Genomic DNA, 141432 nt, shown 5'->3' with positions numbered 1-141432 from the left:
CTCATTACAGAAATCAAGCGGTGATTTTGAACAAGCTCTCCATTGACTTTCTATGGAGAGTTTTGCGACTTTGTGTTGGTCTGAGGAGATTTGCCAAAATTCTATAAATCCCACAACAATGATAGTGACATTTTCGGAAACCCAGCAAAAATACCTACGTTTTGATGTATAATTTGTGGAAGTTGAGTGAAGATTGAGCAAGTAGCAAGAAGTTGTTCGGACATGAAGAGAAGACTGCAAAACCTTCAGTGGCAGACTGGAAGCCAAGTGCATAGCAACCATAACAACGCATGTATTTTGTGAAAAATCACAATTTTGCAACTGAAAACTTTAAGAGGCATAAAGGTAAAACGGTAAAAGATTTGAAAAAGCTGAATCATACCTGAATAGCCCAATAATTTGAGAACATTTTAAAGTTTGAATGGTTGTTCTACGTGAAAATATGAGGAAGTAGTTAAGTTTCAGAAACAAGCAAATTTTAGCAGAATTGCAGAAGTTTCCCATTCATTTCAATGGGACAAATTAAGCTTAATATTTTAAAAAGTATAATAGTGAAAAATACCAAAAGACATAGCAGGAATTAGCAGAAATAGCAGAATATTTTAAAATTTGAACGGTGAAAATCGGCTGAAAATTGTGGAAGTAGTTAAGTGCCAAAAAGTGTACGGAAGTCCCAAGAGGAACTCAATAGTGTGGATGCTTAAAGCATCCACACAATAATAATAAAGAATAAAGAGAAACAGGAACTCAATAGTGTGGATGCTTAAAGCATCCACACAATAAAGAATAAAGAGAAACAGGAACTCAATAGTGTGGATGCTTAAAGCATCCACACAATAAAGAATAAAGAGAAACAGGAACTCAATAGTGTGGATGCTTAAAGCATCCACACAATAAAGAGAAACAGGAACTCAATAGTGTGGATGCCTATTAAGGCATCCACACAATAATATATTATAATAGAACTGCCTGGTCCGCCATGCAACAGAGAGAACAAATGTGACCGCAGATTGGATGAATTCTAAATTATCTGTTTGCTGAATAAGATGATCCTAACTAACAAATTGGCTCAGGAGTAGTATAGTGGTACACACTGATAAAATATTATAATATGCTATTGCTGTTATATAAGACAAAGAGGATAATATTAACAATGACATAATATTAATATGAAGAGGCACCTTAATCGGTTATGATGTGAGGTGGATAATTGTTAAGCAGTAGTCTGCATCAAGCTTAAGGTTTGCTGAAACTCAGTGTAATGACATGTGAGATGAAGACAATACAGAGAATAACTAAACTAATGAAGTGCATAGAGGCACTTGACCAGCTTGAAACTTATCATTCTAGAATGACACATTGCTGAGATATAGAGCACACCTATAATAACAACCAATAAGCAAAACCCTGTAGACAACAGCTAAAACTACAGGATTGAGAAGCTGAATTAAATATGTAGACACTGCTAAGCTGATGAGCATGTTCCACATTTTCTTTTCTTTTTATTTATTTGTTTCTTTTAGAGCAGAAGCTGCTATTCTGCCCAAAGAAAGACTCTAGGTCTGACCAACCGTTTCAGTCATGGGCAAAAAGATATCAGTCAATAAAATTCTAAAAGATAATTTATTGACGAAAAATATATCAAGAGATAAAAGATAAAACAGTCCAGTGTCCCACTTATGAATTGTATAAAAACACACAGTCCCAAGGCCAGAGCCAGCTATGCCACACGGCCAAGTTGCACCCCACATGTTGCCTTTAACAGGGTTAGAAGTTGTCCTTGGAGACCCACCACCCTGCAAGCATATAGTCAGTGGTCACTCAAGCCTCTGGAACTCTGCTGCCTTTAGGCTGTGGCATATAATAGGCCCTGGACTGCACAGAGAGACAAAACAACACAGCAGTGTTTGTAGTGTGGGCTAGATGTAGACCAGTGTATCAGTGCAATCAAGTACACCTGCCTCTAATTAGTCCAACCCCATTCCAGCCATTGGCTCACCAAAAATGTGACAACCACAAAACCACTCCCAACCCAGTGCAACTTCACACAATAATATGGAGCTGAATTAACACAGGCACATTAGTCTACCATGTTACAAGCTGCATGCTATTACAAGCCAACATATGCAGACTTCTGCCTTGTACGGGTGGCAGCATTTTTCTTTTTCTTTTGTGTCCTGACACGTTTATGTTTTTTGTTTTTGTTTGATTATTTTGTTGGTTTTGGAAACGAATTTAAACGAACTTGTGACCATACTTGAGAATCACAGTGACACATAGTGATTAGGCATATGATTGAAAAATGCCTAGGTTTAGAGCATTTAGAAGAAGCATTCTGTAACTTAGAAATAAGGCTGACGTGTTGACAACAGACTAAAACACTAATTCGCAGGTGGCTATCAGGAACAGAGAGGCGAGCAAAGTCACAAACACCAAGGCTGCAGACAGCCACGCAGCAACAGCAGATAACATAGAGACAACGCCTGCTAGAACCGTTTTGAAACCTCAGCAAAACAATTTGTCAGAACGTGCATGACGTGTCAAGAATATAATGCTCAGGGAAACCTGAGACCACACAATCCATATGGACTTTATTGAGCTAAATGAATGCCAAGGGTAAAAATACACCCTAGTGGTTATAGATGTATTCTCAAAGTGGCCAGAAATCTACCCAGTGAAAAAGGCAGATACAATTTCAGTAGCAAAATGTATGTCTAAGTTGTAGGAAAATAAAGAGATGATTGTAAATGACGAAGAATGTAATGATGTCTATCAAGTGTCTTGCAGATCACAGCCCGGTGACTGGGTTCTGATCAAAGTGCTCCAAAGGAAAAACTGGAGCTTGCAAAATTGCGGAACGACCATCCTGGATCCATCAGAGTCACTGCAGGCGAGTCAGTGAAGCCATCTAAACACAGCTGACGGCAGGCTTGCCCACTTGTTGTGATCTCGCCCGGTGGAGGGGTCAGCTTTCCTGGCCGGGGGGTCTACTCGCGACAGGAGGGTGTGTCCCGTCGTCATGAGGTGGTGGCTCTTAATAACTGCAGTGGCCCTGACCATGGCCGGGCTCCTCATCTTTGCTTCCGTGAGGGACAATAAGTCACGCTACATGGAGAAAAGGCAGACACTGTATGACAAAGGAAAGTACACCAAGTTTCCCCATGGCTATGCCACTAATTTCTGGTGGCAGTTTATGAACACTACAGCTTACTTGAATAATAAAACTGACTGCTATGCAAATACATATACACTTTCTGCCCACCAAGGAACGAGAGGAAGTGTATGGACTGTTCACTCAACGAAACCTGTGCCAGTAACGCGACACTGATGAGCCTCAACTGTCGCTCCAACTACAGCTACCGAATGATACTACAAACAAAGACTCATTACCAGACAGGATGTGCACGGACGGCACCAAGCAGTAAAGGAACCAGAGTTTCGCATCTGAGGAGGAGTGAAATTCTTACAGAGCTTGATCCCCGGCATTGGAGTTGCCGAGGTGCGGGATCACGTGGAAATCAACCGATATGCTCTGCTACGACACATCAACTTGACTAAGACCCTGGGAACCGCCTTAGCAGGAGAACAGCAGGCCATCAGAACGATGGTGCTGCAGAACAGACTGACTCTAGACCTACTAACAGCATCACAAGGAGGAGTTTGTAAGCGGAGACATTTATGAAGCTTTGCAGAATTTGACCATTCTGCAGAAATATGTCACTGACCACACATCTGGAGCAGCTACACCGCCATGTCTAAGAGTAATGATTTCAAAGATGATAACAACTACAATGACTGCTTATGTTGCCATGCCTCAAGAAGAACAGCATCCCGTTGCAATTCTGTTAGAGGAGAACTTGTAATAACTGCTAATGAATGACGTGGTGATTAAAAATGACTTGTCAAGTGATCACGCACTGATTAAAACATTAGTAGGTTATGCAGGTTTTCATCCTTTTATTTTTTGAAGTTTTCATCCTTGTATTTTTTGAAGTTTTCATTTTACATATTAGGTTTTCATCATTTTTAAATACAAAGTTTTCATTTTAGTTTTCATCCTTTTATTTTTTGTAGTTTTCGTTTTAAAATATAAGGTTTTTATCCTTTATTTTTTGTAGTTTTAGTTTTATTATTTTTTCTTGTTTATTCCACTTGTTATTTCATTTACTATAATTTTCATTTACTATGTTTTTCTTTTTATTATTTTCTTTTGTTTTATTCTTTAGACCAAATGACTTCCATTTCTGCTATGCTGACATTTTGAAAATTAAAAAATTGCTTAAGATACTTAATAAATAACCTTCACAGACAATTGTTGTATACATTTAAAATAAGTTAAAACAGGAGGGAATGTTACAGGAAAAATGATTCTATGTTTCTTTACCTTCTTTTAAATGTACAAAGATGCCTTTTGTCTGCCCTCTGCCTATGGTTAGATTAGTTTAGAATTATCTTTTTAGACTTTCCCAGCAAACACATCTTGTTTCTGGGACATATTGTTTTAGATTGTTTTATCTTCCCTAGCTCTCTGCTGACGAGACTAGCACCATATATGGAGTTGTTTTATTTTATCTGTTTATTATTTGTTATCCTGTTCTCACTGTCTCTGTGCTCTGTGCCTATAAAAATTACCAAGCCACTGTGCATGGGGTGAGTTGTTCTTCGCAGCTCACCCGTGTACACGTTTGATAAAGAAAGTAACTTTGTCTCATTGTGTCTTTATTTCTCCTGGGTCTTTTACAGAGTTTTCCCCCAACAGAAGAATTTGAAACAATAATCCAACCAAGAAGCATGTATATTATTCTTTTATTATTATTACCTTGTCATTGTCGGAACAGATATTAGATATCACTGCACTGGCTATACATGAATCTTTTTAAATGTTTGTTGAGCAACAAACTTAATAAACTAAGTCAAAGTAACGCAAAGGCATTGAGTTTGTGTGTCACCCCTTCCAAGTGGTGAAAAAACAGATATTAGATATTAAATTATAAAACCTGATATGAATTTGCAGTGTGTGTGTGTGTGTGTGTGTGTGTGTGTGTGTGTGTGTGTGTGAGATGACCTTTTGTTCACTCCTGCTGCTGTTTGTAGAATAGAAAATAACACAAGGCTATAACTCATCGCCCCTTAGGCCCTGCTTCACTTTCTTGTGGTTGAAGGAGTGCCCACATCACTCAGGAACCTCACGTGAACTTATCGTTTGTACCGGTGTGACATGGAGAGGTGAAGGCCTTTCAGACAATAAAACAAGCAGGAAAAACTCATATCCCTGTCTTACATTCATTTACACCAGATCTATTTCATCCCCTTTCTGATGGAAAGGCATCATAGCAGAAAGTTATTGGCAGGATTTATTGACAGTCACATATTTAGAGTGAAGAAAAGCAATCTGACTTCTGCTTGGAGAGGAGAGCACAATGTAAAATATAATGATGTGGTTTTCTTTAAATGATCTATTCCTCCTTAAGTAGGAATACATACATCTGGCACTGCAGTAACATGCAAGTAGGGCACGTGAACTTGATGTATCGTGCCAAAGCGTGCTCAGCTTAATTCTAACTTAAATGCATTTAAACCAGGATGGTGTAGGTGCCTTAAAAACAAGTGAACTCTGATAATGAGTTTATGAGCAGCCTAATGAATTTATATCATTAGGAGTGCTTGTACACACTATTAACATTACATGTTTCGTCATTTATGACCCCACAGGCTTCATTGCTACAGGACACTGCTTTAATTAGGTGCTATTTCAACAACAGCCTAGGTCATTAACGGGGCTGGAACTCATTCGTTGCCACCGGAGTCTCAGTCATGGTGGCCTGTTGCCTGCTGAACTTTAACACTGTTCTCAGCGACATGAACACTCCAAAGCATGTCCACAAAAAATCAAAACCTGGATACGTCATGTCTGAAATGACTGATGCATTATCACTAAAATAATCAATTCAAGCGAAACCTTAACGTGTCGACACATTTATCTGCTTTCTTCATCGGTGGACAACTGTTCAAACTAAGAAAAGTCAAGGTTAGCATTATGTAGCAAGTAACCGAGAAAACTCACTGTATTAGATTTAAGACAAGCATGGATTAAGTCAAATACACTGTTTAATTTGAAGTAAGGAGGCAGTTTTCAGTTACAGAGAATCTCTGGCTACTGTTTATTTAATTTTACCACATTTTTGCCCAGAAATAATAAAAAATTTTGCATCATAAAAGCTTGCAACTCAGAGCTGGTATAAATTACGAAATAACTGGTACGCGTAATAATCTTGCCCTTCATTCTGCGTTTTAGCCTGCTCGTCTTTGGCCCGTCTTATACAGGATCATTCGGTCTCTACAGCGTCTTCATTCTCTTGATCGGCATTTTGCCAAATTGGCTCCTATAATGTCGATTAAGGTGCGCAAAGAGAGAAAGCAGAGAAGAAGAAAAACGAGAGAGAAAGATGAGGCCAGCCCAGGGGGTGAGGCGCGTGTGAGAGTGTTGAATTTCATGAGTCACGGAAGTGTTATAATTGCACCCCAGAGTTCACTGATCAGTCACATAGATTGACAGCACATCCATGTCATCCCGGGTTCAAGCCCGCCTTGGCACAGTGTGTTTGGTATCATGGCACATCCTTTCATTCTCAAATTATTATAGATTTTTCTTTGGGGGGGTTGATAGGTGCTTATGGGGAAAAAACATCACACGAGTCATATTTTAGTGCGTTGCTTTGATTTTATGGATAAAAGGCGTTTAACTCTTCACTGGAATAAATGAATTATCTTTTTACTAAAATAGAACCACTTGACTCAAAGTACGGACACATGCGCACAACACGTCCCAGGATGATTCTCTTTTATGCGCAGTTACAAAGTAAACACCAACGCGAGTCGTTTTGGAGGTAACGAGTCCTGAGCTGCTGTGATCATGCGCATTTGTTGTCACGCTGTCTGGCCCGTGCGTCTTTGGCTCTTTACCACTTTGAGTCGACGCATCTTTGCTCTGTGTGTTCAGCGGTGCGCTCTCCTGTGATCTCCGGACAGCTTTGAGAATTTCGAGAGTGTTTTTTAACCTTTGGGATGGAGATTGAGGATGTGAAAACTTCAAGCCGATTATTCCACAAGTCTTCATTCAGCATCAGCAGCCTGTTGTGGAGACGAGAAGGAGTGATGGGTGACCAGGAGTCTCCTTCTCAGTCCCAGAAAGTGCGCTCTAGCCAGCTTGCAAAAGCCAGCCATGATCAAAACTTTGAAAAGTCAAAAGAATGCGCCAAAGTGGAAACCAAAGCGGGGACTGTAACTGGGAGACGAGAAGGAAATAAGGAAGAATCGAGGAAAACCGGTAGGGCAGAAGAAAGCGTCAAACCCGAAAAACCGCCTTTTAGTTACAACGCGCTCATCATGATGGCGATCCGCCAAAGTCCCGAACGACGGCTTACGCTCAACGGCATCTATGAGTTCATCATGGAAAACTTTCCGTACTACCGGCAAAACAGACAAGGGTGGCAAAATTCAATCAGGCACAACCTGAGCCTAAACAAGTGTTTCGTGAAAGTGCCGCGCCACTACGACGATCCCGGCAAAGGCAACTACTGGATGCTGGACCCCTGCAGCGAGGACGTCTTCATAGGTGGCACATCGGGAAAACTGCGCCGCAGAGCCGCAGCTGGCTCCAGGACCAAGCTCGGGCTGAAGAGAGGAGGCGGTCGTGTGATGCCCTCGGGCACTGCAACCAGCGTCACTCTGGCCGCAGCCAGTTCGTTTTACTGGCCGGTTCCGCCGTTTCTACCTCTCCAAGCGCCGGTGCGCACCCACCTTGGCGCGGGGACATATCTGAGCGCGCACCCTCGCTTCTCCAACCACGCCACGTCAGTGGTCTCACAGCGGGCCCGACTGAGCGCAAACGCTGCGGACGCTGACCGGTTCTTGCAGACGCACCAGGAGATGTCTTACATCGGACTCAGTTGCGCGCAGTCCCGTCGCCACCAGATCGGCGCCGCGTGCACCGCCTTCTCCGCCTCCATCCCCGCGTGCACGCTGCCGCTGACAGACCCGTGCTCTTTTAACATGATCTCCGGACAAGCCAGCTACTTTTACTCTCACCACATACCGTGCGCCGCCACGTTTAGTCAAGAGGAGTGCGCCACCTCCAAGACACCAGCGGCGACGTTTTTACCCAAGAGCGGTCATGCAGACCTCGGAGGATGCTGCGGTGACTTTTCAAATTATTGCCCTCAAGTCAGCCCGAGCCCGTCGTCTTGGAATATAGAGAAATAGATACAGTCCCGACAGCCAGTGTGTGAGATTTGAAACATTGCTGTAGATAGTTTGCTAATTGTTGGAAACAAAAGGCAAAGCCAAAGAATCCCGATGAATGATAAAAATCCTGCAATATTTACCCAAATGTCTGCGTCACAGTGGATGTATCTAAGTAAAAAAAAAAACGTTAATAGACTTGGATTATTTCTCAGAGTTGCAAAGTTTAAATGACCAAAAAATAAATGACGCGTGAACTATAAGTCTTAAAATACTTCCTCTGACAAACACATTTCCGAAAATGAGCAAAAAACAAAAGTGTATTTGCGTATATTGTGAATCCTAGGTTATGCGCGGATATGCGCAGATCATTTTTTAATGCAATTAACGTTCACCGAGTTTGCATCTGCTTCTGAAATTGTACTAGAAAAAATATTATCCTTTGTTAACTTTCCTCATCAATGATTTCCCACATGTGTGTTTATTGGTATCAAAAAGTGAAGGGTTTTTCGGCGCATGTCACCAGTTTTGGGTTGAAGGGAGATGAGAAGAAAACACGATTTTAAACATGAAATAAAATCGAAAAGTATAAAACTCTTGATGAAGGGAATCGCTTTCCCCAGCATGGTATCCAACACATTAAAATATTACTTTGGAAAGGTTCCAGCTTAATTTTAAACGAACGGGTGGAACCGGGGGTTTTTTTTGTTTTGTTTTGTTTTGTTGTTTTTTTAGTCCGGGGACTTTTTAAATTATGAGTTTTCAGTTTGGGTGAAAATGTGATGTGAAAATGATACTTAAACTGCTCATTTGCTGCACTTACTGTCTTCGATTTCGTTAATGTTGCAACCATATATATATTACATTCCCATTTTAATGACCTTACATGTAATTAAACGATAAATAATGCATTTTTAATTGTGTTTTCTTTTAACCTCATTAAAAGCTACAGTTGTTGATTGTTCTTATTTGGCTGTGTTATTAAATGTTTCACCCTGGAGATTTGAGCCCGCACAATAAGAACTATATTTAGACTGGATTGAGTGTTTTAAGGAAAGGTTGTGAGGCACAGAGGCCTCTGTGCTCTGAGCCATTCTTTTTGTTTGTTTGTTTTTTTTGTTTGTTTTTTTTGTTTTTTTGTTTATGAACAGTTCCACTAAAAAGGTTTCTCGAGGAGATATCGTGTGGAAAGGGTTGTGATGTAACCTCAACAGGTAGACGTGGCATTTCCAGTCGCGCAGATCTTATTGATCTGTCTTCTGTTTCAACCTGCGCTGACATCACTGCCTGTTAAACTTTCCCTCACCTCTCCTCGCCGCTGCCCCCTGGAGATATAAATTAATAGATGTATGTGGATGCAGATTAGAGCAGATGTCTCTTTTAAACAAAGGGTTCTTTATCAAAAACATAAATAGAAAGAAAGAAAAAACCTCAGCCCGCCACCTTTCCAAAGCCAGTCACATCCTCAGTCACGTGTGGTTAAAGCAGACCGGGCTGGATCAGGTAACTTCACTGTTGCCAAACTCACCGTCTAGATAGATACAAAAGATAATATTTACACTTTGGCATGAAGGACTGTGGTGTGCAGAGCAGCAAGGGGGGGGGGAGCTTAGCTGTGAAGCAACAAGCTTTTGGTGCAAAGTAGACTTTTGTATCCTGAGGCAAGAGTAAGAAGATACTGTTTGCTGTTAGTGTAATAAATAACATGTTTAGTTTGACAGCTCTACTAATAACCATAGAGCTATAATTCACCCTGCTACAATAAGGTTTCGCTGGTTTTTGGTGTGCAGGAGGCTGCAGAAATCAGGATGGCCTTTTCAAAAATCAACCAGAAGTTTAAAAAAACCTCTTTAGTTATCATCTCTTTCAGTTTTTTAGATACATTTTTTAAAATGTACAACAAAATGTAAAGTGGGAATAACACGTTTGTTTGTTCAGTTTTATTTGGGTGAGAAGGAATAGGCCTTTGAACACCCTCACATATCTGCATTTGTTCTTCCGTTAAAATTAGGTTGGAATTCAGTTGCTGAGCATGAAGCAGTCCATGCCAGACCTTCGACGTCTCCCTCCACATCATTTCTGTTTGGAGAAACAGATCAGCTCTTTAAAGCCACTGAACATTCTGCATCAGTATGTCTCAAAGTGCACCTGTTTGACCAGCTTGTTTCTCCCACGCTGCAAAAGTTTCAGGCTCTGTTTATGCTCCAACATTTTCTGTCAAAAAGAAACCTTGTTACCACAAGCTACCACAAATTCTTATTATTATTATTATTATTATAAATCAAACAGATTAAACAGATTTTTGTTGTGCACTGAAAAAGAGCTTAAAAAACACTTATGGGAAAGGGTGGCTATCACTCTGTTCCTGGCATGTCCTTGTTCAGTGTAAGGTGTTGTATAGGTTCAGTTTCACTCACATTAGACACTCTAAATCCTTTCCAAATGTAGAGTCAATCTGTCATACCCACACCTCTTTGTAACACGCTTTCTGGAGGTGTCCCAACGTGTTCACGTGTTTGAACTCAATCTTCAAAGTGCTGTCAGATATTTCTTTCAGACTAGTAATTCAGTCTGACTATTTCACCATATTTGGGATTTTGGGTAAGAATAATAACCTTCCTGTAAATGAAGTCAAAATAACAAAAGTTGCCACCTTGTGCTGCTTGAGGGAGATGATGCAAACTTGAGATATTAAGATTTACAGTATGTCCACAATATGTTTTGATAAATCTGCGGGAATTGTAAATCCTTTAAAATCCCGTTCACTTTCTTGTAGGTCTATCTATCCATTTTCTTAGAAAAACAATCCAATTAAATGAATCTTACAGTTACTTTGTGCATCTGCATGTCTGTTAAAGTGTATGTTTTACTAATTTTTTGTTCTCAGTGTTCTGTTTGTTTTGAAAGCCAATAAAATTTAGGTTAACAAAAAGGAAACTTTACTTTTTCTATTTAGCTGTTTCATATATTTTCTTCTTGTCTTTTTGGTTAGTTACTGAGTATTTGCCTGCTCTCTTAACTGACCAAAGTCCTTTCAGGCTCCCACAGTTCCGTTTCATGTATATGAGCTCATTTTACACCACAGTTTAGGATGCAAGACTTTTGGCTGAGCTAGGTGTGCTCCATAAAGATGTACCCCAGCAGCGCTCGTAATCGATCCCAGTCAATCACACTCCCCTCCTCAGCAGCACACAGGCTGCCATTATCTGCAGCAAGTGCTTTCGACAGGTAGATCTGCAACCACTGAAACAAGGTGGGTGGGATGGACACCTATAGGCGTCTGTCTGTCTCTTGTCAGAAAGCCAATCTCCCTCTCTCAGACATAGACGTGCTCTTTTTACTCGTTCTTGTTGTACCGAAGAGCAAAACAATGACTTAACTGTTAGAGTCTGCATATCAGTTTGACTGCTCTCTGATTTATTTCCTTTATCCTATAACATCTTCTTAAGAACTCTGAGTTATATTGAGTCCCATGGTGTTAATATTATTTTTATTTTATTTTATTTTATTTTTAATTATTATTAGAGCATGTTGTTTCAGTATTCTTTGCAGAAAAAAAACATAAAATTACCACAGTGTAAAATTGCTCTATTCCCTATAATAAGTAAAATAATAAGTAAAATTATGCTTTCAAACTGAAAGACAATTTGAGCATGCTTACATAAGAATTTATCCTGTATTTAATATGTTAACAGCAATGTCAATTTTATATGTATATACCATATTTTACTACGCGTAATCTCATGGGTTTACCATAAAAGTTAAAACCATTGAAAGCTTTATCAACTAATAGAAAGATTTATAGTTTATCCTGTACTCAACTGGGAGCCAATGAAGTGACTTCGGCACTGGAGTAATATGTTTAAATCTTCATGTATGTGTGAGGACTCTTATCAAAGTATGTGATTACAAAAACTGATTATCCAAAAAAAATATTCTGTCTCTGATTTTCTGGACTAAAAACAAATATTTCTGTCTTACCTCTTAAAATTCAGCAATTAATGTGTCATTACTTTGTGAACAGGATAGATCACCGGAGTAGAATAATAAAATCATATCTAGTCAGCTTTTAGAAGCAGTCTATTGAATAAAATGTAAAATATAATGCAATTAATGATGGAAACGTGTGTTTCAGACGGACTTCTTTGTAGCGTTTAGTGAGCCCGTAGTAACCCGGTAGTTGTAGCGGCGTTTTTGAAGCGCCTTCAAACGACCCGGAAGTAGTTTGATCCACGCGAGCCCAACGGAATCGTTGCAGAGCGAGCTGAAAACGACCGAATTGTTACAGAGTGAGCTGAAAACGACCTAAAGAAACCATGTAAGTGTTTGTGATGATCAGCTGCTGTTATGAGAGACTGGTTATTCTTTCAGACACTGAAATCCGCTAATAGCGAGCATTTAAAAGGCTAACATTGTTAGCCTTTCTGCTACCCGGGCCGGTTAGCTTGATGCTTTTTAGACGATTTCGGAGCTCTGCCTTTTCATAACTAGCTGTGTTACAGATTTGTTGTAGTTATATCAAAGTAGTTCGTACATCTGGTCTTCTTTGTTGTAAAGTTTCAAAATACTGATTCCGAAATCAGACTATAGCGTAAATGCTAGTTTTCTAAATGCTAACAAGAGACAATGTGTGAGCGTGCGTTTTCATGCTGGTAAATAATTGCGACCTGTGGCAGTCTAGTGACGTAAAAATTATTATTTTAAAATAGTTTAGCATAAAGGTCCCCAAACATGTCCCAAAATATGACTCACTGAAGCTTTTAAATGGCGAGGTTTAAGCTTCAGCGTGTTGTCTGATAAATGCATCTCTGTGCCCAATACCTATTTTTTTACAGGTGTAGTGAGGTACTTTACTTTGTGTACTGTGTACAGCTTAAGTTTTCCACTTAACTTTTCTCAGTAAGTAGTCACACAACAAATAATGAATGAATTTTTGCGAAATGTCATAATAATTAAAAAAAACATCAAAATGTATAATCGGGCTATCTGTACCTGAGCTGTGTCAACGCACAAAATTCCCTGTTGTAGGATCAATAAAGTCTTGTTTTATCTTAGTAACAGAAAACCTCCAATAGTGCTACTTTACTACTTCAAATATGCCATTGTCATTGTCACACTCATTTATTAGGATACTGTTATGATGTTGTTTCATTGTTTCATTTGCAGGAGCCTCTTAACAAAGCCCAAGTCAGAGATGACCCCTGAAGAGCTTCAGAAGCGAGAGGAGGAGGAGTTCAACACCGGCCCCCTCTCAGTCCTCACCCAGTCAGTGAAGAACAACACGCAGGTCCTCATAAACTGTCGCAACAATAAGAAGCTGCTCGGAAGAGTTAAGGCTTTTGACAGGTATTGAATCAGACACTTATTTAGTATTTAACACTCTTGAGGGTATAATGTGAGACTTACTTGTATATATTAGTGTGTGTTTTTTTTATCATGTTTCTTTTGTCTGTTTTCTTACATTTAAGCCTTTATTTCATTATTATTGCTAGCCAATGGTGATAACATGCTATCGCGTCACTTTGGTCCCTTTTTAGTATTCACTCGTTTCCTATTTTTCTCCATTGGAGTCACATTTAGCACCTTTACTTTGTTATTAAATATTGCCCTCTCTCAAAGGTAAAAATAACCAAACACATTTAGTTTGTTATTCTTGTATAATGTAGCTGGAACATCATAATCCTCAGGCACATTTGATCATTTTAATTAGCTGGTTTACACACCTAATGAGTGAAAGATCTGCCGGCTGAATCCCAGAGGAAATGCCAACTCCTATTGGTGTTGCGTCAGAAAAATCTGTTATAGAAATTGAAAACATGCAGAACTACCCACTGTGAATGAGGTAGCAGCTAAAAAGTACTTTTTGTTTTGTTTTTTCCATTATAGGTGTGATATTTATTTATTATTTCTTCTGATACTGCAAAAGATTAAAAAAAAAATCACAGAACATGTAAATGCATATGTATGAGTACCTGAGTAAGATCACAGGGCTTTTATTTATGTATGCATTTATTTTCTATAAATTACTAACATTACATCACCATCGGCATTTCAGGCATTGCAACATGGTCTTGGAGAACGTGAAGGAGATGTGGACAGAAGTTCCGAAGAGCGGGAAGGGAAAGAAGAAGTCGAAGCCCGTAAATAAGGACCGCTACATTTCTAAAATGTTCCTCAGGGGGGATTCTGTCATCGTGGTGCTGAGAAATCCTCTGATCACAGGAAAATGAACTCTCTGAACCGCTCACCTATTCTTTTTTTTTTTTTTTTTCTTACACTTTCTCAAGGCAATTGATTGTAGTTGCCGTAACCTTATTTGTTTTGATTTTGATGTTGGATCACTGAATTCACTATTAAGACAGAAAACATGTCATCAAAAATATGTTTCTCCCATTTGACGGTCATTTAAAATGTTAGGCACGAAAGTGACCAATTTTTTTCTTTGTCTGTGGAGCTTTTCTGTCTTTTTCATTTTCATAATAAAAGTGATGAAGAGATGAAAACATTGTGCAGATATTTTTATAGCTTTTAGAGTGTATGTAGTTTACATTACACAAATGTAGACTAGTCTTTATATTATTAATTTTTCTGACAAAACAATGGTTTTATGTTTTCAGATTGTCTGTTTATCCCATTCTCAAGAATTCAATATTTCAGCTTCATCACATTTGGTACATCTATTTATGTTCACTTGGGCTAAAAATCAACATCCCTGACTTCAAAAACCATTTTGGCTCCAACTAAAGAATTAATTTAATAATCACTGCACGCTTTCACACAAACATCTGACTGGGTCTTTAACTTTACCAGTAATTAAAATGATGATGTGATAAACTTGAATAACCATAACATTTACAGTGACATAACGTCTCACCAACAAAGAAAAAGAACTTTGCTTATTATTCAGGGCCAGAACTCAGAAACAGACAGGACTTGTTCTGACACAAAAAGGTGACTTTAATCTTTGCCGCCCACTTGGAAGTCCCTAAAAGTCCATTTTACGTATCAGTTTGGACGGATGTTACTATAAAGTTCAACTTCACTAATCGACGAGCGCATACGCTCATGAGGTTGTACTTGGTGGTATTTTGTAGCGCTCGCTCAGTGCAGTCATTGAAAAGTTGTTTCTCCTTGCCAGCCTCCCCCTCCCCTTCTCCTCCTCATTCTCCTCCTTCCACTGTCACCCTTTCACTCTCCCCTGACAGCATCTAAGGTGTCGGGCTTGATTTCAGTCAGCAGCGCTCAATAAGCGACAAACTGCCGTTTAAAGGCCCACTGCATTATTGATGAGACCAGATGTGCTGACTGTCACTTCACACCCTCATCTCTCTCCATTTCGAGCCGTTCCCTCTCTGCCGCTCGGCCCCTCCTGACCACTTTGTTAATTGTCTTAATAGCTCGACAGCTAGTGTCGCCTTACTTCTCCCTACCAGTTGGCATCTAACCTCTGCTCTGTGGTGCTCTCATATTCAGTGGTTACGTAGATGAAATGCTTGTTTGTGTATTTTATAGTTTTCTGTGAAGGGTGGGCGGGCGGGTCGTTGAGAATTGCATGCCTCTGATTTCTGAATCGTTCCTCTTGTTTTATCTGATGGAACCTCATGAAAAAATTGCTAAATATGTTTACAGAAGTATCCTGAATTTTCTGCTGTCATCTTAACATCTTGACCTCTGTTTTATAATTTATGTCACATTACACTCTCACTGTTAACCCTGCGCCTATCAGCCCAGCACCTGTGGAGTATCTGTGTGAGGGCAACAAGTCGTCACTGATTTACAGCTCTCAGGTGAAGCCTGCTGGGTGAGTCAACGGGAGAGTCGGGCTTAGCGCTTTATGTGAAATGTAGTGAACTTCTGTGACTGCTCTAATAGCTATTGCACTAATGCTTCTGGCAAATCCAAGTTTGAGATCATGTTGCGGAGGCCGGAAAATAGACGAGTTGTTTCATAGTCAGCCCAAGGGCACACAGCAGCTGTTCAGGGCCCTGCGGCAACCAGGAAGCCCCCAAAAGATCTGATCCTTTTTCTGTAGTTCAGATTTACCCATGTTGTAGATCAAGTAGTAAACCATCCAAAACAAGATAGGGATACTTTCACTTAGAAATCAGTTTGATGTGAGAGTCGGTAATCCACACATCAAACATGACAGATAAGGGATTTTTTATTTTTCCCTTGTTGTTACCTTACCCATATTTAAATCCACAAAAAAAAAAAAGATTTTAAGCATGAAAATAAATAAATCAGCTCATTTTCATTCACCCTCATTTATTTTTTGTGGGACAAATCTAATGGTTAACATGGTGAAACTGGAAACATTATATCAATTTTTATTAACGTAATAAATAAAGAATTACTACGACGGTTACAGCAGCAACCCAGAACAGTGACCCTTCTGTTTAAGCTGAGAATCTGAGTGAAAGACCTCATTCATACAGACTAAATCCATGGCTCTGTGCTATATGCTTCACTTCCACCAGTTTAATTATGCTCTTTGTCAAATATACAAGGCGTTGAAATGTATATGCTTGACAACACACTTGAAAACAAATATTTCAGCTCTATTTTTAGCCTGGTGCTAGTAATGTGACGACAAATAGGGTCACAGCAAGAACAATCAGTTTTGCCCTTTTGCACAAAGTAATCAGATCACCTTTGTAGTGCGACCTCTTTACATTAAAATGAAATTTGACTGAATTTGACCAGGACTCCTGAGCAAGAAGATAACAGACAGTTATGAAATATGAGCTTTCCGGTGTTACCCGGGCATTCCAGTACAGGAGTCCAGTTTCACCTTCAAATTAAGGTGGTATGATTGCCTTCCCTGACCACTTAGCATTGCAAGATTATAATCAATTAGACAATATACTGAGCATTGGGCACTTTTTAAGTATCCCCATTGACCAAGAATGCCAATCATAACACTTAACGGCCGCTCCTTTCTAAATATAAGTAACATTTCTTAGGTCAGTTCTTCAGATGTAAATGTTAATTTCAGACATGATGCTAGAACTAGAGACAACTTACAAGAGCCTTGAACTAAGGACTCCATGCACACTTACAATCTGCACCTCTGCACTGAGATGTTAATTGTATTGTATCTACTTTTTGTAATACCAACAGAAGCTAACAACAATAATCAGTGAAATCAATATTATAAACAGTTGAAAAGCCACAATCGCGAAATACATCATTCTTTTTTGGTAACTATTTTGAACTCTGTTCATTCTGTTCCACTCACTTCCTTCAGATATTATTTCCTTTATGACTTTCATGCAAAGGTGAGGGGTCAGATTCAGCATCAAACAGAAGGAAGCTTCATTGCAGGGGCGCTCCCACTGAGGCAGCGGGCCCTGGATAGGAGCAGATCACCACTCGGTCTCCTTAGACTCAGTCTGTGATCGTTTTTTTTTTTAGGCACAGTGAGAGATTGTCCCTTTTGCTATAAAAAAGAAAAACCCCTCAACTGTAAAAACTGACACTTTATGTATACATTTACCTCCCTTACCAAGGGTGTTTCCAGGTTTTCATCTTGAACTTTAAAGGTAAAATGTTTTGCAAAGTGGGAAAAAAGTATTTAGACTATTTCCTTACCTAAAAGTTAAAAACCTTAAGTAGTTTAAACCTGCATTTGATTCTATCATGTTCCAGCTGTTGATTTTAATAACTTACATATTGCTGGTCAGCTTGATCTCAGATAAGTCATTTAATTTATCTCCAAAATAATTAGTGAATAAAGCTTTAAAATAAAAGGTACATGGTATTATATTTTCATCCAAAACATAATGGAGTAAAATAGAAAAGTAGTATTACATGGAATTACTAAAAATAAGTTACTACAGTTACATTAAACTTGTACTTCAGTAAAGCACATGAGTAAGTCCTATCCATGATCTCATCCAATGGTATTGCGCATTGTGAGACATGTACCTGAGCCCCACCTGGGTTAGTGACACTCATGAAGTAAAAAAATTTTTTTAATTTAAACATAAAGTAGAAAAAGAGGAAGTTTCTTACTATGACTTGTGTTCTTAGGTGAACATATAAAATACATGGTGACAACATATTTGCCTGCTATTGTATATGAACACCAGTCTTAAATAATGTTTTGTTGATGGCCAGGACTAATGCTGTCTTTAAAGCTGGTATAAAAATTCTCTAAAGGTGAATTAGTGAGCTTTACGGTGGCCCTGAGCATTCAAGTGCTCTTCCATTTAAATAAAGAAAGGCAAAAAAAACCAGCAAATATAAAAGTTCAGCAAAAGCATGCCAGGGGCGCCACCATTTTTGCTACTGTACCTTTGCACTGTCCACTTTCTGCTGTGACAAAACAAATTTCCCACATGTGGGACTAATAAAGGTTATCTTATCTTATCTTATCTTATCCTATGAGGGGCACTGGCCACCCCCCAATTCTGGGAGATAGCCAACTAGAAAGACGGTGTAATAACTTTAATAAACGCGAGCACAGGAGAGAGGGAGACACCCTACAATGAGTTGAAACATTATTGTTATTTAAAACTGATTATTTCAGATTTCAAAATCTTATTTGGTTTTCATATGTGCCCATTTTCTGTGATAACAACAACAATTAGCAAGAAATTACCTAGACATATAATTCTTTTCTTGCAATAATTTTTGCCATATTTTTCAAGTAACCTATATCTGACAACAGCATAATAAAATTGGTAATTATTTTTTGGGTGTGCCCCAGCAATATTTTTAGTGGCCCCTACATGGCCACCCCTCTGAAAAAAATCTGGAGGCGCTCCTGACCCAAACAAAACACCATCACGTGTTAGTGAGGTTGAAAAGGTCAAAGTCTAAGGCACACATAATCTTTTTTATTAAAACCTGTAATGACCAGTTGAGCGTTCAGACACAGACTCTAATTTCATTTCACTTCATTTTATGCTATCGGTTAATAAGGTTAAAAGTACTATTTCGGTGCCGGTTTGCGCTTATTTTGGCTGTAGCTAAGTAAGCACCTGCCTGGGCGCCTTAGTGTCACCCCCGGAACCTGAAGGTAGTCTATAGATTATAGAAAACCAAGTTCAGTCTCCCTTTTATTTACTGTGACAAACACGAGCGACCTATCACAAAGTGTAAATCTACAGCTTGTTTAGGATCAAATAGCATCTCTCAACAATGAAACTCAGCTGCAGCATCGTGGGACAAAGCCCTGTCACATAGCCGATGGGTCTATTTGGAGATGCCTCGGATAAAGACAACTTTAGGGACCTGATTTGTCGGGTATCATCGTGCATTTGTCTCAGATTACTTACACTCGTGTCAAAGACACTTCAAGAAGTCTCTTTCCCTCCAGATTTTGGGGAGGATGAGCGATCCGTGAGCAGGAAGGCAGATGTTTTATTCAGTAGGTAAGCGATAAGAGGGGGGAAGTGTGATTATGATAGCGATCGGCCAAGCATCGATAGGCAACCATCCGAGGAACGCGACACCCTGCAGCGCATCGATCGGGCTCCGGTAACCGGAGCCGCCGCCGCAGTTTGTTTTCAAGCAGAGCCGCGATCCGGGTGTCATAGCCGCCAGGCCAGGTGGAGAGGAATAGGGAGGGAATGAGAAGGAGAGTATCAGCTCCGTAAATACATAAACACTGCCTTCACTCATCTCTTAAGTGAGGAATGACAGTAAGTGCAGCCAAAACAGCGGGGATCAGGTGTATCTCTCTGCTGTTTACAAACATGCTCTACTGTACCTGAGTAAAGTGGTATAGATATGTTAACCCTGCAACAGTGGACATCTGAACACAGTAAGACTGCTACAAATGAAATATATATATAGGATTATAGTATTGTTAAACACAATACTATAAATGAAACTACACTAAAAAATACTGCAAATATAAATACAGTAAAATAAACTGCAGTAACGTGCAGTTGCCAGCAAAGTTACTGTAAAATTAATTCACAGTAGGTGCTGCAATTTTATTTATAAAACATTTAGGCTACTGTAAGTTTAACTACAGAAAAGCATGAAATTATAAGCATTGAGCATTAAATTTACAGTAACTTTGCAGTTAACTTCATTTACAGTAGCTTTTCTGTAAGTAAAATTACAGCAAATTACTATCAAATCCACTTACAGCAACTTTACTGTAAATGCAGTTACAAAAAAATGTTTACAGTCAAATTACTATAAACACTTTTTACAGTAATTTACTGTAAATTCTACAGCAACCTGTTTACATTCTGATCATGTTTTATAACTATTTTCATTTTAATGAGACATTCATTCTGACAATAAAAGCACATTCATCCTTATTTTCCCTGCGGCGTAGCTATTTATAGCTCTAAGTATTTTTTTTTAAATAATTGTTATTAAATACATGCATATATATTTAAATGCACTAATTTTATTTTATATCACATTAACTGTTTAATTAAGTTTTACTTATAGTGTGAAACTTCACAACCCCAACAATCTAACATTTCCTCTACAAGTTTTGCTTGTGAATTCAAACTCTGATCTCCTGTCAATGCCAAATATCTTTAGCTGTAGAAACACAACTCATGGTGTAATAGCTAGCTTGAATTGTACGTTGTTCGTTTTTCTGGAGTTCCTACAACATGGAAACGAATCGGTTTGTTTGTTTTGGTCAAAATGTTTTGAATTAAATTAGGTTTGTGTATTTTTCTGCTTCAGAAATGTGACGATGTGACAGTATAACCCAATAAACAAGCGAATGTTCAGGATGTTCTCTGCACTCCTTTAGGTGACGTTACCTGATGGTCATGTAGGAAAGTTTTCTTGACATTGCAGGAACATTCACTTTTGCTAAAAATTACAGTTTGGAGGACTTTACAGAAATCCTTCCTGGACTTTCAGCATCACCATTCGGGTTAATACTCACTGCTCTTACCTGTTGCCATGTATTATTTCAGCTAGGCAGGCACAGCAGGCCGATACAGATGCATGATTATTTCAAATAACTTACAATTTGAAGGATAGACAATGTGGATATGTTATTTCTTCCAGGGTTCACAGTGGTGATTATCCATGTCCCCTCACAGATGGGTTTGAATTCACCAAACTGGCCAGCTGCTTCAGCTTCCTTCCACAGGCCAAAGACATGTTATTTAGCTGGTGACTTTATATTGCCTAGAAGTATGAATGTGAGTGGTCTGCCTCTCCATGCCAGCCCTGTAATAGATGTTAGCTGGATGTTATTGTTGTTTATTTAACTGTTTATTTGACTACATTAAAGAATACCTAACTCTTTATAGTCTTGTAATTCTTCAACACACTTGTCTCAGGGCATTTAATGGATGTGACACCATCTGTAGATGCAGATGTCATTCATCCCTGCTGTCTTTGAGTTCTTAGACTTTTTGAGATTCCTTTAAAGGAAGAATTGTCCAAGTTAAACTCTGGAGAGGGAAGACTAGCTTCACACTGATTGCACAATGTGAAAAAAATACAGGGGCCCCACGTTGACAGTCTAGTTTTTCCAGCACACTGACTGTGAGATTAATACAGATAGGCCAAACAGCTTTACCTGGATGTAATTTGTTAGGCTTGTATTGCCATCTAGTGGGTTGCAGAGATAACACACAGAGGCCTTGTTTGGATTGTTCCCTTTCACTTACACTGTACCCTCAAGACTGACACATTCATGTGTGGTACAAATAACACATGGATACAAGCCAGGAATCCTTTTTGTTTTGACTCTTTCATTTTGATCTTCAGTATTTGTTGTCACGGTCCTCTTGAACTTCAATTGCAAGTTTCACAATGCTCTGTTTTTAAGATTGCAAAACAAGTTCCAAATTAAGAACGGTTTCATTTTGTGTCCTTCGCTTTAAAGATTGTAGTCTGGCATTCATTACCATTGTATAATGCCTCCCACTTTGCCCTGTGAGGAGTACAGGGCCTACATTTCAGGACATGCCATTTGGACTCTCTTTAAAATCCTTCTGCTGCCCTTTGCTTAGCTGGCCTCCAGCCCAGACCTCTTAGTGAACACTTGTGTCTCACTCCCATTTGCAGATTTCACCCTCCTCCAGTCACATTCCCTGTCAGAGAGCAATGGAAGGAGATTTTAAGACACTTCAACAGCAACACTTGCTCTCTGTACCACTGAATTTTCTTTATAATCCATTCAAACAGTGGGTCATCCCCTATGGTCCGTACTGTTAATCTTAATCCCTGTTAGGATAACTGTTGCCTACCTCAAGATCCAGGCTACCACTTTGTTTCCTTGCTCGAAGTTCAGTTGTGTAATTCTCTTTGTTTGTCTTCTATTCAACCAAGTGGGGAGGCTGAGGCTTTCAGACGCTGCCTCGGGACTGTATGCTTTACCAAGTGCTGGATCTCTGATGTAAGATGTAGTAGAAGTGCAGTCTGTTTACATAATAACCTCACTCCAAACCCAGAGACAGTGAGATAAGTGAAATACAGCCAGGTTCACCATGCACACCCTCTTTTGTCTTCTGCTCTGTGTTTTTTCAGTAGCCCGTGACCCTTTTCTTCTTATGCTTTCTCCAGCTCTGAACACCTATTGTTGCCCCTTTGCTCCAAGCCTTGGGGAGGCGTCTTTGCTGCTGTCCAGCAGGTTTTCTGTCAGACTGCCATCTGTGGGTTATGTTGACCGACTGACGTCAAGCTGTGGAAATAAAGCTGTGGTAAAGAGGAGGAGCAAAGGAGAAACCCTAGAATTACAGAGTGACTGCTTCTGATTCTTTATGGGCTACGTTCTGGGCACACAAGCAGCTTTTTGAGTCTGAGAAACTGCAAATCACACAAACACTTTCACACATGTTGAAGCAGGAACTTGCACGGGAACTGTTAATATTTGTAAAATTCCACAAGACGCAGGGCGCTGTTTGAGCTTCAGAGAGCACGGTTAACAGAGGGCATGTGGCCAAGAAAGAAATCATACCAAAAAGTTGCTCAGAGCAGTCAGCTGGTATGCCTGAGTGTGTGCGCGAGTGTGCGTGCATAGTGAGACTAAAGGCATATTGACTTTCTGGATGTTTATACATACCATGCTGGCGTAATGCATTCCTTTCACATCCTCTCTTCCACTTCTGTTTCCATCAGGAAGTAGAAGTGCTTTAACGCTGTGTAATATCTCAGTGCTGAAAACTGGGCCACGTGAGCCGTCAGACAGACATTTTTTCCATTCATTGTATTTTCTGACAACATAACGTAAGAGCTTTTAAAAGGTTAAGTGATTCAGCTTGGAATATTTATTTTTGCTTTGATTACTTTTTTAAATTCCAAAAGAATTACATATGAGATACCACAGAGAGACCCCAAAGCCACAGTAGCTATTTGAACTCTGAAGCCAGACAGCCAATAGGCTGAGGTGGAGAGCTTGGACATGATGCTGCCTTTATGTGGTATTGGAAAATAAAATTACATCGAATAATTTCTGCAAGACCCAGCTGGGGCTCAAGAGATAGAGCGTGTAGTCCAGTAATCTAATGCTAATGCATCTCTCGAAGTGTGAATGTCAGGTTAAAGGTGCTTAAACATAAAAAAATAAATATGTTTTTGTAGTAAGAAACATGTGAGTATTCAAATAGAGAAAAAAATGCACTGTGTAATGTATACCTGTCTATTTAGTTCAACTATGGTGCTGTTATGGTTCCTGCATGAACCATAAAACAATTGCCATTTATGAAAAAGTATTTATAATTAGTTAAGACCAGATAAGATCAAATCTCTGATTATGGACATCACGAGCTAAAGGGAGTGGGCTCAAGTAGCTCTTGTTTTTCTTTAGATTTTTCATTCCTGAGCAATTTTTATGTCTTTATGGCTTTCTGGGAATACAAGACAACAAGAAGAGGAAGAACTACTTGTGGAGTAAAATGCATGCAGTCGTTCCTCAAGTTCTTATGTAAACATACTCACCCTTACCCTTTCTGTGGTGTAAGTTGCAGGTATGCTAAAAGACACAGTGAAGCCCATCATGTTAAAGGAAATGTTTGGTGTCATTATGAAAGAATGCTAAACAGGTAAACACTGCAAATAATTTTACTTAAATATTGTCAGAAAAACACAAGTAGCAAAAAGTAGTAGCAGTAAAGACTAGCATGCTGATACTGCTCATGGAGGTAAAGCTTGTGTAAAACAATGCTTGTCAAACAGTTCCACCTTGAACATGTATTTCTGAACAATTTCTGACTTTATGTATTTGTTACTTTTCTTATAATATTTTTTTACATTTCAATCTCTATCTTTTGAGTGAGTAAATAACTCAAATTTTGAGATATATAGTCAGTAATTTGAAAATTCCACATATGTAATTTGAAATGATGTGATGTTAACTGCAAATTTTGAGATGAAACTAACAATTTTTACTTATTTACATCGAAAATTTGAATGAATAAGTAGAAAATTCAAGTTAGGCTTCTCAACAAGTCAAGTCTGAGAACATGAGTAACTTGACACATGTATTGTGATATGTTGAGCTAAAACCCCCAAATTTTGAGATAATAACTTGAACTTTCGAGTCACAATTTTGAATTTCAAAATTTCAAGTTGTTCACAAATAAGTCAAAACTTGTGAAGATAATAATAACCCCAAGTTTTGATACAATAGCTCAAAATCTTATATATATAGGGGGAGAGAGAGAGAGAGAGAGAGAGAGAGAGAGAGTTGTTCTTTTAGGTCGCAGAAACAAGAATAAAAGCCATTAAAAGCCAGGGAAAAACCCATCCTCCTAAATGTGAATTATACGGAGAGGACTTGAACGCACCATGGGATTGCAGCCTACTTTGAAGCCGGCGGGTTGGGCCACACTCCAATGAATTTACACAGTCCTACCGAGAGACCGAGGGAACGAGAAAAGCCTGGCGCCTGCGTACGGCTTCGGTGTCCAGAAGCAGAGCGCTAAAGCAGCTGAAAGTGTGAGAGGAGACGTTCAGTTTTTAGCATAGTCGCGCCGGTTCTCGTTTCACCTCTTTAAATGGTAGAAACCACTGTGGGATAGTGATTGGAGTTGACAAGCCCGCTTCACTACTGTATCCCCCCTCCTTCGTCTCCTTCTCCTCCTCCTCCCCTCCCGCTCAACACACACAACCAGGAAATCGTCGAGGTGTGCTTCTTTTATCCCGCTTGTGGCTACCCCATTCGCGGGTGTCGATGCGGTTTTCTTCCCCTCTTTTTTTCCTAAGTTTTTAAAATATATATATATATATATATTATTTTTATTCGGCTGGTTTGACTCTTCAAGCCGGGCTTCACCCCTGAAGTCAGCCAAAGTTGCCTGCGAGGAGAGGATCTCCACTCTGGCCGAACAATGAGGTGGGTAAAGCGGCTCAAATCCCTTCATCTTCATTGTGTTTCCAGGCTACATTTTGTGTTTCGGCTAATACTTTTCCAAGTAGACGACCTTTATTCTGACGTGGTAGAGCCTGCTCCACGGTGCTTGTCCGCTCGCTTAATCGCTACAGCAGGTGTTCCCAACGCGTTCACTTCTATTTCTCATTCAGAAGCAACTCTTGCGTTTAGTTGTTTTGGTGTCCTTTCAACCACACATGATACTGTGTAGCAGAATTGCCGTAATGCTGAGTGTCCGGTCCCACCTGTTCAAGTGCTTTCAAGAAATACTGGCTGAGAGTTAACTTAGCAGGTCGGATGACAAGAAGATACTTTTTGTATCAGCTTTTTGAGACACTCATTAGTGACCATTTGTTTAGCTACCGTAAGATTTCCTCTGGCAGTGTCGTTTGAGTAATTAAAATCCCCAGAACAATAAAACCTCCGCAGTGTAACCGAAGATCAGAGATCAGCTTAATATCAGATCAGCTTTTTATTTTATTCTACTGTATATAGTATTTTATTTTATTTTATTCTATTCTGTACAGTTGTGTACTGTATTTATTCTTATTGTATCCTAATTTTTGCCTCATAACTTTTGCACTGTCCACTTCCTGCTGTGACAAAACAGATTTCCCACGTGTGGGACTAATAAAGGTTATCTTATCTTAATATTTAGAGCATGAAAAGGGATTGCTCGCAGACAGCAACAGCAAGGTGTGTTTGTGCTCTTCCAGCTGCACAATAACCACCCTGGTCACCTTGTTGTTGTTTATTTCATGTCATGCAGTCCACAGACATGCATTACACTAATTCTTGGTGGACAGTTTTCCCCCCCCTCTGGCAGTTGAAGAGATATTTGCAGCAGGAACAAAATGGAAAGCTCATGTCCACAAATTCCACCGTCCTGTTACAGCCTGTGCAGTTGGCAATTACACGCTTTGAAGCCACCACTCCTGCCTGGCTGGAGCTTCTCTGGGCTCACTTATTTATTAATTTTTTTTGTATACCCCCTTCTTCCTCTCCAACTCTTTCACATTTTAAACGGTTATGGAGCCCTTATGTCAACGAACACCTTTGGTACTTAGAAAGCCAAGGAGTTTAGAGTTAAATATGTGTGGTGGTGCAGGCTGATAACCTGAGTGACTAGTTTTTCTTTTCTTTTCTTTTTTTATCTCAAACCTATTGCGCTGCCCTTTCTGTAACAATATCTTTCAGCTCAGGCGCATGGGTTGGTCCGGGTTTTGTATTTGTTGTGCACATATTTCTGCATGCTGACTTTGATTACAGCAGGAACGGGAGGTGACCGAGCTGCCCGAGATCCTGCCACAGGTTATGCATAAAACATACCCTTCTAATAAGGCCATTATTTAAGGTAACAGCAACAATAAGCAAAGATTACTGTGTTTACTTACTCGATGTAATGACATTCGGCCAACAAAGCATTACAAACTAGAACTTGCAAATCAACCAGCATATACCTACCTTGCTACTTTCTATGTGTAATACAATATTACCCCTCATAAGATAATTACGCTGCTTTATTATCAATAACTCCAGCCAGACTTAAAAAAAAAAGTACTTCACTATCCAAAAACTAGGTCAGCAAAGACACAGTTAAAAACACACACACAGTGTGTAAGCAAAGAGCATTTTTTTGCCCATGTGCAGGTTGTGTCTTGCCCCTCAGAGAAGTTGGAAGGTTGCATGTGGCTTAATGAATGCAGTTGTCTAACTCTAAACGATCATGCTTTGGCTAGCCCTCCATTGTGGCCCAAACAGTTCGCGTCACCTTGTATAATAGATAAAGGCTGGTATGCAGCCCCACTCATGTTCATTGTCACTTATCCCTGTGGAATGTAAATGTTGACACAGAAGTGCACCCCGTTGGTCAAAAGTTCAGGAACTGACCCAGTTGGTTAAGTAAAGCATCCCAACTTGGGGCTGCCTTTAAATGTGCAACCCGTAGAAACGCCCTGCTGTTCTTCTCATGAAACATTAGCACCGTTTCCCGTTAGACCAGGGATGGTAAAGTCATTGTGGGCCACATACAGCCCAGTTTGATCTTATATGGGCTTGACCAGTGAAACTACATGATAAATGTGTGAAATTTAAGACCGGTTATAATGCACAGACTCTGCTGTAAGGATCAAATATAATTTGCTTTTACTGTGGAATCTCAATAATAGGAACTTTCCTGGTATTTGTTTGCTTATCGCTTAGGTAATTATTTTGCTGTAGTATGCATGGTAGTGGGTGTGGACAGTCTTTAATAGATAGGAAAAGCTGTAAAACCTATGAAAACACAGTTAAGTTCAAAACATACGCGCTCCTTCACATTTCCAGTGGGCCAGATTTGAGTCTTTAGTGGGGCCAATTCTGGCCCCTGAGCTTTAAGTTTGCCTAATGTCTGCACTCCAGTTGAGATTCAGTTATAAACCCGTTGCAGTCAAAGCACGCTTTCATGACGCCACTTCTACAGCACAAACAAAAGAATACGGTGTTGTATGGCTCTAGATGTTTACTGGTAGCTTTGCCGTTGCTTTTTTAGCATGTCAATGTGAAGCAGCAGTTGGTCTTTAAATAAAATGGCCTTAAAATGTCCTGACCTCTAAAACCCTGAGGGTTTTACTGAGGTTCCTTTCTCAAAGTGAGAAGTAAAGTAAAGCTAACACTTGTGAGGCTTTTATCTGAGGTGTAACTATTATAGATGATGCTACTTTGGCAAAGTAAATGAGGATGGAACATAAATAAATTCGATTTTTTTCCTTGCTTTATTTTGTTGTTGTTGTATTTTATAGCATATAACCCCTTTGAAAACATGCTGAGGTAGATAATTAACTCCAGAGATCCATGAATCAACATATGGATATTATCAGTGCAAAGACTGATGCTGCTGAAATGAAACTGAGCAAAGTTACAGAGGTTTTCGTGAAGACGGCGCCAGGCGTTTTGCAGTGTGACACATTTTGGCACAGTGGCTACTATGTTGTGCTTTTTAGATTAAATGTAGGGTTGCTGATGTCACTCAACATGATACAAGTTGCCTGTTTTGATTGGCAAGAACCTTTCCAAGAAAAGTCCTTGATGTAGATGTTACAAAAACATAGTTATGTGTTTCCAGTGGAAAAGGTGTGACTGGTTGCACTGGTTTTTAATTTTTACATCAGTGGAAATGGGCCTTTTCCTCCTCTGAGCTCCACTGAACTGACTTTAAGGGTTGATCTGTTGGTGTGAATGCAAATTTCTTCAAGTTTTAAGTCGCTATATTCAGTGTTTCCTTATGTTTTTTTTTTTTTTTGTTTTTTTTTTGTATCTGCACACAGTGAACAATCGCTGTACTGATTGCCCGCACTTGAAACTGTCTTAGGTTACTCAGAAAGTGCATCTATCTGCATGATGATTCACGTTATTATCGGAGAGGTGACTCCCGTCTCTCGCTGTGACTCACTGACTGAATCTTTAGCTAAAAAAAACTTTGTCCCATGTGAGACTGGCAGTGTAGCTGCCTCAGGCTCAAGAAGTAACACACAAGGAGCGATCATAAACGCAGACAGGTGTAATGTGTCTGCTTAACATAATGTTTACAGTCTAATGGGTTTCCTGTGCCCTTTTTAGAAACGGTGCATGTGTGAAAGTGATGCCAAGCTCAATGTGTCTCTGTGCTCTTGCACAAGCTTATTATTGATCAGCCTTAAAAGCAGTGAACTGGCCTCCCTCCGCCAGCCCTTCTTCTGTGTCTCGAGAAATTTTCTTTTCCTTGTTCTGGCACTTACTTGGAAGGAATGCAGCTCTAACCGTGATTTATGTAGTTTTGCTGTTGTATCATCTGCCACAATTAAATGTTCAACCTCTTGACCCTCGTGTACTAAGAGTGGCTGTTATTTAGGCATTTAGCAACACGATTGCATACGGCCATGTAAGGATATCATGATGAAACTCTGGGGTTGCGACGTTATTGCCATGGTGTTGTGTAATGTTCATGTAGGGATGCTAAATAGTTTTCTTTTTTTTTTCTCTTTTCATGTCTTCACTTGTTCTCCTAATTCCTTTGCGCAGTTGGATTCTTCTTTTCAAGGCTTATAACAGTGGCAGTTTACTTTTAAGCCATGTGGAGTCTTTGCTGCACACAATTATAAGTGTGAGGTAAAGGATCAGTCTGCATTTTTATTTATTTATTTATTTTTGTTAGCTGACAGGAAAATTGCGATTCGCTTTCTTTTGCAAACTGTGCCCAAATACTTCCTCCTTCCAAAAAAAAAAACCTGATTACACTTTCTTAATGTGAACATTAACGAAATTAGTTTTTTCCACCCGTAGACCTCCATGTATCCTCACTCAACCCTCTGCCCAGAAGTAATTGGGATGTGCTTGTGGGAATGGTTATCTGTAATAGATTAAGAATAATGTCTTCAATTCACACGTCATAAAGGCTCGCGCGTTGATCTGCGCGTTGAAAGATTCGTCGGTGTGTTGCCGTACGGTCGGGGTGACGGTGTGTCGAAATGATCACAAAGCTTGCGTGCTTCGTCGCTGAGCTCCCTCCATTATTAAAACGGCCCCGTCTAGTCGCATTTTGTTTCCCGAAACATCCAATCACAGCTCACCCCCACCCTGAACCAATTTACCCCTCCTGCCACCTCTCGTACTCATAAATAGGCCATTATGCCGGCCAGCCTCTTGGATTAGGCACTTTGCTGCAAGAGTTGCCCAACATACAATATCCTCTATTGTATACTTGGTGACAGATCCAGTTTCCTAGGTAGTAGTTCATATTGCTTGTCTATAATTGTGCCTCTAGGTTATTGTTTGTTTTTTTTAATTTTTAAACTCTATGATCACTTATCTGTAAGTTAACCATTGCTGGTGATTTTTCACCGTTATGAAATAGTTTTTCAGTGAACTTTGTGTCATAAAACCTGAGACTAAAGACAGCAAACAGAAACCCTAATGAGGCTGAGCTGTGTATCAACTTTTGATATATACAAAAATATACGTATAAGTCTAGGAATGTGGGATAGGTTGATAACCAGTTATACAAGCATATCTCATTAGTCTGTGTCGTTTGTAGGAGTCGTGTATCTGGACGTTATCTGTGTGTTTGTTAAGGTTTTATGTGGATTTGTTGGTTTACTCAGAGTTTAGCGGTTGGTCACATGATTAGGGACTGTGTTACTGATTGCTAATATTAGGCAACCATTGACGTGGAGGGAAGTTGAATTATTTAATAACTCTGTGATCCCTGTGATAAAATTTCACCAATAAGTTGGTTTATTAAGCATAAACATGGCTTGTTTTGCACATCCTCTTTCTTCTGTTTAGCATCTTTCTTTCCTTTTGCCTGTGTCTCCTGCTTCTACACAGCGCTGGTACTACAATGAGTAATACCTTGAGGTTATGCTTTAACTTTAGTTGATGAGGTTCACTGACTTGTTTAAAATAAAAAAAGACTGAGAGTGAAAGCGCTGGTATTCAAAGCCACAGGACTCGTTTTGAGATAAACGGTAATTTCACTTTGAGGAACGCAGAAATGTGTGTGAGACACAAAGTCAGCGGTCAACACGGTAAAATGTTAACAATGAGGAAAATCTCAAATTTGTCCTAATGTTGTGTGCTTTGTGATGATAATTTGAGCTGTGTGTATTGGCTGTAGATGCCAACTGTTGAGAAGTGTATGCTCAACTAGAAGAAGGAAATGGGTGATTGCATGTGTGTTTTGCGACATTATTGTGCCTGTTTACATAACGATGACGAGGGAAATGCGAGTTAATAATTGCCACTACTAAGTGGACGTTCGTCTTTGAAGAAATCTGTATTACTGCCTCAGTGATGGGTAGTCTGGAGGTACATAAACATAGCATTCTTGTAAATTTGTTTGAAGTGGATAAATCTTTTATTTTTATCAGTCTTTTTGAATAAAAATGCTCAGAATTTTTTCTTGTGGCTTTGACGTTCACCTGACCGTTCAATCCAGTATGGAGAGACGTACTCTCATTAATAACAGTGGCATGGTTGTTGGCCAAGCCACTCAGGGCCCTGTGCTTCGTACGTCGCTTACTACATCCAAGATCAAATGAAACATCCAAGACCAAATTATCGCGCTGACTCTGAGCTCGCTATTCCGGTTCCCCGAACACACCTGTTGTTGACGATTAGTATAGCTGGATGAAGTAATGTGAGATCACTGGGTGGCCCAACAGGGGCTACGCATCGATAGTAGAAACATTGATCGGCAACCCCTTGATTGGTCGGCGAAAATGTCGAAGGAGCGCGCTCGGCTCGGTATTTTTCGGCAGCAGAGCAAGAACTCTTGAGTGAGGGATTTCAGGAGTTTCAGAGTTTAATTAAAACGCAAGGGAACACTGCAAAGGCTGCAAAAGCAAGGAGAGAGGGCTGGCAGAAAGTTGCTGACAAATCAAACTCGTAAGTAATTCAATAATAACAATAATAATGGAGTGGATTTATATAGCGCTTTTCAAGGCACCCAAAGCGCTTTACAATGCCACTATTCAGTCACTCTCACATTCACACACTGGTGGAGGCAGCTACGGTTGTAGCCACAGTTGCCCTGGGGCAGACTGACAGAAGCCAGGCTGCCATATTGCGCCATCGGCCCCTCTGGCCAACACCAGTAGGCGGTAGGGTAGATTTATCATATCACACCATATTATCCAATATTATATTACATTATATTATATTATAATATGTTATATTATATCCCCTTTCACATTAGAGCCACAACAGGACCCACTAGAACATGGGAACAGGTAAAAGTGAAATATAAGAATATTCTACAGAATGGTAATATTGATCACTTATATTGCTTTTCGTCTCTTGAAAAGAGACCCTGGAATGATCTGTTTGTTTATAACAGCAACCAAGAAAAGGGCAGAGCAAAAAAAGACAGGTGGTGGTCCTGCACCCCCTCGTCAACAAGTTGGTTAAGTGAATAATACCCTCACGGGAAAATCGATATCTCTCTATGAGCACACTGTCGCGCTGAGCTAACGGATCCTGTCTGTCCCGCAATATACGCTGAATTCTGAGGACTCTCCTTATCAATCTTGCACCTTCCGCAATGGGTTGCTCGCGTAAACGGACAGGATATGACTGCGACAGACTTCCCAAATCCACCTTCGCTTTTATAGCCGTGGTCTCTCATCTTGATTACGCGAAGTAATTTACAATTACTACTCTGAAATATGAATTACATCTGTAATAATCACATACATGTAATAGAATGTTAATAGTACATTTCCCTTTTTTAGGGAATGACCTGTATGTATCTGTGTGAAATCAATAAAAGGATCAAGTGCTGCATTATCTTTAGTTACATTGATGTTATTTATTTATGGTGAAACAGTGGTGGAATATCGCTGTTGCTTTCGTATGAATGACGCGGACATACCTGCGTGGCCGCGATCTAATCCTGTTTACATAAAGTAAACCTGCTCCCCAGCAGGTTTACGCTTACGGCTCTGTTGCTATGACAGCAAGTCCCGGATGGGCTTCGGGGAACCGAACGATCCAGGATCACGCGAAATCGTCAACAATCTCATCCAGCTAACTCACTTAGCGCGGTACGAAGCACAGGCCCCAGGTCTTACTGATAAAGCTATTGCTTTGTTTAAGGTAAACAGGAAGTAGGAATTTTTTTTTTTTTTTTAGACCAAGTAAACATTAGGCGTTGTGTCAGCCGGTATTGGTGTTTTGTAAGTTTTACGGTGTTTCGCTATAACTAATATAGACCTGCAGCTGTCAGTTAGCCAGTGATCAGAAAACGCTGTTTGCCCACCCGCAGCGTTTTTCCTCTCCATAGGCCGGAGACTGTAAACACTAAGGTGTTGGGTCTCCATCTACGACCTTGTTTAAGATAAGACTTCTCAAAGCATTTTGAGCTGTTATGATCCTGGGGAGAAGTTTCTCTTCCAGGGCAGCAGGATTAGATTTCACATGTATGTAAATAATATCCTTAGCTTAACTGTGTCAAGAATGAGGTCAGAATTGTGATAACAAACTTCCTGTGCATTTGGATCTGTGCCATTTCTAACTGCAGATTTGAGCTTTTATCAGTATATACCTCTACTGCTTTGATACTTTCATTCTGTTTCCTAAATCTGTTCACGTAACTCTCCATGACAGGAAACAATTGTTAGGATTATTCCCTTTGGTTAATTTTCAGGAAAAAGAAAATTGAAAAGTTCCTTGTTTTAGGAACTCAAAAAAGTGGAAATTAGACCTTGGAATGGAGGATCACTCTGACCACGGCCGGTTGGAGGACTTGTTCCACTTCTCTAAACTACAGAGCAGAACAACAACTGCAGTCCAGCTGATTTCACTGCCCTGCTTTTTATTTGTCGCAAATTAAATATTTCCAGAGAAGAAACTCTAAACTAAAACACGTGCTATAACACAGTATGTGCACAGTAGCTGTTGCACAGTGACTGAATGAAGCTAAAGACTCGACACAGCCTCCGGTCTCCTCTGCAGCGGCCCGGTCTAGTGACATCATACGAGCTGATGGAGAGCCTGCCGCTAACACTGGAGTAAAACCATAGATCACTTTGGGCAGAAAGGCTGCAGCGGTATATTGTATGGTCAGCAGTGCTAATGGGCATAAAGATGCAGTGGGTTCATCAGAGGGTCCACAGCTTAATGGAGCATAATGGACAACACTTGGTATAAAACAGCTTTATGTTGTCAGCCATTTTTAACGTTCCCATCTGAGGTCCTCAGATCATAAGTTCACTTATCAGGAATGATGGCGATTGCCGATTGACAGTTGTATTGGAAAGAACAGCCTCAGAGGAGAGCCAGTTACATGCATCTGTTAAGCACTGGGTTATATAATTAGTAGGCATCATTTATACATTAACACTGGAGAGTTTGACCTGGGTTTGTCTGAAGCTTTGTAACAGAAGGTTTACTTAAAGTCAACTCATGTTTCACTTTTTCTGTTGAGGACTGAGCTGCTTTCTGCATCGAACATCTTTTTGCACATGACCGTGATGTGCATAATCTAGTCTAATGAGACAGTTTGTATTTTTTTTGTTGTGCTTGCTGTTCTGGTTGCACTGTGAAACTGAGTATTTCCCTTTCTGTATTTCTTCAGTGTGTTGAGTCCTGAATTGTAAAAGTTTGAGCTTTGCGTGTCTAAAAAGACTTTCCTTTAGTTAAAGGGTCACGTGTTAAAAATGTTTATTGCCTGGTGTTCAGGGCAATAAACATTCTGTTTGTTGCCCTGAACACTTTGCAGAGGCAAAGCAATTGAAAACAACCGAAAAGAAAAAAGCTTGGCTTGTCCAAAGTGAGGATAATCCAAGTAAGCATTTCTGGCAAGTAACATAAGGTCAAAAGCTATGGACGGAATGCCATTGAGAAGCAGGAAGTGTGACTTAGGTGTTGCCTCCTTCCTTTTTGCCCAAAGTTGACAAAAAGAGACATCTCCTCTTAATTTCAGAGGAAAGGAGCATTACAAGTCAGGGCGGCTGAGTAAAGAGTTTGGATCAGCAGGGGATTGTTCTCCTTCAGAGAGCGAGCCGTGCCTCCTTCTTGGCCTGAGTCGAGGAGGATATGCTCCAACCTGTAAAAGGAATTGAGCTCAGAGAGGAGGACAGAGGTGAGATGGTTCCAAATATGGGCATTAAAAGTGTGCCAGTCCTGTCCCCCACAGCGCACACAAACGCACCACACGTGCAGGCCGCGCCACCTCTGAATCAGCGGGGATTCGTATCCACTCTTGACGTCATTGGACAACAAAGTGAACGTTTTTGGCCAAAGAAGTTTTTCCACAGCGCCCGAGAGTGGATGCTCAGCAAAAGATGAGTCAGCAGGCAAAGAATGCTCAGGCGTTTGACTCCATTCAGACGAAGAATAGTTTAAGAATAGTTTGATTCTAGATGTTTCTGTGTTGCTGATTCATGGAGGCGGAAAGCAGTAGCCTGCAGCATGTATGTGTGTCTGTCTGTACCTTCAGCAGCATGCTAGGACTTGTGTGTGAAGAACCAGACGTAAAAGGGTAAAAAAACAGTGAAGCAAGAAGAGCAGTAGATTGCTTTAATTGTTCCCTATAAACGCATTATCATAAACAAATGGGAAAATGAGTCTTTTAATCGTTTTAAAGGAGACTGATGGTAATAGCAGGACTTCGAAATGTAGCCGATTCCTTCCTTTAAAAGCGTAGTGCTATATTAAGTTTGTTCTGCTTTACTCTGCGTTTTTACAAACATGTCAAATAATCGTTGTTCATCCCCCAAAATTCCTTCCTGTGTCTTACAAACGCAAAGATCATCACTCTAATCCTCAGAAATGGCCTCTCGTTTTCGTTTGTGTTCCTCGTCCACCCGATAAGCTGAAGAAGCCACACCGGAGGGAAGTACTCGGACTGTGAACATCGAGCTACATATTAACATTTATGGCGCAGCTGTGTCTATCTCACGGCAGAAATTGGACTCTGCAGTTTGAAAGCTTATCTTGTAGGTTTGGGAGAGTCCCTAAGCACTTCTCACAGGATGTATCACATTAACTCAGAGGTTTGCTTCAGAGTCATGTGCGTCCAGCTGAACGTCGCTGGCAGCCGTATATATGGGCCACGAGTGACGTGAGGTCAGTGTACGCTCAAATGGATAAGGCTGAGCATCAATGGGCTTTTGTGTGGGCTCGCAGTGTCCGAGTTGGCATCGGGGGTCAAGTCGTTGTGTGTAAGCCAAAAGCTCAGACTTCAGATTGCTTGAAAGTGTTTTTGTGTGTGTGTGTCTTCTAGTGCTTCCTCAATATATGATAACGCAAGCAAATGTCCTTAATTTGGACATCTCAGGCACATCTGTACAGGCTTACATTTTGTTTGCAAGATGTGGCCAATCAGAAGTAAGCTGGCTCAAAACACAAGAGAATCATGCAAAGTTAGTCTAGAGTCCAAAACAAGAGGAAGTTAATATGAGAGTAATAGTTTTTTTTAAATCCCAGTTTTAGTAAAACTGGACTGTTTGTAATTGAGTGACTTTAAAGAAACGATACAAGTTGCCCAGTTTCAGAATCTTTGATGCAGAAGGAGCATTCACGTGCCGGCACATGATGGGTTTCCCCACGGTGCTCCTTCACCATTAACAGTTCCTCTTCTCACTTCTGTCTGCAGCTGTGTGCCCATCTGGGCCATGACTTTCCCACCGTTGCCCTTTGTAAAGCATTCAGGTGCTCTGGTGTGAAAGTGAAACTTTCACTCTTCATTTAGTGTGTGTGTATAAGTATATGTGTGTGTGTGTGTATATATATATATATATATATATATATATATTTTATATTTATTAGGGGTGCAACGATACACAAAATTCACGGTTCGGTTCGGTTCGATACTTTGGTGTCACGGTTCGATATTTTTTCGATACAAAAAAAATGTTCATGCCTTTTTAATTTGTCATTTATTAAAATTATAAATATATATTTTAACTCAAAAGTAAAGTTTTTAAATTTAACCCTAACCCTTGTGCGTGTTTTTTATTTTGACAGCGAATGCGCACCTGCGGACCACTTATGTGCAGCCCTGGTTATTTAGCTCATCATATCGCAGCCACAGAAATTCTTTTGTCCATGAAACCATAAAGCTGCACTTTCTTTTTGCCTTATAGTCTGATTTGTCATAACTTCTCCGTTTTGTGGTAAGCTTTTCTTTGGCTGTCACTTCTTCACCCTGACCTGTCTTATTTGGCTCAGCAGAACTAAAATATATATCTGTCTGTGAAGGTTCTCAGTCATCCAGGTCATCGTAGTCAAATATAAATCCTGCTGCTTTTACACACGCACTCACATAAGCTCAGCGATTCTCTGCGCGATCAACCTCTCACATGTTTAAGCTGCGGGAGATTTCACTTGTCATGTTTGCATAGTAAGCTAACGATTAATAAGACGATGTCAGAGGAATTAGTGCACAAATTATCATCACTCACAGATCAGTGCTGTCGCTCTCTATACACAGTTCGCACGATTGCAAAGTGAAAGCAAAAAAACAAGCACAAATTTAAACGCGATTTCAATATGTCACATATTGACAGTGGCTCACCGATGCCAATGACATAATTACCCAGCTACATTTCTGAAAGAATGCAAAAGCATTGACATATATTTTTCCTACAATAGCCCGACGGGCAGGGAAGAGATAGATTTTGGTACCCCGACTGAAAAAAATCGCTAGCTCCAGGACGTTGGGCTAGCGATATTGCGAGCCCTGTATCTGATTGAGGAATCACTCATCTTTGGAAAAGAGAGTTTATTACAGAGAAATGTCTCTTTCCAAAATAAAAGCTATACTATCCGCTTCTTCTGGGCTATATTCTCAGCAGCATATTAAACAGCTGTCTAAATGACTCGGCTAAAGTTAGTAGCATGCTTGTTGTTTTTGTCTTTGCACTAGGATGATGTCGGCGTAAATGTGCACTCATATTCGTTGTGTTCCCACTAGTGCTTTCAGGTTAATCTCGTTGAAATGACCTTAACGCCACAACACGGCAAATCTCCATTAACGAGCTACCGCCGATCGCCCATGCATGGGGCTAGACGGCCAACACGTTAACGAGCTAACTGCGCTAACACACTAGTTCCCACCCATGTAATTAAGCATTGCATGGCACATCCAACATACTGTTTTACTTTAGTCCATGACTCGCTTACCTTCAGGGTCATACGTCACATGAAAACCAAAATAATTCCAAACGCCAGATCTGAATGAGGGTGGGGGAGGTCCATGTTGTAAGGAGAGCTTAACTTCTGTCTCGCTAGCTTGCCCTGCGCTCTTCCTTCTGATGCTGTCTGTGTTAAGCGCTCAGTGAATCTGCGCTCGACAGTGCAGCCTAGCGGAGTAGTCGTACGCAGATTCACTGAGCGCTCAACACAGACAGCATCGTCAGAAGGAAAGTTGATAAAATAAATTACAAATTTTGTATTGTTCGATACATATGCGTACCGAACCGAAAGCACTGTATCGAATATATATAGATATATATAGATATAGATATATATAGATATAGATATATATCTATATATATATATATATATATATATATATATATATATAGATAGATATATATATATATATATATAGATATATAGATATATAGATATATATCTATATATATATATATATCTCACCACATTCTAATCATCTAATGAGATTTGCTGGCTGTAAGTGGTGCTCTTCTGTTGCAAGCATTTAAATAGCTGCTTGCTTTTACAATATCATTTGTGAAACGCATTTTGTGTTCTTCTCAAAAAGGCCACAAGGGAGAAGGAGGAAGTGGGTTGGTTAAATGCAGACTTTATTTAGTGACTTATTGTCATTCTCTGTCTGGTTTCAATGTGACGTTTTATAGTGGGCAAAAAATAAAAAAAGAAGTGATGATTCACAGTTTACTCATCTAAGGTACAGCAAAGCCACCTGAGGGTTACTAATTTGTATGCGACACCTGTTTCTCATATATATTTTTGTGTGTGGGTTGTGTGTGTGAATCACCTCCCCAAAGCTGTACAAAAAACGGTTTAAAAAATGCAGCACAAAGTTGAATGAAAATTGTTGGTTCATATCTGGTCAAGTGTTCCGTGAGATGCGATCTTGTCTTGTTTGCAGTCTGTACGCCACGGAGAAAGGCATTTATTCCTGAAGGCAAGAATAACTCAAAGATGAACATCATTAAAAAGAGATTGTTGGCTGTAGTTGTTTGGGGAGGGAAATGAGCTTTTCATATTGTGGAATTATGAACTCCTGGAGGAGATGCCTGATGAATTAGAAGGGATGGATGCAGAGACAGAAATGTGGTTCCCTACTTAGTGTCTAGACAAGACTATTTAATATATCCCCAAATCATGTACATATATAGCAAGAGATATTTCTGCAAGGATACCACCAAGTGGCATTAGCAGGCATATTTTATACCTACTGAAACAGTTGAAGGAATGACTGAGGAGCATGGTAGGAGGGTCAGGTAAAGAGGAGGAGAAGGAGGGAAGAGAAGGAGCTACTGGGCCTGACTGTACTTGTCGTTCGGAGAAAAGCTCTGAGAGCATAGCCTTATACAGATATTTCCAAGACGGCGTGTGCCCCAGCCGTGCACTGTGATTTCCTGTTAACCCCTAACTCACCAAGAAGGCCAAACCACAGAGGGGATGAGGCACTCACTCTGGCTCCAACGAGAAGCGATGACGGACTCAGCCGTGTTGCAATAAATGAGCAATTTGCATATCAGTCAGGTGATCACTTCCTGTGGTGAGGTCCATTCTTGCATTGAGGCTGTTGGCTTAAATCCTTCCCAGAGCAGCAGTCGGTGACCTATTTGTGCTTAAGAGAAAACCTCTTAAATCATCTGTACTTGGTTAGTTTGCCTACATTCAGCTTCACTAGATTGGTGGTCTTTGTTCAAGGAAGGACAGGAATAGGTTGTTTATGACCACGCCTGTTGTGGTTTTATTCTAGCACTAAAAAGCAGTCCGATCAGACCCAGCTGCGAGCCCTCTGCACTGCAGCCTGTTATACCCAGCGGGCGGGTCAGCACAGGTGGATGTGTTGGCAGCTTGACAGGTGGGGAGGGTGTGTGAAAGTCTGTCTTTATGCGCGTGTCTGCCACACATGCTTTTAGTCTCAGTGTCCGTAGTTCTATCAATAATGCAGCTGCTCACTCTCAGTCTCACTCTTGAGCCCTTGCTTTCTCTGCCATTAAATATGCATCAATTTCCCAGTCCTAAGTCTCTGTCCCCTCCCAGTTCCCATAAACTGCCCTGCAATCCCAACAGCATGCTCATTGCTGATGAGTTGACTTAGTAAAACTAAAATGTTTGTAAAATCCATTCTTTGTCAGCTGTTATTAAAATGTTATTTCTGTTATTAATTTGAGCTTTAAGCTGAAATTAAAACATGATACTGACGAGCTCAGAGTGATTGTCAGAGGTTTGCCAGCGTGTTGCCATCAGTCTGAATGAGGGGACTCGACTCCACTTGGCTCCCAGCGGTCAGCCAAGTGGCTGCCAACTTACTCCTATACAACAGGAAGGCTGCTGAGGACAAAGTAATAATTAAATGGGAATTTGTCTATACTGACACCAACAGATGTCACTGTATTTGAATTACTGTGCAAAGGTTTGGGGCAATACTTCCAAATGTTCACTTTAAAGTGCCATAACGATAATCCACAATACTGAAATCCACTGTTCCTGAAGTCACAACTATTAAAACTCACTGATGTTCTTTGTCATGCTGCACAAATTACGTATAAAGCAATAAGCGGCCTGCTTCCTGACAATACACTACATTTCTTTTTTTTCTTTTTTTTTAAGAGATGGAGGATCCGGTTAAGCGGGGAATTCGATTTAAAACATCTGTGTTTGTGCAATGTTAAAAAGTTTTTGCATGTCTGTATGTGGAGTGACGTTGTGGAACAGATTGCTGAAGTTCATTACTCACTGTCCCAGCACAACTCGGGTTTAAAATGTAGAACAAAATGATGGTTTTTGCAGGGTAGAAGGAGGAGGAAGGACTTTGATTGGGTGCTCTTGTCCGCTATCCACTCTTCACACACTGTGTGTGTATAGCTATATGTGTATGCATGTGTATGTAAACATATTATTTTAAAAAAAAAGTATCTCTTGGTGTGTTACTCGTGTTACCAAACTAAATATATGTAGACAATTATAAGGAAGGATTTATGAAGGGATAAGGCAGAAACGGGAAGTAAAAGTGATGATAAGTAGTTACTAAATAATGGAGTATTTTTTTGTTTTGTTCTTTTTCTCTTTTGAGTTGTACTATCATGTTCAAAATAATTCCCAGTGATTCCCATCCCCAGGCACTTCATGACCTATCTATGCCCCTCTAATGCACATGCTTGTTACTTAATGACTGATGTACATGCAGATATGATAGAACTGCATCTTTAGTCTCTGAAACACAAGACACTGCAAAAATGTCTTTTTAGAACTTTTAACCTGTTTGAAAATATCTGTTAGTTGTTAACTGATGTTTGCAAACCTTAGAGGAAGAAAAATATGCACAGTTGCAGTGACTGACTTGAACCCAGTATTTTAAGAAGGGGTTTCTGTTGTTATTTTTTTTTTTTCCCCAGACAGATAACACCCACACAAATGTCTACAGGACTACAGGTAGCACAGACAACAAAAAGTCACTCTGGAAAGAGTGAGCCAACATTTAATATCAGCGCAGTTATTGTAAGACATGTGCCAAATAACACAATAACAGGAAGGCATTTTGAAGTTTGACAGCAAACCTGAAGCTGCGTGGCTGTCGTGAAGTCACTTACACACACGCATGTTTAATTTACACACTGTTTGCACCAGACATCCTCCTGTTTCGGGATATTTGCAGGCCTAAAAATTCAAGTTGTTCCTGGTTGGAGTCCACAATCCCAGACACTTAATCACTCATGAAATCCTAATGCTTGGCTCCTTACTATCCTTGTTTGTTTTTTTGTTTTGTTTTTGCTGTTCTTTAGTAAATATGGACTGAATTTTTATGAAGTTGCATAACGTATAATATATAATTAGGTATATAATATATATGACCTTGTTTTGTTTTTTTTTCTTCTTCTTCCGTGTGTGCATGCATGCATCCATTGTTCAGGCTGGATGAGTCCTTATTAGGCATTGCTGGCAACAGGAAGTGGGCTGGGCTTTGGTGCTGTGTCACAGGAAGTAGCAGATTGTATCACAGGCGGGACAGATGGAGGGAGAGGTGGAAGAGATGGATTAGGGGACTATAGGGAGACCATGCAGGGAAAATAAGGAGAGGAGGGGGAGGGATCGTAAAACCTTTGTTGTTCTGCATCTGCACAACTCCTCTACTCACCATTTATCGACACTTTGGTTTCTTCTGTTTTGCTGTGCTTTAAGCTGAGACACGCATGCACATTAACATGCATATATTAAGATTTACAGTTAAATGAATGAATACAGACTTTACAGTGTTTAGTGGTATTTATTTAAATGTTACGCCATTACTCTGGTCCAATGTTATCAGCATACACAAGGAAAAAGCAAATATGTGTGTAGAGAAGGAATATTTGTTTATTCTAAGATCTCTGTTTTAAACACGTCTGCCCTACCCGAGATACCTGAGTAAACATGGTTTTGTTTTTTTGTTTGTCTGTCTGCATAAACCTATTAATACCACTGATGTCAGCGCACATGTGGCTGTTTTCTTCCAAAGTGTGATGAGGTGGAGGCTGATGGAAAGCAGGTGGAAGATTCCAGTGACTCGTCTGTTTGGCAGAGCACGGCACAACTTCCCGTCTTTGTCGGCTTCCATTGTTGCGTTTTGTTTGGGATCAAACTAATCTGTTTATCCAAGCAGTTATCAACACCATACTGCATTTTTAGGTTTTTTGTTTTGTTTTTTCTTCCCACGTGTAGGCTACTGATTTCTTTATGTCGCTTTGAAGACGTTAGACTTTGTGGATATCGTTAATGTGGAATATTCTCCGGGTTTTTCTTCTGACATTGGCGGCTTTTTCACTCATTTTCAGTTCATTCCTTGTTCTTATTTTTGTTCTTTGTTCAGTCACTTAAGACTGATCTATGAATCATTTCAGCATAGAAACACCACACTCAAAACATGAACCAGTTTTGTGTCTACAGATAACCGAGAACAAAGAACCAGTTGTAAAATATATCTTTAGGCTCTTTGTTGCTAGCATCCTGTTGCGAAAACACATAATGTGTTTATAATTCTTTAGTTTAATGTTTGAAATAAATGCCACAATAACACAAAATAGTAATTTTGCTCCAGAAAGGCCCAAAGAGTTATTCACTAAAACGTTGCTCAGCATAGTGTGCAGTATGTCATTAAAGAAATCAGAGGAAACTGAACAGGTGGAAGAAAAGGTTTTTGAAGGCTTGCCACTTCTATCTAAACAGTATCTGAAAGTCAGGTCCTTTAAGAAATAGTAGGAAATCTAGCCTTCAGTTGATTTTTAAAGAATCAACTAAAGAAGAAAAACGGGGAGGAATGGGTGGGGTATACCAAATGACCCAAAAAGTTCAAATTGCTATAGGTAGGTATGGAGGTCACGAGAGAGGTGCTAGAGCAGGGGTGGCCAACTCCAGGCCTCGAGGGCCAGTGTCCTGCAGGTTTTAGACATCACCCTGGGTCAATACACCTGAATCAAATGATTAGTTCATTACCAGGCTTCTGGAGAACTTCAAGACATGTTGAGGAGGTAATTTAGCCATTTAAATCAGCTGTGATGGATCAAGGACACATCTAAAACCTGCAGGATACCGGCTCTCGAGGCCTGGAGTTGGCCACCCCTGCACTAGAGGCAGGCTCTGCCATGGTTGGATGGTTATAAATGTAGAAAAGTATTTTCACTTCATTTCATTTTTTTTTTATCCACCATGTAGTACCATCTAGAAAACCTCTAATTAGCACAGCTTCATTTTTCAGCATGACAATGATCCCAAACACACTACCAGTGTGGTAAAAGATATGGATGTGGATAGAAAAACACACAATGTATCACTCTCAGCCATAAATTGACCTCCCCAGAACGCCGACCGCAACATTACCGAAGCAGTGTGGGATCATCTTGACAGAGAACAGAACAAAAGTCAGCCAACATCCAAACAAGACCTTTGAATGTCCTTCAAGAAGCCTGGAGGACTATTCCTGAAGACTAGTTAAATGAACAAAAGCTGCCTAAGAGATTTCAGGCTGTGCTGAAAAATAAGGGTTGACATACCAAAATTGACAAATACTGACTTCAAGATTATTAGACTTGTACAAACTTTTTTTTTTTCTGTATTTCCATTTATGTTTGTACTTATTTCCCATTTTCTAACAAAATATATAGAGTTTTTAGACAGGAATGTACACTTCAGCTTCTTTGCAAATAAAGGTTAAGACTTCAGTGAATAAAGGACATTGTCGTTCCAGTTTAGTGTGTTTTCTGACACGTTTGAAGCTCAAACAAAGCTGGTTATATTAGTGTTGTGGGTTTTTTGAAACCTAGGACACACTGAAATGTTCTTAATCTGGCCTTGTAGGTTAGTGAGTATGAGACTAGGTTTGTCTTGAAAGACTGGCCCTCGTGACTAAAAACTTTGTTCTTCGTTCATTTGTCTGCAGTTCTTCCTCAGCTTTCCTCGTTGGCCTCTCCTGTTCCTCCCGCAGTTCACGCTGAATCCCACATAAAACACACAGCCTTTATATGATATAAATTAATATTGGTTCTTCTTTGTCCTTATACAAAAAATGCAGTGTAACTGAAATTTTAGTAGTTTGCTTAATTGTCCTTGATTCTCAGCAGTAACACAAATGAATGTTTCCAAATTTTTATTTAATTTTTTTCATTTTTGCAAACATTTCAGGTTATTAATAGAACATGTTGCTAACGTAAACAAAACAAATGAAACACTGTTGCTGTGGACTGAGTTTCCTCTTAAGGCATCTAGAGTATGTTAGGTACCCAGCTGTACCTTTAGAAGAACAAGTACCTCCACATTTTCAGGATGTTGGTATCGATTTGGTACTGAAGTATCTGTTTTTGTCACATCCCTAAAAACGACAGTCTAGTGTATTTCTCCGATGACACTCTATAGTACAAACATGTTTGCAGCAGAGCTCACAAAGACCTTTTCATGCTTTTGTCGGCTGAAGTTGCCGTCGCTACTATAAAGACCTGTGGTTTAATTTTTGTGGCTGTACTTTAATTTGGCTTTGGATCGTTTTAATTCTTCCTCGTTTTTGTGGCAGCATGTAGTGGGTGTTTTTGTTCCGGCTTGGAAGAGCAGAAATCGACTCTTAGTTGCCAGATGTCTATATTACAAAGCAGGATTTCAACTTATCTAGGTAACCCGGAGTTAACCCTGAAGTTTTCTGTAGTGTGAAGGTGGATCACTTCTTACTGGGGGGCATCACCATGGTAACGCACTCTGACCCTAACCTGCTCCGGAGCAGATTATGTTCAACAGGTATGAAATCACTGTGTACATGACAGTGTGTACATAACATCACCATTCCTGCAAGACCCCAGAGACCTCTGTATACGAAATAGGAAGGTCAGAAGTCTTTGCGTTTCTCTGACTGTCAGTAGGTTAATTCTCAGATCCAGCTTTATTTTTTTTTCCTCTGTTGGCCTCAGATTAATTTACAACAGTTTCATTGTTCCATCAGCATTAATTAGAACTAATTACATTTGGAAATTTTGCTGGCTTTCCTTCTTACCCTCAAGGAGGCTAAACTTTATTCATATCTGAGCTCTTTCTAGTCTTACTGGCTAAAACTTGCATGCATTCATACAGCACTTTGAATACTGAACACTGCTTTTCCTCTGGCACACACTCACCCTGCAGCACCTGTGTTGCTTTGATTCTGTGTTGTGCGTTTTAAATTTTTCTAACATTACACTTTGCTATTCCTATGCTGCCAATACACTGTGTTCGTGATTAGCCAGATGCTGCTAGCGCCACTCCTTCCTGTGAACCCATTTGTAACTAGAACCCTGGGTTACTGAGTCAATAACCAGTTTTATTTGGCTATAAGGGTAAATGAAGTTAACAGAAAGATCCCTTTGAAATGCTGAACTTGTGGTAGTACAAGCCTGAGTACTAGTCAGACAAAAAGTAGATTATTTAGACTTTAAAGAGTCAACTAAGCAATGCTGTAAACGAATGTTGATGATTTCTTCTTTGTGCTCTGTTTTTCAGTGAATCAAGTATTTGCCAGGCTCGGGCCACTGTGATGATCTATGACGATGGCAATAAGAAGTGGCTTCCTGCGGGCACCGGACCCCAAACCTTCAGCAGGGTGCAGATCTATCACAACCCAAGCAACAATGCCTTTAGGGTAGTGGGACGCAAGATGCAGACAGATCAGCAGGTACATCTGCCAGCTTTGGGCAGGCTTAGCATAGTGTCTGGCTTTGTGAGATGTGTGTAGTGTCTGTCATGTGGCCTGTGGGCGTCTGTGTTGTTTAAAGGTGTCTGAGTAAGCAAGAGTGAGAATACTGGGTGCCCATTCATTGACATCATTGTAAATGATACCCTAAACTGTATCTGTTTGTTATATGGAGAGTATTTACTGTAAGTATAGTTTTATTAGAAGCACTTGAGAACATTTTTACATCGTCTACCACTGTGCTGTTTATGTCCCTCCCCCCCTAAACCCTCTGCCCATCCAAGAAGCCACAGGAAGGATAATAAATCACAACCAAACCTATTTTCTGTCCCCTTGTTTGGTTGCAGAGCAGTTTTAGACTCTACCTTATGTTGCAGTTATTTACACTCACTGGCCACTTTATTGGGTACACCTGGCTAGTATACAAACTCTTGCCTTCAGAACTACCATAATTATTCATGACACAGATTCAACAAAGTGCTGGAAACATTCTTCAGATTTTTTTGGTCCATGCTAACTTGTCATCACACAGTTGCTTCAGATTTGTTGGATGCACATCCATAATGGGATTCATCTGTTCCACCACATCCCAAAGGTGCTCTACAAGACGGGATGGAACCAGTCTCATGTTGTTTATGCCACTGAGACCTAAGATCGGATCAGATGACATTTTTCCAATTTTTCTGTTGTCCAATTTTAGTGAGCCTGTGTGAAATTTAGCCTCAGTTTCCTGTTCTTAGCTGACAGAGGTGGCACCTGGTGCAGTCATCTGCTCTAACCCATCTGCTTCAATGGTTCAGAGATGCTTCTCTGCATACCTTGGTTGTAATAAATGGCTCTTTAGACAGGCTTCCTATCAGTTCAAAGCACTCTGGCTCTGCTCCTCTGACCTCTGACATCTTCTTGTAGAGAACTGCCCCTCGCTGGACATTTTCTCTTTCAGACCATGCTTTGTAAACCCCATAAATGGTTGTGTGGGGAAAATCCCCATAGATCAGCTTTCTGAAATACTCAGGCCAGTCTGTGCGGCACTATCATGCCACATTTATAATCAGTTAAATCACCTTTCTTCCTCATTGTGATGCTTGGGTTGAACTTCAGCAGGTCATCTTGACCATGTGTACATGAGTTGCTGCCATGAGATTGGCTGACTAGATATTAGCATTAATGAGCAGTTGATCACGTGTACTTAGTGGCCGGTCAGTGTATGGTCTAACTAGTTTCCTCATAGTTTCTCTCTGATGTCTGTGTGTCTGAGAGAGAGAGACAGAAAGGGGGAGGGGTGGAGCAAGCAAGGCTTCTGTGGGGAGCCACTGTATTAGAAACACTATGAATTTTCATTATTTTATAAACACTGATGCAAATATGATCGCATGAACCTAGCAGACAGAAGTATTTACTTTTAGGCACAGAATGAATTAATGAAACCTGATGAAAGGTGGAGCAGGGAATCCGTTAAGTTTGCGTGTGGAGCACGATCACTGCTTCACGCCGTTTGCAGCCGTTTATCCAAACACTTGCTGCTCTTAACTACACTTATAAACAGGCCCTGGGTTACCTTATTTATCTTTAAGCATGTGTTTTAATTCCTTTCAGTGCTTTTAATCTTACAGATTTTGCTGAGCTGAGCTTTGAATCAACTGTTGTCTTAAGCAAGAGCACTTCCACCACATTCATGCTTTTGATTACTGTCAGTTTGCGAGAGGTGCACGCAAACATGCAAAGCTGCTTTTTGTGCATTGTCAGCATGCCTTTGGCATAACATGTAGGAAAGTCTTCCTTCAGTTTTGAGTGCTCAAAGCAGAGGATAATGAAGGCGTGTCTTTGTGGTTATCACCAGATTATGACTCCCCAGCTGATAAAGGTGAACCGATTCCATGTTACAAAGCAGGGCAGCCTGAGTTTGGGTGCGTCTGTTCTTGATACGCCCGTCTTAGTGTCTCTCTCTCTCCCCTTCTTTAAACATTCAGCACTCTGAAGTGTTCCCCAGAGACGTGTCTTAAAGTGGAAGATGTTTCCTGTGAGATAGTTAGCCTGTTCAGCCATTTCCTGTGACAATTTAGGACGTAGTTTGATACCCAGTAAGGACTCTATATTTGTGTCTGACGGAAACATCCAAGTGAGTTTAGGCTTGTGGTTAATGAGAGCAGCAGGAAGAAAATGAGAATTTTCTGTCTCTCCTTTTCATGTTCTCCTCTTTCTTTTTTTCTTTTTTCTTGTGCCTGTGGTGTCTTTAGAAGTGTCTTTGTGGTGTCACGCTTGTTTTATGCATCCTGGTGTGATTTAAGACGAGTTAAAAAGCACAAGTGGAACCTGCGGCATTAAGGCTTTTCATCATGCCACAGGTTTTACTTGATTCCTTTTATCCTGATTCGTGATGCAATTCTCTTTGCATCTACACACTACCTTGCTATTTTTAAACAGGAAGACTGAAGTTGTATTTGTTTATTTTTAATGATGATGATGATGTCTACAGTGGCAGATGAACTTGCTACCCTTACATTCAGTGCATGCTGCCCCCCTGTGACAGGGTCTCCTATCCTCCCCTCTCCTCTGTGGAATCCAGAGGCTGTTAAACAAATAGTGAAATGGCATGTCAGCACATTCAGGCAAACACTCAAACCCAGAACGTTTTTCCCCAGCTCCATAAGCTTCACACCACCTGGTGGTTGGAATCTGTACCAGCATACCACAAACATTTAAGCAGATACAGTCGTGTTATGCATAAGCAGGGATATTAGGTTGTGGAGATTTTAGAAGTTGTTTTGGATATATAATTTATTTTTAAACGACTTTGTAACTCCTCTGCTCTCTTTCTCCTCCTCAGGTTGTTATAAACTGTCCAATCATTAGAGGCCTCAAGTATAATCAGGCCACACCTAATTTTCACCAGTGGCGGGATGCCCGACAAGTTTGGGGACTCAACTTTGGCAGCAAGGAGGATGCTGCTTTATTTGCCAATGGCATGAGCCACGCTCTGGAGGTCCTCAACTCCATGGCAGACGCAGGTAAATTAGCATCTGTAGCTACTCCATGGACTTTGCTTATGACTCCAGCACGAATGAAAACGTCCCAAACTTACAACTTCCTGTTTTGTGGTAACTTATCAGCCAGAACATGGTAAACATTATACTAACACCACACAGAGGTTATATATGCGTTTCTTGTCAATCAGTTAGAGAAAAAAGGCATGTGATTGAGCTGATATTAACACCGCCCTGGACCGCATGAAACACCTTGCTAACAAGCTTCCTTCAAGTGATGAGTATGATTCACAGTGATGTACAACAAACAGGGTAGCTGGGTAGATATAAAAAAGTCAAATAATGTTATTTGTTTGGCCTCGTGCTGCTGTGCTGGCTACAGTTGTGCACAGAGTTGGTGTAAATGCATGAAAATTACTCACTCAGATCACATTTTGTCATTTAGACGTAGACTTTATTAATTCCACACTGGGGGAATTCACATGTTACAGCAACACTGGATTTATTTATTTATTTTTAAATAAGGAAAAAAAATGATACAAGTGTCATTTCTACTATTTACAAATGGTTGCTATATACAATAAGTATTTGTCATTGTCATATTTTTCATATGTGCATAAAGTGCAGTGGGAGTAAACCTTTATTTTTGTAGGTATCTATTGTGTGTAATGTACAGTCTGACCGCTGTTGGGATGAAGGACCTGCGATAGAGCTGCGTCCTACACTGTGGCTGTTAGAGTTAAACACACTATTTCTTAGACATCAGTCCACACGTGTCCATCCAATCCTGTTAAATAGAAAATAGTTTGAATATTTCCTCAGAAGGAATCCTGGTATTCATCGAACACATAATTAGAACTTCTGTTGTTGTTTTGTTTTGTTTTTTTAAAATGTGTTCATTTTTAACAGTTTCAGCACTTATTCATAGTCAGTGTTGTTCTTACCTCTGCTTATTTACAACAGCTGGCTATTTAAATGAATACTCTGTATATCCTGTGTCGCTGAGCCATGAAAAATACTTGATAAAATTTAGCATTGTAAATGCTTGATTAGTGGGCACCACCCATTTGAGGTCCCTGTGTGTCATATCGTGGCTGTCCACACTGTCTGCAGACTTTGTACAGTATCAACAGCACAGATATAAAAAAGTGTGTACGTCTGTAAAAGCACAGATTGGATAAACTTGAGCGTGTCAGGAGTTATTGCTTCATAGTAATCATCACAAATGTTTTCTATTTTCTGTTTTGGCAGGTTATGCTACCCTCCCCCGCCCCATGTCAAATGGGCCTTCTCCTGAAGAGCTTGAACAACAGCGGAGGTACCTTGAAGACTTTCTGCTAAATGCAGTCCGCCTTCTTCACTTTGCTAGTTGTAATCCACCGCTGGTCGCATTTTACTGCTTCTCCGCTTGCATATCTTCTGGGCTTGGTTCAGCTGATAACTCTGATTACATTTCCAGGTTTCAGCTTGGTCGTAAATGACTGTTTGTTTAATAATCAGATATTTTTTCTGATTCTTTTTTGTTTACCTCTTATGTGAGCTTACGGTACTGTGCGGCCATGTGAAGTGTATGTTTTCTAACTGATGCAAACAATCTCCTGGGTTCAGTTGCATAACAATCAATAGCAAGTCGAGCTGTTTTGGCTCTGCAGTAGTCCACTTGGCAGGGTTAGGGCACACACGCATATGCAGAGGATTTGATGGCATTAGCTTGACGCTGACGCTGTTAAAGCCTTAGTCAGCCCGTGTAGTTTAAAGGTTAAAAAGACAGTAAAGTGGATGCTGCTTACATTTTCCCGCCATGTCTCCATCAGCCTGTCCCATCAGCGAGACACTTGGACTCGCATGGACTAAGCATTAACCTTTTAATCTTATTTACACTAAAAGGTGATAAAGATCAGAGTCTAGGTGGATTTTATAATCGGCATTGCTGCTTGCCTGGCTGTCTCATTATCCAGTGGCGCGCTGAGGCTCAGGGAGCTTCTAAAACCTTAAAAGTCCAACAGAGATGCAGGTGTTTGTGGGTAATATTTGCAGCTGTAAACATCGATGATGTTCAGCAGTTGTGAAAAGAGGCAGAATAACAGACATGAATGCGATCGCCCCTCACCCTTTCCTTGGCTCGCTGCTTGACATCATGTGTGATTACGGGCATGTGTGTGGCTCTGCACTTTAGTGTGTGTACACTGTGTACAGTGTATGTGTGGTGCTCTGTAATCAGCTGTTATGAGTGGCAGATGTGTTGGGGAGAGGAGAGAGATGTAGCCAACCGAGGTAACTCGCATTGGATCATTTTGACCAGCTGTGGACTTTTTAGTGATAGACTAATTAAAAGTGAAATTCACCTCATGTCCTTTTACCAAATTCTCTAGATTTTATAAAACTGTTTGTTTGAAATGTTAGAAGTTGCCCTGAAACAGCGGCTGGTGCATAAATAATTCAGATATCTACAGGACACTTGCACATGATTCAAGGCTTTCTGAGTCTCAGACTTTAATTTAATTGTGGGCCAGTTTATGGTAATTGCTCTTGGTTTATTTTAAATGTGTTCACATACAGATGTGACAGATTTGTTTGTTTGTGCACAGGTTGGAGCAGCAGAGGTTGGAACAGCAGGACCGGGAGCGTCAGGAGAGAGAAAGACAGGAGCGGGAGCGGCAGGAAAGAGAGAGGCTGGAAAGAGAAAGACAAGCTGCTGCAGGTCAGGAAACACCTGCGCTGGTCAACATAACACCACTTGACATTAATACACTTCAGTTTTGTTCTGTTTCAGCGTTATACTCAGATAAATGTGCAGCACATGATCGCCCTGAAGGGAAAGCTGGAATTCATTCTGCGTACCAAAAACAACAGGGGATTTTAAGACTGATACAGGGTCGTGTCAGACAGAGGTTGTGACTTTTTCTTTCACTGGCTGAATTTTTGTTTTTTTGTTTTTAAACGTTGATGGAAAATCTGAAGGCTGTCCCTAATTCTGAACCGTAATAGTAAATGATTCATGCACAACACCGTCGAGAACTGTGCTCTCAACATCTGTGCCGCGTCTTTCTTGACATCAGACATCATATATTAGAATTGTCGATCAAGGTCTTGGAGTGTCTGTATCCACAAGCAGTCACAGAGGGGGTGCAGCTGCACCGGGTACAAAACCATGCTGCTGGATGCTCTCCAGATAAACCAAGTGCTTATAGGATTGGGAAGCAGATAAGATGCTGCTGGTAATTCCAGTGTCCAGCAGAGTGAAAATTCAGCATTCAAATCACAATTAAATCAGACATTAAAAGTGGTTTGTCCAACGCAGAAAAATATAAAACCACTAGACATGGAGCATCAATCAAGCTGTTTAAGTTAAATTGGAATTTTTAGATGCAGGAGCTGTTTTAGTGCTTTAGGTGCTGCCTCTATGCTCTGTTTATGCTTTTGACAGTTTTAGATAGTGAGGATCAGTCATGCCCTCTGTATCATACAGAAGCCATCTAAGCATTGTTTTGAATTTTGTTTACCTGCGTCATGCTGTCATTGGTGTGAATCTTCTCTGAATACTTTGCAAACTGATGGTCCTTCTCTGTCCAGTTCCTCCAGCCCCTCCAGCTCCTCCACTAGCCACTGGAGGCCCCGCTCCTCCACCGGCTCCTCCTCCACCCCCTGGCCCTCCTCCAGCTCCTGCCCCTCCTCCAGCAGCTGGCATCCCCCCGCCTCCGGGACCACCTCCCACAGGACCTCCCCCGGCCCCACCCCTGCCCACTTCGGGTGGCGGAAATGGCATTGGCGGTGGGGGAGGAGGGGCAGGAGGGGGCTTGGCGGCTGCCCTTGCAGGAGCTAAACTCCGCAAAGTATCCAAGGTGTGTATGTGCCAGATTTGACTGTTACTTTGCCGCTGCTGTTAAAGGCCTCGTTAGCATACAATTGACAAATCACTCAATCTGTCATGTGCTTCTCTCATTATTCTAATTGGATATTCCGCTGTTGTAATGACACAATACTAAGAGTTATTTAGAGATGTAGATCTGTGACACCACCATCCATCCTTTTGCTATTTGCTGCCCTCAGCAGGATGATGGCCCGTCTGCTCCTCCAACTCCAACTCCAGTTTCCAGAACTGAGTCCACCCGCAGCAGCAACGCATCCATTGGAGGAGGAGGAGGAGGAGGAGGGGGTTTGATGGGTGAAATGAGTGCCATCTTGGCACGCAGGTGGGTGACGCCACAGGTTTGAAGCCACATAAGGTTTTATATTAACTAGTTACAATCTTCACTTGTCTTTTGATCAATAATCATTTATTACATGCGTTATATTCAGTCAGCTCTTGCAAGTTTTTCTGCTTGATTATTAAACTTAGTATTTTTATTTTCCTTTATCAGGAGAAAAGCTGCAGACACTGGAGAGAAGCCACCTGTGAAACCACAAGATAATGTGAGGGTCGGCTTTTTGTCAAATTGTTTTTGTAATGATAATTTTATTCTTGGACTTTATTAAAGTAGCTTTGCATCCTTTATAGTTCAAATAGCCCTTATTTATGTCTTGATGTATTCTCAATCATCCAATAGAGTAAATCTCCAAAAAGTTGATTCTGTTCACCTGGACTTAGCGTTTTGTGGGAGAAACGTTTCGTCACTCATCCAAGTGACTTCTTCAGTCTCAGCTGACTGCAGGTTTCCCCAAATATTATAAACAGTGCATTTGCATAATGACTGAAACCAGCCCACTGAAGGAACAATGGGCTGGGAGGTCAGTTCCTTAATTTTAATTGTGCAAATTCTCATACGTGTCAGGAGTATCGGAGCAGTTGAGACGCATTTTTTCTAAACACCGGGTCTCTGTGGCTTTTAAACCCCAAAACACGCTGCGCCAAAAACTGGTCCACCCCAAGGATCGGGTCCCCCGACACAGAGTAACATAGTGTACGCTGTTAAGTGCCAGGAGGATTGCCAGGATTTATACATCGGGGAAACCAAACAACCTCTGGCGAAGCGGATGGCACAACACAGAAGAGCTAACTCGTCAGGCCAGGACTCTGCAGTCTGTTTACACCTACAGGCCAGTGGGCACTCTTTCAATGAGGATGTACACATCCTGGACAGGGAAGAACGCTGGTTTGAGCGCGAAGTCAAGGAGGCCATTTACGTGAAAAGGGAAAGACCATCTCTGAATCGAGGAGGGGGCCTAGGGGTACATCTTACGCCATCTTACAATGCTGTGTTTGCAGCCATTCCCCAACTCTCTGTGAATGGTACTCATGGCTATTGATCAGTGGGTTTTGGTCAGTGGTTGTTGATCAATGGTCATGAGAATTTGCAAAATTAAAATTAAGGAACTGACCTCCCAGCCCATTGTTCCTTCAGTGGGCTGGTTTCAGTCATTATGCAAATGTACTGTTTATAAGATTGGAGAAACCTGCAGTCAGCTGAGACTGAAGAAATCATTTGGATGAGTGACGAAACGTTTCTCCCACAAAAAGCTACATCCAGATGAACAGAATCAACTTTTTGGAGAACCCTTATTTATCTTACAGTGAGCCTCGACCCAGCCCCATAGTTCATTCAATATATAAAACAAGCCGTTACTACTAGCTACTGATATACTCTCCCCTGTAAGCCAGCTTTGTCCTGATTGGTTGCCCCTCGTAAATAAAACATTTAAACAGCAGGTGGGTGGGGTTACTATGGAAGCCCGTTTCCGCCACTAAAAAAAAAAAAAAAGCTAGTATCCATAACTCGAAATTTCGAGTTATTTTCTCGAAATTTCGAGTTATTATCTCGAAATTTCGAGAAATATAACTCGAAATTTCGAGTTACTTTTCTCAAAATTTCGAGTTAGCTCTGCCAATCAAAAATATACGTGAATGAGGTCGCTTTCTTGTTACCCGGAAGCATATGGCGCAGGACCGCGCACTCAAAAACGGATCCCAACAAATTAAAGTATGTTTGCTGATAGTAACACCATGTGATTCAGCTAATAACACAGGGATTTCATCATTTGTGAAGCCAGGCTGAAAACACTCAGCAATCTGTGCATTCATGACTGGATGTAATACCGGTAGCTTAGCTGTAGCATTTGTAGCTGAGGGCTTCAGCTTCCGGGTAACATGGAAATGACGTCATTCACGTAGATTACTGATTGGCAGCGCTAACTCGAAATTTCGAGTTGCTTTTCTCAAAATTTTGAGTTAATATGTCGAAATTTCGAGATAATAACTCGAAATTTCGAGAAAATAACTCGAAATTTTGAGTTATGGATCCTTTTTTTTTTTTTTTTTTTTTTTAGTGGCGGAAACGGGCTTCCATAGGTTTCTGTGCTCACGTTGGCAGGTTATTAAACATTGCCAAGAGTAGAATAAACGGTTGAAGCCTGAGTTTTCAACTCACACTTACAGATAAGATGTCATCATTTGACACCAGTATCATTGTAACATAACAATATAGACATGCCAGAAAGTAATGAGAAGCATAATCGGTTCCCTTTATGTAACACCAGACAAATGTAGAGTGTTTTTACATGTAACCAACCACTCAAGGCTGAGGATGACTCACTGTTAAGAGAAGTCTCCATGTTTTTTCTTCCCTCCTCTCCACAGGATGAGTCAGAGTCTCCAAGTCAAAGTGGTGAGAACTGAACAGTTTTGTCTGTAGCATGCCACCTACGTTCATTCTGATATACTGATATGAGTGAAGATTAACAACTCGTGTTTTCATACATTTTCTTTTTCAGACGCCGTCAGAAGACCTTGGGAGAAACCTTCTATGATCAGGTGAGCCAAGACGCAGTTATTTCCCTGCAGTAAATCTGTCACCTCCAGGTGTCCCATGTGTCGGTTCACCCTGTTCACCAGTGTGCGCACGTTTTTGTGTCCACCCCTGCGTCTTTGCACAAACGTGAGTTTTTTGTGCGTGTGTGCGAATGTCGTCCATTTTCATTTTAAGAGCGAGAGTGTGTGTGTGTGTGTCTCACTAACAGGAATAACTCCATCCCCAAGAGCATGGACTCCACTTCCTCATTGTCCCAAGTTCCCAGGTATACATGTGCCCCATTAATTCATGACCTTTAGCACCCCTTCCTTTATTCTTCCCTCTCAAATCTTCATGCTGGGGTAGCATATTTTACAGTTGATAGCACCATCTAATGGATGGGAGAATGGCGTGCACCCAAGCTACCCGTAGATGTAGCAGCTGAGTGTGCTGTCTCTGAAAACTGACTAATAAGATGGGAGCCTGGGTCTATGATTCATGCTTATTTTCAAGTCACTTCTCTCAGCTGGGGTTGGCTCTGTCCTCTCTGACATCTTTGATGGCTTTGTTTGTCTCTATGTTGTAGTTCAAGAACATACACGTAGTTTTTGTGGTAAAAGGTCCTAACAGAGCCATACACTACTCTTAAACCTGTGCTAGCTAGATCAGTTAATATCAGGCATTAATTTATAGCTCGTCAGCATCCTTCAGCTTCAGAAAGGTAGGTTAATGAGTTTACATAGGTTAACCTTCATTTCATTTCTGCATTCTTCCATTCACTGGTTCTTCATTTGCTCTATACTGTGGCAATGCATTTGATGAATATGCTGCACCTGTTTTGTGGAAAGATAAACATAAAATATTTGCATGTCTGTTTCATGTTTTGTTACAGGGCAAAGGCTGCAAGCAATAATAATGAAGCAAGTGGAGCCGATGACTCAGATTTAGAGAAAATGAAACAGGTAAATATGCTCATCGACCCAGCGATCGTCAGTTCTTGGCCAAAACAGCCACACTTGAATGTTTGGATCTGAATTTTTGTTATGTAAATGAGAAAGCTGATTTCTCTAAAGCTTCTGATACTCGTTTTGTTTTGCATGAATCTGGCTCCATCTGAATATGCTGGCTTGAGGTCACTTTTTGACAACAGTTTGACAATGGCAGTCTCAGACTGTTGAAATGAAGGTAGTTTGTAGCTTCCAGCTGTTTCCAGGAGTGTGTTGTTGAGTGTGTCACAAACAGGTTGGTGTGCGTTTATGCAGCTGGCACAACAGCAATAATATTAACTACTGACAATAATTACATTCCCAGCTTGGGACAGGAGCAGTGCGGATCTTATCACAGATGTGGTGTATATAATCATACTTCACAAGCTCCTGTTATTTCTAATCTGATGTGTGGGATGTTTGTTCCCATAGCTACACATAGGAAGTGGCCTCTTTAGTTATCAAAGCATCTATCAAAATAAAGCTGCCATGCAAAAAGACAGTCTGACCTCATGCATTATGTCACTGTTGTACTGTTAAATCTTGCAAGCAAACTGCAGGTAATGTGGATCGTCATTGTGTTTGCAGATTTCCATAAAAATAACCCATGCCTAAATGACAGAATTCAGTCCAGTTGATAAAGCCAACAATGTTATAGGTTTCATGCATGAAAAGGTCTTAATCCTGACAGAGGTTTAGAGAAACCTAAATTTTTCTGGTCAACACCAATGCATTGTGTTCTGCCACAAGTCAGAAAAATATATGTTGTATGTATATGGAGATTTCACATGTCACCTGGTTACTGCAAATAAACTTTTTTTTTTTTTCCTAAATCACAAATGTATTGCCATGGCTAACGGTTTGTCCTATTTTTCTGCAGGAGATCTTGGAGGAAGTGCGGAAAGAACTACAAAAAGTCAAAGAGGAAATTATTGGAGGTTAGATTACACTTTAAAAAAAACTTTAATTTTGCTCCAGTATCAGCTACTTTGTGTACTTACTGTGTGTTTCTCTTTGCTTTCACAGCCTTTATTCAGGAGCTTCAGAAGAGAAGCACATAGTTCTGCTGAGCGTCAGGTGTAACAGAGGGATGCGATGGGTGGAGCTGATCGAGGTCCGCTGAGGCCTTTCCTCCACGTCACCCTCTCATGTAGCCCAGGGATTTCTCTTTATCGTCTACACATTTTCTCTTCTCTCTCTCTTACACAAACACATGAGCATATGTGCTTACTGTACAACATCCATATTCACTTCATCTTAATGGTAACCCAGGGAACCTCCTCAAGTCGCCATTTGGCACTTTTTAACCATCACTTGCTTTTATTGCAGCGGTGATGTCCCCATCTGTACCATCTCTTCCCGCTCAGCCGTCCCGTCGTGCCCTTTTTGTGTCCCGTTCATCTGAATCATTTCAGAGCACTTAACTACCGCCAGAGTTGCTCTTGCAAGTTTGCCATCTCTAACCCCTCTTTGTTGCAGAACCCCTGCTGCTTGTGTCCTCTCCTTCTGCTATCAGATGCACCATTTTTCCTGGTAGAGAAGTCTTCAGTATTCAGGCACACTGTATTAGTCATATTTTTTACTGTAATAGAAAGAGGCTGGCATGCTGGGATCATTTTCTCCTTTTCTCAGTTGCCATGAAAATATTGAGACTTCTGCTAGTCTGTGTGGCAGCTGGATGTGGAGAGGGGAAAAAAATCAAACGAAACAGTGAAGCCATCTTCTTTAATACTGCAGCATATCTCAGTCAAGTGGACTTTAAGCTCCCGCCAAAGACTAAGAACTAAAGCGGCACAACGAAAGCCTTCACACTCCTGCTGCACAGAGATACTAGAGGAAGAGGAGACAAGCAAAGGGAAGTGTTCAACCAGAGTGCTGTGAAAGAGGAGTATGTTGTAGTTTTATGATGTGAGAAACTTATTCTCTTTGCATTGCACTTGTTCCAGAGGATGTGTGTGTGTGTGTGTGTGCGCGTGTGCCACACCGCCTTGATAGACTATTCCCTCTCACTTAAAATGAGACCTTATTCATTGGCCAGTGTGGCGCTCCTGCTGTCCACTGTGCTTCCGCTTGTTGTTATATTTTTTTTCTTTGTTTTGTTGTGTTTTTTCCCTTCTAGATCCGTTTTCTAATTTTGAAACATGAAAAATGGCCATGATGAGGTCAATTAATTTGGCCATGACCAACTGCCTTGAGAATAAATATATAAATATATATATATGGAAAATATATATTTGTTTTGAGGGAAATGTTAGCAAAAAAGGTGTTTCTATTTTAATTGAAATGACTGGTGAATGGGAATTTCATTATCTTTTTTTTTTTTCAATGATTTGTTTTCTAATGAAATGTTTTGTTGTTTTTTGTTTACTTTCTTTTTTCTAGAGTCTAGGCTTTTTACACTGAAATATAAAGAAAACAGCTTAGAGACACTGGATTAGAAATGCCTTTATAGTCGAATACAGTTGCTTCTTGAAACGCATCACTTTGTCTGGACTCATCTTTTCTATTGTATTTGAATTTTATGGAGTGTGGGCTCTGCTGCACACATTTTGCTATATTTAAAATCCTAAACTATTTATGCATAAAAATGTTTACTTAGAACTTGGGAAATTGTCAGTCTTCTTTTGGCTGCTCCCTTTTAGGGTTCCTCATGACAGATCATCATCCTCCATCTCGCCCTATATCTAGCATCCTCTTATGTTACCCCATCAGTCTGTATGTCCTCCATCACTACATCCACAAACCTTCTCTGTGGTCTTCCTCTTTTCCTCCTGCCTGGAAGCTCGATATTCAATATCCTTTCTCCAGTATATCCACTATCCCACTTCTCCACATGTCCAAACCATGTCAGCCTTGCATCTCTGATTTCTGTCTCCAAAGCGCTCAACCTGAGCTGTGTCTCTGATATACTGATTTGTAATTCTGCTTACTCCCAATCAAAATCTGAACATAGATCTTGGACAGTAGTAAAACAAAAATCAGCATCTGAAATATTTTCCACATAAGGGTTGTGTACTTTTTAAAATTGTGTATTTTATTTATTTTTTATTCTAATAACGTCTGAAGGGTTAAATTTTTACGTATATGCTGTCAGATTTGATAAAATAGCATTATTATTTACGGAACTGACGTACATGTCCAAAAAACTAGTTTATTTTTATACAAAATTACAATGTATGCAACTTTATCGAGTAGAAACATTTTTCATATTATTTCTTAGTTAAATTGGGGTGAACTTCTTGTCCATACGTTCAGGGCCAGAGCCAGTGCCCTTCCAGAGATCCCTAGATGCTTCCGGACTGGGAAGGCTGTGAGCCGTTTCCGCCGCCATTGCGGATTTTGGACAGAAGATCAGCCATAGCCACTGCTATCCATCGATGCAGTGCAGAAAGCATACACAGAAGGGGGGGGCATATTTAACATTTTTCCACTGATATCTCACTTCGGAAACACGATTACCCACAGCATCTTGCCTATTTTAAAACAGTGCTATCGTTTTCACCGACTGGCTCCGACCTACACATTCAGTGAGGAGGTCGTAGCTAGCGCGGTGCTGCTGCTGCCTAGCTAGCTGTACGACCAGAATTTCAGGACTCCGGAGAAGCTCAAGGAAACAACCATGGCTCAAATCCTGCCTATCCGCTTCCAGGAGCACCTGCAGGTAAAGTGGTCGAATCTAGTAGCTATATCGTTTCCTTACATTCTCTTTGATCCCTTCATTTTCCGGCTTAACGGTCGTTTTGACAGCTTTCTAGTTCAGCTAGCGTTAAACGTCAATAACCGCAGCAAATGAATGACCTCCCATCCCCCGTTTAGCCAGCAGCTAATAACTAGCCTCTCATGCTAACTCCTCATTCATTGTACTGATGCTGTCACTCGCGGCCAGGAGGCGAAACTAGTTAACGACAATCACCTTTTCTGACCTTGAGTGACTATTTATTGGGTTGTAGCGTATGACTGATGCACGGCCACGTTTTGGTCTGTTCAGCGTTATTTCAATATCGAATTAACGTTTGGACCTTGTGAGGCGAAACATTCCAATCGCTGACCTGCATAACATGAACGCATAGTATAGCTGTTTAAAGCATGCTTTATGTTATTGTCATGTGCCCATTTAAGTTATGAGCCGTGAAACCGTGGTCAGTTGCAGTCTGACTAGACTCAGAGCTGCTTCACGTCATAGAGAAACGTTATGTCACGACAGGCCATTTTTTTACTGCTGAAGGGAGAGTCGGGTTATTCTTTAGGGTTTTTCTGACTGAAATGTAACCCATTCATCGCGTTATCTGAAGTGAACCAGGTGGTCCATTCAGTCTGCCAAAAGAATACGATTTTGTTCTGCTGTCCACATTCATATCAGTCAGTCATCTGGTACATCCCAGCTTCTGGCTGTATTGGATATACCCAAGGTTCCCAACCATAAATCAAAGCTTGAACCCCTGTGGAGATTTTGTTTATACTGTGACCCTTGGATGACCTTTTGCCAAGCTTCAGGTATTTTTTGTTAACTAAAGGCACAATTGAAATAAGCATACTTGACATCATTGGCTTTTTACAGTGAAGAATGTACTGGAGATGCACCAGCTATGCATTTCTGGGCCAAAAAATATATATAAACAAACAATTTGCCCTGTGTAGTATGTTGCATTACTACAATATTATTATCTCCCCCTGCTGGTAATGCAATTTCTGCATGCGTGTCCATTTCACGTTTTGGACGGGCAATGCGTGAAATGAACATGGTAGACCAACATGTCTGTTACACGTTTTGCTGTGATACTGGGTTGCATAATTTGTTTTTTTTTTGTTTTGTTTTTTTTTTTTAATTAAAAAAAAATTTTTTTTCTTCAGTCTTTGTTTATCTCAGATACGTATTTCATATAAACAAAGCATATCAAAAAACACAAAGAGATTAAAAACTAAATTCAACTTCCCATAACTATACCAGTGTCTGAACAATAAAGACAGATAACGTACAGTTCCATGTTATCAGTGTGTTAAGCCCACATTCTCAGAAGCATTGAGCCTGCAGATAAATTAATTCACAATATTTTTAATAAAGCTTTCAATCTACTGAAATGAGTAATTATAAACACCTTGCTTGAGTTGTCTGTCTCTTCAATAATAACATCATAGCATCTTTTTAAAGCTACATTAGGTTTTCGTGAACTCACTTTCCTTTCCTTTGTACATACATTTGCATAAGAGGAAATTAACTTGTGAATACATCAGTCAACATTTCCTACAGATATTATCATTACCTGTCATTTGATCTGTAATAAGATGAGCAAGATATTCGACCTTACTACCGACAGTAAGATTGTTATCAAGTTTCAACTCTGGAAATCTTTGTCCTCCTCAGTTCTGCAAATCATTACAGGTCACTTACGGGGATTGCATGTAATGTTATTTTCTACAGCATTGGCAGAACATATGTGTATGAGCTGCTGGAGATCAGCACTACTAGCACTATGACCACAAGATCATCTGCATACATAATATCAAACTCTAGAATATTACCAACCGCTTTGTCATAAATGTTGAGTATTTTATCAAAGTGTCTTTGAAATGTATCCAGCATAAACATAGATGACCGCTGTTAGTAGATATGATCATATTTGCTGATATAAGTAAACAAACTGGGCCTTAGAGTGGGCCTTTGTGTTAGGAAGCCCTGTTAGCTACTATATAATCATAGTAATATGTGTTAGCTTCTTTAACAGAGGTCTGTACAATTTTGTTATTTCTGGACATTGGAAAAATACATTTTATGATTGAGTAGCACATATTGGTGATATTGCTTTGATGAAAGTTCAGAACCTTTTTGGTTAAGGAAAAATCCTGCCAAAGGAAATTTTGTCTTCGATATTGTACTGTGTGCCAATGGCTGCCATTAAAACAGGTCTTCTCTTCATCGCCAGCTCCAGAACTTGGGGATCAACCCAGCCAACATTGGATTTAGCACGCTTACAATGGAGTCTGACAAGTTCATCTGTGTACGAGAGAAGGTTGGTGAACAGGCTCAGGTTGTCATCATTGATTTGGCTGATCCCAACAACCCCATCCGTCGCCCCATCTCTGCCGACAGCGCCATCATGAACCCTGCTAGCAAAGTTATTGCCCTTAAAGGTAAGCCCCCATCTTAAATCCACTGTTGCGCTTTTATCACGTAGTAAGTGTGCTAGGATTTCAAAGCACATGGACTTAAAAATTAAGCAGCTAAAATTGGTTTGTACCTTGCTATCTTGATATTTGTTTTGTTTTTGTAAAAAGTACACTGGTCCATTTGTGTAAAAAAAAAAAAAAAAATACTGTGTTGTCAGTTATGTAGCCATCACAGTCTGCTTTTCATTTTGATGTTCATATGTAGATCACCCCATTTCTGTTTGTTGAAAACGACTAGTAGCTAAATAGTGTGTGTGTACGTAGAAATGTAATTGTGCTACATTTAGAATTTGCTGTTTTAGTTCACGAAGCAGTAGCACTAGCAAATTGTCATGCTGTCATGAATCCTTTGTCTATTTTGCTTGTTTTTGCTCTTTTTCATTTCTTACTGCTTTCTTATGTTTGCAGACGGTGAGTTGAATTTTATGTATCATGAGTTGTCAGAGTGATCCTGTATGCACTGTCTTGAAATGTTTGCACAGTAATGAAAGTAATTTAAACGAATGTCTGGATTTACAGTAATAACAGTAGGCGAGCACAACAAAATTAAGACAGTAGCTTAAAGGACCATATCTTCTTTCTTTTTTTTTTTTCCTTTTGTTTTCTGTGTTCACGTGTTTTTTCCATTAGCTACACCGGAAATATATTTTATATCACAGTTGACCATTTCTAAACACTGTACCTTATTTTCGTACTGTACTGGAGTTGATGACAAATTTAAAAAATATAAAAACCTATGGGTTATACATTTGCATTGGAAAAGTAATAAATTAGACGTTATCCTCCCCATATTTTGTTATTATTTGATAACCAGAGTGTGTGCCTGTGTTGGTCATATAGTCGAATTAATGCACTGACATTGTGGTGAAAACACATGTAAATCTGTCTACGTCTTCATTACACAGCAACAATAAAAGCCTTCAGTAATACAGTTCCTGAGTTATTTTTAAACTGTCATTCACAACCTGAAGGCATCCACATAGCTGCTGAACATCTGAGTCAGAAAGTTGTCTAAACTAAATGAAGATTTTCTGTGACTGACCGTCACCGTAATATACGGAAAGTCAGGTGATTATCTGGAAAAATTGAGATGCCTTGGAAAATAGTTCGTAATAAAGTGGAATGTGTGTGTAGTAAAAGGGGAAAAAACATGCAGAAAACAAAATGATATGGTCGTATTAAAAATGTGAAACTGTCAAAAAGGATACCGTGGCAATCACAAAAGGATAACAGAATGGTTAATGAGATTTTCCCATTTTAAGGTCAGGCTTCAGGCTTAAGGGTTTTCTTTTGTTTTTTTGGTGAGTGTAGGAAAAACAGAGAATGCTTAAAACAACTGGGCTGTGATGCCAGCCTCATATCACAAAAATGTGCTGCTCAGTGTGCAGGTGCAATTTTGACTGGCTTGCCTCTGGGATAACGCAGATATTAACATCAAATGCTCATTACCTCATTGTCACCTTGCAGATACTGACATTCATGACAGGTTTTCAATAACTGTTCACGTTTTCACACTTTCAGTGTGTGGTGTTACTCTGTTTTAAATAGCGACTAATTGTAATTTTTATTATACCAGAGGATTAGTCATATACATGTGTTAATTATTTAGGGTTTGGGCACACATTTATATTTTATATATTCTAGACTAATAATTTTTCACTTTATATCTTGCATTGTAGTTATGCAGGCAGTTTATTTTATTGTGCACTATACCCACAGTATTACCAAAAACTGTTCAGAAATGCCACTATACTGTCAGTCATGCACTTTGTTACCAGTGAAACATGTGGTTTATTTGGTTTGGGCCAGATTGAGACTAGAGCTTATACCTATAAGAATTGAAGTGTCTTTCCTCCAGTGCGACTGAACTGGAGGAAATGAACAGAATGGCTGTGAGTGCATCTGTCCAGCATCCTTCTCATCATCTCATCTGTTTTTGTGCTTTGTGGTCTTACTAATCTGCATTCAGACCCAAACCACATCCCTTATTTTGGGATTAAATTTCAGCTTGAATCCCCTAAGACCTATGACAACATGACAGGAGTTTGATTTCTTTAGTAGGTTGTGTGGGTGGAAAGCTCAACACAGGTCATTTCGAGCATGCACTGTGGACCATGTCATACTAGTAGGTAGGCAGTAGTTCCTAACTGATCTGGTTTGGATTGAAATATTGATGAAGAATTGAAATACTGAACCAAAACTGCATGAAAGGTCACTGTTGAGCCATCTGAGAAGCAAAGACACCATAGTATTTGTGCTAGTGCTGGGCGATATGGAAAAAATATTTATCACGATATGAATTATTTTATATCACGATAACGATAAATATCACGATATACCACCTGACCTGTGGTCATCTATAGAGTACGCAGTCTGTAAACAGCGAGCGCAAAGGGTCCAGTCTTTGTTAATGAAATGGATGGTTACACTCATGTTGGGGTGCGTATCTTTGCTCGTCCATATGTCAGTTGTCAAGGCATAATGCACGACACTGCAAACATCCTTCTCTACTTTGGCCCGGCATGCATCATATAAGCAAGGCAACTCGACTTTACTGAAGTGCTTACGACCCGGCATAACGTAACTCAGATCAAGAACTTTGACGAGGTCACGAAAGCTGTCCTTCTCAACTACATAAACAGAGGCGATGCCTTTATAAATGTAACGTGAGATGGCTCCTGTGATTTGTTTATGGTGCTGGGAAGTTTTTTCATACGGCGTGCCTTGTGCGAAAGACTGCTGTATCTTCAGGTAGTATAGCTGAAGATACAGCAATTTTCCCAAATTGCTCCCGTCGTTCCACAACTTGGTTTAGCTCGGATTTTCTGCATTCTTGAGTATTATTTTTCGTGGACCTTCTGTAGGTGATAGAAGAGATTTGTTGTGTTGCCACTGAGTGCAGGAATAGTTTTATAGCATAGCTTGCAAATGGGCATCTTCTGCTCCATGTTGGTGCTGTTGAACCCAAAATGTAACCAAATCACAGACGTACCCGCTCTTTTCGGTAAAAGTGCTTCTTCTTGGGCTGCCTGTGTAGCTGTCTCTGCCTGTTGCATGTCCAGGCATGAAACTGCAACCTGTCGCACGTCCATCGTTTTGAGTTACCGTAAAGCATGTTGCAAATCCGGGTGCACGCAAAGCAGCACCATGTCGCAAAACCACAAGAGTTTCTTTGTGAAAAATATCAATTTTTATACTTTATTTTTTCTTGCATAAAGTTAAGAGCATGTATAGTGAGAAGACGACACAAATTTATTTGCCACAGGCTATTTAACCCTTTAAGACCTACCATAGAACCAAGTCCGCCAGAGCTTATTTTTATATTTTTAAATGCTGTAGTGCCATTTGTGGGAGAATTTCAAGTTGCTATACATCAATACAACCGTTATAACCCAAATTGTAATAATATGTATGCATTAAGTCCATAGTAACTACATAAATTGCAAAAAAGCGCAATAAACTACAAAAAAAATTTAAAATCGTTTGTGGTTTTTTTTACATATATTTCTAGTTAGAGAAATTTAAGAGGCTTATTCCTTTAAAACTGTAAATACAAAAAAGTTGCACAAAATAGTTTCCAACCACGAGAAATTTATTTTTAGTGTCTTCATAGTTTTATTTTTGAGATACACAAATTTTTATATACTTCAGGAAAAATGAAAAATATTATAATGCAAATTTGCAAAAAAAAAAACAGCATGTGCATCAAAATAAACTATTTACAACGGTGTAATTTGAGATCTAAGCATCCCAGAAACAATACAGAAAAGCATAAAGTCAAACATGACTTTTAAAAACACCAGCAAAGGCTTATAAGGCCCTGAAGGTAAAGAACTACATTTCCGCGAAATGATGTCACGTCCGGTTTCGGGCAGGTGCTGACACGCGATAGTTCGCGCTGACGTATTCCAATGTAGGAAGTGTTATGAACAACTGATCGGATCGGCAAAGCCTGTTTCTGGAATATTATGTTTTTGTTGCTGCAAATGCTTTTTATGCAATTTTTGCAAAGCTATATGTGGAAGGAAACCGTGACCTAGGACAAGCTAATGGCATAAGATGTAAGTACAACTCCGGCTTCATATGCAAGAACAATTATTGCGCTAGCTTACGTGTTTCCAGTTCTACAGGGATTTAAAAATAGTTAGGCAAAAGGAGTGTGCCTGCTCCGGTTTTAAAGGGTTAATGATATATTTTATGTAATAATTTATAAAATTAGGTTAGAAAGGATAGAAGACAAAATGGCATGATAGACACTTTTCTATCGTCCACACGATATATATCGTCATATCGCCCAGCACTAATTGGTGCTATTTCCAATCAAGCGCCAGTACTGCATTAAAAAATGCAACCACCTGCAACTGCATCAGAATGCTAATAAGAGTAACTGATAATGAAATTTGGGGGTCAGTACCAGTTTCAAGGGAATAGAATGAAAAATTTGGGTATCAGTTTTCTTGCCAACAGATATTAAGCAACATACAGGCCTATACACTGGTTCTAGTCTAATTGGAAGAAGACCAATCTGACTGATAGATCTGTGAGTTTAAAGCTTTTTATGATAAGGGATTGGGTTATTCCAATCCTCCATTGCCACTGCAAATGAATCTGTTTGTTTCTATGGATATTTAGCCAACAGTGTGGCACACCTCATTTAGTTTCTTTGCAATCTTGGCTACCTCTTGCTGTGCCGACCTCACTGAAATGAATGTGGGAGCTGTATTTCTTTGATGCAGTGCTAAGCACAGTCTGAGTTTCTCTAATAAAAAGAAGAGTAATTAATTGGTGAATGATTTTATATTATCACAAGAGGGTTGTATAGTTAGACGCAGCTGAACACGTAACAGTTTATTGCATCAGATGTTACTGAATGCAGATCCAACATTTTAAGTGGTTGCCCTTTTGTTGGTCTTGCCCCTTTTTTGTTGACACTGGTACTGGCTTTTTGTATGGTCTGTCGGTGTTACACACACAAAAACCAAAAAAAACCAAAACCCTCCCCGATTACCTGCATTTCCCCCGCAATTGGAAGAGGTATGCCCAATTGATTTCCTCCCAAACTCTGCTGTGGGTTGTGTGCCGTAGCTTTAGTCAGTAGACCGATTCAAGTTTTCTTTCTTTCTTCCTCGTTTTAAATGTTACAATCTAAAAATTTTGGAGGGGGTGGGCTAGCAGCGTCCCAGCACGGCTAACGTGTTAACCTCAGCTCTAAATATTTTCAGCTGCAAAGACCCTGCAGATCTTTAACATTGAGATGAAGAGCAAGATGAAGGCTCACACGATGACGGATGACGTGACCTTCTGGAAGTGGATCTCCCTCAACACTGTCGCCCTGGTCACAGACAACGCGGTCTACCATTGGAGCATGGAGGGTGACTCTCAGCCAATCAAAGTATTTGACCGTCACTCCAGCCTGGCAGGCTGCCAGATCATCAACTACCGCACTGATGCCAAACAGAAGTGGTTGCTGCTCATTGGCATTTCTGCACAGGTGAATTAACACAGTTTGCTTTAGCTTCGTAATATTACAATCAAAATAATATTTCAGACAAAATATTAAAATGATGTCAGTGTGTGTGAAATGCATCACATTTGTATTAGTCATTGCAGGGTAAGTTTATGATATAGCAGAATTTATAGCAGAAAAAACCCCATCACAGACTTTAGTCTGATTTGTGGGCGTTCTCTCCTCCTCAGCAAAACCGTGTCGTTGGAGCCATGCAGTTGTACTCGGTGGACAGAAAGGTTTCTCAGCCTATTGAAGGACATGCTGCTGGATTTGCACAGTTCAAGATGGAAGGCAACACCGAGGAATCGACTCTGTTCTGCTTTGCCGTGCGGGGACAGGCGGGAGGAAAAGTAAGATTTATACTTATTAAGAGAAGCTCAAAGCCTCGTAGCTGCAAAATAAAAAGATCGGGATGAAGTAATTTTAGTGGAAATTAATACTGATTAGAAAAAGGCATTTGGGGTCTTGCTTTGTCTTCTTTTTGTTTTCATTACTTTTTTCTCCCCTAGCTCCATATTATTGAAGTGGGGACTCCACCAACTGGGAACCAGCCGTTTCCAAAGAAAGCTGTGGATGTTTTCTTTCCTCCAGAAGCCCAGAATGACTTCCCTGTGGCCATGCAGGTACAAAACCTCCCTCTTCTTTAATCTGAGGCTTTGTTTATTTAGTATTTAGTTTGGTATCCTGCTAAAGAGTCCTCCTATCTATACATGTTATATCTCCCTTCCCCTTTCTGTACATCTAGATCAGTTCCAAGCAAGATGTAGTCTTTCTCATCACCAAATATGGCTACATCCACCTATATGACTTGGAAACTGGAACCTGTATCTACATGAACAGGATCAGCGGAGAGACCATTTTTGTCACTGCCCCCCATGAACCTACTGCTGGAATCATTGGAGTCAACAGGAAAGGACAGGTACTCAAATGTACACTTGTGGAGTATATTTTGCAGTAGCAAGTCTAGAATGCAATGATGAATGAGCCGCTTATTAATTTCCAGTGGAGCACAGAGCCAAGCTTAGTATAGATATTTCATCTGGGCCTTTGTGCAAGTGAACAGGTTAAACTGTGTTTAATTTTGGATGCAAAATGAGTTGAATAATGTTTTTGGTAGATGTTTTAAATATGTGACAGATAAAATTAATATATTTCTTATCAGATTCCAATTTTATTTTAATATTTGTGACTACATATTGTTTTTGAAAATTGCTTAAAGATATTTTCCAAACCTGATGTATATTTTTAAACCAGTCTGCACACATGTGTAGTGGACTACTTTCCCTGTGGTGTGTTGGCCCTGGTATGTCAGCGTGGAGCCTTGGGTGTGACCTTGACTGAGGAAATCTCTGAAAATATCAGGCAGTGGCAGCATCTTCAGTGTCAGGCAGCATGTGACACTAACAGCAGGTGGCCTCAGCTTGGCCAGGCAGACTACGCAGTCTAATCCTGTTATTGCTCTTGGCTCTCACCTGCGGGTCTGCTGTACACAGGCCAGTGTGCTACACGCACGCACACACATTTCATGTGCAACTGTGTGTGTAACACTGTACACGACAGCTTGTGGTAATCCCTGCATGTAATTCAGAAACGTGACAAGTGCAGGTCTCATAATGCAGTTCTTTTAACTCAGATTTTTACAGTGAACTTAATTTCAAACCCAGGTTTGCCAGCAGTTATTCTCAATTTTGTGTCGAATATGTGCCTGTCTCTTTTTGTGTCTTTATATCACTGTACACCAAACTGCATTTACATTTTGGTGGACTTTTGTTGGAAGGTGTTGTAGCTGGATACAGTTTGACATGAACCAAGAACTTTTTAAAAAAAATATTCTGCCAGTTTTGCAGCATCATAGTATTTATTATTTAGATTCTTTTGAATGTATGATGTGAATCTTTTATATAGGTTCATTAGTCTTTCAGGAGTGTACAGAATATAAAGACAGTTTAATGTGATCCTAATGAAAGGAAAACGAAACATAAATAACACTGCCTGTTATGCTTTTAGCTTAAATATAATGGCACTTTTGGTTCCCGGTGTTTTAAAAACAAAGTCAACATGTGGCATGTTACAGTTAATCTGTCACCAGGAATAACACCTGTTAGGCCAGAGTAATACGTCATCTCAGCCTCACCTAGCTCCCTGAGCCCTGCTGCACTGAAAGTTGAAGAAGATGAATTTCAACTTAGTTTTATTTATATAACGCAAATCACAACAACAATCACCTAAAGATGATTGTTGTTATAATTCAGCGGTCCCCAATCTTTTTTGCGCCACGGACCGGTTTAATGTCAGACAATATTTTCACGGACCGGCCTTTAAGGTGTCGCGGATAAACAACAAAATAAAATGATACGACCAAGACAACAACTGTGTAATTGTGTAACTTTATTAGCAGCGTACTCCTGAAATGCACCAACAACATTGAGAGTAATGTCCTCCTCTCTGCCTTTTAATGCTCTCTGGTCGCTATGGTAACGAGTAAATATTTCTTTCAAAATAAGACACAACTACAACACGGGAAAAGCCCCAGGGAAACCAAGTCAATGATAACCATAAATTTCACACCCGAGCCTCAACCTAACAACTCATGGACCGGTACCGGTCCATGGCCAGGGGGTTGGGGAACACTATTGTAAGGTAATGATGCTTACAATAATAACTAGAGGGGACCCTTAAAATCAGATGACCCCCTTGTGATAAAGGAGTGTGAAGGGATATTAAGCAGAAGGAGTCTCATTTTGTAAAACCGAAAAGCATCCAAACACCAAACACAGCTCCTTTCTTGGTCTGAAGGGTTTTTTTGGAGCATCGCTGTTCGCGTCACCTCCATGTGTCTTTACTTTTCTCAGCCTCCAGCTGTAGGATTTCCCATCATGTTATGTGCCAGCTTAATTTTGTAAGTGTGTCATTATTAGTTTTAGAGATAGTTAAGACTTTACAAACTATTGAGTGCTGTGGTGTTTTCCCTAAATGAGAGAGAACTGATTGTGAATGAATAATTGTTGTCTTTGTATACATTTTTGCATCATGTGATTAGAACAGCAAGAACAGTGCAGTGGATACAGGTCCCCTGTCATTGGTGACAGTCAGTAACATTTAAACGCCTTTAAAAGTCACAGTGAATGTGTTTTGTCGCGGTTCAGTTCTAATTCTGTCAGGCGGGCAATTACCACCAGTACAGCTAGCATACGCCACAGCACAAATATCAGTGTTAAATAGCTAGCAAAGACAACAGCTGTTTAAAAAGTATGAACAGCTTCTAACTAACTGTAAAGGCAGTTAGGCGTTACCAATTACACATGCGTTTATGTGCACATTTGATTTTCCAGGTGTTGTCTGTATGCGTGGAGGAGGAAAACATCATTCCATACATCACCAATGTGCTCCAGAATCCAGACCTTGCACTCCGAATGGCTGTCCGCAACAACCTCGCTGGTGCTGAGGAGCTGTTTGCTCGCAAGTTCAACACCCTTTTTGCAGCAGGAAATTACTCAGAGGCTGCAAAGGTGGCAGCGAATGCACCCAAGGTACTGCCATTGTGCTTCTGTGCACTGAGACTGTGAGTCTAAGATTTCAGTAGCTTATATAACTATGAAAACCAAAGAAAATTTGTAAAAACAAGTTTAGATAATGCTTCCAAAATTGTTTAAAGGGAGTACAGCCCGCGCGCTGCTTTTATTCCTTTTTCCCGTATTTTACCTTTTTGTATTTTCAATGGGCTAAGAAGTTTCCATCCTACCTCTCCAGGGTATTCTGCGAACACCAGACACCATCCGTAGGTTCCAAAGTGTTCCCGCCCAACCAGGCCAGACGTCTCCCTTGCTTCAGTACTTTGGCATCTTGCTGGATCAAGGCCAACTTAATAAGTTTGAGTCTCTGGAGCTCTGCAGGCCTGTCCTTCAGCAGGGCCGAAAGCAGCTACTGGAGAAATGGCTAAAAGAGGATAAGGTATGTGTTTAGTGGTTGGTTTTAAAGTGGACAGTCTTTATCTTAAGTTTAAATATTTATATCTCAAGTTCATCTATCATATCATAGAGTAAAAAAAAAAAACTGAGACCATGTAAAATCAGAGTGCTACTCTGACTCACTGAATCACATAAATCATTTAGTATAAAGCAGAAGATCACGTAGGCCAGTGAAACCCAGATTCCCTTTTTTTGTTTTTGTTTTTTCCACTGTACCATGGCAGATCACTGTTATAGTTTCTAACCCTTCTGTTTGTGTTTACAGCTGGAATGTTCTGAGGAGCTCGGAGACTTGGTGAAGTCTGTAGATCCAACTCTCGCCCTCAGCGTCTACCTCAGAGCCAATGTTCCCAATAAGGTCATTCAGTGCTTTGCAGAGACTGGCCAATTCCAGAAGATTGTTCTCTATGCCAAGAAGGTTTGTGATGACTGACTTGGTAAATAAAATATCTTGGGCTGTAATATGGTTCACAGTGTTTTGTTTTGTTTTTTAATACACCTACATCACAGATGGGGAGCATCTCATACATCCTTACATGTCTGTCATCCTTGTAGGTTGGCTACACTCCAGACTGGATCTTTTTGCTAAGGAACGTAATGCGGATCAGTCCAGAGCAAGGTCTTCAGTTCTCTCAGATGCTGGTTCAGGATGAAGAGCCACTGGCTGACATTACACAGGTAAAAATAAAGATTTTTGGGGGGTAACGTGGCTAAAAGATACTATGACTATGATCTGAATCGTAGTTATTCTCACAGTTGTAGCTGAGCACATGATTGCAAAAATATCCCACACCTCTGCGATGTGTAGCAACACAACCAAGATTTTGAGAGTTTAACTTTTGCGGTTTCTCTGTTATTTAATTTTCCAGATTGTTGACGTATTCATGGAGTACAACCTGATCCAGCAGTGCACGTCCTTCCTACTAGATGCCCTGAAGAACAACAGACCCATGGAGGGACCACTGCAGACGCGCCTGCTGGAAATGAATTTGGTCCATGCACCACAGGTACATGAACATGTAGATACAGTGGGGCAAAAAAGTATTTAGTCAGCCACCGATTGTGCAAGTTCCCCCACCTAAAATGATGACAGAGGTCAGTAATTTGCACCAGAGGTACACTTCAACTGTGAGAGACAGAATGTGAAAAAAAAAATCCATGAATCCACATGGTAGGATTTGTAAAGAATTTATTTGTTAATCAGGGTGGAAAATAAGTATTTGGTCAATAACAAAAATACAACTCAATACTTTGTAACATAACCTTTGTTGGCAATAACAGAGGTCAAACGTTTACTATAGGTCTTTACCAGGTTTGCACACACAGTAGCTGGTATTTTGGCCCATTCCTCCATGCAGATCTTCTCGAGAGCAGTGATGTTTTGGGGCTGTCGCCGAGCAACACGGACTTTCAACTCCCGCCACAGATTTTCTATGGGGTTGAGGTCTGGAGACTGGCTAGGCCACTCCAGGACTTTCAAATGCTTCTTACGGAGCCACTCCTTTGTTGCCCGGGCGGTGTGTTTTGGATCATTGTCATGTTGGAAGACCCAGCCTCGTTTCATCTTCAAAGTTCTCACTGATGGAAGGAGGTTTTGGCTCAAAATCTCACGATACATGGCCCCATTCATTCTGTCCTTAACACGGATCAGTCGTCCTGTCCCCTTGGCAGAAAAACAGCCCCATAGCATGATGTTTCCACCCCCATGCTTCACAGTAGGTATGGTGTTCTTGGGATGCAACTCAGTATTCTTCTTCCTCCAAACACGACGAGTTGAGTTTATACCAAAAAGTTCTACTTTGGTTTCATCTGACCACATGACATTCTCCCAATCCTCTGCTGTATCATCCATGTGCTCTCTGGCAAACTTCAGACGGGCCTGGACATGCACTGGCTTCAGCAGCGGAACACGTCTGGCACTGCGGGATTTGATTCCCTGCCGTTGTAGTGTGTTACTGATGGTGACCTTTGTTACTTTGGTCCCAGCTCTCTGCAGGTCATTCACCAGGTCCCCCCGTGTGGTTCTGGGATCTTTGCTCACCGTTCTCATGATCATTTTGACCCCACGGGATGAGATCTTGCGTGGAGCCCCAGATCGAGGGAGATTATCAGTGGTCTTGTATGTCTTCCATTTTCTGCTGATTGCTCCCACAGTTGATTTTTTTACACCAAGCTGCTTGCCTATTGTAGATTCACTCTTCCCAGTCTGGTGCAGGTCTACAATACTTTTCCTGGTGTCCTTCGAAAGCTCTTTGGTCTTGGCCATGGCGGAGTTTGGAGTCTGACTGTTTGAGGCTGTGGACAGGTGTCTTTTATACAGATGATGAGTTCAAACAGGTGCCATTCATACAGGTAACGAGTGGGGGACAGAAAAGCTTCTTACAGAAGACGTTACAGGTCTGTGAGAGCCAGAGATTTTCCTTGTTTGAGGTGACCAAATACTTATTTTCCACCCTGATTTACGAATAAATTCTTTACAAAACCTACCATGTGGATTCATGGATTTTTTTTTCACATTCTGTCTCTCACAGTTGAAGTGTACCTCTGGTGCAAATTACTGACCTCTGTCATCATTTTAAGTGGGGGAACTTGCACAATCGGTGGCTGACTAAATACTTTTTTGCCCCACTGTACATCAGGTCCAGACAGGCCAGATTATTTCATTTACCAGTGACCAGTAGGTCTCACCTAAACTAAAACGGCGCTCTAGCTTTCTTTCCCCAACTTCTTTCACAACAGATCAAATCTTTTGCTGTTTACAGACATGTTTGGATTTGAGTGTCTGTGTGTGACAGGGCCTGTCTGTGTGCCATTTGTTGCAGGTTGCAGATGCCATTCTGGGTAACCAGATGTTCACCCACTATGATCGCGCTCACGTGGCCCAACTGTGTGAGAAAGCAGGCCTCCTGCAGAGAGCGCTGGAGCATTACACTGACTTGTATGATATTAAACGAGCAGTGGTGCATACACACCTTCTCAACCCAGAGGTACGACACAGATCGAGAATATAAAATTGCTGTTGTGGTTTGCAGTGATTGTCTTTGTGTCGCTGATGATTTTCTATTTATCTCTTCAGTGGTTGGTGAATTTCTTTGGCTCCCTGTCTGTGGAGGATTCCTTGGAGTGTCTGAGGGCCATGTTATCTGCCAACATCCGGCAGAACCTGCAGATCTGCGTGCAGGTCGCCTCCAAGTACCACGAGCAGCTCACTACTCAATCCCTCACTGAACTGTTTGAGTCATTCAAGAGCTTTGAGGGTTAGTGGGGAAGGTGCAAAAAAACAAAACCCAACGTATCTTTTGTTTTACTACTTTTGCTAATTCTGAGTTTTTTTGCTTTGAAGGTTTGTTCTATTTCTTGGGCTCAATTGTGAACTTCAGCCAGGATCCTGAAGTTCACTTCAAATACATTCAGGCTGCGTGCAAAACAGGCCAAATCAAAGAGGTGGAGAGAATCTGCAGAGAAAGCAATTGCTACGACCCCGAACGTGTGAAGAACTTCCTCAAGGTCCGTGCAGAAAACGGTTATCTGCAAAATAAACCTGTGATTTTTCTGTCTGTCAACATTTTATTGTGTTTTTTCCAGGAAGCCAAGCTTACCGACCAGCTGCCATTGATCATCGTGTGTGACCGCTTTGATTTCGTCCACGATCTGGTCCTGTACCTGTACCGCAACAGCCTACAGAAATACATAGAGATCTATGTACAGAAGGTACATTAATAAAACTCCATCCTTTTACTCATTTATTCTCTCTCGGTATTGGTCTACCTCTGTGGTTGTGCATTTGTTTTTACCTTGATGGAAACGTGTCATAATTCTGTTGTCATTTATTCCAGGTGAACCCGAGCCGTCTGCCAGTAGTCATTGGTGGATTATTGGATGTGGACTGTGCCGAAGATGTAATTAAGAACCTGATCATGGTGGTGAGAGGACAGTTCTCCACAGATGAACTGGTCGCTGAAGTGGAGAAAAGAAATCGGTGAGAACCAAAAGAACTGTTAAAAGTGCACCACAAAAGAGGAATCGCTCGCTCGGCGGTCTAACTCGACCTGTGTGTTAAACTGGTCCTTTCCCTTCATGATATTCTGTCAAAGCTTGTGACACATTTACTGTGCCTCCTTCTCCAGCTTGAAGTTGTTGCTGCCTTGGTTGGAGGCTCGTATTCATGAAGGCTGTGAGGAGCCTGCAACCCACAACGCCTTGGCCAAGATCTACATCGACAGCAACAACAACCCCGAGCGTTTCTTGAGGGAGAACCCCTACTATGATAGCCGCGTGGTGGGCAAGTACTGTGAAAAGAGAGACCCCCACCTGGCTTGCGTGGCTTATGAAAGAGGACAGTGTGACCAAGAACTCATTCACGTGAGTTTAAAAACAAATCATTTTAACTGGAAGGCGAAATTCCGGGTCATTAGTAATACAAGGTTTTTATTGGCCTTTTATTTCAAATATTTTCGTTCTGCTTCAGGTGTGCAATGAGAACTCACTGTTCAAGAGTCTGTCCCGCTACCTTGTACGCCGCAAGAACCCAGAGCTGTGGGCAAGTGTGCTGTTGGAGACCAACCATTACAGAAGACCACTCATTGACCAGGTGTGACTTTTTACTATCTCTGATACTAAATCATGCCACTTAAACTAGTGTATTGTTAAAAGTTCCCAGGCTGTAACGCTTCGTTAGCTTGCATAGTGTAAACCAATCATCAGCTGTTATGCGTCATGTTTGTCGTCGGTCTCTGCTGCAGGTCGTCCAGACAGCCTTATCAGAGACCCAGGATCCAGAGGAGGTGTCTGTCACAGTCAAGGCCTTCATGACCGCCGACCTTCCTAACGAGCTCATCGAGCTTCTGGAAAAGATTGTGCTGGATAATTCTGTCTTTAGTGAACACAGGTAAGAGTCTTACCTGTATTTAATGTTGTTCTTCTTTTATTTAACCCTTCATATCCAAGATTTAGACATCACTGAGTCCCCTGCTCATAGTTGTTGTTCCAGTTGACGAACATTGAGCTTGCAAAGCATTCGATATATTCAATAATGCATTTAGTGAAAAGCTTGTATCTTGTTGATTTCAGAAACCTTCAGAATCTCCTCATTCTGACTGCCATTAAAGCTGATCGGACACGCGTCATGGAGTACATTAACCGTCTGGACAACTACGACGCCCCAGACATTGCAAACATTGCCATCAGCAATGAGCTGTTTGAGGAGGCCTTTGCTATATTTAGAAAATTTGATGTCAACACTTCTGCTGTGCAGGTGCGCGCTTTCGTTATTAACTACAACTTGTTTAAAGTTTTTAAACACCTTGTTTTTGTCTTAATTCAGAGCGTGCTAACAGCCCTCAGAGTTTTGCCGGTCATTTTGATATTCAGCGATCTGAATGTTTGCTGCTGTCCAGGTCCTGATCGAACACATCGGCAACCTGGACAGAGCTTATGAATTCGCTGAGCGCTGCAATGAGCCCCCAGTTTGGAGTCAGCTGGCAAAGGCGCAGCTTCAGAAGGGCTTGGTGAAAGAAGCCATCGACTCTTACATTAAGGCTGATGATCCCTCGGCCTACATGGAGGTGGGACAAGCTGCAGCCCAAAGCGGTAAGATGATCTCTTTCAGTTTTTAAAACTAAGATCTAAGATCTTTATCACTTACCTTATTGTTTTATTTAATCAAGATACTTAAATGGCGTAATGTTAAATATGCAGTAGATAGGTGCTTATGGTAGTTAATTTTTGTGTGCAGGAAACTGGGAGGACCTGGTGAAGTTCCTGCAGATGGCTCGAAAGAAAGCCCGCGAGTCATATGTTGAGACAGAGTTGATCTTCGCCCTGGCCAAGACCAACCGCTTGGCCGAGCTGGAAGAGTTCATCAACGGACCCAATAATGCTCACATTCAGCAAGTAGGTCCTGACACACACACACACACGCAGTTGTACATACAGCAGTTCCCAGTTAATTCTTTACCCCGTGTTTACAATTACAGCTGCTTCGCTGGTCTAACTTAATTTGTTCATCTTCCATTAGGTGGGTGATCGATGCTATGACGACAAGATGTACGAGGCAGCCAAACTGCTTTACAATAATGTGTCAAACTTTGGCCGTCTGGCCTCAACTCTGGTTCACCTGGGAGAATACCAGGCAGCTGTGGACGGAGCCCGCAAGGCTAACAGCACCCGTACCTGGAAGGAGGTGAAGGAGATCAGTTTCATTTTTGAAAGTATAAAGAGTGAGATCAAGTTCAAGCCTTATGTTCAAAACACAAACTCACTCGACTGACTAATTTTAACAGCTGTTTTTTGTTTTTTCCTCTGCTCTGTCAGGTGTGTTTTGCTTGTGTAGATGGGAAGGAGTTCCGTCTTGCCCAGATGTGTGGCCTGCATATTGTTGTCCACGCTGATGAACTGGAGGAGCTCATCAACTACTACCAGGTATGTGGGGTACCTGTTGGCCAAACACCATGGTCTTTCAATGAATGATAAGTAGGTGAGCATGTATACTATCACTAATCTGGCATAAATAACAGTCAACAGTCATATAAGCCTGCGGATAGCAGGGTTTCCAGTTTTCTCCAGCTTACAGATGGTATATTGTTTTCCTGCGCCTCAGCGCACTGTGTCTACAGACTTGAGTTTTGTTTATGATGGTTCAAGGGCCTCAAAATAACTTCCCAGATTGTGTAGGGGAGCGAGATTAAGGGTTATAGTTGTGTCACTAAGTCTGTCTGTATCCTCCAGGACCGTGGTTACTTCGAGGAGCTGATCACCATGCTAGAGGCTGCCCTTGGGTTGGAGCGTGCTCACATGGGCATGTTCACTGAGCTGGCTATCCTCTACTCCAAATTCAAACCCCAGAAGATGAGGGAACACCTGGAGCTCTTCTGGTCCCGTGTTAACATTCCAAAGGTGGGTGTGAGAAACGGATTTAGTATGAGCTTTACAGCCAAGCAGATTTTGGCAGGAATCTGACGAAATGCATCACAATACACCGACTGCGACTGCAGTTCAGTATAATGTGATTGTTTTAAACATTTTAACAAAACTATATCTAAAGAATTAGGATTTAAAAAGAAGTAAAGTAAATAAACTCCTCAGAGGAACAGCAACTACAACTTTGACATCTTCAGTAACGTCTATAAACCCGCATTCGTTTTCAATTGTTAAATTGTTAAATTTGACTTGATGTCTGTTTGTGTGTCAGGTTCTCAGGGCAGCTGAGCAGGCCCACCTCTGGGGAGAACTTGTGTTCCTCTATGACAAGTATGAGGAATATGACAATGCCATCATCACTATGATGAATCACCCAGCTGATGCCTGGAAGGAAAGCCAGTTCAAAGACATTGTCACTAAGGTGCAAAACATAATTTAAAAGCATATGGTAGTGCTAACAATTACTTCTCTTGACAGGAATACAGCACAGAGCTGCCCTTTTTTTTCCAAAAAACGTGTTTAACTTCATTATGTTTGTCATAGGTGGCTAATGTTGAGCTGTACTACAAGGCCGTCCAGTTTTATCTCGAGTTTAAACCACTGCTGCTGAATGACCTCCTTATTGTCCTCTCTCCAAGACTGGATCACACACGTGCTGTCAACTTCTTCAGCAAGGTCAGTATGATTTTCTTTGACTGTTTCTTTGGTTCAAATCAAAAGATCAAGACTTTTGCCAGACTGAAAACTGATAAACATTTCTGTCTGTTCAGGTGAAACAGCTGCCTCTGGTTAAGCCTTACCTAAGGTCTGTCCAGAATCACAACAACAAGTCGGTGAATGAAGCACTTAACAACCTCTTCATCAATGAAGAAGACTATGCGGTATGGTTTCATGTGCTGTGCTCTGATGTTTGATTACAAGAGAAACTCTTTGTTATTGTTAATTCCAGCAAGCACACATTTAAAACGTTGCAGTTGTTCCGCATCTTGCTTTCTCAGCCTAATCTCACAATTGTTTCTCGTGTTACTCAGGCGCTGCGCACTTCCATCGACGCTTACGACAACTTCGACAACATCTCGCTCGCCCAGAGCCTGGAGAAGCACGAGCTGATTGAATTCAGGAGGATCGCAGCCTATCTTTTTAAAGGCAACAACCGCTGGAAACAGAGTGTCGAGCTCTGCAAGAAGGACAAGCTCTACAAGGTGCGTGGGTACAAAATTAACAAATGAGTTGCAGAAGAAAAGTACATTCCTAAAAGCAATGTAAATATAAAATTTACATTTGAGCGTGGAAACAAACGATTAGGTGTGTCAGTTTGTTGACCTGGCTTTTTTTTTCCTGCAGGATGCCATGCAGTACGCATCAGAGTCCAAAGACACTGAGCTGGCAGAAGAGCTCCTGGCTTGGTTCTTGAAGGAAGACAAGAAAGAGTGTTTTGCTGCCTGCCTATTCACCTGCTACGACCTGCTGCGGCCCGACGTAGTACTGGAGACTGCCTGGCGACACAACATCATGGACTTCTCCATGCCGTACTTCATCCAGGTCATGAGGGAATATCTCACTAAGGTGGGTTGGCCAGAGGTAATGAGGATTAGGACAAAGTAAATGACTTTATGATATGGCCTCTAAAGAGAGAAAAGCATCTCATGTTACAAACCCAATTTATAATTGTAAGGTCAAAAGTTTAGATACACTCATCATGGGTATGAATGTCATTGCAGCTAAGTGATTTCTTTGAGGCGTTCGCTTTCCAGGGTTAAATGATTGTACAGCATACATCTTTAATATTTTTAAAAACAAGAATTGGCTGCATACGTTTGAATTTATTTTATATTTTCTCTAATCCACACAGACACAAAGGTAAATACAGGGTACCATATATACATAGATCCCCACTTATATTTAGTTAAATGTCCCTTAGCAAGCATCGACCAGATGCTTTTGGTAGCCATCAATAAGCTTTCATTATAATTCTGGCTGGATATTTGACCACTCTTCTTAACAGAATTGGAAGAATTCATTTAAATTAGTTGGCTTTTATGTGTATTCCACAAATTATAAATAGGATTGAGGTCGGGGCTTTGGAAAGGCTATTCTAGAAACGTATTTTAAGTCTGCTTTATTCATTCCAAAAACAGTTCTGATGTGTTTTTAGGATCATTTTCCTGTTAGAACGTGTAATTCTGTCCAAGTTTCAAATGTGTAGCTGATTTAAGATGAAGTTGAAGAACTTGGAGATAATCCTCCTCCTACATTATTCCATACACGTTGTGCAATGTACCAGTACTACTGGCATCAAAACAGCCCCAGAGCATGATGCCGCCACCACCATGGTTGACAGCTGGTACTTATGTTTAAAACCCTCACCTTTACTTCTCCAACGAAAGCATTTGTCTTGTTCATGTGGTAGGCTGTAAATTACTCCACTTGAAGGTGTTTATTTTGGAGCAGGGACTTCTTTTTTGGTCAGCACTCTCTGTCCATGGTGATGTTAAACTTGCTTCACAGTAACAAGTGTTACTGGTGTTCCAGCAGTTTCCAGCTCATGACAGGCTTAAGCCTCATGGTGGTTCCTGGGTTGTTCCTGAACATCCTAACCCATTTCCTCTCATCTGAGGGTGACAGCTTGGGTCTTCCAGTGAGTGCTGTCAAACAAATCCTTTTCATGCTGGTAAAGAGAAACAACCAGTTGTAGTCAATTCTGATCACTAATGAGAAGTTAATAAGTCTTGTCAAGTTAAAAGATACTGTGGATCAGATTTATGTGCATTTTTGATTCTGTCTAAATAGCAGAAGATCATAAATAAATTCAAACTTGTGCACCAGACCCTTGTCTTTTAAAATCATTAAAGATGTATGCTGTACAATCATTCCACCCTAGAAAAAGAACATTATAAGCCCAAAGTAACCATGACATTCATGGCCATGGTGAGTGTTTGTGTGTGTCCAAACCTCTGACCACAACTGTATAAGGACATGCAGAGATGTTTCTTCTGCTGTTAGATTTAAAGACTTAAATTAGTCCCATCGTCCCTTCAGCCATCTTTGGAAGACTAAGAAAAATCTTAAGAAATCTTTTTTCTGATCAGTGCCCAGGATTTCCATCCTTCTGTTACAAGAAACAGTAGCAGCAGCTAAAATGTGTTTGCAAATACTGTTGGACTCTCAACAGTATTGCACAGTTAAAGCCCCCACCTCCCAGTACTGCCAGTTCTTTCCTTCATTCATGTTCATCGTCCTTTGCATCTGTCAGTCACCATGTGTCATCACTGGTGTTTTCCTTTTTTCATTTGGGTTTCCATCTATTCAAGCTGCTTTTCCATACAAATGTGTTACGGAGGAGATTCATAACTGCTGTGTGACTCATTACGCCATTTATCTCTGTTACATGGCAAGCAAAGCCCACACGAAAGAGAAACACCTGATTCTTTCATAACAGCGCGCAAACCCGAGTGAAGCATTTACACATTTATGTTCCAGTTTTTGATGATAAATTCAAAATACTTCAGTCTGTTATTTAAGCTGTTCAAGAAACAAAGTGATTGTGTCACGTTAAATGAAGGGATTGTGTATATCTGGGTCTTTTTTAGCGACATAGAGGAGCCATGTTGTTTATACTAGTCTAAAAAGTGAGGCGCAAGTTCACGGTAGCAGGTTTGATCTCAAGTGTGCATTTGTATCAAAAGTGGCATTAATTACCCGCATCACTCGTAGGATTTTTATATTTCTTCTTTAAGTGACAAGTCCTCTGTTTGCTCTCTCTCTCTCTTTCTCTCTGTCACTTTCTATTTTGGGAGACTCCCATTTGTTTTTTCCTCCCTAAGTTGCCTCTCTGAATTTCCTTTCCAGGTTGATGCGATAAAGGAAAAGGTGAAAGTCCAATCCATTTTCTAATCATTCTTTTTGACCCTGTCCCCTGTCCTGTAGCCTGTAGTTTGGAGCAGTAAAACTAGTACAAACTGCATGTTCCCTCCCCTCCCGTCCCCTCTCCCATGTCACTCTCTGCTGCTTCTGACTGTAAATTCCACATCTCCACTAGACCACCTACCAACCCACGAGACTCCAGAGCGGGGCTCTTCACGCCCATCAAGAGCCCTGATCGGCTTGCTGGTGTGTCCGTGACAGCTTGAGTTTTGCCTCAGGCCAGGAATCACAGAACTGATTGGTGAATTGGACACGTAGCTGACAGCTAAACTCAGATTAATTGCTGATTCAGCTCCTGAGACTTTATGACACTTCCACAGTCATTTTTTTGAAGATCTGTTATAGCAGTGCAACGGTAACGGCCACCTGCCGCAGCTGAAAGCAGCTTCAGAGTCTCTCAGTTGGTCTTTGTAAGTCTGCCTCTTAGAGAAAGCCCTTTCACATATTTGTGTCAGACGTGCAACCGAGCCCTCGACTGAAGCCAGCATGCTTATCAGCTCTCCTCGGCCGTGGGTGAACAGTGCCACTCTGCTTAGCCTCCCCTCACCTGCTGTGGGTCAGGTCCTTTTTCTGAGATTTGTAGATTAATTCATGTTTTACTGTCTCGTACCTCTGCTCAGCTGCGCTCTACTGCTAACAAGTTTATTTCAGGAAGCAGATGTGTTTATACTGTCGATGTTCTAGGTTTGCCTTTTTTTGGTTTTAATCAAATCTTGGGAGGATATTGTTCTGTTTAAACAGTGGTGCATTAGCATAGACTGCAGCTGAGTGTAATATTAGCATTAGAGGAGCCACAGAGGCTCCATTTTAACAAAGTATTTCTTTTCTGTTGTTTTCTGTCTGCCTGTACTTATTTCAGTGCTATAGTTACAATACTGGCATTAGAAACCATAAATGTTAGCCTGTTACATGCATTTTTAGAGGGTGTATTTTTCTCTGTTTCTTTGAGTATTCTTGCAAAGTGAGCTCTCTTCAAGCGACAAATTGCTTTTGTGGGTCAGGGAATAAAATCTGTAGTCCGGGTGTATCCACTGGGGAGAAAAAAATCAGAACTTGTAGAAAACGACCAGCATGCATTTCCCTCCTCCTCCCTTGGTAGCATCAGCTGCACTCAGGCCAGGCTAAGAGACATGTTGTTGGCTGTGCCTGCTTCTTGGAAACGTTGAACTGGCTGTACAGTACCATCCCCTCCACCCTGTCGTTCACGCTCCCTCCACTTTGGCTCTCTGCTTCTCTGTCTTTCTCTCATGCACTCCTCAAGAAATAAATGACTAAACTGCTGCTTCAGCATGTCTCTAATAAATCGGCACACTTTTCTTAAAACGGCCTCTTAACTAGATCGACTGATGTTTTTCTTTTTCACTAGTAAACCAGACAGTATGTAGAGAACTGAACCCAAAACCACCGTGAGAGAATCCAACCCCCCTTTTTGTTTAAGTTATCTTATCTCAACTGCAATGCACGCTGGCGTAGCCGAGAGCACTGAGGGTAATATCTGAAGCTTCCCGCTGGCTGCTTAATTCTCTGAATTGTTTCAACTGTATCTTTTGTCCTTTCGACTGTCATTGTCTGCTTCTGAGCTGAGGCTAAAACACCAAAGAAGAAATAATGGGAAGTTTGAGAAAGTTTATCTCAAGGCTTTTACATGTTTTACAGAGCTGTTTACACCCATGCAGGGAGTTAGAGATACGATATGTAGCATGTTAGCTACAATATTAAAGTGACAAAAGTGAACGTCTGATTTTCAGGCTTTAGAAAATGTAGTTTAAAGCCTGAAAAGTCTGGGGGGCTTCATCCAATCACACCTCTTTTCTGGTAAAGGTCAGGTGAGTAGTAAAAAAACAAAAAAGGAATTAAAACACTTCATTGCATGATTGGAAGGAGGAAGCAAGGGGTTATCAATCTATATATATTTACCTTTTCATTTTATTTGACCTTATTTTACATTTATTTAATTTTGCCTGTATATAATGGCCACTTTCGCCTGTAAAAGTATTAAATCTTGGAAACACCAAGTTCTTACTGGTGTGGATTGGCATTTGTGTTTTCAGAACACACTGGATGCTAAGCTAGGAAACAAAGATGACGACAGATCCAAGCAGGTTGGTTAGTATACAACAGTGATTTTTTTTAAAAAGAATGAGGTTAAGTTAAAGGTAAAATGTGACAGTAAGATGGTTGAAATTGCGTAGTTGTAGTGTTCTGGAAGAAAAGCCTGATGTGAGGGTGTTTGCACTGGTGCAGGGTGGGTTCTCTACATACTCACACTTGTTCAACATGTTAGAGTAGATGTTTTTGGGTGGCTGGATGGTGGGACCATTATTACCCAGTAGCTGTTTGTCTTTGTCTCCCCTCCTTACTCCCTAATTCGTTTCACAGTAAGTGGATGTCCATAAGGTAGAGTAGCCAGTAGCTCTGTAGTTGTAGTTATTCCTCTTAGGCTCCTTAGCGAGGCCTGCTTCCCGCAGCCTGTTTTTATTTAAATCTGGACTGTAATCGTCTTCGCCTGTCAGGAATGGTCCCATCCGTCAGCCAGTGAAATAACCCAGAGGTCAGTTTTTACAAACCCTTGCTCTTCAAGAGCCCCGTCGTCTTCACTTTAACTGAAGTGTGACACATCCGCTGTCGTCGTGTGCCCCCACAGGTGGACAAACTCGAAGCCTCCGAGTCTCTGAGGAAACAGGAAGAGCAGGCTACAGAGTCTCAACCCATTGTTTACGGTAAAAAAGGCCTCATGTTCAAAACTGGATCACCGTAGTGCCTTTTGAGAATAGATTTAATAGTTTGATCGCAGCTGTGGTGTTTTTAAGTACTCATCTTGGCGTTGTCTTGCAGGCACACCCCAGCTTATGCTCACAGCAGGGCCCAACGTGCCCGTGCCTCCTCAGCAGCCCTACGGCTACGGCTACACAGCAGCACCCAACTACGGCCAGCCGCCACAGACCACCTTCGGTTACGGCATGTGAACACCCAACTACCCACATCCTCCCCCACCCACAACTCAACCCAACACCTTCCTTCCATCTGTTCTCCCTCCTTTGTGTTCCTCACCAGCTTCCCATGGTCTTCTACTCACAACAGGGGCCACAAGCAAGCAACAGCCCACTCTCGTTTCTGGCACTATTTTTTTATTCTGTCGTCCTGTTCCAAGAGAAAACACTTAACTGCATCGAAGGACTTTTATTTGTATTGTTTGAAAGAAATTGGACCACACGTTTGTTTTTTTCCACATTCCATATTTATGACTACTTATTAAGATATTTTTGTGTGGTTTTTTTGGGGTTTTTTTTGTTAATGTCAAAATTTTTTATTGGTTTATGGAGAAGTGGACTTGCTCAAGCTCAGCAATGAGCCTTTGAAGTAGGTGGAGGAGCATTGGATTTTGCACTCATGAAGAAATTAATGTAGAAGAGCTCTTACTTTTGATGTACTGAACATGTGGACAGCTTACATTGTCTCGTTTGTCTGTATAATGCATTTCATCATTGTATATTCTGAGGAAAAAAGGTTACATATAATATTGAACATATATTGCCATTTCAGTGGCTATAGCTAGCAACACTAAGTAATGATAGTATATTCTGCACAGGCGTGTAGCTTTATGGAGTTTTAAATGCATACAGACGTATGTCACTGTGTGACTGGGAGTGTGTGTGTGTGTGTGACCTAAAGGTCTGAATAAGAATTTTAACCCCCCTCTCTCTCAGCCTGTACTGAGCTTCTTCACTCCACCCATCTAGATATTAGCGCTCCCTCATTAGCTCCATGTATTAAGGTGACCTCTTGTGCTGTGTACAGTGCTTGTGTGAGACTGTATCTGTGTATGTGCAAGGACGGGACCACGGCCACTAAACCCCAGGGCCCTTAACCGTACCGCGTGTATGTATTTACTCTGAACCCTTTTCGTGCTGAGGTCCGTGTATGCCAGGTGTTGTGGTGTTCCCCTCGGTCACCGTTACTTTTTTTTTCCCCCCTCTTTTTCTTTTTCCTCCTCGCGTGTACAGATGTGAAGAATTGAAAACTTTTAGATGGAGACCCCCACCTCTCTGTCGTCCATCCCCTCCCCTGTCTTGTTACCTCCTTTGTTAATGCTTAGTGGCAAGAACAAAGAAAGAGGCAGAGGAAGACAGGCTGGTGGAACGTTTAGTGTTTTAACGACAGCTCGATTAGCTCCATAAACACTCCTGTAGGTTGTGTGTTTAGATGGTTACGATGAAGAAATTTACTAAGTCTCCATACATCCAGTTCTCTGTCAAGAATGGTTTGAAATAAGAGCCTGTTACTTACCTTGATGTACTTAACTTCCTTACATGCTTTAAGCTGTGTGTGTAAAGTGTCATCCTAACCCTGACATAAGTTGAATTCCTTTCTGTTGTCATGCATATTAATAAAGGGGATCTGTCATCGATAAGTGGAAGAATATGACTTAATTGAAAGGGAACTACTAGCCTAAATAAAAACTAAAAATTGTACCCTGTCTCTGTGTGTGATGGCAAAAAAGTTGATTATTTTTTCAATATACATAAAACAGACTACATCAGTTTAAATAGGCAGTAACTACAGAGAAAACCCTTGAGGCTCTTTTCTGAAGTGAGAGGGTTCTGTCATATTTGGGGCCTGCTTATAGTGACGAATAACTGGGTGTGCCTCAGAAGTTAGGAGATTTGAAGACTTGGAAAAACCCAGAAGCTATTCTAATGGTTGCTGAATCTATTTATAGAGTTAACAGCTCAAATACATGAATGCCAGTGTTTTCCATACTAGTAAACTATTAGTCTTTATTGTTACATTCCTTTACATTTTAACCCACATTGAAACACGTTAAATTAGACTGTAAATACAATGGCGGGACCAGATGAGAACTTCTCACGTGTTGTCGTTTGAATCCAGTGGTCAGGTGATCAGCCCGTCAAGGTCTGAACCTTTCTTTCCACCTGATTGCAGTACTTTTCACAGAGTCCTGTAGCCCTGTAGTGGATTAACAAGCACAATTCAATGTATTTGTATGGCAGTAATTCATAACAACAGCCTCAAGGTGCTCTACATTATTAGGTAAAGACCCTACAATCACACAGCTCCCTATGATCAAGCACTTGGGAGGAAAAACTCTTATTTTAACAGGAAGAAACCTCCAGCAGAACCAGACTCAGGGAGGGGCAACTGTGCTGCAACCCGCTGGGGGTGAGGGGAAAGAGAAGACACACTATTTGAGAAAGAGCCACTATAGGAGAAATGCAGAGTGGTTTACAAACACACAGCGAGGTGAATGAAGAGGAAACACTTTGCATTATGTGAACCCCCCCACACACACACACACACACTTACTTAAGCTCCTGGAGCTTCTTCTGTTTGAGCTCATTGAGGCGCAGACGTCTCTGCCGAGTTTCCTCCATCAACCGTTCGGCCTCCTTGAAGGTCTCTTTGCGCTTAGCTGTGGCTAAGATCTCACGTTCCTTCATCTGCTGGCGGATGTCCTGCGCGTGCTGCTGCACTTTGTGATGCTGCCTGTCGTTTTGCACCTGCTCTTTGACCATCTCTTCCTGCTGCACTCTGCGTGGAGAGAGCACTTTTAACGGAGTGTATTAAGATTATTTGAAAATCGGTTTCGAACGGACTTTCTTACTTTAGCAGCCTCTCAAACTCTGCCTTCTCCCGACTCGCCTCCACTGACAGATTGCGCTCTTTGTAGTGAACCTGCTCCATGTGAGCCGATCTCAGCGTCGCCTCCAGCTGCGCTTTCTTTGCAGCCCGCTCCCTCTCTTTTCTCCTCCACTCTCTCTCTGCAGCGTCCTGGTTCCTGCGAGCACGGAGCTCATCCTTCCAGACAAACACATACACAAGCACAAGTAGCTAAGAACATCTGTAAATCTTCTGCCAGGTTTCAAATCTTCATATATTGCACATCTGTTAGATCCTGACCTGCTCAGCCTTGTAGTCTTTTTCTTTTTCTTGCTGAGCCCTCAAACGAGCAATCTCCAATTCTTTCTCCTTCTTGATTCGTCTTTGCTCTGCTTCGCATTCTGCCTGCTGCTCCTGCAGGTTTAATGAATTGCTAACGTTAAAAACAACGTCAGAATCAAATGTGTGTGTCACATGATGTAGCTTGCTCGTCCACAAGGAACAGTGGGCTGTGACCTGCTTTTTTAGGAGATACTCCTTCACTCTCATGTCAGCCAGCTTCTCCTCCTCTATCCTCCGCTCCTTTGCCCGCATGGTCTCTGCGTTGATGCACTTGATCTCCTCCTGCAGAAGCTGTTGCTCCATCCTCTTCTTCTCCAGCACCTGGAGGAAGACATGGGTCAGAGCAGAAACTGAGCGCGGTGTACGTTAACTGCATGTGTGGATGTGTCCTCCGCCTCCGCGTGCACCTTGAGATCCTCCAGGTTCATTCTCTCCTGGTCCTCTCGTGTCTGCTGACTCTCTTTCTCTTTCTTGCCTTCCTCCAATTCTCGGTTCTCCAGGCGTTTCTGGATCTGATCGTAAATTTCCTGCCTTCCCCTGAAATATAAAGCACACACACACGTGTTGACAGTGCTCCTAGTTGACCTCCGCTGCTCATTATTAGGATTTCTGCGATCTCCCAAACAGAAGAAGACGAAGAATGACGTTAATTGCAAAAAAATCAATCCGCGAATAGAGGGTGATTGTGTTTCTGATAGGGCTCCATTTACTTGACTCTCTGCTGCCTGCGTAGCTCTTCAATCTTGTCCAGAGTCTCCAGAGCCTTGCGGCGCTCCACCTCCATCATGTTGTCCAGACGCCTTTCCTCCTCTGTCAACTCCATCCGGATCTGCTTCTTCTCCTGGATCTGGTAGTCACGGTTTGCTTGGCACTGAGCACCTAAAATCAGCTGAGACGACCACACAAACACAGGTTTATTATTGTGTACTGGTATGTTTATATTTTTTAAAGGTTGGTCATCCACACATCTGCACTTTCTTCCTACCTGGTTGAGCTGTTTGATCTCATCTTCCTGTTCCATCCTTAAAGCATTACTCCGCTCCACCAGGCGCTGTGCACGTTCCCGGGCTTCAATCTCCAGCTCAGTCAGTGGCTGGTTCTGCTTACGGGACAGGTCTGCCTCATGGATCCTATGCTTCCTTTCCTCTGCAGCTTTCTGAATAAAAAGTACATAAAAATACTAATTAAATCAGTGGACTTCTTTGTTGTTGTTATAAAATTGCAGTCAGCTTTCCTACAAGTTCCTCTTCTTTCTTCCTCTGGTAAGCCTGCCTCAGGGCCTCTCTGTCCTCCTTGAGGAGCAGCCAGGATGTTGAGTTGAGCCTCTTAAACTCAGCTGGTGGAAGTAAGACGGACTCTCTTGAAGGATCTCTCTGGGGGATCCTGGCATGATGACATGTGGTATAATGTTTCAAAAACTTGGTATACTGTATTAACATCAGCAATAGCAATCTGATTAGCCTGAATCACATGAAATAAGGCAGAGGTTTATCACAGAGCAGCACACACACTTTACAGACTCTCTTCATGTTTTATTCAAATGAGCTCGTTTCATGCTGGCCTACCGCAGATTTCGGATGAGGTCTTTGGTGATGATTTGAAGAGTCTCTCCTTCCTGGTTCTTCCATGAACAATCCTTTGCTACACCTGCTGATTTTACCCGTTTGTCAAACTGCAATGACATCCACACAGAGATTTAGCTGTAATCAGCTCCCAAACTCATCCACGACCTCTGTTCTCACTGCAGCTACATGCAGTTTCTGATGATATCTGGGGATATCATTGTGAATAATAAGAGTTGAGTGTTTCCCTCCATTTCCCGCTGAGTGTGCAAGGACCCACACTCACCGATTTCTGGTTCTCAAACAGATCTTCATCCACCCGAGAGCCGGAAGCCAGTGTGCGGTACCGGCCGAGGTACATTTTGCCCCTGGATGACGTGGAGCTCGAGGCAAGTCTCTGCGGGGCAGTAATTACAACGCTCAGGAGTTATCAGCAGATAACGGTCATGCATTTGAACACTGGGATTTAGCATAGAATAGCTTTTTTATTTTTAACCTAACACTTACCATAGTTCTCGGTTACTGTGGGTCAGTGAAACAGACTATATTTGTTAAAAAAAAATACTAAACTCTAAATATTATACTTTGCTCTTGGATAACTTCCAGCTAGCTCAAATAATTAATGTGGTTTTAAAAAGAAATGAGCGTACTACTTATATTGGCTCCAGCTCACGGGACACCGACTTTGAAATGTTTGGTTACCCGTTGCCATGGGAACAGGAGGAAGGGCAGACCTCACGTGACCGCAAAGTAGTGCTGTGCAAAATTTGGTTTCGATCCGATACCATGTAAATACGGGGCCAGTACTGCTGATACCGATACTGACTAACCTATAAAGGCAGCGTATCAGGGGAGAGCAGATCGCCATGATATCTGAGATGAATCGTCATCAATCTGAAACTTCTGACAACATTTTAATGAACGCTAAATCACTTCGATTTCTACTTTCCACAACACTTTCACACAACAAAAATCGATTTGCCCAGCTCTAGTACAAAGAGGGAGCTAGGATATTAAAAAAAAAACCACTTCCCGGGAAAAGACGCTTTTTAAAACCTTATTTTCAGGCAAAGCCGCCAAGCAGCAAATAGGTTTTTAAGATTTAACTGGCGCTTCTAAATATGTATGCTGTAATGTGCTGTAAATTTTGCAAATGTTTCAAAATATCTGCCCGAGATAAGTGCCCAACGGCGTTACCAACATGGCTGCAAAGTAACAAAACTTACTCAAACAATGTTATTGGCTTATTAAACAGTAGTTTAGTCACACAGCCAGCTGGTAAAATGCTACACTGTAGAAATATTTGTGTTTACTTGAATACAGGGGGGAATGCTAACACTAAAAACAGCGCTAACAAGCTAGCTCATTCCGCGGAAATACTCGTAGTTACTTAGATTTAAATTACAATTTATGTCGTTATGTGTTATTTAATTTCATACAGTCATTGCCACAGTTATATGGCGCATTGTCCGGACACAGTGTTGTTCCGTACCACTACCGGCGGCTTTCGTGGCTGGGCGGTGCTAGTTGGCCCACATGATGCGGAAATTTTGCACAAAAAATCCTTCAGCCCCGGAACGAGCAGAACTTCAGAGAGAACTCACTCCAAACTCAGGGAAAGTTAATCTGCGAGATTTTACGCATACACGGAAAAGCGGAAGTGGACACACCGAGGTTTCTGCAGGTATATTTACACTAAAGACTTTGGTTTTGTAGATTACACTTACACATCAGACCAAAATCTTAGTATATAAGATTTTGGTCTGATGTGTTGTGCACAATGGAACTGTATTACCCACAACTCTCGTGTGCAACAAAAGATTTATGCACTGCCACAAATACCGTGGTCTCCCTCCTGAATTTATGAATGTGTCTCAGGTCTTTTTGCTGATGAGGATCACACTCACACACCCCTCCATTTGGATAGGAGCCTCCCCCTGGTGTACAGCAGCTATTGGACTCCTCAGTAAATCATTAAACGCGTCAGTCCGAGGACTCCTGTCATGGCATTATCAGATAGATAAACAGCAACAAGAAAATAACACTTGATAAAACAGAAGGACTTCTGCCTGAAGGACAGAAGATCACTCTCAGGGGATAGTGTCACAAACTGATGGTCACCTCCTCCGGCCCTTGTGAAGCCAGCCTGCAGCGCAGGGTAGCCGCCATGATTCAATCAGCTTCAGGGTGTAGAAGTTGACCATTAACCTCCGGTGCTGATTGCAAACACTTCTTTGCTTGTAAGCAGCTGCCTGTGTACAGTGGATCCTGAAGCAAAGTTCACTGCTACAGGTTGCAAAAGGCAGGAGCTCCTCTGGAAGCTGCTTTGCAAGTGTTTTAGGACTGAGCTGCAACCATGGCTGCCTCCGGTTATGGATACTACAGAAGTACAATATTTCTGGCCATGTTTGTGGGCTACACATTGTACTACTTCAACAGAAAGACGTTCTCCTTCGTGATGCCTTCTGTAATGCAAGAGATCAAGCTGGATAAGGACGATCTGGGTATGTCAGTACTGTAAACTTGAACCCTGTGTACCTTCTATAAATGTGATAACACCGATGTGCCTATACAACAATTTTGCAGCAAGTGCATGAGCGCTCCTCTTTTCTCAGGTATGATCACCAGCAGTCAATCTTTGGCCTACGCTATTAGTAAGTTCATCAGCGGTGTCCTGTCAGACCAAATCAGCGCCCGCTGGCTCTTCTCCATTGGCCTGTTCATGGTGGGAGGCATCAACGTGATCTTCTCTTGGTCCTCCACTGTTGCTGTCTTCTCTGCCCTCTGGTTTCTCAACGGTCTGGGCCAAGGCCTGGGCTGGCCTCCCTGTGGCAGGGTGCTGCGCAAGGTATATGACTAATCCAAGACAATAAAATAATTTTATTTTTAAACTGCATTTTCATAGTGTCTTAAACAGGACTCAGAAATCTGTAACTGTTTGTGTGTCTGAAAGAAAAAAGAATATCTGACTTTTAAACTACCAAGTGTGGGGATCGGTCTTAAAAATCCTATGTGGATATCAAGGAACTTCCTGCCAGGGCTGTCTGGACTTAATGTTTTTCCCTCTTTTCCTCCATCAGTGGTTCGAGCCCTCTCAGTTCGGGACATGGTGGGCGGTTCTGTCCTGCAGCATGAATCTGGCCGGCAGCTTGGGCCCCATCGTTGCCACTGTGCTGTCGCAGAGTTACAGCTGGAGGGCGATACTGTCCGCCTCTGGAATGATTTGCATCGTTGCCTCATTTGTTTGCCTGCTGGTAATCAAGAACGAGCCCAAGGATGTGGGGCTGCCCAACATAGAGGTGTCGACCAAAAAGAGCAAAGGTGGTGAGTCTGACTCTTAGTCAGGCACAATCAGAAACTGGTGCGGTTCAACTGGTTTGAACCGCTGCTTTTCTCAGAATGTTGTTAACACTTAGACAATGCTCTGATAACACAAATTTGAACACACACACATGCACGTGTGTCTGTTGTCTAACAGCATGGGCCTTGAGCGCTGTGACTAAAGATCAGTAACTCGGTGGACTCTGCACTCAGTGTGTCCCTCACGTGAAAGCAGCTCATGCAAAGTGTGAACACAGGATGTGATGCATGTTTCTTTTTAAAACCGAGGAGTGCTCCCATCACCACATCACTCACATCTGTGCTCGTGGTATCCAAAAAAGGGTCTTCTGTCTGCTTCCTCTTCAGGATCCTCAAGCCATGAAAGCACCCTGTCTGAGTTTCTCCTGTCCCCCTACCTGTGGCTGCTGTCCATCTCCTACCTGGTGGTGTTTGGGGTGAAGACCGCCTGCACAGACTGGGGCCAGCTGTTTCTCATTCAGGACAAGGGCCAGTCTACACTCATGGGTACGGATGAGGGGAAGAGCAGTCGCCTCGGGAGTCTACTTTGAAATAAAGAGTTAAACTCACTGTGTTCCTTTTCTTAGGTAGCTCATACATGAGCGCCCTGGAGGCTGGCGGGCTGGTGGGCAGTCTGGCTGCAGGTTACCTCTCTGACAAAGCTGTGGCCAGAGTGAGTTTGTTTTTTAAATATGAGTCATTATTTGATCCAAGATTGTGGTCAATAACAGCCTGTTTAATATAGAGAGAACTGGACTAGAAAGGGTTTTAACCTTTGAATATTTCAATGTTATTTTATGGAAATCGTCTTCTGTTTAAGATTGCTTTCTCCCTGTCTGCACTTTCTTCATCATTTCATAAGTTAAAGGGATAAATAGCAATAGAAACACACCCCTAAGTGGGCAATCAGTGTTTTTTTTATTCAGCTTATAGCCAGGAAATGGAACATCTCATAGTATTTTCTTTGTGTGCAGCAAGGGATGAGGCTCTATGGTAATCCCCGCCACTTCATCCTGATTTGCATGATGGCAGGAATGTTTGTGTCCATGTACCTGTTCAGACTCACCGTTACTCCTGACAGCTCAAAGGTAACACAGACACATTAATTCCTGTGACCTGTTCACACTGCACAGCAAATGCCAGACTTCAGTAGCCCATTTTTTTTTTTTTTATCTCTTCTCTGTACATCAAGGTGTGGATACTCGGCTTGGGCGCCGCCTTCGGTTTCTCCTCATATGGACCAATAGCTTTGTTTGGAGTTATAGCCAATGAGAGCGCTCCATCCAACTACTGCGGGACATCACATGCTATCGTTGCCCTGATGGCAAACAGTAGGTTTTCATTAATTGAAAGTTAAATTCTAAAGTTGGGTTTTGTGTGTGTTGCGCTCCTTCCATTGAAATAATCCGTGTGAATTCCCATTGTAGTTGGTGGCTTCCTTTCTGGACTCCCATTCAGCACCATTGCCAAGCACCATGGCTGGGAAAAGGCCTTCTGGGTAGCAGAGGTCACCTGCCTTGTCACTACTATCGGATTCTTCCTCCTGCGCAACATTCGAACAAAGATGGGACACGTGCCCAAGAAGGCGGACTGAGCTCATTCTGTGCGAGCCAGTCATTTTTACGTCTTTGTTTTTAATTAGTCATATGTGAAATAAAGTTCATAAAAATGTGCAAAGGCGCTTCTCAACATGTTGTATAAATAGTGCGTGAACTTGAAGAAATTACTGCAAATTGCTAGAGAATGTTTTTTCTGATAATGCCTCTGCAGGACTGCAATAGTAAGAGTGCAAAATAGGAGGCTACAACACACTGAAATGAGCAATCTTAGGTCAATGATACTTTTTCTTAGTTAACCCTATAACACTAATATCAGGTGACTTTTGCAAATTCCAGTCCTGTGAATTTGTTTTTTATTTTTTTTAAAAAGCAACATGATCAGAGTACCCCATTATACCTTATTTTATCAGACATTGTACAGGATAATAAGAGTCCTTCAATTTTCCATGTACTGCACTTTAGTGTACTTTGATGGGAAGTATATTGAGTAAAATATACCCACCGTTAGCGATACTGTTACAGAAACTGCACATTAGTGTTCTAGGGTTATTTTTCCAATTTTACACTTCATACTCCAAAGTCTTCAATCACTGATTCAGTAAAATGGATTCAGAACATTTAAATACAGTATGGATTTTAATCTCTGAATTATTTACAAAACAATGTATTTACAAAGTGTTAATGAGCAAATGTGGGGAGGAAAAACAAACAAACGGTCCAAGACAAGAAAAAGGAGTCCACTTATTTCTTTTCAGTCTGTGAATGCTCTGATTTAAGATCCAGCTCCAAAGTTGCCGGCTTTCTCTGCTACCTCCAATGCACTCTTCAGATTCTGATCAAAGAGCTCACACCTGAAAAGCAAGAGTAAATGTGTGGGTGTTAAACAGTGGGTACAGTAATAAATTATTTCAAGATAATGCAATCCTAATTCTCTTTAATACCTGATTGGCATTTCCAGAGAATAGAACGGGTTCTTGAGGGCGAAATCTGAATACACCTCATAAATCTTCCTCAACAACGCATCGATTCCAGACTGTCGCGGGTCCGCCAACACGATAAACTTTATCCCTGAGAGAACAAAATGAGAAAGATTTCATTTTATAATAGTGACTATCAACAAGCTGGGAAGGAATGTATACACCAGGAAGATTTATTACTGGAGTTGCATGCTGTTCACAGCTAAAATTAAATGAAATCGTTACATATGGAAGTGCTTTGGTTTTTAAATCTACAGCCAACTAAGACATTACTTCTTTGGTATTTTTAACCTAAAATGACACTTAATTGCACCACTGACCTGTGAGAGTCTGGAAGCAGTGAAGTTTGAAGACGTCAGTTTCTAACATTTCGATCCCTGAACTGCCAGCTTCAGGGGATAGCTGTGAACCTATTGCAAACAACCTGAGGGAGGGATCACAAAAATAGGTGTGTTTATTTAGCTTCATTCATAAAGTGAGGGTACATACAGTTTTGGTCTGAAGTTTAGCTACTGGGCGTGAATGTTGTGGTAATTTCTGGATTTTAATGAGTTCGTTGAACTGAAGAATTAAGTGTACAAGTTTGATTTTATTTAGGATTTTGTCTGATCCACGCAGGGTTAAAAAAGGCTCAAAGGCCTAAACAAATATTTAGTTAAATGAATGTTTGCAAGTTGCACTTTGCCCAGGCGTCCTTATGAAAATATTAATAATAAAATAAAATATTAATAAGTGTATGTATACTTTCGATCCTGTGTAGAGTAGAAAAAAAATCAAACAACAGTACATACTACAAAATGTATTGATCACTCAGGTAAGTTTTCACTTCCTTTGGCTCCCATTCAGAAAAAACAAAACAAAAAAACAACAACACATAAATAACACTAGTAAACACCTGGCCCCGCTGTCCACTGTGCAGCTCGGGTTTAATCCACACACACGAAATTACTTACGAGTGGAACATGGACGCCAGCATCAGCTTCTCATTGGAGCTCAGGCGCGCTCGTCCAAAGCGAATAGACACGGGATAGTTTGAAGGATCTTTCAGGTATTCAAGGATGTCCTTCCCATCTGATGTGTTCTTCCCGATCACATCAACTCCATTGATGGACAGCACTGCATGGCCCACTGACGAATGACAAGAGGTTTCAGTCCAGTCATACAGTCAAGCTAGTGACACCGCAGTATTTTTAAATGAAGAACAGTGAACATTTCAGTTAACTTGGACTGTAAAAAACGATACAAATGCGCATACTATAGATAATAAACCGACAAAGACTGCATGCCAGTATTTTAGCTTGGGCATAAGACAGGTTTCGTTAGAGATTGCCCATATAGCTAGCTAATAAATAAGCTAACGATGTGCCCGTGAGATTACCTCTGATTCCGTCCCGCTGTCCAAACGATACGACCACCTTCTCGTCGTGGTGCTTCAGCACCAAGTCCAAAGGGTAGCTGAATGTTTTCTCCACCTCTGCTCGCGGGACATAGTTATCATATTGATAAATTAACCCTCCAGCCTTGTTCACCACATACACACTGTATATCACCATCTTTGCAACGTCCTGCCCAGCTGACAGCGACTGTCACATGACCTCGACGGGTGGCTAAAAATCAAATGAATAAATTAGATTTTACTTGTATGAGTTTTTGGTCTCAAACCTGCCGCTGTAATGACTGTCAGAATGTTTGCCAATCTCATAAGTCAAATAAAGTCAATAAAAGCGACGAAACATGAGAAAACTCAAGTTCCCATAATGCCCCAATCTCACTTCCGCAAAAACAGGTTGTCTAAGGGGCTCTTGCACGGGCGAACTTCCTTTCGCTCCGACATCTTGACGAGGAAACATGGTGAGGACAGTTATTACACGTTTGTTGAAAGAAATTAGACTTTTTTCGGCTTATCGTTAGTCATTCAGGAGTCGTAGTACCTCGGGACATTTTTTGATAGCACTGCGCCTCCCCGCACCGGGACGAGAGTGTGTGGATGAAGCAGCCATACTTAAGATTTCACGCATTTAGCTTATGGCTAGCATAGTAGCAGTTTGCTAAACGCACCATGCTTCCAACTACACTGTGCTCACAGAAAGGACTTTAATAAAGTTGTCCCTCATGTGACCGCTAAATATACTAGCATGTGTACAGATGACACAAACACCAAATACTAAAGTATTGTAGGGGTGCAAATGTTAAAAATTAATGAAGACTGCGAGATTAGAAACGTTTTGAGGACAGGGCCTCCTCATGCCGACCATCCGATTCCGGCATTAGCCCCTAGCTCATTTCCCTTTTTTTTTTCCTTTAAAAAATTTATGAAGTACCGATGCGAACTTGCTCTTGTGTACATTACAGCACATGTTAAACATGTAGCTTCAGAGTGAAAGTTTAACGGGTGTCGTCTTTTTCCAGCCTCCTAAACAGGATAAGAAGAAGGATGCTGGGAAGTCCAAGAAGGACAAGGACCCAGTCAACAAGTCTGGAGGCAAAGCCAAGAAGAAGGTATGTTTTTGTTCATATTTGCCCATATTGGATGTATTTTATATTATGTGGCTGCTGAATAAATGTTAAGGCTAGAGGTTTCCCAGTCTTTAAAACAACATGTCTGTTTCTGAGCAGAAGTGGTCCAAGGGAAAAGTGAGGGATAAGCTCAACAACCTGGTCCTCTTCGACAAGGCGACCTACGACAAGCTGTACAAAGAAGTTCCCAACTACAAGCTCATCACCCCCGCTGTTGTGTCTGAGAGGCTGAAGATCCGTGGCTCTCTGGCAAGGAACGCCCTCCAGGAGCTGCTCGCCAAAGGTGAACTTCACTTTCTCTGCTCAGAGCTCTTGAAGGTCCGTGTTGGATCTTTGACGCTAGGAAGGGCATCAAAGTTAATCACACGTCTGTCATGGTAGCGAGCTTTGCTCAGTTGGTCAGCACCATTCCCAAGCATTAGATTTTAGTCCCTGCCAAAAAAGCAGTGTTTGCTTATGTTACCAGCAAAGGATTTTATTTACTGCCCTGAATAAGTCGATTGAGAGTTTGGCAGGGTGATTTCCAACTTCAGAGAAAACTCAGTTACACGATGGTACATCTTTTGCATTAAGGGCTGATCAGGAGATGGTTCTTGCTCCAGCTTTAAAAAATGGAAACTGTAACATCTCTTGTCATCTGCTATTTTGTGATGCAGCATTAAACTCAGCCGATGAATATGCCCGTAGTCATCAGCACTGCTCGCTGGCTGTGTCTAATGTTTATAAATGCTTACACAGTATGAACCCAGGCCAGAGTGGTTTGTCAGCGAGTTCATCATTTGTTTTTAAATGACAGTGATGTGCATGCAGCGTGACTACTTATCTCCTCTTTTGACATCCTTCAACTTCTGTTCGAAATGCTACATGGAAACAAATGATATATTGCAGCCTGTCTGCTGTTTCATGTGATGTGAAATGCTGAACATATTTCAAACGGGTGCATTATGCTTTATTCATTTGATTTATTTATTTTTCCTCCCTACAGTAGTTTAACTGAAGTGTGTGTGGTGTTACTCATTGTGTTTCAGAGATGTTGTCATCTAGACTCAGTATAGCATTCTTTTTATGAATTAAAGCCTTCCTTCAGCAGGCTGTGCACTGTGCTTCTGATTAAAGAACGCAGATTTGTTCTTGTCCCATACAGTGAAGCTTCATATGCAGCAGGAGGGACACATGAAGAAATTCTGTATTAGTTCCTTATGCCTAATTTAATTTGAAAATTAGCTGTCAAACTGATTTGAGATATAATGGCTACATTGGCATCGTAGCTAGATTGCCTTCCCTGCCTTGTAATACATTTACTTGTCAGTGTTTGGACACCTGGGAGAAGTGATCTGTTGCACATATCTGCTTTACCTGCCGTATATCACGTTCGTCCCTGTGCAGGCCGACTAGGGCAAATGTATCACAACAATTGACATAATGGTGCAAATTAAAAACACAAAAAAAATGCTGACGGAGAACTTGGGTCCGTTTTTGTCTTGCAGGCATGATCAAACTGGTGTCCAAACACAGAGCACAGCTGATTTACACACGTAACACCAAGGGTGGAGATGAGGAGGCAGCAGCAGAGAAGGCATAATCAGGTACTACAGCAGCATCTCTACACGTCTCTATTTTATTACTGTTTGTTTTCAATTTTACTAACCTGCAGTCTTTGTTTCTTGCAGGTTCCCCTGTTTGTTTCCTGTGATGGGCTGTTTGTAATGAAAGGTGGAATAAATATGTAAAGACAAAACCTTTGCACTTGTTTTGCTTTAACTGTTCGTCTGTCTTTAACCAGCTAAGAAGTGGATAAAAATTCCTAGTGTGTTCATGTTATGGTCGAGTGGTCACTGGATATCAGATAAGCATTATGTTGGATTTAAAAATGTAATTTAAGCAAAAATGTTAAGATTGGTTAAATCAAAGAGTAAAAAGATGAGGATAGTGACTGGTAACTATTCATCTATGTGATACTTATAATAACGTTAAGACCTTTTGTGTCTGTGCAGTTGTTTCCTGGTGCCTGATAATAAGGTGCAAATACTCGTCCCTCTGCATCAAAGTGTGGTTTTGTTTTTTTTACATCTGCCGCCTCCTCCCTGAAGTTGAGTTAAGTGGATTAAAATCAGTTAGGGGCAATAAATTAGTTTCATTCTGTTCTGTTAACAAACATGAGGTGCATCATAAATGAATAAACACTGCAGCAGGTTATTATGGCAACATTATTCTCAGTCTTCTTCTTAAACTCTGATAAGGTTATTTTTTCTAATTGGTTTCACATAACGCAGCGGCATGAAGCTGTTCTAATCTAGGAGTGTAGAGAGATTAAGAGCTTTCCAGATATCTGTTCAAAACTGCACACAAGGGGAGAATTTTACAGATTCAAGAGCTGCTGCTGCTGAGGTGCTTTCACACCCCATTTACTGTGGTGCGTTCAGTTTGTCACCCAGTAAATTTAAAGAGGCATTCTGACTCAGTTGTCCCATGTTTTCAGTGTTAGATCGATCATTTCTAATTTGGCCGGGTAGATTTGCACTTTGTCTTCAGCTTGTCTGTTACCAGCCACCGGCAGCGAAAGGTTATGAGATATTGATAGGAGTGAAATGAAGAAGCTATCTTCACTGTCACCGTTTGCTCGGGGCATAAGATAGCGCAGGAGTCCTGTGATGGATGCTGTCAGGTGCTCCTTTGTCACTGCGCAGCACCACCTCCAGCACCAGCCACAAAAACATGCTGCAGGTTTAACGCCACTGACAGATGCAGTCCTCCAACATGAGCTCAGAACACAAACAGCCACCTCTCAGTACACATGATGAAACAGTGTCTGTTTAACACCTGGAGTTGGAGCTGGAGTTTTCCACCAACGAACTGAAATCTCATCATTTCTATTTATGAGGTTTGCAGCTTGATTAACTAGAATAAAGCATTTACTTGTTTTGCAAGGCTGAAACATTTTCATAATCAAGTGTGCTGCTCAACACTTTGATAGTGTTCTCGGTTATGTAGTGAAACAGCCTTTGATTCCAGTATAATTTCAGGACATGCAATCAGTGTTGACTTTTTCTAAATTTATCAAAGTGACAGTAATCAGTGATTTAATCGTCCCCCCCACTGTGCTGCGTACAATTACTGTGCAAGCTCAGTGAATTCCTATTTTTGTTTGCTTAAAAATATGCCTGCACTGGGCTTGATTGAATGTTCTGGACAGGTTAAAGGGGCTGTAAATGGCGTTTACATAAGGGCCCCCATTCTTTCACATTCAAAGTCACATTAAATTAAATTCAAGTGCCCCGAAGTTTAAAATATATGTGATGTTACATTTTTTAAGGAAGGTGTTAAGTCAAGGAATAATTATTAATTGTTTCTATTGGATAACCGTGTCATATGTCCCGCCCCCGCTTCTTAGCTTGCGCATGCCCAGACAAGATGTATATGGCCCTTCGCCTCAGCTAAGTCGAGCCTGTACGTTGGTTGGGCTTTGATGGTAATAAACTGTCACTGTTTAATTGTGACAACAACAACAGTAATAATAATAATAATTTTATGTATAATTTCTCTTCGTTATTCAAGCTTGTTTCCCCCACTAAAAAAAAGACCAAAAAAGGTCAAATTATTTTTATTATCTAAAAAAAAAAAAAAAATCGAAGTAAAAAATCGAAATGTCATTTTTTTAAAAAGTTGTTTTCCCAACATTTCGAGTTAGTAAGGCTAAGACTTAACCTAACCGTAACACTTACCATAAGATTGAGTTCGAGTAAATCGAAACGTCGAGATAATAACCCGAGATTTTTGGGAAAATTTTTATTTAAATGGCGGCGGAAACAAGCTTCTTCATGCTATACTAAACAGGTTGTGCCTCCTGCATTACCTAGGTTTAAATAACTGGTCAGAAATTGTTTAAAAGTGGCTCGTTTGATAGTAAAAGTTGCTAATCCCTGACCTAGCCAGAAATAATGTGCTTTTAAGCTTTGGTAGGCATGATAAACTCATGCAGGGGCTTCCTTAAATATGCCTGAATTTCAAACATATTATATTTACCTTACCCATCCTACATCCTGTACACCTGTTTGCAGCCTCAGCCTGTGGAAACATTTTGTCAGGTGAATTCTGGTCTGACTGAAGCTTCAGGAAAGATGTTCACAGATCACATCAATGCATCTGGAAGCTTTTTTAGCACGTGCTAATGTGGAACAACTCACACCTTCATCCATGGTAAGTAGGAAGCTTACTGGCAGGTAGGTCAGTTTATGGAACAAAGTTTGAGACGTCATATGAGAAGAACACAGGTGTAACCTTTTAAAAAGCACCTTCCTTTTCCTTGGTTTTGTGGCATGGACACTTATCTGTAAAGAAGAGAAACTCTGTTGAGTGGTCTAACATGCTTATTGGTGAACAGTATTGCTGTGTGATACTGCAAATTCTCATATCGATATGATACAGAGTATATACAGGGCCACTATTGCACTATTGCAGATACTTTTAACCTTTAACAGCAGCTTATATTGGGGAGGGCAGTGTTTCATTATTTATACGATGAATCATCATCGGTTTTTAAATTATTTCAGCATTTCATGTATTTGGAAAGTGTATTTTCTGGAGGGATGTAAATGTACCTGTCAGAGACGTCAGCTTGTATTGTTTAAATGTGTTATAGGTTATAAATAAAATAGACATCCCTGTACGACAGACAGTTACAGAGGTTGGCTGGTTCAGTTTTTCTTGATGACTTGCAGCCTTTAGTGAGTTTCAGTTTCTTTCGTCAGGATGAAAATGTATGATTCCAAAGTGCAGAACAGCAAGGTTTAAAAACCCCTTTGTTCTGGCACCCATCACTCAGTAACAAATTGTAGCTTTTTTACGTAGGTGAGCTAAATGATTCCCCAAATCAAGTATTAGTTGTTTTTTTTCAGTAGTTTGTACTATGTGTGTGTTGTGTCTGTATTGAAGTGTGCATGTGAGCTTGGATGACTTGCCTGCAGAACAAACCTACCTACAGGTAAAAATAAATGAACCTGAACCTGAATGTATAAATTGCTATTCTATAGAGCCACACTAATGCTGTTAGTTTCATATGTTTCTACATCTGTTAGAAGCCTTTAAATCTATTTTTCTTGTTTTTGTTCGGGCACAGACATCTCTCCCGCCCTCTTTAGACTACAATATCAGCATTTAGCTCCAAGGCTGGTTCTTTAAACCTATCACTGTAGATAAGTTTCAGTTTAACAGCAACATCAAGTGGCAGTCCCTGTTTAATTGAGGTTGTCTTAACAGTGTTCTCACTCAGCGTGCCACTTCCTATCATCAAATGTTGGCACTTACACAAACAGACTATATGTAAATATTTCATAATGAAATGTGTTATCCTCAATTTAAAAACATTTTGCACTTTTGATACTCGCTATATCGCTGTCATATTAATGGATGACCTTGAGTTATTGAATTGTATTTACATACATAGCTAAAGTTAAAAAAAACAACAAAAAACCTCACTGATATATTCAAGGACCATAAAACAATTTCCACATCAGGAACCACAGCTTTGCTGCGTTTGCTGAACGTCCGCCTCTCTCACTTACTGACTGCCCTCTTCAAGGTCCACCCTTCCTGCTGTCACCCAGCAGAGCTACAGTATCTGAAAGACCAGCTTCAGTTTATACTGAGAGGCATGACTGAAGTCTCAAATTAGACACCGCTGCTTCAAGCCCTGGGTTGGGCAGTGAAAGTGACTCAGTGGACTGAATGACAAACAAATGCTCTGTTCATTATGTGATGGTTCTGTGTGTGTGAGAGAGAAAGAGAGAGAGAGAGAGAGAGAGAGAGAGAGAGAGCCTTTCCACTCATCGTTAATACTCCTCTCTCACACTCTCTCTCTCTCACGCATACTCTGATGATATTCAAATATCTGTACGGCTAAAAAGGCAGAGGGAGTCAGAGCTCAGAGTCGGAGTGGGAATGCAGGCGAGTGGGAGCGCCGTCTCGTGGTGATTATTCAGGGCACTTCCAGAGCTGGATTTATGGCACGCAGCTGTTGAGTGGCTGACAGACGCGTGAGGAGCTCAAGCGCTGCTGCTTCTCAAGCTGCTTGTACCAGCCCGAGCTCTGCTTACTGTTGCATAGGAAAGAGGACTGCTGTGCCTCCACACAGATCGGTGAGTACTCTGCCCCCGATTCAACATTTACCCATTTGGTTATTATTATCAATTTTTTGTGTCTTTTACAGCCTTCTCTTTGTATAAAGTTAAAGTGTTTTATGAAGGTAACCTTTCACCTACTGGACATGTTTTTCAGTTTTTGTCCTTCTGTACTTCTCACATTTTGCTCAGTTTACTTTTCAGTCCTCACAGAGGCAGTTTTGGATTTGAAAACAGTGTTTTTAGTCAGCTTTCAGTCAGCCAGTTCCCCTGTGTTTTAACCATACATGGCTAACAATGCTGAAATGCTAAACTAACTGTGCAAAAGAGCGACTCAGTAATATTTTCTGTGTTCTGAGAAATCCTCCGGTCTCTTTGTAATATTCATTAGATGTACCTGGGTGGTTTGTGTCTCTGTGCATTTCCTCTGGTGCTTTTTTTATATTTAGTTCACAATGCTGTGTCCTATTTATAGAAGTTAAGGCATCACAGCGAAGTGGAGACATGACGCCAGCCTCCTTACTACACACAGCCAGGCAGAAACCCTCAGCACTGTTGTCAGTTTCTAATCGCCCTTCGCTCCACACAAACGGTGTTACTCCGCAGTCCTTCCTCCACCTTAAAGCTTTTTGAGCTTTTCTAAGTTAGTGCAACTTGTGACGTTTTGTCAGGTCAAGCCTCGGCTCAGAGAAGAGCCTGGATTTTCAATTACAGCCGGACCCCGCAGACTGAAAGGTAGAAGTTAGCCTGTCCGACCCGGCCCTCTAACTCTGATTCAGAGGTCAGAGACAGAGCCAGGGAGTGAGCATCATATGCTTAAGGTTAATTGAGAGGATGCCCTAGGATAAATGGACCTCCCTGGAGCAGAAGATTGTATTAGAGCTCTGTGCTACTTTATAATTTTTTGTAGTCGTTTCCACTGTAGAGTATTTGTGACCATTTATATTTAGAAGCACTTAAAAGGACACTTAGGAAATAAAGACCTGACAAAAGCATTTTCTCTCAAGTCAGATTGAATTTCCGACCATAAATTGAGCATTCCTGGCCCTTCCAGCGAAGCTCTTCGGGGACTGTTTATTTGGGTTGCTATGGAAGTCTGTGGTGGTGGTAAGCACAGAAACTGGAAGCTGGAAGACGCCCTTTAAAGATCTGGCCTCAAAGCTGCTTTCTCCTCGTGCTGCTGACAGTCTCTTAATGCTTTCATTTAAAGTAATTAGACCGAACTAGATCAAATTCATTAATGTGATAATGAACAGAGCCAGAGCTCTTTCACTCTCACTGCTCATTTGCCCAAAAAGTATAAAAGAGTTGAGCCGATCTACATGTTAACACACAATAGATCCGAGGATCTGAGGCTGTTAATAGATACAGTGTGGGGATATTGGAATCAGTCAATTAAACAGTGTCTGGCTGTTCTGGCTCCCTTTTTTATTTTTTCAAGCCTTGCTGGAGATCTCCCTTCAAAGAGAGGGACTCCCAACTACCGCTAAAAGTTGCTGTGCCTCTGCTGCATTGCTGACATTCAATTTATTATGATGATTTATTCTCACAGTTGTGATTAATACATAAAAATGAAGTGATATAGGAGAAAAAAAATGAGTTTTTGACAGAAGTTTTCCTTATAAAGTCTTATTTTCCTTCTTTTTGCTGGCAGTGTTTTTTTTGTTTCATTGTGAAATAAAGGCTATTCATCACAGCTAGGCTTGCAGGCCATGTGACAGGACCTGTGGTCATAGAAATACCATCAGCCTTGTGTGCTTTCTCCCTGTGTTTACTGCACACAGCAAGGAACAACCCATTTTGCTTTATTATCAGTGTCTGTGATCCACGTCCTCCTGGACCTCAGAGAGCTCAGACCGCTTGCAGAGAGCGTGTTTGCTTCTATTCATCACTCCTTGGTGTGAGGGTGGAACAATGTTTACCTTCATTATTTACAGCAGCACAACTCCTCTGCTTGTACAGTTTGTCACTGTATGCTCAGCTCATCTTCCCCTGCCTGCATCATCATCATCATCTTCGGGCCTGGGGGAGTTACAGGAGGATAATGTGCTCGGCTGAACATCTGGTAACGTCAGGAAGAATTGCTTTCGGGCTTGAAAAGTGGCTCTTTTAACACGATGGAAAATGTTTTTGCTGTGACAGTAAGATGTAACATCTGTCTTGTATGTAAATCAGCCGGGCTTCTTTCATCTGGGCCCTGTCGAGTTCAGAAAGCACAGCTGAGACAACCCAGATACATCTGTGTTCAGATAACTTTTTTTCCCATTAAGCTGAAATGTGGTGGCTCTGAAGATCTGATGAAGATTAAGAGCAGTTTGTAGCACAGAGAAATCTTCATTCTTTGTGTTACTGCTTCTTTCGCATGTTTCATTGACTCATAATAATCCTTAACTGACAGCATTTTCTTCAGGCTCACTCCTCAATGAAAGCAGCGTTCTCCACAGCCTGCCCCTGGTTATTAATGCAGATTAATCAATAGAAAGTAACACCACTCCTCTCTCTGCAGCCTTCTCAGGCTATGCGCTCTTTGGCTCCGCTGTACTCGAACCGCTGTGAAATCTCCCCCTGAGGTTCTCTCTTGTCACTGTGTCAGATGGTCCAAATGTGCTGACTGGGGGGCTCGCTCGCAGGTTCTGCAGTCCTGCAGTTCGGAAGGCTATCACGTGAACTGAATACAGAAAACGACCGTTGTGTCATAACTTATAGTACCGGCTGTGGTTTGAAATATGCTGACTTTCATCGACTTGGTTTTTGTCACTGTTAGTCTGCTGCTGTGTAGCCAGAAAACACAGCCTCAGCTCTGTAATAAATACCATTTTTCCTTTGCCTTTTTAAAAAACTGCTGGAAATTCTGTCAAGTTTTCCACCGGTGCAAAGAGCCAGCCATCCTGTAGCTCTGTGTGTGTGTGAGCTTTGGGCTCATGAATCATACTGTAGACTGTTAGACAAGGCGTTACATAGTGCTGTATGTACATTGTATGCATGTAGTGAAGCATAAAAACTGGAAAAGTATTGAAATAGACCTTGAGAACTTGGATGCTGCAGAATTTGTCACACAGAAGCAAAGCTAAAGTTTCAATTCAGTATTCAGAAAGAGACCAATTGCCATATAAAACATGTTTTTAAAATGCTTTGGTATATAACAATAGCATAATGATTTGAGGGTTTCTCTTGGGTGTCTGAATTCATTTTCTAACTCTTTTGTGTGGTAGCATTCATAGGAATAATATGCAGCCTTGTTAAAAAGAGTTTTCACAGGAGTCTATGAAGCCCTGTGAAAAACTGAGCACTCCTATTGATTCATTAGCTTGTAGAATCACCTTTAGCACCAATAACTTGAAGTAATTGTTTTCTGTATGACTTTATTAGTCTCTCACATCATTGTGTCCAGATTTCTTCTTATCAGAGTTAGCAGCAAAGACACCTGGACGAGTCACCTCATCCACAAGCTGAACTCTTCATACCTACTGGGTAAGATCAGGGATTAGGACTTCAGGTTTCCTGTATAGGAGTTGTGGGCCCTGCAGATTGACAGTCCTTTGCAACATTGCTTCAGTTCATTGAGGTTTCTTTATGCACAGCTCTCTTAAAGCCCCACCACAGCATTTCAGTCAGGTTGAAATTTGGCCTTTGATTGGATCATTGCAGCACCTTGATTCTTTTTTCTGTCATTCTGTGAATTTTTTGCTGTGCTTGGGATCATTGTCCTGTTGCATGACCCAATTTGGGCAAAGTTTTAGATGTGAGTCTGTCAGACAGACTCACATTTGAAAATACTTTGGTTTGGGCAGTTGAGATGGACTAGAGACCTTCCCAGGGTGTACCCTGCCGCTCACCTTAATGACAGCTATGATAGGCTCCAGCCCCTCCGCATATTGGAAAAGTGGAAGAAGATGGATGGATGGATGCATGCATGCTCTGGTAAATGGGTGCCTCAATGACTGCAAGGTGCTCAGGTCCCGTGGATGCAAAACAAGCCCACATCACCAGCCTTCCAGCACCATGATTGAAAGCTGTGATGAGGTTTTTGTGCAGATTGCTGTGTTCGGTTTTCTCCAAGTCTGGTGCTGTGCATTATGGCCAAAAATCTTCACTTCGATCTCCTCTGTCCAAAGGATTATTGCAGAAGTCTTGTGGTTTTGTCAGATGAAACTTTGTAATCTTAAGCCATCCTGTTATATTCCTTTTGGAGAAAAGAGGATTTCCTTGGCAGCCCTCCCAAAACAACCCATACTTGATCAGTATCTTTTTAATTGTATCTTTATGAACTTGAACATTTATCATGCTGAGGTGTGTAGAGTCTGAACTATAGTTTTTAGATTTCTTGAAGTTTCTCTGAGAAATTGCAGTTTTTGATCTTGAGTTGAATTTGCTGGAACATCCATTCCTGGGAAGATTGGCAGCTGCCTTGAATGTTTTCCAGTTGTGAAGATTTTCTCTCACTGTAGAATGATGGACTATATATTGTTCAGACATGGCCTTTATAACCCTTTCCAGATTGATGTGCAGCAGCAGTTCCTCTTTTAAACTAAGAATAAGAGATCCCAATTCAAAGAGAAAACCAAATAAAGCTCTATTTTCTGTTGCCCACATTGTAGAGGGTGTAATTTCTATTGAGTGCTCCTGTTGATTTTTCTTAATGTATAGGCTGTGATCAGCTGACCTGCTGCTCTTTGTGTATGTTCACAAATGAATTCAACAAGATGTCAGCAGGTGGTCATGAGTTGTCCTTTGTGTCAATCCTCTACACTGATAGTCTACTGTTTATGCTGTCTTTTTTCCAAACAGGATAAAGTTGATATGAAGGTTTAATTCTGTGAATGAATCTAAGCACCATCACCTTAGCTTTTAATTATATATAACTGAACTCTGACCATGAGCACCACAGCCACTGTGCACCAGCCACACACACTTTAAATCCTTCCCAGTACAGCAAACTAACCAGTTTATCCTGCAGTAACCTGCAGAGTATTTTCATGCAGCCTTTAAATAACACAGTTAGTCAACCTCAGTTTGTTTTGCAGTTCATTTCACAATATGGAAAACAACAGCAACAGAAAACCGGACTGAAAACCTGATTTAAAAACATGAAGACTTGCATGTAAGCTTTACATTTACAGTTTATCACATACCAGTGAGCAGTCCTTACCTTTAAATCTAACCTCTCTTCTTCCTTTCCTGTTCTGTCTTTCTTATCTTTCTCCATCTCTGAGTGGAGTTAGCTCCTTCTTTTCTCTACCTGTGAAATACTGCAGTTGGACCTTTAGCTAGCAACACACTCTGCTACAAAATGCACGCAAGCAATTTGTGTGTTTGCTGATTTTTGTTGAGCTGATAGAAAAATTGCATTTGTAATTACTTAGTTAGTTACCAATACAACTCCAAGTCCTCTGCACACTGCAGTACCAGAAAATGTTGTCAAGGTGTGCTTTGTGGTAGGTGGAGTGCAGCTTTATTAGCTAGCACCAGCAAGCTTAACAAAAAACATAAGGTGAGGACACAACATGGGCTTTAATACACACACGAGGTAATTAGGAAGATGTAACACAGCTGGGGAAAACAAGGCACAGGTGAAAGAATTAAAACCACTATGATAAAAAAAGAGGACTTCAACCATAAATCATAACAAATAAACAAAAACTAGAATTCAAAACTAATATTACTCTTAAGAACTTAACACACAAGAACTCTAACTTTCTTTTTCGTATTAGTGTAGATCAGGGGTCCCCAACTCCAGGCCTCGAGGGCCGGCGTCCTGCAGTTTTTAGATGTGTCCTTCATCCAACACAGCTGATTTAAATGGCTAAATTACCGCCTCAACATGTCTTGAAGTTCTCCAGAGGCCTGGTAATGAACTAATCATTTGATTCAGGTGTGTAGTCCCAGGGTGAGATCTAAAACCTGCAGGACACCGGCCCTCGAGGCCTGGAGTTGGGGACCCCTGATCTAGATGGTGAGAAAAAGGTCCTTCTCTAATAGGAAAGCAAAAAAGGAAAAATACATATTAAAGACAAACATCTTATATTTTAAGAGTGCAAAAGAAAATAAATGTTTGGTCATTTCCTTGAAATAATAGAAAGTGTGTGCAGCAAATACATATAGATGTGTTATACATCAGCCTAACGACGAGTAGAGTCTGAACCCCGCCTCTCACTCTGTGTGAGCTGGGATAGGCTTCGGCTCCCGACCTGTCCCCCTGGACCTCCAGTTGGATTACTGGTTGACAAAATGGATGGATGGATGTTATTAATTACTATAGCTGCAGACTTGAAACTGCTTTAAATTAACAGCAAAAACCAATTAGTTGCACACCGAGACGCTTCTTAGTCACTTGATTTGCTTAGAGACTTTTGTAAAGTGATTCTGATGAAGGCTCCTGACAGCACCATTTCACTTGTAAATGCATGAAGTGATGAAGAAAGCAAAAGGCTCTGAGTGTACGAAACTTAATATAGTGTTTTTATTTTTTCTTCTTCTTTTTGGGGGGAGGGGAGCTGTTTTGTGCTGCTTTTCTTGGTGCTCCTGTTGTCAGAATGCTTTGAGCAATGTTCGCTCACTTCTGCAATCAATATTTTTATATTAACTTTATTTTAATTAAGAGCAAAACAGAGACACAGAGAATTTTAATGAATTTTCACACTTCCCCTTAGTCAAAGATTTAAAGCAAGTTTTGGGATTTGAGCAAACTTTACTACTTTAAGCAAATATTACCTATATCATACCTATAGCATCGTTTGTGATTCACAAAGGAGGATTTTTATTCCAAGAAAGCCCTCAAACTTACTCTTTACCAACTACCCAGCTCCAAAGGCAAGATAGACACAGAGTGATAACAACATATTTAGCAGGTAATGACTGTGATAAGTGCTTTGGGTGCTGGTGAAGACCAAATACAGAACTTTACAGGACACTGTTTGCTTTCTTAAGAGGTTCACTAGATATTATCAACATTATGTTCACAGGTTGTTTTAATAATTCTCTCTGCTCTGCCAAATTTATTTCAAATTGATCTTCGATATCTTTACTAATATCTTTGATTTTACTCCATTGCCTGTGTCCCTGTCTTCATCTGTGGCGGCCAGGCGACAGATGGTGCGGGAACAGTATGTCACCACCACCGAGGGCAGCAGCACGCCCAGGTCGGTGCCCGACGAACTCTACAAGATTGGCATCTATGGCTGGAGGAAGCGCTGTCTCTACCTCTTTGTGCTGCTGCTCATTGTCATCCTGGTGGTCAACTTTGCCCTCACCATCTGGATCCTCAGGGTGATGTGGTTCAACACGGTATGCACAGCTCACATTTGGACACCATGTTTTCAGTTGGGATTGTTTTTCCTTTCTCCTTTCAAATGGTATGTTTAAATATTTAGTATGTAGCTTTTGTTGATCAGCCCATCATTTGACTATTACCTGCTTATTATTGCAATGTCAGGCAGCAATAGCGTTATCCATCATTAAGTCCTACTTGGCTGTCTAAACAGGAGAGTAAATGTGTTTGTTATTTCATGGAGACTTGTCAGCTTTCTGTCTCAACTCCAGATGGCAACTGTGGATTTATGAACAAAGCTGCAAGCCAACACACACTCTTGCATGCACATGTACACACTATGGTGGATACCTTAGACAAATACCTAAGTGATAGAGGGAACGCTGTTAGCTGGAAAGCCAAAGCACATTCCTCACCTTCTTGGCATGCCTTTGTCTAAATATGTAACCTCTTGATTTTATTTTGATCACAGGAAGGGATGGGACTACTACAAGTACATGGAGATGGGGTTAAGCTGGAGGATGGCGAGTCTGAGTTCCTCTTTCCTCTCTATGCTCAGGAGATCCACAGCAGAGAAGTAAGCCAATCAGAAATGCAAACTTTTTTTCCTGCTCTTCTTTGCCACATTCTTCTGAGATAAGCCTCCTCTCTCCCCCTCTACCCTCTCCTTCTCTCCCTTTCTCGTCTTCTACCCCATTCATTTTCAAACCTCTGTTTGCTCAGTTAAGTAGCCTGACAGCCTGGCCATTATTTCTCACTGTTTACTAAACTTAAATTTGAGTGTGTGTTGGATCTTTGGAGACTGCACGTCATCTTATCATCTAAATCTAATTCCTCGCAGACACTCAGGCAGTTTTTATCCAGCTGTAGTGAGAGAGCTGCATATTTCTGACAGTACTTTTTTTAGGAGATGTGTCAGAACAAACTGGATTTGGCAGTAGCACACAGTGCACGTGGTGGTGTGCTGAGCTCTCCATTAACCTCAGGGATATTTGTGGTGGAAAGTAGTTTATGGCCCGTCTGCTAGCAGCAGATGGGAACACTTTGCTGCAGTTGTTTACATGTTATGGCTTTTCTTGCTCATAGCAGCAATATTTTTTTTCTTGCTTCATGGGCCTCATTAAAAAGGCAATGTATTCCTCATTTATGGATGGACACATTTTCTAATGTGTTCTATGGGTTTCTAAAATGATTCAGTGCTTAGAGAGACATCCTGCTGCCCTCTACATGAAAACTTGCTTTCCTAGACCATTTTTAGAAGCATGTCTTCCCCTCAGCTACAAAGGAGCAGAAGAGATTTATTGCTAAGCTTCTTCATTTAAACATTTTATGACAGTATGTGTGTGTGTTTGCCAGTTCTCTTATACAGACCTAATTACTTGCTGTCACATCCTGTACAAATATTTAGGTAAAATAATAAATAGCCTGATAATAATGCATTCTTTGTCAGCCTTAATAAACAGTAGTCCATGGCACTTTTTTCTGGTCAGTAATGCTTCAGCCTGGCTGGTGAATATCCTCCCCCATCAGGATGCTCAGTGCCTCCTAATGGCTGCCTGATCATAATAATAATTGTCAATAAAATATCAGTAAAGTGTTTGTAGTTTGTAGAATAATCCAAGTCGACAGCCGTAAATGCTAATGTGTTAGCAGATAAATGATTGCAAGGAAACATCTCGATCAACTAAAAAACAAAATAAATGGCAGTATTAATATTTGTTATGATCTCAATACGTAGCTAAGATACAATAAAAAGCTGTTAATCAGAAAATGACACCAAGTTTCTTGAGTTTACCGCCATGCTAGCTACTTTATGGTGCTTTGGGCTAAATGCTGTTGTTAGCATGCTAGCTTGCTCACAGGAATAGAATCATGTGCAGAAGCTTATGGGAATGTGTTATGAAAAGCTCCAACGCTGGTGGGGCAGCCATGTAACACAGTTTCTGTTGGTGACCACCTCCTCTGACCACATGTGGAGTCCCACAGGGTTCTATACTAGGACCTATCCTTTTTCAGTATGTCCTGCCTTTTGGCCACATTGTACAGAAACATGTTATCATACTGCTCTTTCAGCAACATTCAGTGTTATCTCCCAGTTAAGACCATCCATCCATCCATCTTCATCCGCTTTATCCGGGGCCGGGTCGCGGGGGCAGCAGCCTAAGCAGAGAGGCCCAGACCTCCCTCTCCCCAGCCACCTCCTCCAGCTTATCCGGGGGAACACCAAGGCGTTCCCAGGCCAGCCGAGAGATATAATCTCTCCAGCGTGTCCTGGGTCTGCCCCGGGGTCTCCTCCCGTTGGGACATGCCCGGAACACCAACCCCAGGAGGCGCCCAGGAGGCATCCTTGTCAGATGCCCGAACCACCTCAGCTGGCTCCTTTCAATGTGGAGGAGCAGCGGCTCTACTCTGAGCCCCTCCCGGATGGCCGCACTTCTCACCCTTTCTCTAAGGCAGTTAAGACCATCTAACCAAAATGAATATCTGAAAATCTTCTAAAATGAACAATTTAAATCATATAAAAGTCTAATACATTTAAACATTTAAAAAATCCTGTTATCCAGTTCTTTGTCCTTCCAAAATTAAATAGGCTGTCAGAAATCTGTGTTTGCTATTGATGCAAACCTAATTTTTGAGAAATATATCAGCAAGCTAATCCAGCCCTCCTGTCTGCATTTGAGGAGTGCTAGAATACAACTGATATTGAGTTTTAGCCACATACTCTCTATTATTCTTACTGTTATTAACTTTGCCACAGAGGTTATGTTTTTGACAGTGTTTCTGTGCCTGCATGTCATTCTTTCTGTCTGTAAACACTATAGCTCAAAGTTTTGAATGAATTCTGATAAAAACTGTGTAGGGGTGTAGCGTGGGGTCATGCCAACAATCCATTCAAATTTTGCTTACATCCCCTGAGGTCATGAAGGTGAACTTTATGATTTATTGGTAGAAAATTGACAAAAAGCCTAGCCATATCTTAGAAACTGATTCTCACAAGTGTTGTGTGTATTTCCAACACATAGAAAATAATCTAATATAATATGATTGCAATATACAGATTTCAAATGTCAGATTTGACCTCCGACCTCTCCTTGATTGTTAATAGATTGATCTGAAGGTCAAAGCAATAATAATGCTGTTTAGGGCTATTTAAAACTGAGTTTGTCATCCTTTGTATTGAGAACATATAGGCATATAAGGAATGATATATGAGGATTCTAAATATCACGTTACTTTGGACCTCTGACAGATAAACCTCATAGCATGCCCTCATGATCCTCATACTGTTTATTTTACAGCATAGTGAAATAAAGTCACCACCACAAAGTAAAAATGCTTTATTGACTGAAGTGAAATACAAAGTGCAGAAAAGCCAAAACGTAATGTCCCCACGTTAGGACAGAGGGTGTCAGGAGTGAGTGCCCTTCATGACCTGGCTCCAGAAGAGATGCTGGAATAGACCAGTGAGCAGCCTGATATCCTGAGGCAGGAACCTGCCAACTGTTCCCACCTCATGCTTAAAAACTGAAGGCGACTGAGCATTTGCTGTTTGGGCTCCTCTGCTGTGGAAAAACCTGCCTGAGCAAGTCTGACTTTTATTTCGCAAGTGTTAAGCTTTACTCATTTTAATTATTTTTTAAAATAAAATGTTCTTATAATGTTTACTTTTTTAATTTGTATTGTATTTCACTCTCGACAATGCACTAGCTTATCTCTAGAGTGTAATACTTTGGTTTTAAATCATCTGATAACTTTGACTTTTTTGTATTTTTTTGTGTGTATTATGTTTTTGTAAAGCAGTTTTGTAATGCTGATTTTAATGGGCACTATTCAAATAAACGTCCTGTTTTTTTTATGGATGCCAGTTTTGCAGAGCTGTCTTGATAGCCTAATAAACCTCACATTATCAACCTCATGGTAGCGTTAGAGTCAGGCAATGAAAGTCAGTAGGAGTTATCCTCAGGGAATCATGAATGCTTTTACAATCCATTAGTTAGTGTGGACTAAAGGGTCTGACCAGTGAACGAGTGCTACCTGTAGAGCCAGCGTGCCTAAAAACCTCACATAAAACCTCTTTGTCCAAGTTCATACATGCAAATATTCTAATTTTTATCATTTTACTGTTGCAGATTGATGTTATTTCCACAGGCTGTTAATAAGACAATATTTCTTCATCTCCACAGGACTCTTCACTTCTATTACACTCATCGGAAAATGTTTCCCTCAACGCCCGCAATGAAAATGGTGACGTTATAGAGAGGATATCTGTGGGTGAGAGGACACACAGAAACATGCGGCACATACACATCACATCCTGCTGATGAGTGACACTGAGAGTGACAGTAAAGACACTGGTGCACTGCAGGGATTTCTCATCCAGCATTAGCAGAGACAAGAGGCCATATTTCAATTCATAATCTCTTAGATTTCCATTTAAAATCCATTAAATTCAGCATTCCTTTTCTCCATCCATTGCTTCTGGATCATTCTGTATTACACGCGAGGGCCTGAGGCCGGTGGAGGATCATATTTGTGCGTCTCTTTATGGCTCACCGACTTTAATTTGTCATAATTAAAAGGCCAGCAAATTGTTGTGTTCCACAGTGCCGTTATGTGTCCTTGATCATTAAGCCATAAAATGCATAGCCTGCATACTCTTGGGCCTCTGTGAATAAAACTAAAATGCTTGTTAGGGAATACTGCGTGTCTGTTCACAGTTGTGAGCCCTGACAGAGGTTAAATATCTCACTGAGTGATCTACATGTTTTAGAGCAGCTTCTCTCAGGGCTGATGGAGTGAAGGGCAAAAGGAAGTAACCTCAGATGAGTTTCGTGTCAGACCAAAGCAGTAATATGGTTACGCATTTTTAATCACTGCGTTTCTCATCAGCAGGTGGCCGCTGACTTTCCCCTTTCCACCTCTACGCTGATCTAAATTGGGAATGTGTCTCTGAGCACATCGAACTGAATCACAGGAAGAGAATGATGATAGATTTTCATGGTTGCACGTTACTCATGTCTTATTGCCAAACCCCTTCAGGTGTTGTTGTTGTTGTTGTTCCAGGTCCAAAAGAGGCTCAGGGACACACTCGAAATCTGCTCATTAACTCGCACAATGACAACATGCTGTTCACTGCAGATGGCGACAAGGCTGAGATTGGGCCAGACAAACTACGAGTCACAGGTACACCAATGGCCGCGACGTGCTGTGTTTCCTTGGACGTAGCACACACCTGTTGGTGGAAGGGTTTTGGGGAAAAAAATGAAAAAATAATAACACTGACAACAGATGTAGACTCAACAGGACCAATTTGGTTTGATGGCAAATATCAGCTCAACAATCCAGCACCCAAGGGCAGAGACAGCCCAGTCATTTTCACAGTCATTCGTGTCATAGAGTGCGTGGTTATCTTTGAAGTGCACAGAGAGAACAGAAAAATGAGATGCCAGAGCACAATACTGTACAGTTTATCATATTACTGAACAAAGGGTTGATGGGATATTTCTGCGCTTTTATTCTGAATCTTAGTCTCCGGTGGGTTGCGTTAATGGTTACGTGTGCCGCTGGCCACACGCTGTGCTGACTGATTAATGTTGAACAGAGTGTCAGCCGATAACTTCGTATCGCCCGGGGTCAGTTTGATCCGCAGAGAGCAGCAGGCAGCGGGAGCTGTTTTTCCAGGAATCCTCTAAACAAAGCTTCTGTACTCTCTGTGTTTGTGGAGTGTTTACATCCTTCACAGTTGGCTCCAAGTGTTGCAGCATTTGGATCCAGTTTTACTTCTCTGCTCCAGCATTGCCTGAATTTTTCTGAAGTCGAAGTAGGCAGACAGCCCGCCTCTATTTAAAACAAACAAACAATGTTTACACAACGACGCAATCCACAATATATACTGCACTGCAGTGCTTTGAGATAAATATTAGAGGATTACAGTCAGCAGCCCCTCATCCTCTGAGCACAGGTGGCGTCTACAAAACTTTAGTTACACTCACCTGGCACTTTATTAGGTACACCTTCAGAGCTAGCTTAATTCTTCAAAGGACACCTCAGAGATTTTGGTCGACAGTGACATGACGGCATCACACTGTTGCTGCAGATTTGTCAGCTGCACATCCGTCATCGGAATCTCCCGTTCAACCGCAGACCCAAAGGTCCTCTATTGGACTGAGATCTGATGACCGTGGAGGTCATGTGAGTTCTTTGAACTCACTGTCATTTTCAAGAAACCAGTTTGAGTTTTGTGACATGGTGCGCTTTCCTACTGGAAGCAGCCAAGGATGGGTACACTGCGGTTATAAAGGGATGGACGTGATCAGCTGCAATATTCAGGTAGGCTGTGGTGTTTAAATAATGCTCAGTTGGTCTAAGAAGTCCAAAGTGTGCCAAGAAAATATTGCTCACCACCAGCAGGCTGAACCAAGGCAGGCTGGAACTATGCTTTCACAGCATGTCTTTTGTCCCATCTTCCTTCTCTCACCTCCAACTAGTCGCAAGAGATGGCTGCCCCTCCCTGAGCCTGGCTCTGCTGGAGGTTCCTTCCTGTTAAAAGGGAGTTTTTTCTTCCCACTGTTACCAAAGCACTCACTCATGAGGGGTCATATGATTTTGGGTTTTTTTGTCTGTTTTCTCTGTATTATTGTAAGGTCTTTACCTAAAAATAGAAAGCACCTTGAGGCAACTGTTCTGGTGATTCGGGACTATAAAAATAAAATTGAATTGAAGTAAATTCAATTTAATTGAAATTATCACCCCATAATCTGAATATTGGAGCAGAATTTGAGACTCATCAGACCTTCTGTTGTCCCATTTTGGTGTGAATTTAGACCCCATTTTCCTGTTCTTAGCTGACAGGAGTCAGGAAAGGTAGTTTCCTACATACCTTGGTTGTAATGAGTAATGAGTTACTGTTGCCTTCCTATCACCTCGGAGCAGTCAGACCATTCTCCTCTGACCTCTGGCATCAAAAAGGCATTTTCAGCTAGAAATCTGCTGCTCACCGGATATTTATCAGACCTTTGTCTGTAAACACTAGTGATGCTTGTGTGGGAAAATCCCAGTAGATCAGCAGTTTGTGAAATTCCCAGAGCAACCCGTCTGACAGCTACAGTCAGTCTACATTCAAAATAATTCAAATCACCTTTCTTCCCCATTCTGGTGCTCAGTTTGAACTTCAGCAGGTCATCTCGAGCATTCCTACATGTCTAAATATGCTGAGTTGCTGCCATGTGATTGGCTGATTAGATGTTTGCATTAACAAGCAGTTGAACAGGGTGAGTGCAGTGTTAAAATACTTCAGTCTGGGACAAAGGGGTGAACTGGCCAACATACCATGAATGCCACTGTCAGCAAAGCTACTCATGTTGTTTTATTAAAAATGTTTGGTGTGTGTTGTGACCATATCAGGCTCCTGGACTCTGTTAAATGCTGTAACAGATCTTGATGTTTGTGTATCTTTGTTTGCAGGTCCTGAAGGAGCGCTGTTCCAGCATTCAGTGGAGGTGCCTCAGCTGAGATCAGAAATGTTGAAAGAGCTGAGGTGAGCGTTTCAGACTTTGTGTATTATTGGATTTTTCAAAACAATCTGCTAAAGAAATACAAAACTATAAGAAATCAAAGTTTAGGTTCAGTCTCACAGGTGTTGCTCAGGTGAAATAAACAAGCAAACGGATAAAATGGTGGTGTTTTTAAAGTCGAGATGTTTCTTTAGGTTGGAGTCCCCGACTCGCTCGCTCAGTATGGATGCACCGAAAGGAGTTTTTATGAAAGCTCTGGCTGGCAACATTGAAGCTGCTTCCAACATGGATGTCATTCTGCAGTCAAAAGAAGGGCTGGTACGAAATCCACTTTTCACTTCCTGCTGATTGCTACAAAGCCGTCTTCAGGCATGCTTTTTCCTTTAGCTCACAGAGGGAATATAGAGAGCATGTTTTTCCAGCAAACATGCTGCGCTACGCTTTTACGCTCTCTCGGGTCACACCTGGGAGCTCGAGTTCAGTTTAAAAGGCGCTCTGCTGTTCCCATTTACTGAACATTTTTGTGTAGAAACACCTTACAGACAGCCGGCACTTAAAAAGCCTCTTTATCTTTCTTATCAAAAGGATATAGTGTAACATATTAAAGAAAATCTTTTTCTAAAGCAGTGAGAATCTCGTCTAACCCTAACCCTTTCTTTTGAACTTTGAAAACATCTGTTTGTGCTCTGTAGGTTTGTTGTGGGTAGTGGTTTGCTGTTTCCATGTTAGTGTTTAGAGTGAGTTTTGGTAATTGGTGGCTGAATCGGATCTGACTAATAGCTGTGGTTCAGCGAGCTGACTGAAGCACGTTAGAGCCATTTGTATCACGAGCACTTATTTGACCTTTTTTGAATTAATTCTCAGTAGATCAGCACATTTATATGACAGAGTAGTTGTGTGCTGCATCACTTCTTCATCTTTCTTTTCTTGCTGTGAGGATGATAACTGCATGTTAATCTGCACTTAACTTTAACGCTCACGTTCTCTCATTTTAAGCTGATTTACTGCCAGACCTTTTTTCTTTTTTTTTAAAATTATCATCATGTCGTCATGCACTGGTTAGGTATTAAATAGATCATTCTTTAGCTCGCTGCACACTGTGTCTTATTGTGCGTGCATGACGTAAAAGGACTGAAACAGAGTGATATTTCCTTGCTCTTTCGCTGGATCTTTGTTGTTCTCCTTTAATCGTCCTTGCTCTCCGTGCTGTCTGCTGTACAGCTGGTGCTGGATGCTGAGACGGTGCGCATGCCGCGCCTGCCCAAGAGCGAGGATGGGGTTTCTGGAAATGCTCAGATTCTCTACGAGGTCTGCGTCTGTCCCAGCGGAAAGCTCTTCCTGTCCAAGGCTGGAAGAACTTCCACTTGCAGCGATAATCAGGACTGCTAGATAGAGTCTGACAAGGTCATCGATTTTTCATCTCTCAGAAGAGGCACCTTCTGGGAGGCAACAAGCACAACAGTTTTTTTTTATCTTTATACCACAGTGGGTCTACCAGGATCCCAGTGGCACATCGAGGCCTGTGAAAATACAAATGCCTGCTGGCATAAATGAAATGAGTTCTTTAAGTTGCATTTATGAACTTCTGACCATTCAACCGAAACAAATTGGCTCTCACAACTAAATTTGTCTGCATCAGAGCTTTATGGATCATTTTTTTTACACACACAGTGTCATGGCTGGGCAACGAGGAGCTGGTAACAGCTTACATCCTATGCAATATTATCTTGTGGTGCAATAAATGAAAGTGAAGCATATCAAGGGCTTGAAAATTTGAAAAATAAATCCCTGAAACAACACCAGAGTGTTATTGAAAATATTTGTTTTGCTTTATACAATCTCCTCTTGGTCCAAGCCCTTGGTATGCTGTGTTTTGGTGTTGGTGCATGTATTTATTTAAATGGAGACAAACACAAATGCTGTATATTTTGTTTTATTTTTTGTCTTTTTTCTTTTTTTAAACTCAAATTCAGATAATGAGGTTTTGATATTAATGAGGTTTCACATGTGTATCTACAAAGGGCACTTGGAGAGCATACTCTCTGATAAGACCAACGCCAGTGCACTATTTTGCAATTTTAAAGTAAGTGGCTTGGATCCGCACAAAAAGGTCATGGGCTCTTCCTTTGCCAGTGCTCCAGCTCTCCACCAAAATTGATGAAATCTGTTTTATGTGTAGTCCTGATGTCAGACACACAGAGAGCAGCGATCACATGCCACATGTTTGGCATGCTGTAAGCATGTAATTACGCAGCAATTTCCTGCTGGTAAGCTGAGCTGGTCTGTTTGTTCAGTAATCTCACTTACGGCCAAAGGACTAATATATCATCACTGCTGACCTCAGAAAAAAGAACGCAAAAACAAAATATGTGGAAAATAAGAACTTGGATCTCATACTTTCAGTATAACCATTGCCTTTATGATTAAATTTGCCTTTGGTTAAATGGGTCGAAAATATCCGTATGTTGTAGTGATAGTCGCACCGAGTTTGGCACCAGTTCGTCTGTACATCACTGTTTTAGAACATTTCACACCATTGTGTTTTTGTCATCAGTCTTTTTTAAGTAGTTCATTATTAGTCCTGAGATATTTTAATAGTGTGCAATGTGTATGTTTTATTTTTGAATAAACTTTGTGCTATTCTTCTACCTGCCTGTCAGCAGCTGTAATCTTCACATGCTTGCTTTTCTAAAAAATGTTCTCATGTTTTATAATTCAGTCTATCTAAGAAAGAAAGGAAAAAAACAGAAAATGAAAGCATTGACAGACTGATGTGCACGTAAGCTGCATGCTGGTGGACTCAGTTTAATGTAACTGGCCTAATTAATGGCTCTGTGATGCACTCTAGTGGTAAAACTCTGCAGTAACACCACAGTGACTGACACCAGCAGCCCAAGAGAAGCAACTTTGTGCTTATTCAGTGGATCACAGTGTGTGCTGCAGCGGGGTCATGAAGCTGTATGCTCTTTATTTTTAGGATGGTTCAAACTGCAGTAATGTGATGTCAGCGTAGAAAATCAATTTGTTTTGGCAAGTGTAAATTTAACCCTTCAAATAACTCCAGAAATCAGCTTCATTAAAAAAAAATAGTTCTACTAGTACCAGCTATGGCTAGCTAATAAACATACTACATTGTAATAAATCTTATAACTTTGAGGTTTTAATGCAAATGCAGATGCAAGACTGTAGGACACTAGGAGCATTTGTGCTTAAAACATGACTGTCACTATATCACATTTTACACATCATGATTATCTTATAGACATATCATAATTTTGGTATCTCAACTTTAAATACATATATAAATATACAATCCTGTGAAAAAGTAATTATCCCTTTTAGCTTCCATAGGAATGGAAAAGTTAAGTAGTGGCCAAGTGTTGCTATGAATGCACTTCATTAATTGATCACGAACAAGTGTAAGCATCTTTGTAATAGCAGACATTTTGGCTGTTTGCTAGTCTGGAGCATTCGGGTGTGTGTTAACATGATTGTGAGGAAAGATTTTAGAAAAGCAAATTTTGCTGCCCATCAGTGTGCCAATGGGTATACGGTCATTTCCAAACATTATGAAGTCCGTCATTCTACAGTGAGAGATTCTTTAAAAGTGGAAAACATTCAAGACAGTTAACAGGTGATGTCTCAAGAAGTCCACCCAGAGGTCAGCCCATGCAATGCTCAGAGAAACTGCAAAAAACCAAGCGCTACATCTCAGACTACAGACCTCAAGCTGGACAAGTATGGCTTTTTTTAGAAGGGTTGCCGGAAGAAAGAATCGTATCTCCAAGACGTACCATGCTTTGGTTTGTTAAATTGCATCTGAACAAATCGCAAGACATCTGGAAAAATGACCAAAGAGAAGCTATTTAGCTCTAGTTATAATACACTGCACTACATCTTTCCAAAACCAACATTTGCCCAACGATGTGAGAGACTGATAACCCCACGGTGTATATGATATATGCAGTGGGGTTTGCATAGTTTATCTCAGGATAGCACAGAGTTCTTTTTCACAGGATTGCAGTGATTCAGCCAGTCCAATTCATCTATAACTTTGCATCTTGTCTTTTTAAGAAAGTAATTAAAACTCACACCTCACTGTAAAACAGTATACATTACTGATACAATATCAATATTTCATTTTAAAATATCAGTTTCTGTCAATGCAAAATTAAAGTCACACTCCTCTATTCAAAATACACCTTATTTTAAAATAATGTCCAAGCAATAACTGGCACAGAGTATTTGGGGGGTGAATTTATTAGGGCTTTCTATGGCTAGTGTACATCATCATGATCTACAGAAAGAACTCCAAAGTTTATTCAGGGGACAGTCTTGACTGAGTGACCTCAAGCTTGAGGTATAAGTTATTGTTTCTGTTTACAATGTGTGATCAGTGTGTGTATCGTCCTTCAAATCAGAGGTAAAACCAAGCTGCTAAATCAGCAAAAAAACACAAGAGCACCACAGTCTGGTGCTTATCTATGTTCCTTAAACCAAAAGATTCAACTGACAAAAATAAAAAGTATGAACATGGGTTAATGCTGGCAAAGGTTAACATGTTGGGTTGTGCCCAGATTACAGAATATGGCTCTTTATCACAAATCCTGCTGAGTATTAACAAACAGGTAAAAAACAAAACCAAAAAAACCCTACAAGGATACTTGACTAATCGCCTTTTCTAAAACTTCACAGATAAAAGCAAGACACTTGCACTCCAGCTTTGAGTACAGGTACTTCATATTGACTGACACAAAACATACAAGTGAGTTAAAATTAACAGAACATGTTTCTGTTCACAGCTGGATTGTCCCAAGTTTCTGGGTTGACTAATGCTACACAAGTGCAAGTACATGAGTTTCAAAAAGTGCTCTGTCCATAAACAAGTGCCTGGCTATGTTACAGAGAATGTACAACTTATAACAAAATGATACGAAATCAAGCATAAAAGTACAAACAAAATGTACAAATATGATTGTACTTCCTTGACTTGCTGAGCTTTTGCAAATAGGAGATGTTGCATGACAGTAACTGCATTACTTGACAGATTTGACCTTTTTCATAATATGCACAGCCTTTAAGTACACCCAACGGGTTTTCCGTAGCAAGAAAATATATTCATTTATTTTTACAAAAGATAAAGTAAAAAAAAAGCAGCATTTTTTCTAACTTAGAGCAAAGATAGTCAATGTGGGGACTTTGGTAAACAAAATGTATTGCTGAGGCATCTGTATGTACAGCATATGCACAAATGGCTTTTTTACATATTACATTATGGTTTATGTTTTTTTTACATATTACATCAAATTTCTATGAATGCAGCCTAACAGGTTATGGAAGCCATACATGTATTTACTGTGCATGAGCCACAGCACCGCCATCACAGGTGTGAACTGCATATGTACCATAAGCTGCCAGGGGGGATTCTTGATACATGGTCTGTATTGCACACAATCACACATTTCCTCGATTCCACAGAGGATCTATGCATACTCGTCTTCATCAACAGCAGTATCATATTTTTTGCTGCACAAAGGTTTCAAGCTTTATGATTATCCGTGCAGTACATTCCATCACTCTCATTGCAACCTCAGATGTGTATCTGTCATTGGGAATCTGCGGGAATGGCAGGAGATCAGGGTAGCGAGTTCTGAGGCTGTCCACACCGTATCCTTCCAGGATCTGAACGTCACTGGCGAGGCCTTTGAGCTGGGAGTTGTACTCCTCTACTTTTTGAGCCAGCGCAGTCGGCTTTACATCTTTGTCTGACTTTCCTCTGACAGCATAATCAGCAGCTATCAATGCAAGCTTTGTGGCCAAGTAGCACTTGAAACAAACCCACTCGTTAGCATTCTTATGAAGGTCATTGCGAGCAGCAGAGTAGTTTGCTCTGGCTTGTCTCAGCCACCTGCGGGCCTCCACAGGGTTTCCAACTGTCTTAAAGGTTGGGGGAACAAAGAAACGATGCGAGTGTGATGAACTTGCATAACTTGTATAATGTTCCCTGAACTGTTGCCTTTCTGATTTGTGACTCGTTGCTTCCTGGTTCCACGATGAATAAAACCTTTGAAATGAGAATTTCTCTGACTGGAAGCGGGTTGATGATGCAGAGTAGGCTCTCCTGGAAGCCCTGTCTGTATTTTGCTGATCAGCCAAAGACTGCTTCTCCATCCTGTTTATCTCATTCTGTAGGTGCTTGAAGACTTCTGTGGCAATGTCCAGATTTTCTGCATTTTTGTCTGGATGCCATTTGAGATACAGTCTTCGGATAATCTTTTTTCTCTCCATCTCAGGAAGCTTCCAGGCTTGTTCAACTACTAAGGTCACTTCTTTAAGAATCTCAGGCAATGCCTTAAGTTTGATCTTTTTTGGAGACTGTTTATGTGGAGGGGGTCGCAAGTTTTCTTTGCCAGGAAATGGAGGGGGGACCATTCGTAGACCAGAGGAACGACTGTCTGGGCTCGTAGGTGTTAATGGTGTTGATGTGTCTCGAACTTGAGTGCTTTCATCTTGTCTGGAGAACTTGTATAAGTCGAGGGAACTAACTATTTTGTACTCACTATAACCAATGTCGATCTGGAAGCATTTCCCAAGGAAACTTGTGTTTTCTTCCTCTTCTCTTTCGACTTCTTGTACAATGATGGCGTATGTATAGGTGGGCTGATATGAGCCATATATGTCTCCCCCCTCAGAGTCTACAAGATAACCCACATATTCCCCTGGATAGAATACATTCATTGGATCCATGAGCAGTGTGTGATGTATCTCTGCTGGAATTGGGGTTCCAGGGAGGGGTAGCTCAAGCTGTGAAGTCTCTGTTGAATCATATTTAACACCAAGGTTGTCCAGCTTCTCTGTGATTCTATAGATGTCATTACAGCCCAACATAGCAATCAGGTACGACGTGTCTGAAATCAAATTGTCTGTAGCAGACTTCAGTGTCATAGCAAGAGCCAAAAGAAAGTTAATGTCTTTGCTGTCTGAATGTTGGATGTAGAGGTGAATCACAGCTGTCCCATATCTCTTGAGGAATGCTAGCGTTTCGCTGCGACTGTGCGGGATAGGGCTACATCCTTTCACTCTTAAAGTTGTCTGGAGTTTCTCAAAACAGGACACTTTGAGCCCTTCACAAAGCGCTTTGCAGAGACGTATGGCTTTGTCTTCATTCACAAGGTATGCATTATCGTTCTCATGTTTCATTATTCTGATCAGTCCTGTGATGAACTGTTCTGATGAGAGCAACAGCTGAAGGCGACCTTGTAGCGAGCAAAGGGCACCGAACTGGCACATTTTTGGAGAGTCCTCATCAAGTTGCTCTTCAAGAATGCTACTCAGCAGTCTAGGCCTTAGCTTCTGTGGAAGTAGCATGATTAGTTTTGTGTGGTAGGCATGATCTTTGCCTAGATAACACTGGCTCAGATCCACAAGCATCTGAACTCCAACATTACCCTGAATTCTGCTCTTGTAGTGTGGTGCATCATCAAACACCAACACATTCGATTTGGCTAATCTACCATCATGGCTTGGCAGGTAAAATATCAAATCTCTTAGATCTTCAAGGTCTTTGCGAATGTCCTTTGGCTCATTATGAAGAGACTTGAACAATCCCGAAACAACCCTTTTCACAGTTCTCATTTCATTTGGGTCAAGCTGCTTTCCCTCTGAATTTCTGTAAATTCGCCACAGCACTTCAACATATTGTCTGGTTGACACAACATCCTCTGTACCAAGTTCTTTGAACAGTTGATGAAAGGTACCGAGTTCTAGAGGTAGTTTGTACAAGTAGGGTTTGAAGTCAGATTCATTGTCCAAATTAATGACCACCTCTTCAGGTTTTAGCAATTTCCAGCCATCTTCTACCATGACAAAGGCTACTCCACGGAGCTGGTAACGGAAATCTCTTTTATCTGCATTGAGGAACTCATATGTGGATCTTAGAACTTTGTTCCTGGTTTTCACCATTTCATCGTCAGGATTGGATATACTGCAGATATTCTTACAGTTGCTTATGACTTTCTCCAGAGGTGGGTCCAAGTTGACACCTAGCATGTTTAACACTTGGTCAAGTTGTTCCTGCCCAGTGAAAGTGCTACCCTCTTGGTCCCTTATGCTTAAAGGTGTAGCTTTCTCTGGTAGTATTGGACATGATGTCCAAAGCAAATGAATAATATCTGTTTGCTTGAACTTTGGATTCACTTGGGACCCACTGAAACGTATGAGAGGAAGTGTGCCACTCATCTCTTGGTACTGAGAATGAAGTTTGATGAGTTCTTTGGGTGCTCTCTCAGGGCACAGAAAAGGTATCATTGAGAGCTCTTTGAGAAAAGTGCCCTGAAAAAGGTCCATCCTCTCACTGAAAATATGGTTCAAAAGAACATCGACAATGGTTTGCACTTTTTCCTTGGTCCAGCACTCCGTTTGCGCTTTGATGCTGATCTCTTTTGCAAACTGAAGAATTTGCTGCTGTGATACTTCATGCTTGAGACCAATATTTCTCAGAAAATTTATCCATGAGGTGAGCAACAATGTCCCATTCTTGGGTTTTGACACTTGCTCTACTTTTTTAAAAAACTCAGTAGGTATGAATGACTTTGTAGGTAGCATAACTTCAAACACTTTAACTGTTTTATCATAGAAGAACTTAGTTGGCCTGATTCTGTTTGAGTAGTCATAGATGAACGACAGTTCCTTCAGTTTCTCATAGAGCTGATCTTTCATCTCACATGGTTCTTCCATTGCCAAAAGCCTCTCCTTCAGATAGACAATGTGTTCAACTTTGGCATCATAGGAAAGACTCTCAAACTTTGGCAGAAGATGATGGAGGTAGATTTCTAAGTCATCTATTGGCATGCAGCCAAGGAACGTATACAACTCTTTGAGCTGCGGACAATCTGCAAGAAATGCAAAGGAGTTCGTGTTCGCCCATTTGTCTATGTCCGCAGAAGGGAGACTTTTGGCAAGAACATAGTTTGCCCCGTAGTTAGCAATGCTGATATATTTTCCGCTAACTGATTTAAAGCATGGGAGGAGTTTTAGGCTCTGTGCATCTTCTTGTGTGAGGCTAGCCAAGTTGCAGTTGAAATATAACAAAAAAGCCTCAAAGTCCTTGTCATTCAGGTTTCCCGATTTGAATGCAGATGTCTGAATCATGTACTCTACAGCTTTCAGAACACTTGATGGATTTTCAATGTTTGCAGTGTACTGTGTCAGAAAAGGCACGAGCTGACTCTCTTTGACACAGATTTTGTTAACTGCAAGTTGAATACACCCTGCTTTCATTAGGGTATGAAAGACTTTGTCATTTTGGCCCTGTGGAAATATGGCAATGCTCATCAAGCTCAGAGGTAGAAGCACATCATACTCTGGAACAACAAGCTTTTCTCTGGCCATGAATTTGATTCCAGGCAGCAAAGCCCAATCTTTCAGAATTTCAAGCACTGTGTCGAAGCTAGGTTTCACTTCCACCTGATTATCCTTAACAGCGATATTCTCACTGATGAAGTTCCACACATTCTTTAGCCAGGATTCACTTGCAAAGGTATCTCTCCATTTCACAGGAATCTTTGATCGATACTCTCTTGGAAGAACAGACCCAAGTAGGTCCCCAAAGCTGCTGATGTCAAAGCTTTTTGCAACTCCTGCATTCAACAGGATGTTGCTGTACCTAATGTACAATGTGTTCATGAACATGTCTTTCCTAGATGATATCAGTTCATGGTGTGCTGTCAGGAACTTTGGTCTCTTTGAATCAAACACCTGAAGCATGTTGTCCATTGTTACCAACAGAGGCAAGCCCTCGACTTTGACTTCATTTTCCTCTATATCTTTAAAACAGTAGTCCACTAGAAGCTTCAAGTTATGAACTAGCTTATAGTTTGACTGCTGGAGACGACAGGGGAGTTTTCCAACATGGCATGATGTATCCGGTGATGAGAAAGTGTAAAGAAAGTTACGGACATCACTTGGTGTAACATAACGTACTGGAATCCCTGCATCTTCCAAACAGAAGTAGAGATTTGCAGTCTCATCGCAGCTGTGAATCAGGTTGAAACCAATATCAAGAAGCAAGGTTTTCAGCCTGTAGACATTTTCAGCCACAGACTTCCTTGAAGTTAGGTTGTACTCTGTGTTTTTCAAATGCTGAAGTTCATCTTGTAGTAGGTTATCAAAAAAGGCTCTTCCCTTGTTTGTTGTAGATGTATTCACCCATGAAATATAAATGACAGAGTGTATCTCAGAGTTGTCCATCTGTGCTGCTCTGACAACAGGAAGGAGACGTTTCAGGTCAGCATGGATACAGCTGTATACTGCTTTAACCAGGCAGTACCAGTCTGGCTGTATATCAAGTCTGTTGGCTGGGAAGAAGAACAGATATTTCCGCAGTGTATCTTTAACAACATGAAGTGGTGTTCCTTGGACTATAGTCATGGTGGGATCTGGACCTGGGAAGTATCGACGCTTGAGCTGAATCAGCAGTTCAACACAGGCGGGTGCTATCAGTGATGTCATCAGATTGTTATTCCAGTCACTCCTCACCCCAACTCCATTGTCATCTCTCCACAGGTTTCTTCTGGCAGAATCTAGGGCAAAATGTCCATTGACATGAAAGGGTAACCCTGTCTCGAGTGAAAGAGGAAGAAAGCAGAAAGCTCTGTGGGGTTTTTTGTAGTTGTGACTTACACATGCAGCTACCCCTCCACGTGGAAACAGGGTGATGTCTTCATTTTTGTGAGCTGAGATCACACTTTTAGAGACATTTTCAATGTTAGGGAAGCCAGATCTGTTGCAGATCATCCATGTAGTCAGATTTCCCTCAGTATCCTCTATGTCCATTGTGTAGGTTATCTGCTGGACTGGGATAGCAGTAAGCGGCTTCTTTTTGGTCACACTGTCGATGACAGAGGCATGAAATTGTTTGCGTTTCAATCGGTCACCATCTGTTATTTTGGCTGTCACAGAGTAGAGCACTTTTAGTTCACCAGATGAATGATCAATAGTACAGATTGATATTTTCTCCATGTGGTTAAGAAACATCAAAAGTTCTGCACCATCAGTTTTAAGCTTATCCAGAAGGTTCTGTACCATCCTGTCAGACGCAGCGACAGAACTGATCTCTGATGTCTTTGCCATGTCTGTAGAGCGGATGGGAAATCTGAACATTGTGCTGCGTTCCAACTTAAAATGAGCTCCTAAGTAAAGATTAAGAACATCTGAAAACTGAGACCTGAAGTCAGAGTCCAAGTCTCGAAACATTCTTCCAGGACTCACAGATGTGGCCCCAGGTGCATACCGTGCATGTGGATCAAAGATACAAAGAATGTCATTGTTAGAGATGAAGGATGGACAGTCAGTTATGTGGTAGACTGAATTGAATCCTATGCCATATTGACCAGTTTTTCCTGGATTGGCCTCTTTTGTTCCTCTCCCAAGATTCTGTATACCTCTGATATCATCTTCTGTGAATGGTTGATTGTTAAATACACAGAGCGCTGGGCCTTGCATCGGGATCCATTTATCGTCAAATATTCTATCTGTGGGGTGCGTTCTTGGATCAAAAACAAAGTAAATCTCTGTTGCTTTGGCATCATCTGCATTTTGAAGCAGCTCTTTCAACATTTCTTTTTCCGATGGGTAAGCATTGAGAATGCTTTTAATTCTGCTTGTGAGCTTTTCTTTTTGTCCAAACTCGCTCCCAAGTGTGGTAAAGCAGACATTTGAGGCATATCTCTCCAATGCTTTATGACGTTTTGGGACTGCTCCTAATTTTACAGCAACCTCTCTTGGAATATCCCCATGACAGTATTTCACCGTTGAGTCTCTGACTTTGATCCAGGGGCAGTCATTGTAGCACAGGGATTTTGATGGCTGCAGCATTAGATTGGAGTCGGGTAACAGAATCTCACCATAATTCACTTGACAGTATTCTTGGTTCTTGTCTCGTATTAGGCTCCATATTCCTTCACTAATAATTCTGCGACATAACTGGAAGTTTTCCTCACTGAGTACTTTTCGTCCACATTCTTGCTTCATAGTTTCCAGAACAGCTGAGAAATCTTCCACTGTGAAGCTAGGTTGTACCCCAACACTTTCAAAAAGCTCACGGCAGCTGTTTCTGTACTTGTTGGGGAGCTGGTAAAGATGTGGAGCTGCATCAAAATTTAGGTGGAAAGCAACTTTGGAAGGACTGACATATGTGTTCTCTACCAGGATGGAGCTGAAGGATTTCAGTTCCTCAGTTATCTGATCTTTTGCACTTTCGTCCTGTAGCATCTCCTCATGAAGATATTTGTAACAGGCATTTGTTATGTTTTCCTGATACAGAGTTACACCATCAAAAGCCTGAGAGAGCTTCTTTAGCTGACTGATGACCAGTCCAACTGAGGGTTTCCTTATTAGACCAAGACAGTCTTTCACAGCTAGCGAGATTGCACCACAACCTTTAAAGGATGGGGAATTCTCGTTCAGGATTGGCTTCATCAGACACACTGTGTCCTGATGTTCAGTTGTGAAGAGCTCTCTGGCAGAGAACATTGTTGTTGGGGAAAAGTTGTTCCCATGCCATGGGAGAGAGAATCCTGCAGGCCTTGTGAGGAATGGAAGAAACCTGATGTCCTGCAGTTTCTCCAAATGCTCAGCTGTTCCTTCATCTCTCATCTTCAGCTTTTCGTCAATGAGATTGAGTAGTATACTACTACGGAAGCATGCAGCTGTATGATCACTTTCATTAAGACCCATGACAGAATGAGCACGCTCAATCAGGTCCTCCCATGACAGATCGTCTTTTACCATACCTAACTGCACTAGCTTTACTAAACATACAGGGTTTACATAGTCTTTAGAAGTTCCTTCAGGAAATCTTCCATCATCAGCGTTGTAGAGTTTAGCAACTCTTCCCTCTGGGTGAATAAGTTTAGAAGGTAAAACCAGTTCCGTGTTGGGGCCAGAGCATGGGATACAAGGTGTAACCCTGAGGATTGATGCAAAATCCTCTAGTTTCTCATTCAAAACATAATGCATTAGAGGGTCCCTAAGCTCTTTGTCAATTTCCTGGATGTGTGGGAAAAAGACATCTGAAAAGAACTGCTTCTCTGTCAGGGTGTTTTCCATCAGCTTTCCTTTGCACCCAGCATCATCAAATCCTTCCTTCACCCAGTCAGGCAGCTCAACAGCACAGAGGTTTTGTGAGCCACTCTTTTTGAGGTATTTCAAGAAGATTTTGAAAGCAGCGGGTCCTATGTCTGACCTGCAGAGTAAGGCATCATCAAGGAATCTGACACATTTGATTGACACCCATGTTTTGCCATCTGAGAAAACTCTTGCATGCTCACTGTCACCTCCTTTGGCTATTTCTTGGTAGACACCCTGGCTGATCAGTCTGAAGTCATCATGTACCTGACCTGGATCTGGCCAAGCTGCATAGTAGTTATACTTCAGTAGTTCTCCACTTTCGGCCATTAACCGTAGCATGGTGAGAGCTGCTAAATAGGCCTGGACAATGACATGTCTCATGAATATAGAATTCCACTGTCCTTTGGTGTCTGTCTTCCAAATCTCTTTACGGTTTGATGTCACAGCAAAGCAGCCATTAATTTGGACTGGTAGGCCTGTTTTGATTTTTAAAGGTAAGTAACAAAACACCTCTCCGATTGGTGTTGCATTTGTCTTCACTGTCCATTTTCTATTCTCTTCCTCTGAGAGAAGAACGGCCACCCCTCCACAAGGCACTAGTCCTAATCTTTTTCCACTGTCACTGAGGGAAAATTTGAGTGCCTCATTTGCATCCATGCATGAGCAAATGAGCCAGTTCGTGACCTCAACTGCCTTCTGGGGCATTTCATCTGTGAGTCTTCTTGTCTGAACACCTTTAGCAGCCATCTCAAAGTACTGGTTAGGATCTTCCTCTGAACCTCGGAACAGTGGGGAGTGGAGATCAACAATGCGCTTGAACACGTTGTGAAACTCCTCCACCATAACACGTATGATGCATCCAGACTTGGGAACATCAGAAGGTACCTTGCTGGTGCTTGCTACTTTCTTCATAACCCTTGCTGCAGATTTTAGGATACTTAGAGGTCCATATGAGGCTTTGGATGACCACACACTTTTGTTTATTACCACGACATCTTGCGCTCCTGCTGGATTTGGTTCCTCATATTTCAGGTATTTCAAGACCATGCTTCCAACATGTTGAGTGAACAGAATGAATCTGTGGCCACATATGCTGAACTCATCAACGAGAGAGTAGATATCTGTGGTATTGTAGTACAGACTGCTGATTTCACTTACTGACGCTTCCTGCTCTGTTCTGAATGGAAGTCTGAACAGTGTACCATTGTATTTGTATGGCGAGTCCTGAGCTAAAGGAAGCTGGCAGTTGAAGACATTAATGAAAGGTTTGAACTGATTGGGAAACTTTCTCAGCCTCCTCTGTTGTTTGTTCCAGTTGATTTTGATCCCTGGATTAGACCTGTCTCTGATGTGCTTGCTGATGTGATTAATGTTTGGATCAAACATAATCATGAACTCTCTGCTCATTATGATGGGGATATCTGTAACGTGATAAACAGAGTTAAAACCCAAGCCAAACTTGCCAACTTTGTCTGCTTCACACCTTTTCACTGATCCACCTAATCTTGTGATGTTCAGAAAGTCTGTGTCTGAAAATACGGCATTATTGAAAGACCACAAGGCAGGCCCGTGGCAAACAATCATGCCAGGGTCAAGGAGATTCTCCCGAATGTCAGTGTTTTTTCTCATGTCAATGAGAAAACTGCACTCTGTTGCACTTGCATCATCAGCATTTTGAAGAAGCTCTTTGAAAATGTCTGCTACAGATGGATATTCCTCCAAGATATTTTTTATTCTCACTGTTAGAGGTTCTTGTTGGCCAGACTGTTCAAAGCCAAGATTCTCTGGGTTTATCAAGCGTGTGCTCAAACATGGGACCTTCAGCCACTCTGCTGTTTTCATAGGAATGTCATCATGGACCAATATAATCGGTTCTGAAGCGTCTTCGAGTAAGTCGTTCAAATCATCAACTTTGATATCACAGTAGGTACATTCATGGATGGGCTTCATCGCTAACCTGCTTGGGTCCTTGTAACAAAGAATGGGCACATGCATGTTAGTGTCTACAGGTATCTGATTGTTGTACAGCCATCTCAGGATGTTGATTAAAAGTAGAATATCACGTTTGCTTTCTTCCTTGGTCATCTCTCCTTCACATCTCTGTCGAATGAGAGCAATGACTTTGAACACATGGTCTGGGACAACCTCTTCAACTGAACCACAGAACTTAAAAAGCTTGTGAAACTTCCTAATTGTCTTGGGCAGAGAGTAGAGGTAAGGCTGCAAGTCTAGATCAGGGAGGGCTTTTAAAACTGTCTGGCCAGGTGATGAGAACGTCTTCCCTGTCCACACCCAATCAAAAGGCAGTGATTTCATTGCTTCTCTTGCATCCTCAAGATGAGCCTGCATGAAGCCATAAATCTCAAACAAGATCTGCTGGAACTGATACCAATCCTCTGTGGTGAATGCCTGAGATTTATGCCAGTCATTCACTGCTTTCAAGTGTTGTAATACTTGATCCACTTGTGGCTCCATAGTCAGTTTCAGTGCCTTCTTCATACCTGCAGATGTGTGTTCAACCAGTGGTACTGAAGATCCCACAAGCACTGCATGGGATATTTCACACATTTCAGACAAAGAGCAGATATGGATAGTATCTCCAACCCAAGCAAGAGATTTAGGGTAAGTTAAGGGTCTGTCTTTACAGACCGGTGCCCATTTTAGTTTAAGCAAAGCTGTCTGAGCATCAGCTGATTTTACAAGCTTGGTCTGTTTGTTAAGTATTTGCAGCAGTGTTTTTGCTTTTTTAATTATCAAGTCCCATTTAGGTTCCTCACTGCTTTGCAACTCCTCTATCTTCTTTGCCACTCGAAGTACATCTTTTTCACTGAGCTGTACTTCATTTCTTAGTCCCAGTTGTCTGAGTGAATGAAGAATATCTGGAGATGATGTGAATGTACTTGTGGGAAACCTGTTTTTTTCCTCCATGAAGAATAGATGTTGCAGGATCTCTAGCTCAGGATCAAAAAGATCTGTCGCTTTGACTGACTTTCCACAAGGCAGCTGAATGAATTTAAGAGCAGAAAGCCATCCAATCACGGCTGAGTTTTCATTCTTTAGAAAAGCCAAATGTTTAAGAGCCCAGAGCATGATTTCAGTTGTCTCATCTGTTGTGTAGTAACCTCTCTCAATATCCTGAATAATCATTTTGAAACATTCTGTTGTTTTCACTTGTTCAACATTTAGCATTTTGATGAGGCGAATTGATTCCTCATCAGAGCAAGAAACAAGATTTTCAGATAATTTCACATCTGGCGGGTGCTTGGCTCTGTGGTGTAAAGCTCTGGCCCCTCTCAGTGATGTGAATGCTGAGGTACCTTTAGAGCATGTACCCAGTTTTTTAAAGATGGAAAGGTCAAGTAGGATATACTTCTCCTTCTCTGTAATGTCAGACAGCCCTGCAAGAAAATTTCTGAGTGCAATTTTCTCTTCCACTGAGAAAGAAGAGACTTGGCTTGATAATCGTTGGGCTGATGTTCTACTCATAATTTGCAGAAGCATACCAGGAGAGCATGGGTGAATGTAATTTTTTAGCAGAGGATGCTGCAAACAGGGATCCAGCTTTTTTATCACTACTCCTCCAAGCTTTTCTATGATGTCAAGCACGTTTTCAGAAAGTGGCGCCTCTTCCTCATCCACAAGTACTATGGGTGATGGAGTTTTGAAACGAAGAAGCTCAACTGTGTGTGTGCTTTCCTCGAGTGGCACAAGTGGGATCAAAGGCATGTCTTCAAATGTATTTAGGTCATCAGCAAAATATATATAGAGATGCTTCCAAATCAACTTTAGCCAGGAAAATGTAGGATGCTTCAACTCCCTGTTTCCAGGATCCCAATGAACTTTAAAGTCTCTGGTTGGCCAGGCTGTTGACAGGATCTCCTTGATGAGTCGAGCTGAACGTTCAGGGTTCAGCACTTGTAGCTGAGTGCAGGGTCTACCTGTTATAACAGTGAAATTTAGAAATTAGCACAAGTTATTATTACAGACACAGATGCAAAATAAAATCTGATCAATGGGTTAGGTTTGTTCTTGTTATTGATACAGCTGCTACACCTTTAAATGCACCTTTTCATTCATAGCTCAGCCACACAATGTCATTTAATTTTTGAAGTGTTTTGTTTTCTTCTTAGTCTCTTGTCAAATTTTACTCATTAAATGATGAGTACATTTCTGTCCTCAGACACATCACCTCAAATACTCAGAATCTAAATATATTTAAGACATGTAAGTCATGCAAACACGCTTGCACAAACTTTACTGTGTATCCACACACACACACACGCACACACACTGTTCCTTGTTAATTTAACAAGGAAAAATGCTTTTTCCAGGCCTGTGGCACTTGTTCACTTCGCTCATGTATTAAAACACAGACATGCATGGTAATTTATCATGTTATTCATTTTTACCTTGTATCACTTTATATAGTCAGATGGCAAAAACAGTTGTTTATAAACACTAAGCCAAAAAATATTAAATAAATATATTTCTTCTAATTCTTCTTTGCAAGCTATATAAACATTGTGTTTGATGTCACTGTTTGATGAAGACTCATTTATAGATAATGATGATAAGGCTTCAAAAGTGCCAAGGAGTTGGGGAACACACATACATACATATGATACGATCAGTAAGATACTAAAGTCATGCCAATCTGAATCCAGTCTTATCAATCCAACATATAAGTTTAGGTTAATAATAAAAAGGTCACACACTTTGAAATGCCTTACCTGAACACCCCCATAGAAACTGTTGCACTGTAAAATTTAAGAGATGTGGGATGATTTTTACTGTTTCTTAAAAAAAATGTGGTAAAATAAAGAACTTAAAAAGTAAACAAATGATACTTTTTCAGTTCAGGACTTCTGTATATCTGAGTAACATTAAGGCCTTACCCACCCTAAGGCCAAGGTTTGGAAGTACAGTTAAGATGTCTGTTTAAAATTGAATTCTTTATGTAGTTCCCTCCCCAGACACCTTAACGCTCACATCCTGGGCCATCTGACCTCAGGAATTCGCATGATAAGGTGGGGCCAGGTTTCACATTGAGCTCACCCGAAACCCTGGCTGATTGGGACCCACACCCAGTTTCACACCTTGGCTCAGGCGATTAGAGGATCATCAGGGGGTCCTTTTGTCCCTCTGCGGGGGGATACTCCCACTAGGTTTAAATCTGGGACTCCCCACCATTTGACCTTAGAACTGAAGAAGCTTCTCGGATGAGAGGTGAAACGTCTTCAAGCAACTTAAAGAAGTCCAGATGCTTTTCTTTGCAAGCTCCTTTGACTACGATGACCTGGATGACTGAGAACCTTCACAGACAATTCTTTATGTAATAAAAATGAATAATAGCAAAATGTTAGCTAGCAGAAAAATAATAAGCGGTTAGTTCCAAATTGTTGCAGCTATGTATAAATGGAGTATTCTCTGTGTCTTCTACTTTGGGCTTTGGGGAGAAAATTGTTTTTTCAGCACTTTTCCTCTGCCTGGGTCGTGACCCACAGTCATGACTATGGCATGAGTATGGCAGAGCGTGCACTCAGGATCTGCTCTTGCAGACCGAGTGGAATGTGTGGCACAAAAACAACTCATCGATGAATCAGCGTGCTCACTCTCTCTTCCATTTTCTCTCTCTCCCTTAAATTCTCTATCAGCCTATCAGCTGGGTACCAGATTTACTGCCCGCTGGCATGCTGAGAGTACAACAGTCCAGTGTTACAACATGGCTGAACCCACATAACCTACTTGTTCATCACAGGACTGCAAAGATTTTCTTTTGGAGATACAGGCCAACTAAAAAGTTAACACAATACTTTAAATCAAAATCAAATATAATAAAATAAATAATTATTTTTTTTAGGCTTCCCTAAAAAGACACTTAATCTAACAGATTAGATTCAATTCCTATTGTCAAGATTACAAATAAAAATCTGTTAAAAATGTTTATCATTGTCAAACTCTCTGCTGGTCACTGCTGGAATAAAGCTGATTATATATACATTTATTAAAAAAATAGGTGACATTACCTCTGCATTTGGCAGCTTTCTTCAAACTGTCCATCACTGAAGGCTTGATACTCTCTAATATGAATCGATGCTCCAGTCCTGGATACAAAGACCTTAGGATGAAGTTAAAAAAAAAGGTTTGTATACAGTTTGTATAACGGTAGGCACAGTTTTCAAACAAGAAGCTATCAAAGGTCATGTTCACAGAGGGACAGCAGATTTCGCACTGTGTATGTAATTCACTTTTTTTAAGTTGTATTATTGTCTCATTTTTCAAAGGCATCAGCAATACTCACTAGATAATCATGCAATTAGTCTGTCAATATTTCTGAATAAATCAGCATCAGCCTTCCTAATATGGAAATTTCTTACCTTGCCACTAAACCTTGCAAAGAGCAGTAATCTTACTTAAAGCCATGAAGAATGAACCATACTGTTTATATAAATGTATTTGGAACTAATACTTGAAAAAAGGAAAATGAGAAATGGATTCCTTATCCATGAAAAAACAACGTGTGAATAGTTTATGGTAAAATATATAAAATAAATATTGTCTTCTCCTGTTAAAATGCATTCAGGAATAATAAAATAAATCAAATTAAGAAGAGAATTACAAAAACATGACGAAACTGGCAGAAGCTTATATGCAAAAATAAACCATCTCACTCTGTACCTGGGGTACTCCTCAGAAGCAATGTAAATGGCATCTTTTTCGGTCACAGAGGATGAAAACGTTATAAAGGTCTCATCTTGGAGTGGCAGGAGCTCAAGTCCTATAAGGTCACTGTAATTAGCATCTCCAAGTGCAAACTCCAGCAGCAGCAGCTTCTCCTGTGAGGGACCTGTGTGTCTGCTCTTCCTGATCACTTGCCGCACCAACGATGGCGTCACCTTCCTCACTTCACCGGACTGAGTCATGTAGGCAGCCAAGACAAAGTCCACAGCAGAAGGCACCTTTGCCACCTGCATTCCTGAGCTTTGGAGGTAGTTGATCACAGTCTCTGAAATGCCATCGTCTGTGTCCAGCTCTGAGAACACAGTCTGGTCCACCCTGACCCAGCTCTCGCTGAGGGAATAGATTACTTGGTGCTGCAACAATTCATCAAATAGTGGCTGGAGAATGGGTTTCCAGCGGGACTTGACCCGCTTAGGGTCTGGCCAGGCCCTATAGCTTCCTGTAGGAGACAATGGAAAGTCTTGGTCCTTTTTTATCTGTACCCTTTTGATAGCCTCAATTATGAGAGTGAAGTAAGCCCTCGGGATGACACTAATTATAAGAAGCTCATTCCACAAGGCAGCTGGATCCCTCCACTGGTCCACTTCCCGCCACTTGATACTCCTGCGGTTGTCCGTGAGGCCAAAGAAGCCGCTGACATGAACAGGAAGGCCCGTTTCGCTCTCTTCTCCAGGAGGAAGAGGAAGGAAACAAAAAGCTCGTCCTGAGAAACCGGATGTTGCACCTTGGTCCTCTCTGTTAAACAGAGTAAGAGGCAGAGCAATGCCTATGCTAGGCATAAACTTCAAATCATCTGCCAAAGAGTCCAACTCAGCACACATCCCTCTTCCCCCAACTCCATTACACACCAGCCATGTCATCCTCTGGGTCTCTTTAGCCGTTTCATCCTGAGTCTCGATGTTGAGCTGGTAAGTGACGCACGTGATGGCAGAGCTGGGAACCCCGTTGCTATAGCTGTCTATAGCCTGTCCCAGTATCTTCAGTGCATTCGGTCTTTCTAGCTTATCATCAGTATTCTCCATTGCTGTAACCTGAAACAACATGCGCTCTGTGCCATCAGACTCGCGCACATGCAAGGATATTTTTTGCACACTTTTAAGGAAGAGGAGCACCGTGTCTGCGTCAGCTTTGAAAGATTCAAAGAGCTCCAAAAC

The 141432-nt window shown here is 41.1% G+C and overlaps 10 protein-coding genes across 15 annotated transcripts in view; 7 read left to right on the top strand and 3 right to left on the bottom strand.

The window, feature by feature from the left end:
* The first annotated feature begins 6660 nt into the window (after positions 1–6660).
* Positions 6661–9231, top strand: foxg1c (forkhead box G1c). The gene has a single exon (XM_085380206.1). It carries the CDS (start codon positions 7066–7068, stop codon positions 8260–8262), a length of 1197 nt encoding a protein of 398 aa, XP_085236332.1. The 5' UTR covers positions 6661–7065; the 3' UTR covers positions 8263–9231.
* Positions 9232–12420: 3189 nt separating this feature from the next.
* On the top strand, positions 12421–14612 carry snrpd2 (small nuclear ribonucleoprotein D2 polypeptide). The gene is made up of 3 exons (XM_085380711.1): positions 12421–12559; positions 13408–13587; positions 14297–14612. Coding segments are annotated over exons 1-3 (357 nt in total). The 5' UTR covers positions 12421–12557; the 3' UTR covers positions 14472–14612.
* Positions 14613–25002: 10390 nt separating this feature from the next.
* Positions 25003–59592, top strand: vaspb (vasodilator stimulated phosphoprotein b). Of its 3 annotated transcripts, none has more exons than XM_085379416.1 (14): positions 25003–25516; positions 46229–46400; positions 49246–49426; positions 50654–50720; positions 51991–52103; positions 52976–53244; positions 53456–53595; positions 53764–53815; positions 55977–56004; positions 56111–56150; positions 56357–56413; positions 57020–57089; positions 57994–58051; positions 58140–59592. In XM_085379416.1, exons 1-14 carry the CDS (start codon positions 25512–25514, stop codon positions 58172–58174), a joined length of 1287 nt encoding a protein of 428 aa, XP_085235542.1. In that variant the 5' UTR covers positions 25003–25511; the 3' UTR covers positions 58175–59592. The 3 variants fall into 3 exon arrangements, with proteins under 3 accessions (XP_085235542.1, XP_085235541.1, XP_085235543.1); XM_085379415.1 differs by having other exon boundaries at positions 25005–25516; positions 53453–53595; XM_085379417.1 differs by lacking the exon at positions 56357–56413 and having other exon boundaries at positions 25005–25516; positions 53453–53595.
* Positions 59593–60415: 823 nt separating this feature from the next.
* On the top strand, positions 60416–88069 carry LOC146653865 (clathrin heavy chain 1-like). Of its 4 annotated transcripts, XM_085379412.1 has the most exons (34): positions 60416–60774; positions 63035–63242; positions 68501–68769; positions 68976–69137; positions 69297–69410; positions 69533–69706; positions 72120–72317; positions 72538–72738; positions 73021–73173; positions 73311–73433; positions 73625–73762; positions 75578–75742; positions 75832–76012; positions 76099–76262; positions 76341–76466; positions 76592–76734; positions 76883–77117; positions 77224–77346; positions 77498–77643; positions 77826–78009; positions 78152–78344; positions 78490–78647; positions 78772–78936; positions 79068–79175; positions 79482–79649; positions 79945–80094; positions 80217–80348; positions 80444–80554; positions 80705–80875; positions 81018–81239; positions 83523–83543; positions 86111–86148; positions 86242–86317; positions 86433–86571. In XM_085379412.1, the coding sequence occupies exons 1-33, from the start codon at positions 60733–60735 to the stop codon at positions 86270–86272; spliced, it is 4917 nt and encodes a 1638-aa protein (XP_085235538.1). In that variant the 5' UTR covers positions 60416–60732; the 3' UTR covers positions 86273–86317; positions 86433–86571. The 4 variants fall into 4 exon arrangements, with proteins under 4 accessions (XP_085235538.1, XP_085235536.1, XP_085235537.1 ...); XM_085379410.1 differs by lacking the exon at positions 86111–86148 and having other exon boundaries at positions 86433–88069; XM_085379411.1 differs by lacking the exons at positions 83523–83543; positions 86111–86148 and having other exon boundaries at positions 86433–88069.
* Positions 88070–88361: 292 nt separating this feature from the next.
* cfap45 (cilia and flagella associated protein 45) lies at positions 88362–91846 on the bottom strand. The gene is made up of 12 exons (XM_085379414.1): positions 91628–91846; positions 91407–91517; positions 91124–91230; positions 90797–90941; positions 90544–90714; positions 90269–90447; positions 89966–90095; positions 89733–89879; positions 89517–89630; positions 89221–89414; positions 88923–89147; positions 88362–88565 (listed from the first exon to the last, which is right to left on the bottom strand). Exons 1-12 carry the CDS (start codon positions 91628–91630, stop codon positions 88499–88501), a joined length of 1593 nt encoding a protein of 530 aa, XP_085235540.1. The 5' UTR covers positions 91631–91846; the 3' UTR covers positions 88362–88498.
* An 811-nt stretch (positions 91847–92657) lies between these two features.
* Positions 92658–96335, top strand: slc37a4a (solute carrier family 37 member 4a). The gene is made up of 9 exons (XM_085379418.1): positions 92658–92804; positions 92999–93624; positions 93736–93968; positions 94201–94444; positions 94808–94966; positions 95047–95132; positions 95434–95547; positions 95652–95790; positions 95887–96335. The coding sequence occupies exons 2-9, from the start codon at positions 93477–93479 to the stop codon at positions 96051–96053; spliced, it is 1290 nt and encodes a 429-aa protein (XP_085235544.1). The 5' UTR covers positions 92658–92804; positions 92999–93476; the 3' UTR covers positions 96054–96335.
* Positions 96336–96388: 53 nt separating this feature from the next.
* On the bottom strand, positions 96389–98684 carry trappc4 (trafficking protein particle complex subunit 4). Its single transcript, XM_085379419.1, has 5 exons — positions 98374–98684; positions 97949–98123; positions 97316–97419; positions 96960–97086; positions 96389–96869 (listed from the first exon to the last, which is right to left on the bottom strand). Exons 1-5 carry the CDS (start codon positions 98546–98548, stop codon positions 96791–96793), a joined length of 660 nt encoding a protein of 219 aa, XP_085235545.1. The 5' UTR covers positions 98549–98684; the 3' UTR covers positions 96389–96790.
* Positions 98685–98771: 87 nt separating this feature from the next.
* On the top strand, positions 98772–101250 carry rps25 (ribosomal protein S25). The gene is made up of 5 exons (XM_085379420.1): positions 98772–98846; positions 99405–99494; positions 99612–99795; positions 101000–101098; positions 101183–101250. Exons 1-4 carry the CDS (start codon positions 98844–98846, stop codon positions 101092–101094), a joined length of 372 nt encoding a protein of 123 aa, XP_085235546.1. The 5' UTR covers positions 98772–98843; the 3' UTR covers positions 101095–101098; positions 101183–101250.
* A 3994-nt stretch (positions 101251–105244) lies between these two features.
* sgcg (sarcoglycan, gamma) lies at positions 105245–123057 on the top strand. Its single transcript, XM_085379691.1, has 8 exons — positions 105245–105646; positions 112711–112912; positions 113368–113472; positions 117080–117167; positions 117960–118079; positions 120360–120432; positions 120604–120727; positions 121631–123057. The coding sequence occupies exons 2-8, from the start codon at positions 112718–112720 to the stop codon at positions 121796–121798; spliced, it is 873 nt and encodes a 290-aa protein (XP_085235817.1). The 5' UTR covers positions 105245–105646; positions 112711–112717; the 3' UTR covers positions 121799–123057.
* Positions 123058–124409: 1352 nt separating this feature from the next.
* sacs (sacsin molecular chaperone) overlaps positions 124410–141432 on the bottom strand; it is a 23356-nt gene continuing 6333 nt past the window's right edge. Inside the window, exons 8-10 of the mRNA XM_085379575.1 lie at positions 140216–141432; positions 139564–139655; positions 124410–137475 (exon numbers count right to left, since the gene is read on the bottom strand). The exon at positions 140216–141432 is cut by the window's right edge and continues 269 nt beyond it. Coding sequence (XP_085235701.1) covers positions 125924–137475; positions 139564–139655; positions 140216–141432 — 12861 coding nt within the window. The 3' untranslated portion in view covers positions 124410–125923. The remainder of the gene's footprint in view (positions 137476–139563; positions 139656–140215) is intronic.

The sequence above is a fragment of the Rhamphochromis longiceps genome, linkage group LG14 (assembly GCF_057381845.1).
Source record: "Rhamphochromis longiceps isolate RC_006_pf linkage group LG14, R_longiceps_female_GT1.1, whole genome shotgun sequence".
NCBI classification, from domain to species: domain Eukaryota; kingdom Metazoa; phylum Chordata; class Actinopteri; order Cichliformes; family Cichlidae; genus Rhamphochromis; species Rhamphochromis longiceps.
The sequence above is the reverse complement of the archived record's forward strand: the minus strand, read 5'-3'. Positions and strand labels throughout refer to the sequence as shown.

Coding starts and splice junctions, on each gene's coding strand:
- foxg1c (XM_085380206.1), top strand. CDS start 7,066: ATGGAGATTGAGGATGTGAAAACTTCAAGCCGATTATTCCACAAGTCT.
- snrpd2 (XM_085380711.1), top strand. Junction 13,588..14,296: donor AGAGTTAAGGCTTTTGACAG/GTATTGAATCAG, acceptor TCGGCATTTCAG/GCATTGCAACATGGTCTTGG.
- vaspb (XM_085379415.1), top strand. Junction 49,427..50,653: donor CAACTCCATGGCAGACGCAG/GTAAATTAGCAT, acceptor CTGTTTTGGCAG/GTTATGCTACCCTCCCCCGC. Junction 50,721..51,990: donor GAGCTTGAACAACAGCGGAG/GTACCTTGAAGA, acceptor GTTTGTGCACAG/GTTGGAGCAGCAGAGGTTGG.
- LOC146653865 (XM_085379410.1), top strand. CDS start 60,733: ATGGCTCAAATCCTGCCTATCCGCTTCCAGGAGCACCTGCAG. Junction 60,775..63,034: donor GCTTCCAGGAGCACCTGCAG/GTAAAGTGGTCG, acceptor CTTCATCGCCAG/CTCCAGAACTTGGGGATCAA. Junction 72,739..73,020: donor AATGGCTAAAAGAGGATAAG/GTATGTGTTTAG, acceptor TTGTGTTTACAG/CTGGAATGTTCTGAGGAGCT.
- cfap45 (XM_085379414.1), bottom strand. Junction 90,942..91,123: donor GACCTCATCCGAAATCTGCG/GTAGGCCAGCAT, acceptor TCATCATGCCAG/GATCCCCCAGAGAGATCCTT. Junction 89,415..89,516: donor AAGACTACAAGGCTGAGCAG/GTCAGGATCTAA, acceptor TTTGTCTGGAAG/GATGAGCTCCGTGCTCGCAG.
- slc37a4a (XM_085379418.1), top strand. CDS start 93,477: ATGGCTGCCTCCGGTTATGGATACTACAGAAGTACAATATTTCTGGCC. Junction 94,445..94,807: donor GACCAAAAAGAGCAAAGGTG/GTGAGTCTGACT, acceptor CTTCCTCTTCAG/GATCCTCAAGCCATGAAAGC. Junction 95,133..95,433: donor CTGACAAAGCTGTGGCCAGA/GTGAGTTTGTTT, acceptor CTTTGTGTGCAG/CAAGGGATGAGGCTCTATGG.
- trappc4 (XM_085379419.1), bottom strand. CDS start 98,548: ATGGTGATATACAGTGTGTATGTGGTGAACAAGGCTGGAGGGTTAATT. Junction 98,124..98,373: donor ACAGCGGGACGGAATCAGAG/GTAATCTCACGG, acceptor GTCATTCGTCAG/TGGGCCATGCAGTGCTGTCC. Junction 97,087..97,315: donor CTGCTTCCAGACTCTCACAG/GTCAGTGGTGCA, acceptor TTGTTCTCTCAG/GGATAAAGTTTATCGTGTTG.
- rps25 (XM_085379420.1), top strand. Junction 99,495..99,611: donor GAGGCAAAGCCAAGAAGAAG/GTATGTTTTTGT, acceptor GTTTCTGAGCAG/AAGTGGTCCAAGGGAAAAGT. Junction 99,796..100,999: donor CCAGGAGCTGCTCGCCAAAG/GTGAACTTCACT, acceptor TTTGTCTTGCAG/GCATGATCAAACTGGTGTCC.
- sgcg (XM_085379691.1), top strand. CDS start 112,718: ATGGTGCGGGAACAGTATGTCACCACCACCGAGGGCAGCAGCACGCCC. Junction 118,080..120,359: donor AGACAAACTACGAGTCACAG/GTACACCAATGG, acceptor CTTTGTTTGCAG/GTCCTGAAGGAGCGCTGTTC. Junction 120,728..121,630: donor TGCAGTCAAAAGAAGGGCTG/GTACGAAATCCA, acceptor TCTGCTGTACAG/CTGGTGCTGGATGCTGAGAC.